We start from the raw sequence: 143,253 nt of genomic DNA on the forward strand, positions 1-143,253 counted from the left end.
AATGGTCGCGGCAGCCCCACAAAGTAGACGTCGTGTTCTCCCTATTCCTATTTGATAGAGAAAAGGAAGCTAAGGACCACCGAAATTGCACAGCTCGTTCTTGTCTAAACTGAGATCAGAACCCAGGTATGTCCGAATTCAACAGCGTTAATGTTTCACTCTGTCTCCCTCTGCCTCATGGAGACCCAGGGAGCTGCAGGCCCTGGTCCCAGCTCCTTGTTTTGGCTTCCTTGATCCCCACGCCTCCTTCCCCACATGCTATGTCCAGCCGCCTCCTACACACCAACCTCTCCACCAGGCATCGTGAACTTGGATCCAATGCTGAGGGTCATCAGATCCCATTCTGAGGACAGAGCTCACAAGGACTTAGAGACTCACCACAGAAGCAGAGTCTCAGGCCCACCCAGACCTACAGAATCAGAATCTGCATTATATCAAGCTCATCAGGGGTTCTATATGTATAATTTGAGGAGCACAGGTCTCAGCCCAAAATGCCCTTTCTCCTGCTCCTCACCAGGCTATGCTTGACTCAATATCACCTGAGTATTCACAACACACAAGACTGTGCTTACAACTGAGGACACAAAGTTGAATTAAATATGAGACACAAACTCAAGATGATGATCATGTAGTCCTGAGAGAGACATGTAAATAAATGATATTTTTTAAAGTGTGAGTGCTAGGAACAAAGTAAGAATAGGAGAGAGTATTTCATACGCCTCACTGTCTCTAAGCAGCATCATAATACCAGGCACGAAGAAAAGGCTTGGTGATATTTCTGGAAGAAAGTGGAGAGAAGGTAATGCAGAGAAAGGGCAGGAGGGAGAAATGAGAGGAGGAAGGAATAGCACTAAGCTGTCGTTTCTAAAATGACAGCTCAAGCAAGATGGGTCCATCAGTGATTTCCCCAGTCAAACTCTTGGATGCCCTGATATCAAGGTCACTATAGTCCCTAACCCACCAGCCTCTCCCCTTCACCTCTGCTCATGTGATTTACTTGGAAAGAGGCCTTATCATTCTCAGCAATTAGTCTAAACATCTTAGATTTGTCTTTGAATCTTCCTTCTCCTTTGGTCTTTCTCAAAGCTATTATAAAATCTTCCTCTTCTGCTCATTCATGTGTGAGTTACTCAGCGTCCAGTGTGTGTTCTGTGCAGGAGTTCAGGGGTAAAAAAGATCATTTCTGGCTGAAATGCTCACAGTTTCTAGGAGTCAGAGGGTCACAGTGTGGGGGCAGACAGGGAACTGAATCTTGGCCCAGCCACTTACCAGTTTGACCTGGGGCAGTCCCTTCCTTGCTTTGCACCGTTATCCATAACGGAGGATAACTGTACCACCTCACGGACTCACGTAAAGACTCAGTGAGACACACACGGTCGCCATCATTATCATCGTCAGGGAGCAGGGTGGGCTTTGAACATGCAGCCGGGGACTGAGCTTACAGAAGGACAGAGAAGTGGAAAGGCTGGAGCCCTGTGGAGGGGATGGCGGGTCGTCTGCTCAGGGTGAGGCCCAGGGTATGCCGGAAGCAGAGGCTAAGAAGGCTCAAAAGCCTGCTTGGGGCCCCGTCCTGGAGCACTGCAACAACCCATGAGCTCTGTGGCGAATCTGCGACAAGAAGACACTGCAAGTTTCTACAAAAAGAAGGATCGTGACCAAAACTTGTTTTCACTGGATGTGTTGGCGGACAGTGGCAAAGATGGGGAGGGAAGAGCCTCCGGCCAGAAGTGGGATAGTCAGGAGGAGACACTGCCTTGCAGCGAGAGAGGTGCCAGTTCACTGACAGGAAGAAGACGGCAGGACCTCTGAATGGTAACATCTAGAAGGCAGGTGAACGTGCTAGCCTTGAACTGAGGAAATGTTTGGGCTGGAGGGACCAACTTGGAAGACATCCATGGAAAATAATAATTAAAACCAGTAGCATGGGGACATGCCCTGAAGGAGTTCAGGTAGGGAGGAGAGATCCTTGGGCACACTCTGCGGGAGACGGGGAAGCAAAAGGAGTCAGAGAAGCCAGGAGGAGAATCGTGATTTGCAGAATCATGGGTTTAAAAGAAGAGAATTAAACCCTATGGAGAAGGACCTAGAAAAGGACTCGAATATGGCAGAGACAGGCATGAGTGACCTTCAACAGGACAGCTGAGCAACTAGGGCATCCTTTTTCACAGTCTCTGCAGCCTAAGGTAATATGAGGCTGGTGGGAAAGGCTTGATACATACAGGCTACGTGAAGCAGCTGCCACATCTTGGGCCAAATGCCTTCTGCGAAGAGTCCATGGCCACGGTCCACTTCCTATTGAGCTTAGCCTGATTACTCTGACTTGATGTGGTGGGAGGGGAGTTCACACCAAAAAGTCAAGTTGTTTCTTTAACCCTGAACTCTTGGACCTTGAGGATTCATTTGCTCTCTTGCTTGTCTTCAGGACATCCAAGCTAGGTAGAAATCCATCTCCGTTTTTAACAGCTCCAGAGGCAAAAAACTCATGGTAATCTGTTCTCCAGTTTCTGAATACCCTTGCCAAGGTTAACTAGAAAATAGGCCCTTGTAACCGAGAGTTTCTAAAAAGCACACTTGACAAATTGAGTAATGAGTCAACCAGTAGGAAAAATAAAGTCAGAGATCACCCTGCTTCTGGAAAGACTGAGCATGGGGTCATCGGAGGCTGAGGGAGTGGACTGTAAAGGAGGTGCAAAGGCCAGAATCCCGGAGAGTGTGCTCTGGGGCTTTACTTGGGGAACTGAGGGTCTCTGTCATGCCCAAGACCATCAAAAGCACGACATACAAAGGAACATTTGTGCTGTGCCCTGAGAATAAACTCGAATGAGGTTATTCACAAGGAATGATTGTCATCAATGTCTCGTCATTGAAGTCTTTCCCTTTCTTGGTGCCTAGAGTGGATGACCCTTGAGATGGCATATGGTGCTCAGAGACAAAGGGCATCACTTACCATCAAGAAGGCATGTCGTGAGGGAAGAGTGGGAGGACAAAGAAGTACCGTGCAGAAAGAACTAGAATAAAAATATAGTCTTGCTGTAGGTAAGGAGACAAAGCTTCTAGTTAGGCTATGGGAAATAATATTTTATCATATTAAAAAATAACTTTAATCATTTTAACATTTACTGAGCAGCTCCTAGGCGGGGAGCCCAGCTCAGGGCAACAAGACACGATGCCACATTCCCTGGAGGTGTGAACAGCTCACTGAAGGAGACCCGCGTGAGCATTCTACGGTGACACAGCACGAAAGGCGCTAAGAGAGGTGAGTAGGTGAGGCTCACGGGGCAGGGACACTTACTACTCCAAGAGAGAAAGAGGAGCTTATAGAAGAACAGCACAGAGAGATAGTGCCACGTCTGAGGACTTTCATGCGTGCTACATGGATTTAGCAGTCCACTGGCATTTGCAGACTGAATATTCATGGATGAACACCGTCTCCATTGCATGATCTGAAAGGTCTCCGCCATGAGGTAATTGCTGAGACACAAATCTGAATGGCTTGCCAGGATGCTAGAGCGGACTCACCAGCTACTTAGCTGGTGAATGGACCACACCCGATGGCTAGCATTCATGTCCCCCCACGGCTCAGCTCTTCTCTTTGACATCTATGAAGTCACGCTCCTACTGTAGCTAAGATTTTTTTTTTTTTAATTTGATTTGCAGAGCCAGGGAAACATGGAGTTAATAAGGTACAGATGTCATGAAGTAAGGAGTTTATTTTAGTGGAAAAATTTATTTAAGTCACTTTAGAAATCACCTTGGTTAAAAAAAAAAAAAATCACCTTGGTCCCCTCTTTATAGAACCATTAAGAGTTTAAAAGGATCCCTTACATTTTTCACACTTTACTGCTTTTTATAGTGGAAATGATATGTCATGGTGACATTCATGATTTTGGAGGCTCATGAAGGTCATGGATGAACCCTCTGAGAATGTCAAGGGTCCAGGTCTGTGAATAATGAGTTATATTTCATTGGTACTCTACTAGATATAACAAGGCCTCATTTTAATTTTGGAAAGTAGGTATATTCTCCTTTATATGCTTTATCTATCACTTGGAGAAGGCTGCCATTGCTCTGCCTGGTTTACCAAGGCTTAATACGTGCTACCAGAAGCTCAAGGATGATATTTATCCTTGACACTGAAGCCTGACAACAATTAACTACATTCCGCCCCTTGAGTGCTTTTCTCTCCGTCTACTTCCTGGAACCTCATAACCCCTGGGACTCAAACTCTGGCCCCGCCCCCCAAATACCCTCCCCGTACTTCAAACTTAGCATGACAACCCACAATCTCAATCTGCTTCCAATTCTGTCTCTTTGTTTTGACTATTACTAAATCAAATGTATTTATTGCTGAAGCCAGGAAATTCAGAGTTGGCCAGACTCTTTCCCCAACATCTAATCAGTTACCAAGTAAATCGATTTTACCTCTTAAATGACTCTCAAATGCAGCCAGGCCTCTCCAGCTCCATGGCACTGCCCTAGCTCTGGGCCAAATCATCTATCATCACAATACCCTGAGCCCCTGCATTGAAACCATCCTTGCTCTATCCTCCAAAAGGATACTAGGTAATTTTTCTCAAACTGCAAACCTTGCACTCATTGGCTTCCAGTGAAGATCAAGATAGCGTCCTATCGATAACTGGTTCCTGGCCAGTGACTCAGATGCCCTCGGTCTGCATCCAACACTGAGGAGCGCCTTGGCTGTGAGCTCTTTATCTCCCTGAGCACGCTGTATTCTTGCAGACCTCCATGCACTCTGCATTTGCCCAGCTCTTGTCCTACACTGCCTGAAAACTCTCGTGTTCTCCGAAAGCCTCTCACAGTACCTTCAGGATCCAATTCAAATGTCACTACTCCAAGAGAGCCACGGTTCTATCTCGTAGGGGCTGGCCCATCTGGCCCCCCACAGTACTGGACACACACCACTATTGTGTATATGTCACAGCACACGCTAACATCTTGTTAACAGGTCTATCTCCAGTGATCCGTGAGCCCCCGTTCATCTCTGAATCCTAGCGTGTAGCACAATGCTCGGCCCCTGCCAGGAAGTCCGTGAGCATCTCCTGAATGAAAGGACTGAATGATTGAGATCTGGAGCAAGGCGGTAAAATGACCGAAGCGTGTTATCAAAAGGCAAAAACGGCTTTTTTGTTAACTACAAAGTGAATCAAGGTGCCAGAAAAGTTAAAACAAGGATGAAGAATGCTTTTATCTCAACCGACTTTTAAATTACTCATCGCATCTGTCCTAGCTAAAGACTAACCGTAGTCAACCCCCTGCCGCCTGGGAGTCACTGTTTCACACTTGGGCACCAGATCCTGCAACATGTTCAACGATCAGAGAAGAAATACTTAAAGAAATGCTATTGGGCTTTTAAATGTAAAAAGATGCCCAGAAAGAGCCTTTGCTAAATATCATTTCCCATCTGGTACCTGGGACCACAATATCCCAGGCATGGCTTGGGTCATACTGCACACAACGTCCAACACCTACAGCGGCAGTTACTGTAGGGCCATGACAGTGAGGTTGCTCTTTCTTTAGTCCCTCATTCATTCACAGACGACAAGCGGGTCAGCCCCTACGTGCTGTGCTCTGGAGAAGCTAGGACAAGGGTGGGCCCCTGAGATTCCAGCCTTACTACAGACCCGTGTCCTGGACTCGTATCATTAAGCCGTTGCTATTTAAATCCAGCCTGGTTCCAAAAATGTTAAGTTCCCCTTGTTCTTAGCAGGTCACAGGCTACCCTGGGTAACCTCAAGAAGGCTGCTCAGCGTTCTAATCCAGCTAGATGGCCCTGCGGGGCACGACCCGGCTCCAGGACACAGGGACGATCAAAACGCCGTGTTTAGGGTGAGTCCACCGCTGTTCTAATGCCCCAGTGTGGGGGGGGGGGTTGTTGAAAGAGCATTTTCGGAGAAAGAAAAGATTTCGATGAAGGCAGGAGATGAGTAAAAGCTGAGCTCATGCTAGAACCCAAACTCTTGGCATCTGGGTGACGCGGTGTTAGGGCTCGGGGGTGGGGGAGGCGGATCCCTGGGTGCCCTCCCCACGTCTGGTGGCGGAGAGAAAAGCTTCCAGAGCAAATCCAGTCGGGGAAAGGCGTAAACCCACCGCAGTCGGAGCCGCTCCCGGAGGCTTCCTCAAGGTAGGGTACTGGGGAGCTCTAGCCCAACTCCAACCTGACAAACCACATGACAATAACCCACCCGCCGAAGACGGCCGCTCCCCCAGCCCCCGCGGCCCCAGACGGGCTCCCACCGGACTCGGGAGCGCCGCGCCCACCGCGACCCCACCCGGGCCCGGCCGGGGACCCCCGCCCCAACCCGCACGCCCACCCCGGCACCACCCACCGCAGCCCCGCCCCGCGCCGGCCCCACGTGCAGGGCCCCACCCCGGCGCCCGCGGCCCTTTAAACACCCCCCCCCCCCGTGTACACCACCACCCCCCGCCTGCCACCCGGACGGCAGCCGGAGAGGGACAAAACTCATGGCGTACAGCCAGGCTCCTCCGCGGATCACGTCCCGGGCAGCCCGGGCAGCCCGGCCCGAGGGGCCCTCCACCCCCGGCCGCAGCCCCCCGGCGCCCCCCAGCCCCCAGCGGCCGGGCCGGGGAGTGCGGGGCGGGGCCGGCGCCCGCGCGGGTCTCCGCCGCCGCCCTCGCCGCCGCCGCCTCCGCCTGCCGCTCGGGCCGCCCGCTCGCCCGCCGCTGGGTGCGCTGCACGCGGGGGGCAGCCGCGGTGCAGAGGTTCATGCAGCGGCGGCGGCGGCGGCGGCTGCTGCTGCTGCTGCTGCTGCCGCCGCGGAGGCAGACAGACCGGGCGCTGCCGCCGCCGCCGCCCTTCCCCCGGCTCCATGCCGCCGCCGCCGCCGCCTCCTCCTCCTCCTCCTCCTCTCCGGCGAGGGGCGGGGGGCTCCGGCCCCGGGTGGGCACCGCTCCGCGCAGCGCCGCTCCCCCCTCTGCCCTCGGCGGGGGCGCCCGCCGCCTCCTAGGAGCGCACGCTCCGCGCGCCCTGCCGGAGAGAGGGGGCGGGCGTGGGCGGGGGCCGGCGGGCGGGCGTCGGGGCGGCGGGGACCCCGCGCGGCGGCCGGAGGAGGGGGCTTCCCCGGAGGATGCCCGGCGGCGGCTACCCGCTCCCGGGCGCGAGCTGAGCCGGACCCGGAGCGGGCGGCGCGTCGCCATGCCGGCGTGACGGGCGCCCCCGGCTGCCCGCGCGGGCCCCCGCGCTGCCCCACGCCGCGCCGCGCCGGCGCCGGGCGGCAGGATGGGCTGTATCCAAAGCATCACCTGCAAGGCGCGGATCCGGCGCGAGAACATCGTGGTGTACGATGTGTGCGCCACCATCGACCAGTGCCCCACGCGCATCGAGGAGACCTCGCCCATCGTCCTGCGCTACAAGACCCCCTACTTCAAAGCCTCGGCCCGCGTGGTCATGCCCCCCATCCCCCGCCACGAGACCTGGGTGGTGGGCTGGATCCAGGCGTGCAACCAGATGGAGTTCTTCAACACCTACAGCGACCTGGGCATGTAAGCGACCGGCGGCGCGGAGCCGGAGCGGGGTCCCTGGCCCCGTCTCTGCTCCCCACCCCGACCCTCCTCCTCAGCTCCTTCTTAACGCTCTCCCCATCCTCTTTCTAAACCTTCCTCCCGCCTCCTCTCCCACCTCCCTCCTCCCTGCGCTTTTGTTTCAGTGACAGGGCGGGTGTAGGGAGGCTCCTCGCGAAGGCATTTTCTCGTGGTTTGCTTCTGACTCCCCGTGAACGCCAGGAGGACGGTGCGGGGTGGCGAGAACGCGACAAGGAGGGTTCGAGAGACGGGCGTGGGGGTGGCTGGCGAGTGCCCTGGGAGTTTCGGGCCGCCGTCTCGGCTTGATGGGGCTTCCCGGGAAGAGTTTGGGGGGACCTGTGGAGAGAGGAGTGGCGTGGAGTGCCGGGGGCGCACGGGCTGTGCCGCGCGTCCTTCGGAAAAGCCCGAGAGGGCTTGGAGGAGAAGGTCCCGGGCGTCCGAACCGGACTCGCTGGTTGTGCCCTTGTTCCCTCGGCTGTTGAAGTCGAGCCCTTGTGGCCCAGGCCGGGAAGCCTGCAGGCGTCTCCCTTCGGAGCCGTAAACCCGGCAGAGCCGCCTGTCTGGCTCGGCGCCCTCTGGACGAGTTGTGCGGCGGTGGGGAGCGGGAAGGCACCTTGTGCGAGCAGCCTGGGGCTGGCGCGGCGCAGGGTTTTCCTTGGGCTCCGGAAAGTACACGTCTGCTGGCTGTCCAGGGTCCTTACTTGCTCCAGAACTTTGCTAATTGCGGCGCCGGGAAGGATTTCCCAGCGCCCACCGGCGAATCCAGTCGGCGAGCTGGGAGCTCTCCAACTTCGTTCAGCAGCGCCGCTCGGTGCGCGCCGAAGTGGGCGGCTGCGGGCGGACCCCGCACGGCGGCGACTCCGCGGCCGCCGCCGGGAGCCCGCAGCCTGCCCCAGAACCGCAGGCTGCGGGCTGTCGCATCCAGGACTTGTTAGTTACTCACTTGCTGAACTCCCTGCGGGTCTCCTTGCGGAAGCCGGCTCTGAGCAGTTGGCGACCACAGTGGCTAAAAGCTTTGGGGCCTGCATTGTACCTGTGTTAACGGTGTTGGTCTAGAGCACGCTAATTAGCCTGCAGCCTCTAGAGAAACCCTTTTCTGGAAACCCAGCCTCATTTCATGTATTAGCCGAAGACTCTGGAGCTCCCAGGGTTCATGCGTTGAATATATGGGGCAAGAGAGTTTCTATTTTGAAACACCAAACTATCTTTTGTAATGGCATTTCGTAGGCTTTGTACTGCACTCTGAGAGCCTGGAAGTTAACACTAGTCATAGGTGCTGAAAGAAATTTTGGCGGGTTGTTTTGTTCCCCCTGCCTTCCCCACAAAGAGTTTGAACTTTTCTCTTTAAGCATAAAAACTCAGTGCTGGAGGAAGCGCATTCCCTGTGAAGATGGGCGAGAGCCTGGTTTCTTCCTATATGCCTCTGTTCACTCTGTTCTTATCTTTCTGGAAGACAGCCGGATGTAAGCAATGGGGGACATATTATTTTGGGTGATTCATGCCATTTAAAAACAGACACACCCTCCAAAGGATGATTATATCAAAACACAGGGGTCTCTTAAAGCTGTTCTTTTAGAAACCCATTATTTCCAGCCAAGCCAGAGAAAGGCCTTCCCTTTTGTCCTGGCCCTGATGGCAGTGTGCACCTTGCGGGGGCGGGGGGGGGGGGAGCAGTCAGTAATTGCAGTCTGGGGCCCCTGCAGAGAAGGCCAGGAAGGACTGAGCCAAAACAGCCTCACTTTTCCCCAAACTGCACAGCAAGGCCTCTCTGCTGCTTTGTATCTGTTGTAATCAGTAAAGCAAAAGCAAACAAATGAATAATTTCTTTCCGTAAAAGAAAATATATTTTACCTCAGGAAAAGCAGAGCTGAGTTATAAACACAGTAGTTGAACTTCTTGAATCTGGGGGGAGCGTGTATCCACAGGGGAACCAGCTTTATCGGGGATGAACTGGTGTTAGGTCTGAGGGGCACTTACTCCCTGACCTTCCCTTGCTGAATTCTTGCCTCTGGGGCTAGGAAAAGAGCTTTGCTTTTAAACTGCCACTGCCGGTATTTTAAGAATCTTGGTGTTCATATCGATGGAAGCAAAACAAAACCCAAGAAATTGTGAAGCATATTACTGGAGATCCGGATCCAGAGCCCACCTATTTTCACACTTGCAATAATTGCTCTGCTTAAGCATACTTTACAGGCCAAATTTGACTGAACCCACAAAATATTTATGCCCTGAAAACTTAGCCAGTGCAGACTCTTTCATAGGATCTCATACTGCATGAAAGTCTGCACAGTCTGTTATTACACACTTTAGCCGGTATCTTGAGTGGGGGAAAAAAACACCAGAGGCTGAATTTTCACCTCGTGCAATGCTCTTGTTACATGAAGCATGATATGATCAGAGGGTATAGGTTAGAAAGCTGCCTTTTCAACATTTTAAAAGGCACTGCCAGAGGAAATCCAAAATTTAAAATGGCAAGAAACTTCTGGGGACAGACTTAAAAGAAAACATGAGCTTTTGTGGTTTAAAGTTTCTGCATTTCCAAGAAGGAGTAGGTTTCTGAAGGAGCATTTGAAATAGTTGATGATCATGATGCTGGAGCTTAATTTGAACTTGAACTCAAGTGATTTGGAACTTCCTCGCATGATTGCATAGAAGCCAGGCTGGTGGATACTCACGTCCTCTTATCCAGCTCTCCTTTGGCCCTGGTGAACCCCGCAAGTGCAGCCCTGATCCAAGGCTTCATCTTTTGGGAAGGAGGGGCTCTGGTTTTTTGTCAATCGTCCCATCAATAAACAAATATCCATCAGGCACCTCTCAGAAAGCAAAGGACGGAGGAGGCAGCTTCATCGTTCCTCATGCAGGAGGGAGGGAGGGGCACGTGCAGAACAAGGCTTTGCTCCCAAGTGCTGTAGCAGAAATGCTGGGAAGAGGGGCAGGAGGCCAGGCAAGGTCTTCTAGAGGCAGAAGGACTGGAGCTGGGTGTGCGCAATGGTTAAGATTCAGCTGGACAAGGAGGGGCTCGTTCTAGAAGGGAGGAACAGCAAATACATGGGGACAGGAAAGTCTCAGGAGAGCATAAGGAGGCCAGGGTGGGGCTTTCGAGTAGGAGAGCAGTGGGAGGTGAGGTCCGGAGGCAGGCCAGGGTCTGCTGGGAAAGGCCAGGGTCTGCTGGGAAAGGCAGGCCAGGGTCTGCTGGGAATGACCTGGAAGAGAGAAGGCTGAGGTGCAGTGCAGAGAGGCTCTTCATACTTTCTTCCTACCTCCACAGCATGCAGGGACTTTCAACAGAGACGTAAAACCTTTGTGATGAAACAATTTAGAAAGCCACCTAAGAGGTTTCCAGAGTGAGGTGTGGACAGAGAATGGGGTTCATGTGTCAAGGATGAAGGAGGTGAATCTGAGGTCAAGGGGAGAACAGACAATGGCTAAAGGCGCTCCCCACTCTGAGCCCATGTGCGTCATCTTCTAGAGCGGTAAAGGAATTGTGGTCAGCCTGGGGCTGGGAGACCCTTGGCCTGGGTGAAACCTGCAGAGCTCGTAACTTACTCCTGCCCATCTCTACTCCTCCGTCAGAGCCAATGTTGATGAGACTTGGACTCGACCTGCCCATCTTTGCTGCCAAACCAGTCCAAACCAAGCTGGTTTCTATCCATTCCAGAATCGTTTGGGTGCAGTTTGTGATTTCCGTGTTACCAAGCCAGCAGGTGGTTTTGAGAGACTCACTTTTTCAGCAATATTCTGCATAGTTGACAGATCCCTCCATCTTGAATCACTCCCATCTGTTAGCTTTATGCTGTTCTTCTAGCATTTTCTCTGTCTTACCTCAGAGTACAACTCATGAGGATATTCCCCATCTGATCCTTTCCCAGGGGAATTGTATCCATCCCAATGGCGGTAGATGGCCTGTGTAATACGCGGTCACCTGCAGTACAGGTGTGTGTGTCGATGGACCTTTTCCACTTGTCTGTCTCCAAGGCATCTCAGGCTTCATGTATCCAAACCGGAACTCTTGATTGCCGCCATCGCTCCCCCCCAGATCTGCCTCTCCACTGATCTACCCCCAGCTTGGTATAAAGAACACCTCCAGGGCGCCTGGGTGGCTCAGTGGGTTAAGAACACCTCCAGCCCCTGAGCTGCTCAGGCTAAAACCTCTGTGTGTCATCCTAGAATATTTTCCCACACATCCAGTCTGTCATCAAAGCCCGCTGGTCCCGTCTGTGGCGTAGCTCTGTAATCCGGCCACCGCTCAAATATCCTCACAGGGCAGGTCACCTGCTTCCGCAGACGATTTCCCACCTTCATTCTTGCCCTCCCTCCAAGTGAGATTTTCAAAATGTAAATGTCATCACTTTCCTGCTTTAACTCGTTTACTGACTTTCCATTGTAATCGGGAGGCTCTGTGAAGGCCTCTTCCCAGTCCCTGAATTTCTGTTCTTAAGCTATGTCAGCCTGCTTCCGTTTCCAAAATAAATCACTACTTCATCCCAGTTCAGAACTTCTCCTTGTGTTGATCTCTGTCTGAAATGCTCTTCTTGCCCACCTTTTTCGAGCACATTCCTACTTCTCATTCAGGTCTGAAACCTGACCTCGTCAGAGGCCACCCAGATTTCACAGTTTAAATGAAGATTCTTCTGTTCTCTTGAATGAGACACTCTTCTTTTACTTGTTACAGTTTGTAAGAACGTAACTGTACGTTTACTTAACACCTGACCCTTCTGCTAGAATGTAAGCCCCGTGAGAGCAGGTATCACATCCGTTTTATGCTCTCTGAATGGTGTTGAGCTCCTAGCAGATACTCCATAAACATTTGAAAAATAAATGAGCCATTTTTTCCCACCTCAAGTACTCTGTGTCATCTTCAACAAATTGTCTCTCTCTTCAAAATCAGCTTTTTTTTTTTAAGCCTTATTATTTTTTTTAATTAGAGAGAGCGAGAACACAGCAGGGAGGGGCGGGCCAGAGGGAGAACCCAGAGCAAACTCAGCGCTGAGCACAGAGCCCAACGCAGGGCTCGATCTCATGACCCTGAGATCACAACCTGAGCTGAAACCAAGAGTCAGATGCTTAACTGAGGCCCCTGGGCCCCCCTCAGAATCAGCTTTCCCGGTCACACCCAAGGCTAACCCGATCAAGCTCTTGAACTCTAGACACCCCAGCCGTGGCTTAGCGTACACACAGTTTCACGCCTCTCTGCTTTCGTGTCGTTGCGTTCTGCGTCGTCCCCAGCAGGTCCGCTGCTGCTCAGCATGGGCTTCCCTCTGTCACGTCCTCTGCCTCCATGCAGATCTGTGCACCAGGAGTGGGGGGCACCAAACACCGAAGCCTCACTTTCACGTCACCTGTGATCAAGTAGCATTCGGTGTCTGCCCACAGAGACGTAACCTGGAGACGGTGTCATAGCACCGTTCGCCCGCGTCACTGTCTCGTGGCCGGAATCGCAGGACTGTGGGTGCTTTAGTACCTCACCCCTTTGGGTCATTTCCCTCAAAGCTAACACTTCCCTTCTTGTCCGTGGCTACACGCGGCCTGCGCGTGAGGTGTGGCTTTGAGTGTGGCCCGCGCCAGTCATAGAGATGGCTCCTTCGGGCATCTGATGAGCCCCCCAGGCCACTTGCACCAATACCCACCCTGTCCCATTCCTGTTGCATCCGCAGAGGGCAGAGCTCATGACCTGGAAGGGGCTAGAGCTGCTCTACCCCAGAAATGTCAGGGGCTCCCAGTCTAGAGCATCAGATGGGAAACAGGATCCCGTTGTTCCCTTCTGAGAGTCCTGAGTGCCCTTGAAGGGGAGCTGGCCTCACCCTTTGCCTCTAATCTTCTCCATCTCGCAGAAGAGGAGCAGGGAGGATTAGCAGGTCTGATGAGGAAGCATTAAGCTCACTGGAGATAAAGCAGGACTCCGGGGCTGGAGGGGGTGGGAGGGACCGGAGGAGACGTCGGACTTGGGTTAGGAGGGGAGGTGAAAATGAAATATGGCTGGTGTCACCCAGATGCTACAACGCAGCCAGGCACTGGGTGGGCAGGGCAGCAGGGCGTCGGTGACCTTCTGCCGGGCAGCAAAGGCAAGGGCTGTCTTTGGGGCCATGTCTGCAGATGCTCCATGTTCCAGGCAAAGAGAAAGGTGAGCGATAGGATAGGGAACTGCAGATGCCGGTGTGGGGCACAAGATGCCAAATACCCCTTACCCCCCGATTTGTACAGTGCTCTGATCTCGGCTGCCCCTCCTGGAGCTCGATGCTGTCAGTGTGCCCATCTTTCTGAGGGGAAGACTGAGGCTCAGGGAGGTTAGAGGACTCAAGGGCACAAGCCTAGCAAGTGGCGGCACGGCAACTGACTTCTGACCCTGTACCCTGCCTATCTGTTTGCTGCCATGCTTGGCCCGGCGAGGTGGGGACCAGCCAGCACCCCGTCCCCGTCAGCGCTAGGAAGCCTGGCGGTTACGGCTGCTAAGGCCTGGGGCCTCACTCCTGCTTCATCGCTCCTCGAGGAGAGGCTCTGGTTTCCCAGAGGCCCCGGTTGGGTGATTCTGTAGTTCCCTTTTCATGCGGCCACTTGGGTCGCGGATTCCAGAGGCGCCACCGTTTCTGACGTATTCACACTACCCAGGCCATGGGAAGTGGCCACCGTTTATGAATGGCTGTCCTGAGAAGAGCCAGAACAGGAAGTGAGCAGCAGCAGCGCATTCTGGTGGCCACTCCCAGACAGGCAGGGCCCGCGTGGTGCCGGGGTCCCTGGGAGGGGTTGGGACGCACACACCAGCCGCAGAGAAACCCCCACAAGGTATTGGGGGAGCTGCCTGCTATTCTCACTGGGTCTCCCAAATCAGCGAGATACCCTGGAGTTGTTGCAGTGGGTTTTAGAAAGAAGGGCGCGTGTGTCCAGGTGGCGGGAGACTCGTTTGCACCCAGGAAAGCCTCCCGAGAATGGGAGATGCGCTACTGAAAGGCCGCGAAGGGAGAGGGAGAAGCCACGGAAGGTCTCTGTGCCGAGCGCTTTCCGCGCACGGCCCCCACCCGGGAAATCTCAGCAGCCAGGGGTCCCTCCTGTGGCAGCGAGGTTCAGTAGCTGATCCAAGCGGCCCCGCCAGGAGCCCAGGCCCCAGCCACCCCTGGCCCCCCTCTCTTTCTAACCCACTGCCTTCACTGCTACGAAGGAGGCGCTCAGAGCTCGCTCTGCAAAATATCGTTGTCCTGCTACAGTTCCCTAGTCTCTTCCAAAAGCGTCCTGCTGTAGTACATTTCTCTGAATTGTGGGTTTTCTCACCTTTGGAAAAGGAGAGAATTGTTTTGAGGTCAGGGGTGCGGACATCTCAGAGCTCCCGCTGAGGGGGGCAGTAGATATTAGGAGTGAGAGCCAGTGCTTTCTGGGGGTGCAGGGGGCACAGAAGGCAGCCCCTAGCTCTCAGGGACCCTAAGCCGGCTAGTCTGGGCCGCAGATTGTGGCTCTGGGCTGCCTTATCAGGACCTTCCTTGATGGTCCCGTGTCAGCCCCGATGGGCAGCATGGCAGTCACCAGCCGACGACTGTCTCCCAGACCACTCAGTTCCTGGGCTTCAGAGTCTGCTTGTCCCCTAGACTCTCCAGATCATCGCTGTTTGGACAGATGATCAGGAAGAGAAAGAAGACCCCCTTCTGGTGGCAAAAGGACCCTTGGCTCACCGGGCCGGCATCCCCTTGGCTCCTGGGAATTGTGGTACTACTGTTCCCCTCCCAAGGCCCCCTCAGGCTGCCATGTTAGCCCTGGGGACCCTTCTCCCTCGTTAGGTTCCAGGATGCTAGCCGGGGGGAACCAACAGCTCCCTGTACCCGCTGAGGATGGCGACTCCCCAGTGCCAGGGTTCGGGTCAGAAGGCCTGGGTTCGAGTGCCCGTCACGTGATCTGTGGCAGATGCCTTAACAATTCAGTGTCTGCTCTGCACACATGTCACTGGGCGATAAGATCTGCCCTGTCGCCGTCACTGGGGGTAAAACCATGAAAGAGCTCTCCAAACTGAAATGGGCTGTGCTTGCTTTACTGTTATCATTATGGAGCGTGACCCTTGTCACTAGAGGATGACTCTCAATCAGCCTCAAGGACCAGGGAGGTTGTGGCTGTGGCCCTTTGGCTTCCGGGCAGGAAAGCGTCCTGACTCCGAAGATGGGGGGTCCCAGACAGCTCAGCGGCGACTCCCGGGCCCCGCTCAGAGCCGGGGATTGGGGGAGGCTGCTGGCTTTGCTGGCTTCCCCTCATCCCACCCAGAAATCACCCGCTCAGAGAGGAACCTAGGACTTGGGGACGTTCTAGAGTGTATGAGCCATGCTGTTGCAGCTCCAGAAGGAGCTGTCACTGCAGATGTCCTAGCCCAGGTGAGCAGGTAGGACCAACACCTGAAATGATTTGCATCCAAATTATCGTTAGTGTGTCTGCTGTCATTAATACACTTTATTCTCTCCATATAAAATGACTTTGTCTCTTTGTAAGACGACCTCCCATAATTAACCTGATGATAAACACGAAACATATTTAGGGCAACCATAATTCCCATTTCACACGTGGAAGAGGAAGCCCAGAGATGACAGAGTGCACTCAAGGTCACCCTGGCAGACATTGGGTGGGGCAGGCCCGGGGCCCAGGCCTCTCAGCTCCAGCCCTAGTGCCTCCCGGTGCCAAGTGCACAGTCAGCCAACCCTGGACAGGAGCTGGGAACAAAAGAAGTCACCCTTAGAGCCGTGCACATTGGGCACCTCTGGGCCAGTCTGCATTTGTGGCCTCTGAAGACAAGAGGGCAGAGAGAACACTTCAATGTATTCAACAGAAGGAAAGAGAAACGTGCGGGCTGTCAGATTAAAGTGAAATAAATTTAAGACCGTGGTGTCTGATGGCACCTTACTGGGGTTTCTGGGACAGGCCTGCCTCAGAAAGCCTCTGGCTGGTGCTCTCCTGGGGCCTGACCTTTCCAAGCTGGCTTTGGGCCTGTGTCAGGTGGGGGCACTCAGAAGCTGTCAGAGGCCCGGCGAATGGGAAGTAATAAACCAGCATCCGAGGTCAGCGTCTTGAAGGGCAGGTGGGCTGAGGAGGTCGGGGTTTCCGGGCATGAGTGGGGGCCTAGACACACCTTGGCAAGTTGGGAATGGCCAGAAATAGGCCAATGAGATGTCGCTTTGCTCTAGCCATGGGTAGGGGACCGGGGTCGGGCGCTGGGGTATGTGGGGACCATGAGGCTGGAGGGGACTCAGGCTGGTCTGGGACAGGATGCTGCCTTACTTCCTCCTCCTAAGGGCCACCAGCCAGGCCTCCATTCCCAATGGCAGCCTTCACACCAGAGGCTGGGGGGACTCCATTCAAGACCAGATTTTTCTTTCTTTCTTTCTTTTTTTTTTTTTTTTACAGATTTTATTTATTTATTTGAGAGAGAGAGAGGGAGAGCAGAGAGGGAGAAGCAGAACCCCCCCACCGAGCAGACAGTCCAACGTGGGACTCGATCCCAGGACCCTCTGTCCACGACTCAAGCCGAAGGCAGGCGCCCAATTGAGCCACCCAGGAACCCCTCAAGACCAGATTTTTTTAAAGCAACTCAGATAATTGAGACTCTGTTTCAAACGTTCATAAATAACCTTCACATTTTTTTAAGTAATTTGTGTCAGAAAACTAAGCCCACACTCCCAAAATTTCTTCGTGGCCTTTAGAGCCAGGGAGGCTGTCTGGTGCTGGGCCACACGTGGACTTTAAGGAAGGAGCCGGCGTTTGCCTATTGTCCGTCTCCCCGCAAGGCCATAAGCAGCTTACTCAACGACAGTCAGCCGCTTGTTGAAGACGTGTCTCTTGCTCAGGGCACCACGTGCGCATCTGTGAGTGAGGCTGTTACTTTCCCTGTATCAGAGATGAAGAAACCGAGGCCCAGAGAGGTTGACTAACTTGCCTGGCGTTACTCAGCTAATCAGTGACAGCCGGCATTAGAAACCAGGTTTCCAGAGACTCTGTGACAAGAGGCTGCCTCTATGAAGAACAAACTAATGAACGGATCGGGGGCGTTCCGGAGACTGCCTGAGTGCTTGCCTTGGTCCTTCCTGAGCAAACCTGGGGAACAAAGGGTTTCATCATATCGGAAATAGCCAGCCTCCTCGCCTCCCAGCTGGCCTGCTCAGCTGGTCAGGACGTGACATTAATGAGGCTGGGGTCTGGGGGTTGGACCCAAGGGACCCGCTCAGCACCTGAGTTCGCATTCTTTACCCTGCCAGCCACCTGGCAGGTGACCGCAACCTCCTACCAGTCAGAGCAGAGTCTAGATTCAAGGGAAACACCCCGAAGACTGCAGGTAGCAGGCCAGCAGAATCAGCCACGGGTCGGGAGTGTTAGGGCAACGTGGGGACTCCTCTCGCCCCCGGCTCATCTTCACAAATGGGGACCCTGAAGCCCAGAGACGGGTCGTGACACAGCCAGTGACCCGAGTCCTTCTGACCCTGGGCACCCCTAGTCCGTGAAGGAGGAACTGGGTCCCCACCCCCTATGATTTCATCCCTGCCCTCATCACCCTGCTCCCTGTTTGCTGAGGGTCCAAGTTTCTGGGCAGAGATCGCCAAGGGAGGGAGCAGCCCAGAGTTCAGGAAGGCCCTGGCCTTCGGCAGCCCAGGGAGGAACCCTCATCAGCCCAAGGGATGTGTGCACAGTTGCCGGAGTGGACAGACCAGCCGACTCCCACACTCTATAGACGGTCGTTAGCAAGCAGGAAAGGAGAGGGTCTCCCCAGAGATGCCCATCACAGATGGCAGGAAGGAGGAGGGTCTGGCAGCCTGAGCGGGGAGGGGTGTGTGGAGCATGCGGGATTCTGCCTGGGCGCCCAGCGACCCAGAATCCCTTTTCCCCACCTCCCACCCCCTCGCGCCCAGGGGCCGATGCCGTACATGGGCCCCCCGGCCCACTGCCCACACGCAGGCAAGGTAGCTTCGTGGCCCCTGGCAGGTCCAGAAGAAACAAGATCCAAGTGGTGTCAAAGGTGACAGATGGGGGGGGGCTCTCCCCTGACATCAGGGCTCAGCTGGGAGGCTCCTGGGGGTCAGAACAGCTGGGGCAGATTTGAGAGGAAAATCCTAGCAGCCGGGAGACTCTGTTCCTGTTGTGGCTCTTAGCTGGGTTTCTCTCCCCCCTTTTTTTTCCTCTTATTTTTGATCACTTGAGTCCTTTTAGCACGGGGGCATGATCTAAGCATGCAGCCGCTTACTCTCAAGAAGGGAAGGGTGGAGGGGAACGGAAGCCAGCCGGTCAAGGTCAGCACACCTTGCTCTTGGTGGGATCTAAGGGGGCATCTAGAGGAAGGCCGGCAGAGGGGGCCGCGGGTGCCTCCAAGCAGCCTACCCCCTCGGCCCACCTGGTGGCTCCAGAGTTCTGTCTTCGTGCCACCGCAGCCTGGCCCTCATGATGCCTCGGGAAGGTCTGAGCCACTGTCAAGCGGTCTGCTTCCCCCTGGCACGCTCCTGTCCAGCCTGGACTTCCCTCTCAAAACTTGCACGGGGACCCACCTCCGGCCCTCCCTGGAGGACGAGGCAACCTCAGATCTCCTGGCCTCGTTGGGCCCCTCACGGTGGTCCTGTTGGCCTGCATGGCCTTTTCAAGTCCCGGTCCCTGTCCACCTCGTGCACCATCTTTGTGTCCACGTCAGCATCTCCCTGCCTGGTTTCTGGCCCTCTTCTCCTCTCGGGCCAGTCACCCTGTCAGCCGGGCCTTAGCCAGGTGCCTGCCCCGGACCCCTGTCCTCCTGGGCCCTCTCTGTCAGACTCCCTTTCTCTCTCTGAGGTAGGACAGCTCAGAGGAGCCGTGCTGTCCTCTGCCCTGGGAGGCTGAGAGCCACCCCGTCCCCCTCCACGTGCCCTCTAAGCCGGCACTCTTCCTCTCTTGAGGATGGGTGTCAGGGTTTCAAAAGCCACGGAACAATCTTTTTGAAGAAAATTGTTTGTGCCCCACAGGGGCAGAACTAGAGTTCTGGAAGTCTGGCAAGGCAGCTGAAACTCAGGCCAGACCAGCAGGCCAGGGACATCGCAGAGAGGGTTGAGTAGGGAGGCGACGGACCGATGCTCCAGGCTCCAGGGCCAGGCCCCTCACAGAAATCTGCTGCAGAGGGAGGGAGTATGAAGGAAGTTGGAGAACATGGCTCACTGCCCTTGTCCTCTTAGTGGCCATCAGAAAGGCCTGGGTGTCGGGAGTAGACCCTAAGATGTAGGAAAGAGGACAACGGATGGGTGCGGACGGGGCCGAGGGAAGCCAGAGCCCAACTGCTCCTGCCCAGTGAGGCCCAGCTCCTGACCTTTTGTCCGGCCCTGCCTTCCTGGGGGTGAACTTGGGAGACCCAAGCCAGGCTTCCACTGATCTCAACCCACCCCAAGGCCAAAGACCAGCCCCCCACACTCTTCTCTGCTGAAAGGCCCTAGGGTAACTGTCTCCGGTCAGGTAGCTGAGCCGACCCTCCCGGACTAAGGGGTGCGTGAGATGGATGGGAAGGTTGGGGCTGGGCACCCTGAGAGGCACCTCCCTCCACAGCAAAGGTGCGTTCCTCCTGCACCGGCTGCCGTCTCTTTCAAATGACCCTGAGAGAGGACATCTTGTCAGAGCCCTGGTCCCCCAGAGCATCACAACACCAGGGGACCCCCATGGGGTTGCAGAAGACTCAGAGAGGGAACTGTTGCATGGAGAAACCAAGGGTCAGACCTGAAGGTTGCTGAGAAGGGGTCACTGTGCAGACTTGGAGCTAAGGGCCCCTTTCTCCTGCAGGAGCCTCCAGGCCCTCAGCCTAGAATGGAAGGGGAGATGCGGCATGGGTCCACCGGATAAGGTTTTTGCAGAAGACTTAGCTGTCAGCTTTTGACCTTGGGATCTGTGCAGACTGTTCCATTTAGCAGCCAATTCTCCTTAGCCAAATGGTCAAAGGGTCACACGGGCCCAGGACCTGAAGCCCGGACGCTTGGGCACAGCACCCTCGGGGATGGATGTGAGCACTTGGGGCCTCAGATGGTTTTCCCTCCGCTCACATCGCACCACCGTTTCTGTCGTGTGTGGTGGTGGCTTCAGACTCAGAATGGAGGAGTCCCAGGCCAGGGACCCCCACCCTGGAGAAACCACCACCCCTGAGCCGAGAAGACCAGGGATGCTTCTGGATCAGCGGACAGATGTGCTTAGGGCTTCAGGGCTTCACGAGGGAAATCCATCCTCCCTTGGTTGCCGATAGGGGTTATTCTAAGATTTACTCTCAGCATTTGGTGCTTCCTGAAACGTCTGGGCATCAGAATTAGGATATAGAATGTCACCTTAGTGTTTATGACTTGCCACACACAAAAAAAGGGAAAGTATCTTGGAATGCTTTCATGCTATTCCAAAAGAACAAATACATTGAAAAAATATTCTATTAGAAACATCTCTGATTAAATGGAAGCAGAGTGGCCGGAGAGACGGAAGTGGGTAGATGGTGAGGCTGTCTTCACTGAGACAGGTCAAGCACTAAGTAGAGCCAGAGTTCAAGAGCGCGGACCTGTTTACAGGGACGCATCGAACTCCTGAGCTGTTACGGCTCTCCCTGCAACCATTTCCAATCTCAGTGGTTCGGTTTCTTCTGTCCTGCCATCCCTGATTGTCAACATTTTGACGTATGCATGACCCAGGACGGAACTGAGATGGAGCGCCCTGACCCTGAGCTCCTTGGCGAAAATCAGCTCCCAGACAAGCTCAGAACCTCGGCTCTGGGTCCCTCCAACCGGCTTCTGAATATGCACTGTTTATGCCCCTGATATCAGACTTGTTAGTTGTGTTGTGCAGATGTTCTGTGTTCCCACCGAGTTTTATCTGCTCCCTCGGTTCGCTACCGAGAAGGTCCGTTGAAACTCCTCTCCAGGCGTGTTCACCCTGCGGGCTGCCCAAGTTTGCTTCATACACTTCAAGGCTGAGCCTGTTTGTTTCTTTGCTTTTGCTTCCTCTTCGTGTTGGAGCTCCGGGGAATCAGTTTTGTAAGTTCAGCCACAGATTCCATGAGAGATTTGCGATGGCGGGGTTTTCGAGATATTTACTTAACTACATTATGACTTCCCCACTAGGCTCTTCCATTCCTCAACTATAGGCAAAAGTAAGGCAAAAAAAAAAAAAATACACTTTTAGAGGCTCCTTTTTCTGGTGGGAAGGAATATCTTTCAGAGCAAGCTGGTAGTCGAGGTGAGGCCCTTCAGTAAGAAGAGCTGAGGTTTCTCAGCTCCCCCAGCATTGGGAGCGGAGAAAGGAACCACGGCACTGTGAGGATCTTGGACTGAGGGAGTCTGGCAAGACCCGTACTGGGCACCGGCCTCAGCCGCCGGAGGCATACTGCTGCCTCAGTGACTCAGTTTCTCTGTGGTGCTGAGGTGACTCTGCCCAGTGGCTGTGGCATTGGTCCCCATCTGTACACACTTCAGGGTCCTAAGTCTACCTTGATGAGCCAGAATGTTCTTCTGGAGAGGAAGCTCTCAAGGCCCTGTCTGAGCACAGCCATCCCCAGGGTCCCTCCAGGGGATCAGAGACTCAGAAGGGTTTGCTGCTGCTTTCTTTGCTCTTCTTCCCTGGGCCTGACCCCGAGGCTCATTGTGCTCTGGCATTCGGCCCTTGGCAGGTGGTGAGCTTGTGTGCCTCCTTCTCTTCCAGATGGCTCCGAGAAGGACCAGCAGGAGGAGGGAGGGGGTAGGGAGGCAATGCTCTCTGCTGTTTGGAAGGCGTAACCAGGGGACCCCGAGAAGGCACCCGTGTCTGGTGCAGCCCAGGCACTCCTCGGGCTGACTCGCCCGGACGTGGGGACAGAGGTGTGGACTCCTGCACCGAGCTGCTCTGGGGTTGGGGGATCCCAAGGCAGTCGGGGGTCACATAAAACTAGAATCTGGTGACGCAAGGCTAGGCTGGAACTTTAGCATCTACCGAAGTGCTTTTCTCTAGGTACTTCCGCTGAGGCTCAGACTTACTCTTCGAGCTCGTGCTGTCATTGTCCCTATAACAAGGGAGAACACCCAGGCTCAGGAAACCTGAGCGATCTGGCAGGTTCACGCGGTTAGGAACGGGCCACACTTGCCACCTGATTCAAAATTGGTGGCTCCCTCTCAGTAGCTGATGGTAGAAAAAGAAAAGGCGATAGAACTTGAGAAGCTGGAAAGGAATCCCCAACCCGGAACTCCCCAACCCGACTGCCTTCTCGCGCGGGCCCAGCAACAGCACAGGTGCGAGAAGAGGTCAAGGCAATCATCCCAGGTTGTACAAACGGCTGAGCGGCAGATCGGCTGAGATCCTCCAAGGATGCAGTTTCTTGTAAAACATGTTGGTTTTTTTATAACAATTCAGTGAGTTTAATTTTTTTAAATATTTTATTTATTTATTTGACAGAGATCACAAGTAGGCAGAGGCAGGCAGAGAGAGAGGAGGAAGCAGGCTCCTTGCTGAGCAGAGAGCCTGATGTAGGACTCGATCCCAGGACCCTGAGATCACGACCTGAGCCAAAGACAAAGGCTTAACCCACTGAAGCACCCAAGCGCCCCGAGTTTAATTTTTTATACGGGCCTTGACCCTCCTCTGAGAAACACACAACAGTCTGCAGGAATGACCTCGCCCAGGTGGGCGCTGCACCGGGAACGCAGGGATGGTGCCTCCCCTCTCAGCTGGGTCTCCCGGCGGCTCCAAGGGGCAGAATGAGTCACCTCCTCCCTCAGGTGCAGGTGGTGCCCGTTGGAGAGCTGAGCTGCACCTCCCCCATCTGACTGGCATGCTGGCATCCGTTCATTGCTGCCCGATAGACACCGGACGAACAGGGTATGCCAGAAGTTTCACCCAAATGTGTCTCGTTAATACTCGCTGAATTTCACATTGCCTCCGTTACACACACAAAGAAACCGAAGTTCTTCAAAGATCATCTGATTCGCCCAAACTTGTGGTGCCAGAGCCCTTGGCACTATGTGGGGTCCACTGTGGGCTTTGTAATCAGGGAGGCCTGCCTGGAGGAGGCAGAACCCGATAGACCGGTAGAGACCACTGAAAGACTGCCATAAGTTGCCTTTTCTCCAGGCAGAATTATACCAGTTCCTAAAGGGTCCTTACCAGGTTCTAACTTGCTCATCCTTGGGACTTTGTTCCCAGAGAAGGTCTTCACGAACGAGCAGCAGCCACGGGAGGACTTTCCATGTGGACCTTGTTATCCTGGCCTGTGCCTGCTTTGAGTCTCCAGAACCCCAGCATTCCAGTAAAAGAAGCCCCTAGGACTTTTCCGGCCATCCTCACTTCATACTAAGACCGTCTTCCCCATCCCGGCTGTCAGCAAATTTCCCTTACCTGTGTCCATTGCTGTACTGACTAGGCTGCACTCGGTTCTTTCCTGACCGCCTCTCCCAGGACTGATTTCCCTCTGCTCATCGCCTCCTGGATCTGCTCTCTCCTGAACCCCAGACCCAGAGCCCAAAGCCCCTGGATTTAATTATGAGCTCAGAATTTTTAGGAACCTTGATGGTTTTGTGCACGTGCTTGGCTGGGGACGAGACCCACAAAGACAGAGTCGAGGGTCCTTATCCAAAGTCATCAGCTGAGCCTGAGCACTGAATACAGAGGAAGGCAAAGGACCTACAGCTTCCAAGGGGAAGCTGAGGGTAACTGCAGGCCCTGTGAGCCAGAATGAAACACATGCTCACACTCACGAGCCTGTTTACCTGTGCCCAGGTGGACGGAGATGCCCCGAGACTCATTCTCCACCATTTGTCCAGTTTTCCGTCGTCCTGGCTTTCTGGGTTCTGAACTAAAATATCAGTTTAATGTGCCACCCTGAGCCAACAATCAGTAAGTTTAATTCAGACATAAAAAAGTGATTCAGACAGGGTCCTAAACAAACATAATGCTCTGTGGCCCCAGATGTCATAAAACCCACAGTGGAGAAGGTAGACATTGGCCCTTGAGGCCTCTTTAACAAAGTGGCCATTGCAGTAGCTGTGAAATATCCGTCCGTTGAGCTCAAGGCCCAGAGCACTCCCATGAATTGTCCTCAGGGAAGATTCTGGGCCTTCCAGACCATGTTAATAATAACCATCCTTCATCTCGGTAACAGAAATTTACAAAGAGCTTTGGCTCGTAACATTTCCTCTGCTCCTCACCGTAGCTGTGAGGAAGGCAGGGAGGTATCATCTCTTTTTTGCAAATGAAGAAACCAAGACTCAGCAGAGTTATGTGATATGTCCAAGGCCTGAAGGCAAGGGATGCGACTAACAAGCTTCTTCTAACCCATGATACAACCTTCGCCCATTCTGCCCCCCCTTCCAGCCCTCGGGTTCTGCCTTTGCACGTCAGCTTGGTGAGCAGCCAACCAAGGAGAGCCAGTCACCTTTCATTTGGAAAACTTGCAGAGATGGGCTCGTTTTAGTGCCAGGAATGTGTCTGACTTGTGCTTGTCTTTGACAATATGCAGATCCATGGCGGGCATTTCGCTGACTTCTGCTAAGATCATGCTTTGTGGCCTCTCTGGAAGTCACAAAGCAGCTGAAAGGGAATTTGAGAAAACATCAGACTCATCTATCCCTCTCCCCCAGGAAACCCAGCAACAGGTGGGTGTCCGGTACGACATGGGCCCCTCTACACACACCCCACCACCACCGGCCTTTGCCCATTGAAAACACTCCTTTCCCTTTGAAAACCTGAGCGAAGTGCTGATGGCGTGATGGCCTCTGGACCCGACCTGCACAACGCCCTGGAAGGCAGGATGCCATACGCGCTCAGGGACAGTTGTTTGCCATTCAGACAGGTTAGTGAGACAGATGGAAATACATCCAAAATGTCAAGTCTCACCTCGGTTTAGTAGGAGGCGACCCCGATTTGGAAAAAAGAACATGCTGGAAACAGTCTTGATCCAAAATTTGAGAGTCTGAGGCAGGAATGGCAATTGCTGTGGTCCTTGGCCTCCTGAGTCTGGGGCCGTCAGACAGGGGTCACCTGTCCCTTTGTCCCAGGGCCCTCCAGGTGTCACCTCCTTTACCTCGATTAACAGATTTCCCCCCGGAGGGCCGCCTTCCACCTGTCTTCTCTGGCATCACTTGAGAATTGAGGAGCTGAAGTCTGCCAGGGGCCTTGGAAATGACAGTCCGGTGTCGCAGGTGGTTTTGAGTCCCCCCACTGCTCTCCCCATATCTGGCCTTTTCAAAGAAACTCAGAACTACTCCTTTTCATAGGTAGGGGGTTGGAAGAGAGGGTTGCTTTTTTTGGCGGGGGGCAGATGAATGAGTCACAGAGAAGCCCCTGGTTGAGGCCCCGTGGGGGAGAACAGAGAGGAAGTTTCTTCCATAAGGAAATGGCAGACCCCGCCTTCGCCTGTGGGCTATCTTTGATAGATACCTTCAAGGGGTCTCTCCCCTTGAAGCTGAAGATTCCGCCTGGAGGAAAGTTAGTTTACACCTTGTTACTGAAGAAAATAGCTGAGGTTTGAGAGATAAACCTTTGCCCACTCCTGTCTGTCAAGAGCCTACACAATGGGGCGCCTGGGTGGCTCAGTGGGTTAAGCCTCTGCCTTCGGCTCAGGTCATGATTCCACGGTCCTGGGATCGAGCCCCGCATCAGGCTCTCTGCTCAGCAGGGAGCCTGCTTCCCTCTCTCTCTCTGTCTACTTGTGATCTCTCTCTCTCTCTGTTAGATAAATAAATAAAATCAAAATTTTAAATAAATAAATAAATAGATAAATAAATAAATAAAGAGCCTGCACGAGCTCCGAGGAATGGGAGTCCTCTCTCTGCTCCCCTCTTCTTGCCACTTCTGCTTGGTGCTGAGGACAGCCAGCTTCCTCCTCCCCAGGCCTGCCTCCCCGCTCTGGGAGCTGAGCTAATCCTTTAGGAGATATTTAATGTTCATAGGCCTCTCTTGCCTAGAAGCAGTTGAAGGGTTCTTGGGATCCCAAATTTAAATCCATCTCTTTCGTTTGCTACAAATTTATTGCCATCTGTTGATTTCATTCCTGTGACACCCACATCACGATCATTCATAAAGAGGAGCAGAACCGTTCCTAGACCCTTCCCTTACTCAGCACATTCCCGCATCGAAATGCCTGAGCCTGCCTGGGTCCGTGAAAACACCTTCACGCCCCGCCTTGGGGCTCTGGGTCGCTCTCTCCATGCACGCACACACGCACACACACGCACAGTGTGCACACCACACCTCTGAGGGACTGTCAGGCAGTTCTGAGTTTTGGTATTCGTTTCTTGAGTAAGGAGAAGTTGGCACTTGCCTGTCCCTTTACCTCGGGAAGCCTGGTTGCCGGCCCCACTAATTTGGGTTCAGGATGTCTCTGCTGCCTTTTGCCAGCTGTTTTGCCTCGTCCTTCTCGTTCCTTACTCTCATCCAAGGTAAGTTAGCAGATTGTGTCTTAGCTCCCGCAGCCCCTCCTCCCACCCACCGTACCCGTGGGAGGCTTGGAGGGTTTGGGGAGAGACGAATGAGGTGGCCCGAGCCCAGGGCTCAGCCCAGGGCCTGACTCCGGTTAAGGGCTCCCCACGAATTATCGTGGGTGTTGTTTTAGCGTCTGCCAGTCCTGTCCTTTAGCCTAAGCTCTGTCAGATCGGCTCACCCTCTTTTCCCCCCTTACAAGGCAGTGAGGTACTCTGGGCTTTTGTGTCCAGAGACCAGAGAGTAACAAAAGAGCCTGGACGAGCTGGGAAAATTTTGGTTATCCTGCTTGCTTTGTGATTCTGGAGCACCTTCAGAGGACATCCCGAGGTGGCAAAGGGTCTGGATATTCTTTAGGTAGTGTTCAAGGGACTGTAAAAGTTCAGCCGCAGGCAGAAGAGGGCACAGGTGTCTTGGATTATTTGAGGCACCATCCTACAGAAGGCAAAGTTGTAAACTCTTTTGAAAGACCTCAGAGGCTAGAAATAAAGCCAATTATTAATTCATTCAACAAGTATTTGTTGAGCACGGCCAGATAGCAAGAACTATTCTAGGCAAGGGGATGCAGTAATGAATAAAACAGACCAAAAATCCCCACCCTCACGGAGTTCATATTCTAGCAAGTGGAGACAATCGACAAATAAACGTGGTGGGTAGGTAGGAGCTTCTTGGAACCGCACAGCGGGCTGCCCGGAAGCCAGGAAGGCCTCTGCGTTCAGGGATACTTTTGGGACTTCTGTGGCTGCTGGTTAGACAAGATGACCTTGTGAGTTCCTTCCAGCCCTACAATCCTGTAAGTCTCAAGCTAGTTAAGATGAGTGGCCTCTCTCTATTCCAGACCAAATGTGCCCTCCACCCTCCAGCAACTCCCACTCTATGAGCCATGTGGTGGATACAGTGACTGGTTTTACGTGTGGTACCGAAACCCACTGCTGAAACGTGTCGGGGGAGGGGCGGTGGTTGCCTTTCCTTGAGGTTGCTGTGCTATTGAGGCCGAAGAAAGAGGACCCCAGAGGGTGGGCGATGTGGTTGGACCGCGAGGGTGTCGGGAGGAGGGAGAGACGGGATTGCGAGCAACAAAAGGAAGGATGGAGGCTTCGACGGGGAGCGAGCAGAAGCAAGAGACAAAGGGGAGCTCCCAACTCAAAACACAGACCACACCCCCCCTGCCAGCCTCCCTCTCCACAGCCCCTACGGCCATCATCCTCTTCTCCAAGCAGCAGTGTCCCAGGTTGCAAGGGTGGGAGGGATACGAGAGCACACGGCTTCTGCCCCCAGCCATGTGCTCTCTCCTGCCACAGCCCTGGAACAAGCTGCCCCCCCCCCCCCGCCGGGAAGGGCTGGGGCTGCCTCCGTTGCCAGCCTGGGTTGTCTTCCATTCTCATTCTTCCTGAGCTCCTGCACGTGGGGCTGAGCGAGAAAGCCGGCAGGTGCGGAGCGGATGCAAGTGAAGCAGAATCTTGGGCTTCAGATGCTTCGTTTCCGTTCCACTGCGCTGCGCTCTCTGTGTCTTCACGTCTGTTGATAGCATCACGGTGCAGCAGCAGGAACACCGGCCTGCGAGCTCTGAGTTCTAGGATTCTGACATTTCATTTGATTGCCAGTAATTCCTTGAGATAGAGAAAACAGGAATGAGCCCTTTTAACCTGCAAAGTGAAAAAACGGAATCCGGGTAGAACTCATTCATCTGTGTTCGTGGAGCCATGACTGGTAGTAGGGCCAGGAGAGCATGACATAGTGAAAAAAGTCCTGGACTTGGGAGTTCAGAGTCCTGGATCCAAATTTCAGTTCTGCTATGGTCCGGCTGTGTCACATAGAATGAATTAATTTTCTAATAAACTTTATTAGCTACAAAATAAACAAGTACTATTATGCAAAATTAATAAGTTCTTGAAGAAGAAAATGTAGCCAATAGGTGACATCATGATGACATCGTGGTCCCATTAGCCCTTTCTGTGCCTGGGGCAGACATAGCTAATCGATCATAGCACACTCTCCCACCGAGCAGCCCCAGGGACCCCCCGGCTCCTGGAGCTGGCAGCAGCTGCTGAAAATCAGAGCTGGCGCATAAAATGAAATTGTTTGCCATCCCTCCGCTAGATCTCCGCTAGGTTCTCTTCTCATCATCCTGGGCATAGAAATCTGTTCTCTTTTAGCCAGGTCAGCCTAGAACCTCCCTTTCCTGGACATACTAGAGTAACAGAATGAGAAGTTCCGGTTCCGGGGCCCTTCTCTTGCCCTTCGTTGCCTGTGTTGCTCTGGAGTGTAAGGGCCCCTCCCGTGTGCTGGTTGGGAGGAGTGAAGGGGAGAGAGTAAGCAAACACTTTTCTAAACCGTGGAATGCAGGACTAGTGCGTTCAAGGAGCTGACTCTCGGAGCATCTGCTCTGCGCCAGGCACTTCATTAACACGCAGGCGCCAGCCGTGTCTGTATTTGGGTAGGTAAGCATTGCGGGCCCTCCACCACCAGACATCCAGGTTCTCTTCCCATGTGGAAGCCGAGGGGGGAGCCAGGCCTCTGGATCTGGGGCAGACGTACTGCCCCAATTATAGGCAGGGTAGCCTGGAGCCCGGGATAGATGCTTCCTGACCTCATTCTTTTCTTCTCTTCAGCAGATCTGCCAGTGGCCCCTTTCCTCGCTTATCTGCTCTTTGAGACTTTTATGTGGGATTATTGCTTATCAGTAAAGCTAGGCTGCTGGGAAGAGCGAGAAGGAAGGGTCACGGTTGGTAGTAACACTGGCAGGGAGAGTTGGCAACAAGGGCGGCGGCAGCCAGAGCAGAAGGACGAGGCGCCTGGATGCAGCTGTCCTGTCCCCCGCACCAGGATCAGCGCAGGGGGAGCCGTCTGCCTCCTAGCCCCATGCCCGGCCCCACCTGGGCCTCGGCTTCCCACTCCTGGGCTCTGGCAGATTAACGTGCCCTCTGGAAAGCACGTGGGGCTTCTTGGAAAAGGCCACGCTGTGAACTCCGACAGTGGTAGAAGATTGAAGTTTCCTCAGATCTCTGCCTCCTTCCGAGCCTTAGGATCCTCACAGCCTCGTTCTGTTACACCCTCCCTGTTCTTTGCTAGTTCCCAGTGGGTCCCGTAGACAAAAGCCCATCAGTGGCAGAGTTTGTCGAAGACACGGTACTTTTCCTACCTAAAAATACTGGTGAATGGCAGGTCTCCCTCGGAGGGGCTGTTCGGGAAGATTGAGTGCTGATGCTTGCCCTGTTGCTGCGTTTTTCCTGCTCCGTCTTGTGAATGCAGGAACCCCTGCAGATTTCCATGGTGTGGGGGAGATGACATCTCTCCCTAAAGTATCAAAACCAACTTTTAGAAAATGAGTTTCGTATGTATTGAGTCTAAAATACCCCGGATGACTAACCTTTGCCTTACCTTTGCAGAAGGCACACAGAATGGGACCCTTCAGGGGAAAGAGAAACTCATTTAAGCACTGACCCCTCCCAGCCCCTAAGTGACAGCTGGCACGGCGTTAAGCGCTGTGTCAGGGCCTTGCTAGAGCTGATCCCAGAAGCCTGGGGCCATGATGGAAATTGTTCCCTTTGGAATTCTCCCTGGCTTGGGTGCCTCTCCATCTCTCTCCTCGCCTGCCACAGGAGACTCCGTGCCATCCATCTGCCCTTTCTTTGACTCTTCAAGGAGAATGGCCTCACCCAGCATGTCTCGTACGATTGGACTGAATAGAAAAGCAATGAAAGCTTATCCCTTATTGAGAGTGAAACAGACAAGGGCTGGTGCAGGCTTTCATTATAAATGAGGATCCAGAAGGATTCAGGTAATGTAACCCGAATCTCCATCAGGATGGTGTTTCCTGCTAGCCCATCTCCCAGCCTGAGCTGCTAGGCTCATTCCCAAGATACCCTTCGTTCAGAAAGGAATTGTCCTCAGAGTTTTGGACTTTGAGAACAAAAGAATGTATTTTGGAGATTTCATTGCTGTTACGCTGTCATTTAGAGATGATACATTCCTGCCCCACAAGGGACTTTTTGTGTGTGTTTCTTCTGGGGCAGCCCTCAATCGTGTCCACACGGGTGTCGAAAGAAAAATCCTACAACAAGTAGGTTCTACCTGGAAATCTTCTGGAAAGATAAGCCTCTGCACATGGACTGAACTCCTTCAGGGCGCTTGTAGGAACCTCAAAATTGGCCTAATTAATGTTTTTGCATAGTAATATACCTGTTTTCATTGTAGACTTAATTAGCTTCTTTAAAAATAATTCTTCAGGTGAAAGATGTTAATGACTTCTCGTCCTGCCCTGCTGAGCCAAGCCGGAGAGCTTGATAGTTTTAGGCCAAATAAAAGGAAGTAGTACTTTGCGCTGTAGGTAGTAAATGTGCAAAAATCGTTACTCCGAGAAACAGTATGGGCTGAAATTATAAATAGATTCCAGGAATGAACTCTCAGAGAGTCGTGGATGACAGATATAAATGGGGTTATTAAATGGAAGTTAGGGGACATTTCCAAAATACTTAAAGTTAACATTCTAGATGCATCTCCCATATTCTCCCATGACCCTCTGGGATACCCCGGTCAGGGGTGCCTTGGAAGGTGGGGTGAATGCTGGTCTGACCTACTAAGGTGTTTTAAATTCTCAGTCTCCACTCTTGCTAAGCCCATTTCATCACTTTAATCTCTATTATTATGGTTATTTTTTGATGTTCTGGTCTCTTTCAATTGGCCGCTTCTCTAGAACTCTCTGATACGATTTCGAGAACGTCGGGCGGGGGGGGGGGGTCCTACAGCCCTACCCTAAGAGGGAAAACCCCTGAGCTCAGCTCCAGCCTCTACCAACTCAGTGCCCCACCCTGGGCTGTCCCTGAACGTCTCTTGCCTTGTTTTTTCGTATCACAAAGAGAGGGAGTTGGATGAAAGCTCCGCTGAGGTCCATGAGTGGGAAAATTCTGGGAACCTATAAATAAATACAATCTGCACACTCATGTGGAGAGCGCCTGGAGTGGAAGAATGGGAGGGGGCCGGGGACTGCTTTGTCTTGGTTTTTTTTTTTCCACTTTTTACTTAAATTCAATTAATTAGCATATAATGTATTATTGGTTTCAGAGATGGAGGTACATTAATATAATGTAAAATAATACAGTATATTCTTATGTATTAATAATACATAATGTTTCAATTAATACATGATTACAATATATTGATTAGTATTATTAATATTATATTAGTTAATACATACTTACAATATTATTATTAATACATAATAATATAATGTAGTATTGGTTTCAGGGATTCACCAGTCTTCTATAACACCCGGTGCTGGTTCCCTCACGTGCCCTCCCCAGTGTCCATCACGCACATACCCCTCCCTCCATCTCCCTCCCCTCTAACAACCCTGTTTGTTTTCTGTCATTAAGTCTCTTATGGTTTTTCTCCCTTTCTGTTTTCGTCTTGTTTTATTTTTTTCCTCTCTTCCCCTATGAACCTCTGTTTCATTTCTTAAATTCCGTAGGTCAATGAGATCATATAAATTGTCTTTCTCTGATGGACTTATTTTGCTCAGCATAATACTGTCTGGTTCCATCCAGGTCATTGCAAACGGCATGATTTCAATTATTTGGTGTCTGAGTAATACTCCATTGTATATAAACACCACATTTCCTCTATCCAGTCATCTGTCGATGGACATCTGGGCTCTTTCCATAGTTTGGCTGTTGTGGACATTGCTGCTATAAACACTGGGGTGCATGTGCCCCTTCGGATCACTACATTGGTATCTTTGGGGTAAATACCCAGTAGTGCGATTGCTGGGTCGTAGGGTAGCTCTATTTTCAACTTTCTGAGGAACCTCCATGCTGTTTTCCAGAGTGGGTGCACGAACTTGCATTCCCACCAACAGTGTAGGTGGGTTCCCCTTCCTCCGCATCCTCGCCAGCATCTGTCGTTTCCTGACTTGTTGATTTTAGCCATTCTGACTGGTATGGGGTGGATCTCATTGTGGTTTTGATTTGTATTTCCCTGATGCCGAGTGACGCTGAGCACTTTTTCATGTGTCCATTGGCCATTTGTGTATCTTGTTTGGAGAAATGTCTGTTCAAGTCTTCTGCCCATTTCTTAATTGATTTATGTGTTCTTTTGCTTTGCCTTATTTTTTCAGGAAGGATAAAGTAGAAGACTTCTCCCATCAGACAGGAAATGAACATTGTAGGGACATGTCAGGAAAGAACTGTCAGCATCAGGGGAAACCCCGGTATATTCCTTTTCTTCTAATCTGGCAAAGGCAGTGAGGGACATGCAGGATAGAGCCCATGTGTAAGGGTCTGGCAAGTCTGGGTTTGGATGTGGCTCTGTCACCAGCTGAGTCTGTCCCTCATTGGTAAGACAGGGATGATGATGCGGAGCCGTGGGACTGTGATGCGGTGGCAGTGAGCAGCGGGAAGTCTTGTCTGGTTCCTGGTATAAAGTGAGTACTCAGTACATCGTAGTGTTCACAGGAGGGAGGCAGCGGTTCCAAACCAGCGTGATTACGGTGGCAAGTTTCTCCTCGCCAGTGCCGGCAGAGAGAGAGCTGCCTGCAGCTGTACAAAACCCACTCCAGTTAGATAGGCGTGAGGTTTGCATCGGGAACCATCTCTAACCAGTAAAAATCAGATTCGGTGTTCCTTGTTACACCCAGGGTTCTTTTTGTTTGTTTGTTTGTTTGTTTAAGATTTCTCAGTTTGGCAGATTCATATTGCTTTCAAGTTATATTCTACTAAATCGACGTTCTACTAAATCCGCGGAAATAGTCGCACACCTGTGGAGTTTGGGGAACCATCCAGCAGGAGGAGGAAGGCGTCTGGGTCACATGGCTGCCACCTGCTGTCAGAACACACAAATTGCAGGTTCTTTTGTTTCATTAACAAAGTTCCTCTAAGGTGCATCTTTGGGAAAGTTCAGAAATCTCTAAACCTAGAATTCCAAAATAACAGGTATTCTCTCCCTAGAGTTCTCATAACCTGCCCTTGTGGAAAACCAAAGGGGGCCTTATTAGGGGTTTCAGGCACTGTGTGCAGCTTCTGGATCAGCAAAACTCTGCCCTTGCTCCCCGTGCATGAAGCCAAGAGAAGAGCACAGGTGCAGCCTCTAGCAGCTATCTACTCCCAAAGAGAAGAGGGCCACTTGGCCATCCCCAGAGTCAGCAATGCCTCCTGTCCTGCCAAGATCCCACCAGTTTAGCAAACGAACCATCTGTACCTTCCCTCCTTGTTGCAAGTGCAAGATCTCCAACAAATTCCTGGCAACGCTGGTGACCTGACCTGGCCCCAGAGATCGTTTCCATATCCCAGAAGGCTCAAGGAGTACTGTGGACAACCCATAAACTGCTCTTACAGCTTTCATCGTGGGTCGTGTTGGGAAGCCGGCAGATACCACGACGCACTGTTTGATCGCACTAATGAGCTGGCGTTGTGACTCAGGCCACTGCTTATCTCATGACACTTCTGGGCAGTTAGCAACAAAGCTGACGTTACGGGGTCATGTCGTTGATACAATACGTGTGTGTGTGTGTGTGTGTGTATACACACATATGTGTATATATATAATATGTATAATATGTAAAATAATATATATTGATATGTATATCTATATATTGATATACATATCAATATATATCCATATATTGGATGCTGACGTTACAGAGTCATGTCGTTGATGCACATGTGTGTGTGTGTGTGTATATATAATATGTATAATAGGTAATATAATATATATTGATATGTATATCTATATATTGATATATATTATATTACCTGTTATTGATATGTATATCTATATATTGATATATTGATATACATATCAATATATCCATATATTATAGTGGTTCTTTTATGGAAAGCGACTGGAAGCAAGACCTTGATGCCTTCATCCTAACAGGAGAGTCTCTGCCTAATTAGGGAGAATGGTTTGGCAAGGGGGCACAATGGTTGGGTGGAGAACCAGGCACCGGAGGGGTGGGGGAGCCTCCCGCAGCTGCTCCTTATGGTGGTACGAGGGGAAAGAGATGACATGTGGGAAAGCCCTTGTCATGAGGGCTGGCGTTCACCAGCCGCTCACCGTGCACATTCCCTGTTCCGTGCGCATTACAGATACCTCATTTCATCCGCAACGATTACCCTGTGACGGTAAGTAGTGGTGGTGGTAGTACTAGTAGTAGTACTGGTAGTACTAGTAGTAGTAGTAGTAGTACTAGTAGTAGTAGTTATCCCCATTTGACCAATAAGGGAGCCGCAATGTTCAATTTCAATGACTTGGCCAAGGTCACACTTCAGTGGCAGTGTGAGATTTTGAATGTCGGTCAATGCCGGTGTCCCTGTCCTCACCCTATGTCGGGGGGAGAGGGGAGGTCTGGAATCTCCCCTCTAAGTAGCAAAGTGGGAACAGAAAAGCCAGGCCCTCCCCAGTTCGGTGTGTGAACTGCGCCCACCCCGCCATGTAACACGGTAGGAACGGTACCACCCAACGTACCGTATTCGTTTTGTGAGTTTTGTTTCCTGGCGACCGCTACTCCGTGCCCCGTCTTCATGGCCTGTTGCTCTCGCTGTAGAGACATCTGCTAACAAATTTTTAAAAATTGGAGAAACCCATACTTAGAGGAGTTTTTTGGGCCTTCCTGACTTTCAGCCTTGGATCAAGCAGAAACCTTCTAAACTGCAGGCAACGGCTCTGATCCGAGCAAAAGCGATGCCTGTGTGTCCCTGTCACTGTTGAGACGGAGGTCTTCTGCGTCCCACTGAGCATCTCCTGCTATGCAGGGCTGGGCTTTTTCAGGTCACGTCTCCCGCCCGGGGCAGCTGTGCTGCCGAGGCCCCGGGCTCAGAACCTACAGTTAACACCTAGCCGCCCCACTGTGTTCTCCTTCAGCAAACATTCAGGATTTGGGGGGCATCCCGTTCGGAGCTCCCTCAACACACCCAGACCACGCCACTTACCCTGGGTCCCGGTGACTTGGAACTTTATGTTATTTTATACAGTTGTCCCTTTTCTTCCTCACAATGTGCCCAAATCTGCCAACTGTCGCCTTCTCCATGAATCTCAGTTCCACCCCAGAGCCCCCGAGAGCATCTTTTCGCATGGCCGCCCCATACACACTAGCGGAAGTGCTCGCGCCCCCCCCCCGAATGCCCTCTGCCCGTCCGTCTTCTTCAGGCTTTTTCTCTCCCGCAGATGGCAGGTTCCAGGACATGGGCCCAGATACTCCAAAGTGGCCTCTGCGTCTCTCGGGCCCCTCCCCACTCTGTGCCAGCCAGCTGCCCTCCTGCTCTCTGGAGTCCAGGAATCCAGTAACCGAGGCGCCCTGTCGGGTTTCCCAGCACGGCTCACCTTGGGCTGCTTCCCAGGCTGCTTCAGGGCACTTGGAGCTGAAAAAACCAGCCTTGTACTCTGGGGCTTCAGCAAAGCCACCATGTCCCCGAGGGCTTAGTTATCCATGGACGGGAGGGGGACGTGTTTTCCTTTCCCTGCATGGCCCCGGGGCATTGCTGGACCCGCCAAAGGGGATGAGGGTTCCCTGGTTTTGCTTCCCGCTGGCTTGTTTAATTTGGAGGGACTCTAGGAAAGCATCCCAGCTCAGGAGAGTGGCCGGAAGACCAAATTATTTTACCTTGGCCCACGCCCTTGTGGTCACGTGAACGTCCACCAGGCTTGTTAACAGCGATCTCGGCCGGTCTGCTGTTTTGAATTTCTGCCATGCTGGGCGTCTATGCAGGTGGACAGGCACGCTAGGAGAAGGGACGCAGCTGGGAACCAGGGAACCTGGGGGTTGGCCTGTTCCTGCCACAGACGTAGCTGTGCTGTCTGGGGAGAGTCACCCGACTTGTCGGTGCCTTGGTTTTCTCTGGCTCAGTCACAGGGTTAATTGTGCCAATTTTACAGTAATTCGGGGCTTCTCTGCAGGAGAATTATTGACACTTTGGCTTGAACAATTCTTTGTGGTGGGGGCTGTCCTGTGAATTGTAAGACGGTTAGCAGCACCCCAGGCCTCTACCCACTAAGAGCTAGCAGCACCTCCCCATCACAACTGAAAGTGTCTCCAAACATTGCCAAGTGTTCCCTGGGGGGAAAAATTGCCCCCCAGCTGGGAGCCACGGCATCAATCCCCAGGATGACAAGGAAACACAGGATTACCATGTGAGCCCCTGCAGAACACGCCGTGGGTGCCACCATCAGCATCCTTCAGCATTTTGGTCTTTTCCAATCTGACCGGAATTATGCCGAAGCAGAAAGAAGGAACAGCATATTCTAAGCCAGAGCCCTCTGAGATACAGCAGGAACCGTGATATGTCTGTGCTTTCCTTTCGCGCCATTCAAGTGTCTTTCTTCTAAGGTTTAATATCTACTGTGTGTAAGGGAGAGCCAGAAAGATGAGTAGCAGTACCTGTTTTCATGGGTGATAACCTCTAGTGGGAGGAATTTTCCATCACCGAAAGGACTGGAATGCAGAGCGTGCATGCCTGAGACCGCCAGGAGGTGGTCAGATGGCCATTGGCCAGGAGGAAACTTCCTGGAAGAGCGGATGTTGGGGAGGGGCTCCAAAGGTTGAGGAGGGTTTCAGCCATGGGAGCTAGACAGCAGGGCCTGCACCGGTCTGAGCAGAGGGAGCAGTGTGATGGCGGGCAGGGGTACCCACAGCTTGAGAGGACAAGGTAGCCGGACATAAGACCCGATGGCCAGTCTCTGAAAGGCTGGGCCAGTCGTTCTCAAGGTTGGCAATGGGGAGCCATGGGAGGTGTGTGAGCAGGAGAGTGCGTGGTCAGAGCTGTGTTTAAAGGGTTGTTTGGTGGCAGTGTCTGGAGTGGACTGGAGTGAGGGACACAAGGTGTGTGGGGGCCTGAAGGAGAGTGGTGGCCGCGGGACCGGGGAGCACAGGGCGAATGAAGAGGGGCCAAGAGGCAGCAGGACTGGTGAGGGGCGAGGGGGGCGGGGAGGAGGTGGAGGGACAAAAATGTGGAATCTGGATTCCTGGAAAAGACGCGGCCATTAATGGAACAGGAGGAGCCGAGGAGAGTCTGGGAATCAGAAACCCTGGGCCCTGGAGGGGGGCCCGGGAAAAGCATTAAACGTGCAGGTTTCCCAGAGGCGGCCGCGCCCATGCCTGGACAGGCCTCCCACACTTCCTGTGGGAAAAGACACCCGCGTGTTTGCTCAATGCTTTGTTTTTCCAGAGCGGACGGGCTTCTCAGATCTATTTACAATTTTTTTTAGGCATGATGTATGTGACCCTCAAAAAATAACATTCAGTGAGCAAAGAGAGAAGCAGCTCAGTCTGGGGCCTTGGTCCCTGGGCAAAGCACTTTTTTATAAGCAGAGAGAATCCGAGTTTGGAATGAACTAAGTTAACAGCAGGAGCAGAACCGCACACGGCGCATAGGCCATATGCTATTTTTTCTGAATATTCTAACAATACACCAGGACGCTTTGAGTCTATGTACACTGGCGTGTATGCGCGGCGGGAGCTCTGAGCCTGCTCTGGTACCGCTGGGCTTCCTGCCATGGCTCACACCCCCAGCAGGAAAACAGAGCCGGGACGCTGGGAGCGGGAGCCGGTATCCCCTCCAAAGGCTTCTGCCCTCCCAGGGCCACCAGTCACATTGGCCTCGTGTCCTCTCAGCAGGCGACCCAGTGGCTTTCTTTTTCCTCCTTGGACCTTGCTTTACCTCCCCCCAGGCTTTTTATTCTTTCATTCCAGCTCTCTGCAATTATCACGTTGAGATCCTTAAATGCATCCAAGAAGGGACAATGAAAGCAATGGCTCCCGGGACACCCATCCATCGTCCGTCCTACGTACATATTAAGTCATCAGTATTTATCTGCTAACCAGCCAGAGGGATGCTGCGTGCCCCTGTGGGGCCACCGCAGGACAAAGGAGGCGGTCCTGCCTCGGCCACTCTGGCTGACAGCCCCGTGCCTGGTTTGCTCCCGGTGGAACAGCGGGAGGAGAGGCCCAGGGACCAGGCCCCCCAGGCTCTGGCTTGTGGGTGTGGACAGTGAGATCCAGCTTGAAACCTTGTCCGCTCTCTTCTCCAGCTGATGCCTGAAAATAGCGGCTTCCGGGTGTAGAGCTTTTCACAAACGATCCGGCTGGGTCACGCATAGTAGCCCCGGCAGTGGCCATGACTGGAAACTACGTGTTTCTATAGAAGTAGGAAGTTTCCAGTAGGAATATTAAGCCCATATTACAGGGAAGATTGGGCTGCACAGCGGGGCATGACTTGTCCAATACATTCTTGGTGGCAGCAAATGCCATTGTACTGTTAGTCACAACAGGGCTAACTGTTTATCGAGCCCCTAACGTGTGTCTAATGCTTTAAGTGGAGCTCTGAGCCCCTCCAGTGGGGCCCCAGCCATTGAAAGAGGAACTGTAGAGCCTCAAGGTTGGGGATGCCCGGGGTACCAGATCCTGGCCCCCTGCATGGAAAGTGGACTTGCCGTGTGTGGGGACAGATGAGGGAGTGATGCTCTACAGTCCCGGGAAAATCCCCAGTCTCCCCCAGATTGGTGGTGGTCAGGGGCAATGTACTGATCCGCATCCGGTGCCCATCATGGGGCAGGACTGAGCTCAGAGAGGCTTGTCAGTGACTGTGGCTCCAAGAAGCTGGGGAAGGAGGCAGGACAGGAAAGAGGAACTGTCAGTACTTGTCGGGAATTTCTGAGTCTTGGGTCCCATCAGATCTAACTTGGTTGACATGGGCGGATATCAGGAAGCTTTGGTGTGGAGCTCCTGGGGGGGCTCAGTCGGTTAAGTGTCCGACTCTTGATTTCAGCTCAGTCATGATCTCAGGGTCGTCAGGCTCCGTGCTCAGGAAGGAGACAGATGAGGATTCTCTCCCTCCGCACCACCCCCCCACTCAAGTGCACACTCACGCACTCTCTTTCTCAAATAAATAAATCTTAAAAAAAAAAAAAAAAAGGTGACAGCTTTGGTTTGCCGTGTGTAGGGGGAGGGGCATCCAACCTCAGGATGTACACCTGGGCTCTGCTGTAGACCCCTTGGGCTCAGTCCCGGCTCTGATACTTCCTACCTGCAGGTCATGTCACCGTGGGTATCACCTTGCTCTGCCTCAGTTTCCTCTTCTGTAAAGTGATTTGTATCGTGACCTGCAAGGGCCTGTGAGATATTAGCCCCTCACTGCCTCTCCCGCTCGTCTTCTCTGGCCTCACACCTCCCCAGCCTCTCGTGCCTCCTCACCGTTTCCCGAGCACCCCTGGCACGGTCCCACCTTGAAGTCGGTCCCACTGGCCATTCCCTCTGCCTAGAATGATCTTCTCCTGGATATCCCGAGGGCCGACTCCCTCATTTCTGACACATTTTTGCTCAAATAGCATCTTCTCGACGGGGCCCACCTAGACCAGGCCCCCAGCGCTCGCAGCCACTCTCCACTGCTCTACTGTTCGGTCCGTCTTGTCCCTAGCCTGCTCTGTAGTTAACCTCGTGGTGTGCTTGTGTGTTACGTCTGCTGCTTGCTGTCTGTAGACAAGTCAAAGATCTCGGTCTTTGACTCTGTCCACTGCCGTGTCCCAGGGACCCACTCCAGAAAGAGTCTGCCGTAAACAGGTGCTCGTCACACCGTCAAAAGGATTGGCACAGATTTATGAGGATTAAATTAGATAGGAGTTGTTAATAGTGTAGCTCAAAGGCTGACCCATAGGAAGGACTCAGTAAAAGGCTGTCTCATCGTATCTGAGTTTAACATTGATTAATTCGCTGCTGGGGTGTAATTTGGGTTCAGGTCCCTACTGGAAGGAAACTTGGGCCATGTTTAACTTGCCTTCCTTCTAGAAACAAGTAGTCCCTTCTGTTGAGCTCCGTGGACCACTGAGGCCGGTTGTTGAAGTCAGCTTCAATACACAGCGAGAGAAATCAAGTCAGGGAACGTGTGATAGCTTCTTTAGGAAAGCCGCTGGGTCAGAGGCCTGCCCGTTGCTGGGCCAGCAGCCGAGGGAAAGCAAAGCTAGACCGAGGAATGACACAACTCTAGGTGAAATGTGTCCCAGCGCTGCACACCCCAACGCTGGCTGTATCACGTTATGCTGACAAAAACTGCGTCTCAGCTCAGTGTAGAAGCCTCCTCTTGTGCCACGAGGCAAGACGTCGTTACCCACAGAGAAAGCCAAGTGCACTTCAAGGATACGGAGACAAGTTGCAGAGGAAAAAGTGTGGCTGAGTCAGCCAGAGGCATTTCGCAGAAAGGGCTGGTGGGCAGCAGAGCTCTGGCCGGCTCATGTGATCTGCCAGGGCCCCGGCAGCTCGGCCTCGGACCCACAGGTCTGCAAAGTCCAGCTCAAGGAGCCTTTTCTCCTGCCCTCTCCTCCTGCCGCCCCTGGAGAAAGTTCGATTCGATTCTGTCAGACAGTATTTGGTGAGTGCGGGCTCTGTCATCGCCTGGAGTGTGAGGGTGACTGTCACTGTCCCCGCCGTTGACGGCTCACAGCCCAGCAGGGCAGACTGCGGCCCTTCGAGCCGGCTCTAGACACAGGGGTTAGGACCACAGACTCAGAGCCGTGAGTGCAGGGTTTGAACGCGGCTCTGCTGATTGCTAGCTCTGGGGTCTGGCTTCTGTACCTCGGCTTCTTTGCTTCGTAAAATGGGGACTAGTAATACACCTAGTAATACCCCTGGTAATACACCTAGGGTCGGGGTGAGAGGCAAATGACTTCAGGTAGGGCTGCTGCCTAGAACAGTGCCTGGCACACGGTAAACGTTGTATGTGTTTGTCTTCATTGCCGTCATTACGACTGGGGGGGGACGTCGTTCCTGGGAAGTACTGTAAAGATGCCCAGGCGGGCTGGGTGCCAGAAAGGGGCATCCGATCTGATCCAAAGCTCTAGGAAGCATTCCTGGAAGAGGGAACAAGAACTGAATCTAGCAGGATGGGCAGGCCTGACCCAAGCAACTAAGGTATAGACGTCCCAGGAAACGGGTATTGAAGATATGAGCAAGACAAAATGGCATGTGCTGGGAAGTGCAAGGGGACTGGGGCTCCTGGGAGGGAAGGTTCCAGGCAGGACACCGAGTAGTGAGGTGCTAAGTGGACTATGAAATCAGATCATGGGGGGCTTTTGTGTTTACCCTTCTGACTTTAACCCCAATCCCACTTGTCTCCCCACTTTAGTATGCCCTGCGGTGGAGCTCAAGGACCAGTCACCTCCCCCCATTCCACGGGCCACAGAGTGAGCGAGGAATGGGCATGTGACCCACGCCAGCCAATCACATGAGCCCTGGGATCCCCACTGAGCTGGGAGAAGCCAGCTTACCACCCACCCCCCCTCACCCCCCCCTCCCCGTGCTTTGTGTGGCGGAGACATGTGGTTCCGGGAGCCTGAAGGACCCACCCTGTGGAGGGGTCCTCAGTCCTGGCCCGAGATCCCAGGAACTGCCCAGGTTACTGTAGTTCCTGCTTCTGCATTGTGAACTTCCCAGGGTGCTGCCAGTAAGCCCTTAAAAAAAAAAAAAAAAACAAGCTTTCTCAAGCTGGTCTGTGACATTTGCAAATGAAACGGGCCTAATAGGCCCTGCTAAAGAGCTGGGATTTCAGCGAGGGGGCCATTGGAGGTGTTAAAGTGGGGTTGGCTATGCATTTGAGACACACAGACACGCTGTGGAAGACAGCTTAGAAAGAGTAGAGAGGGGACACCCGTTAGGAGCCGCCAGAGTTCAGGAGAGAAGCCCGGGGCCTGGCTGGCTCAGTCAGAAGAGCACGTGGCTCTTGACCTTGGGGTCATGAGTTCGAGTCCCACATTGGACATAGAGATGTCTTGAAGTAGGAACAGAGAAGGCAGACTGATGCCAGAAACACTGAGGTGACCGAGAGCAGCCTGTCCATTGTGTCTCTGCACGGAGAGACAGAGGTCTCCTGGGGTCCCTGGACCAGCCTGGGTTATGTGAGAGGCCCGGCCTCGAATGTCAAGGCCTGAAAGTAGGAAGTGGGCAGCCAGCAGAGACAGTGAGAGGCCCTGTGTCCCGCCCCTCCCCCTCCCTGTGCAGCAGACCCTTTGGGCTGTGCTCGCTGTCCCCGTGGTGCTGGGCCCCATCCCCGCGGCTCTGCGGTCATGGCCATGGAGGGATTTCTTTTCAGAGTGTCTGTCTGGTCTCCAACCTTCCTTTAGAGCGGCTCCTGTGGAAAGCAGACGCGGGCCTCTGCTACTTCTGTCTGTGCCCCAGAATCCTGCACGTAGCAGGGGACAGAGGCACCCAGGATGGCCTCAAGGGGGAAATGGCATTTTGCCCAAGTACCTTCTATGTCCCAGAGGCCTTACCCGTCCGTGTTAGTTCACTGTGTTCTCACAGTAATCCCGGAAAGTCCTTTGTCACCGTTTTACAGAGGGGAGAATGCCAGGGTTCAGGCAGACGACACACACGACAGCACATAGCCACTACGGGAGAGAAGGAGGATTTGAGCCCAGATCCGTGATGATTCTCTCTTCTGGATTGATATTTTGACCATCCGTCAGTGGGTCCCAGCTGTGTCTGTTCTGCTGTCCGTTACCGCCTCAGACAGGAGCCTGCCGACATCATGCGGGACAACACGCTTTACAAACATCTGTAAATACCACACTCCTGGGTTTTTCCTTCCCCTTCATTAACCGACTCGGGTAGAGGTGAGTTGGGCTTCTAAGATGCAGTACAGTAGCTTCCTCTCTGGACCTCCCCCAGTACAAGGGCAGCTGCCGTCACCGCGCGTCAACCTCGCTCATGCACGAGCCTCCCGTCTCTGGCGCTTCAGGTAGATCTGGGTCCCCTGGCCTTCTGCCAGTTATCAGCTACGGCATCAGCCCACACGTGCCCTCGGACTGGGCTTCTCCTCTCCCTCAGGGAGGATTTCTTTCCTTCTTCCTGGCTGAGGCGCACACACAAACCCAGCCCCTAACTCACTTCCCGTGTTTCGCAATGACGCCTCAGCAAACCTACCCCCCAGGTCTGGGGATGAATCTGTGATTCAGCAAAGCGGTCAGAGAGAAGAGGTTGCGATAGAGTCATCCCAAATATTGTGGCTGGGAGCATATAGCAGGCTCTCTATCGTGCCCGACTGGGAGTTGCCTTGAGGGCTCTGGGTCTCTCTAGGGGGCTGCCGTGTGAGCCTTACGTGTGCCACAGGTGAACTCGGCCACGCGAGGGCAGCCATACAGCCTGGCTCCATCCATCACTTGTCACCTCGGGCCCGTGGCTTCCGGCCCTGGGTCGCAGGTTCCTCAGTTGTGGAATGATGACAAGAAGCACCGGAGCAGAGGATTAAATAAATTAGCCCGTGCAAAATGCTTGGGACACCTGTTAGGAGATGGCACTCAGGGAGGGTCAGTGGAGATCATTACCACCCTGGGCCCCATGCTTTAAGAGGGCCCCGCGTGCCATGAAGCAGGAGTTCTGAATGGCCAAAGAGACATCTATGTCTGAACTCCTCCTTCTAGGCCATACTTCAGGGACCCAGGACCCCTGAATTCCCTGCTGAAACAGCCTCGAAAGGCTCCCAGGGCCCATGGGGAGCTTTTCGCCCCAGGTCAGCCTCCTGGGGGGGCCTCCACAGCCTTGGGAATCCTCAGAGGCCGCCGGTGCATCAAGGCAGAGCCTGGACCGTGGACTTCACTGTCCCACCACGTGGGTCTGGCCCCTCCCTGACCTTGAGGTACATGTCCATGGGTGTGTCACCCTTCGCCACCATGGGCCAACACAGAGCTCTGTGGAGTCTGAAAATTCTGAGTTGGAGTCTAATCTTCCAGATGGGAAGGTGTCCGGTAGCTGCGGTAGCAGAACAGCATCTTTCTTACCTAGCAGTTGGTGGGCTTGATTTATAACTTTCAAATATTTACTCCTGTGGCGTGTGGGCTTTTTTAAATTCTTGCCCAGATCCTGAACGTTTTTGCGGTGGGCCTCGTGGTGATGATTGTGGTGAGGCGTGAGACTGAGAGCAGTTACTCTGAGCTGAAGCTCTGGGATGTGTCTGTCTCGCTGTATTGATTTCTGTCCACGATCGCTCCCACCGCTAACTGTGCCCAAATGGATGGAAGGTAGAGGTACTGGGGACTTAGTTGTAAGGAACAAGATCAGAGATGTTTGCCGATGCGACCGGGGGGTCCGGAGCCAGGCTGACCCCTCTGCCTGGAGCGGGCATCCAGGTTACCTACTTGCTCCTGGGGGAGGCCCTCCACTCACCGCCCACCCCTCCTCTTGGAAACAGCCATCAGCCCCTGTTTTCACCCGCCTGCCTCACTCCAGGGGCCGCTAGAGTGTTACGCTTTCGCTGTCTTCAGCCGCCCTTGCTGTGGCCCTCGGGGACGTCCCCTATTCATCCGGAGCCCCTGGGGCCTCAGCGAGCACAGTTGTCAGTATGTCAGGCACTTTGGCCAGCCAAGATCAATCGCAATAATTCACAGCAACATACACAATTGGATTTCCACACAAATCCCGTTAGTTGTTCCCTCGTTCCCCTCATCTGCCTCTCCTCTCCCAGTGACCTTCGCCAGTCCAGCCTCTCCTTGCTTCCACTGGATATGCAGCCCACCCAAGGCACCTGCGGGTTCCTGCAGCCGCTGGGCTCAGTTGAGGCACCGTGGGCCAGCAGCCGCCGTGAAAGGCAGCCCCCAGACTGGGGAGGTGGCTCGGTGTGATGGAGGGCACCGGGACACACATGAGTTCAGAGCCCAGCTCTCTCACTTCCTTCCCGTGCATGTCTGGACCAGTTGCTTAGCTTCCCGGAGCTGGGGATGCTGCGTGTGTACAACACAGATAAGAATGGTGACCTTTTCATTTGGGTGAGGATTTAAATAGGCGGCACAGGCAAAGCCCCAGCACAGTTCTCAAAACATGTAGAGACGAGGACCTTCTCCGTCTCTGATTGCCAGCCCCACCCCTGCTGTCTGACATGGTACATGTCAGCTGTGGTCTTCGGTAAGCGGGGAGGAGCTGAGGCCACTGAGAAGGGCAGGCTGAGCTCGGAGCCAGGAGTAACAGGGTTAGCCCCACGCAAAGCTGCCTCTGGTCCCGGGCTTTCCTCCCTTGGCTGGGAAAAGTCACCCTTGAAATTCAAGCTTGTGTCTGCGCTAGCCAGGAGCTCTTGGGTCCAGGGAACCATGCCCGTGTGAAATGTATGGCCTTGGCCAGGCCTGGGGGGGGCGGGAGGGGGAGTCTCTCAGGGACCCAGCATGCACTTTAGTCTCTTAACCACTTGCGTTGGGAATGCTGATGCTCTTTAATCTCTCCGGTGAATATTCATCGCTCTCTGTCCAGGAGAGATGTGTGATAGGAGCGGCAATGCAGAAACCGTAAAGGCTTGTACATGGTAGGGAGGAGGAAAGCAGCCCTCTGAGGGGCCGCAGTGGGGAGAAGGGAGATGGGGAGGGTCTGCTTCCAACGGATACTCTCCTACACTAACGTAGATCCTTCGGGCCGTCGATTGATCTCGTAGGTCTGAGAAATCTCCCGCGCAGAACACAGAGGCCCAACGTGAGCCTCCGGCTGGCTGTCTGTTCTTTTAAATATGACTGTGGACAGATAGGGTGGTTTTCCCCCGTGCATTCTCTCGTTTGGAATCTCTTATTTCAAAATAAGGTAAATATCAGGTACTCGTGTGTTTTGCTATTCGTAGCCAATGCCACGGAAGGAACTGAAGGCAACTGGGTGTGTTAAAAATCATTTGAACCCATCAGGGCCTCTTGGAGTAATTTCCCTGGAAACCTGAGGAAAGGGTTTTCAAGTTGAACTCGAGACCGTTGTAAATGTGTCCTTTTGTTGGCTAACGGAAGGTGAATGCTAATGCTGAGAGGGGATCCAGGAGCCAGAGGAGTTCTTGTCTTAGAAGCTCTCTCTGCCCGCCAAGGCCTCTGCCTTCTTGGAACAGCCCCGTGAGATCAGAACTCAGGGTGTCAGCCCCATCCCGCAGCCGGCTGGTGGGAGTGGCCCTGGGCCCATCCGTTCACCTCCGCCCTCGGCCTTGTGTCTGTGAAGCGAGCACATGGCTTGATGTCGTGGTTCTTGTCCCCTCTCAGCCACCAGTGCGTTCAGCCTGAAGGAGGTCCCCAGACTCTGTCAGCCTCCGTCTTCCTACCTCTCAACGGGGGGATGGGACTAGAGAGAAGGGTAGCACACTTCTTCTCTAACGAGCCAGATCATAAATACGTTGGGCTCCACGGGCCATATGGTTGCCGTCATAACTAGTCAAGTCGACCGCTGCGGCACGACAACAGCCAAAGAGGATGTGTAAGTAAATAGGTGTGGCTGTTCCAATAAAACTTTATTTGTAAAAACAGGCCACAGGCCCTAGGTCTCCTGGATGAGAGAACTAATAAGGTTCTTCTTTTTCTTTTTTTAAATTCACAATATTTTTTTTCTTAAACTAACAGCTTTATTGAGATATAACTGATAATGTGAATAACTGCACACATTCAATCTTTCATTCGACGAGTCTGGGCATCTGCAGGCCCTCATGAAAACAAACCACCGCCACAGTCAAGGCAGTACACAGATCCAATAAGCTTTTTCCTAACTTAATAAAGTTATGTGTTTTATCTAATGAAGGCATAAAACCCATTAGGAGATGAAATTGTTGCTTCTTTTACTTGCTGTGTGATTAACTGAAATTATATATTAGATGACTATCTTGGGATATACTTGATAAAAATTTCATAGAATGTCAGACTCCTAGAGTTCCAAGGGATGTTCGGGATTACGGAGTGCCCCCGCCCCGCATGCTGGAAGCACCTCTCCCCCTTCCTGAAGCCCTGGTGATCCGCAGCCTGCCAAGGGCCTGTCACCGCAGACAGCAGCCCCCTCTACCCAGGCCCCTCCAGTGGTGAAGGCAGACTCCACATCCTCGAGGCTTCACCCACTGGTCCCACTGGTGTGCGCTCCCTCCTTCTGCCTCCTCTTTCTCCCCTCCTCCCCAAGATGAGCTGCAGAGCCCAGCACACTTACCTCGGAGAACCCAGTCAGCTCTGCCTCGTTCCCTCCAGTGCACTCCTGGCCTGGCATCCCTGGGCCCCACAGCCCTCCCTAGCTGTCTCGGTCCAGTCTGCTCAGCCCGGCCAACCTTTGGGAGTAAGTGCTCCCCAGCCTTTAGGAGTGAGTGCTCCCCAGCTTTTGGGAGTGAGTGCTCCCCAGCCTTTGGGAGTGGGTGCTCCCCAGCTTTTGGGAGTGAATGCTCCCCAGCTTTTGGGAGTGGGTGCTCCCCAGCTTTGGGGAGTGAGTGCTCCCCAGCCTTTGGGAGTGGGTGCTCCCGTGGGCTGTCTGCCTAGCTTTCTAAGCCGGCTGCAGTCCCGACTCTCTCAACCCCTGTGCCCTTCCCAGACATCCAGAAACCCTGCCCCCATCCAGCCCTTAGGCCCCCATTCATCGAGGAAGAAGCTTTAGAACATAGGAGAACCCTTGAGGTATTTAAAATTCTTTTCCAGACCAGTCAGACCCCCAGAGCCTTCGACCTACCTATTTCCCTACAGTTCAGCCATAAAACCACTAACCACCTTCTCAACAGAAATCTGGGCTCACGAAAGCAGGTATCCACAGAAAAATCAGTGCCATTAAGACTGGGAGGAAACAGGCCCTCGGAACTACGCTTCTCAGGTGGGAGTAAATGGCCACCTCTGTTACTAGTACACGGGACAAGCCCCCACTTGACCGACCAGGACATGTGGTGCCGGGGGTGCTGAGACCACAGGGGCCGACCATCTAAAGGAACGAGGGCCAACTTGAGGTTCAGAGTCTGTCATTGTGCTTGTACTAGGGGCCCCAGGAGCAAGCTGCAAGCTTCAGAAAATGCAAAATTAGGCAGTAATCCTACCCAGGGGCATGCGTCTTCCCCTACACTGGAGAGGGAAGCAGGAGACATGGAACGGCAGAAGTCAAGATACAATCCAAGGGACACAGTAGAGCCTCGGCCAGGAGCGATGGCAGGGCGAGTCCCTTAGAAACGAAGGGTCATGGGACCTTGGGGTCCACTGTTCTCACCCCCACTTCCTCGAGATAGTCTTAAGGCTCAAGGGGTGCTCAGGGTAATAGAACAAAAGCAGTATTGGACTCCGAAGTCAGGTGTGGGTGAGCCGGAGAGGAGGGAGCTTCCCGGAGGACAACTCGGCAGAAACACACACCGGGAATGACGGACATCCAGCTGTGGGCTTAGTGAAAGGGCACTCCTCTTCCTCAAGGGACCTGGACACGAGGAGCTCTTTAACTGGGGAACAGGGCATGTGGCATGCACTTCATTCTGCCTTCATTGACGGTTTTCCAAGCATGTCCGCAGTTGGGACCATGTTTTCTCTGTAGAGGAGGGGTATTGTTTCCACTTTCTGCCTGAGGAAGTGGAGGCTTGGAGAGGTCAGGGGACCTGACTGAGGTGGGGCGGGGACACAGCTGCTCCCGCTATAGCTCTGGCGTCGCGTCCTCTGGAAGGCTTCCGTGTCCCCACTGCCCCCCTCTCCCCAGCACTGACTGCAGGGTCCTGGGCTCCTCTCTCTCCCCACCCGCACCCTGTTGTAATGCAGGATGGACTAGGTTTTTTCCAAGTCCTGCTGGAAATCTCCTGGCTGGACAGCTTTCTCTCTCATCACTCACTGGATCCTAAACTGTGAAATCAAGGGCCACAACCTGTTCACCTTATCATCCCCGGGTCCGAGGACTTGCCTGGCACATAGAAGATGCATAATAAACACCCAGAGTTCATTGAGCGTGGCCTTCAGGGCCCGTGGGATCTGTCCCCCCCGCCCCACCCCATGGTGTCTACACCCTCTTGGGCCTCACTTCCACCCACCTCCCCTAAGCCCACCTGAAGTACATGAAGTGCTTTCCCACCCCAGGGCCTTTGCCCGTGCTGGCGTCTCGGCCTCCACATACCCACGTGGTTCTTTGCCTCCCTTCATGCGGGTATTTGCTTAGGATGACAAAGTGACAGCGTTCTCAAAGAGGCCTTCCCTGCATCTGTCTTACAAGGCAGCTCCCACCCCTCATTCCCTCTGCCCTGGGTGTTTGCTGCTGTTTCCCCAGCCGGGCAAGCTGCCTGAGGGCGGGAGCCTTGTTTGCCTCCTTCTGTGAGCCCAGAGCTTAGAACAGTCTCAGCCACTCAGTAGACCTTTGCAGGGATAAATGAACAAGCCACGTGCGTCACGTCAAGGCACCAAAAGCTGCTTTCGGCTACATCTTGAGAGGACGTAGTACCATGTGTCCTTCCTAAACCTCTCACTCCTCATCCTTCCTCCCAGAATTTAAAAATTACCATCTCTGCGCTACCAAATGAAGAAGGCTGAGGGGAACCATTGGTGCAAAACCGGACTCCCTCCCTGGGAGTCAGGAGCCCTTGGTATAGACGTGGGTCAGACACACAGTCTTTTCTGTCAAGATGGTGGCCGACGTGGAGCTTGGGGAACGGAACACAAAGAAGCTGCCCTCTACTCAGGAAAGAAGAACGAATCGCCATTTTTCTGTTCTCCTGGGCAGGCTCCGTGTCCCCTCTTCTGTGTCCTCGGAGGCGACCAGCACAGCGCACAGAGCTGGGGAACGGAAGAGCAAAGGCCACCTCCCCACCCGTACCCTGTTGTCATGCAGGATGGACTAGGTTTTTTCCAAGTCGTGCTGGAAATCTCCTGGCTGGACAGCTTCCCAGATACCCAATTTTCTTGCTTGAAGTGCATTTCTTTTCTCCTTGAAAATTAGTGCAGGAGAATTTGTCTCTGTTAGAAACCCCATCCTGGTGGGAAGTGCAGAGGGCTCCCGCTGCACACAGAGACTGGCCGAGGCTTGGTGTGTGCAGAGCACCGGCTGGAGCTGGGGGCTCCGAGGCAGGGCGTGTGAGGGGCTGGGGGGAGGGGCACTTCATAGAGAACTTTCCGGGGACGCTGCACTCAGAGGACACATGAACTGACTCCTGTCTGTCAAGAGGTTCTCCTCAGGGAACAGAGGGGCCGGAGCTGCCTCCCATTCCGTGATACCCTCCTCTTCTCCCCTCACTGACCAAGATTACAGGGAGCTCGGGCCCTTCCTGCCGTGAGACCCAAGGGAAAGCAGAATGGGCCCTCTCTCTGGGGACAGTGACTCAGATCTCAGAAATGATTCTTTCTGTTATAATAAATTCCTCAGGCACCTCTTACAGGCCATGGATTTGAAGAACTGAGCTGGACACAGGCCCGCCTTCTGGGTGCTTCCATCCTGCCCTGGTCCTCCCCTGCATGCCAGGCTCTGTGTCACACTCGTCATTCTTCCCCAGGGCCCAGCACAGAGCCCGGGCCACTGCTGGGGCCCATGAAATATACACATAGACGCATGTATTTTTAACAAATGTCGAAGGGAATGACGGCCGTATTGCATGAGAGAGAAAACTGGGGTCTCGGTGAGCCCGAGCACTGCCAGCAGGAACGTGAGCGGGAGGCAGAGGCTGGACGGTGGGCAGCCCCCGGAGATGGTGGGCAGAGCAAGGGACACAGCAGGACCCAGCAGCCTCCTGTTCCTCTTCTGCTTTTGCCTTCCATGAGGTGGGAGGTGTCGGTGCCTATATGAGACTATAACACGGCAGCTCGCTGCCAGGGGGACTGACAGCTGCCAGGCTGCCTCAGTTTCCCTGGGGCCCTTGTGGTCAGGCCCCAGACTACTAGCTGCAGAGCAGAAGGGAGCAGAACCATTGGAAGGAGGTGAAAGTCCCCTTTTCTACCTTCTGCATCTCCTCCTGTCGAAGGAGCCACTTTCCTGGGGGGCCCACACCTCTCTCAGGCTCTAGACCCTCTGGCCTCAAGGGCCAGACTTTTCTGAAAGGTGGCAGATCTATACCAAAATCAGTTCCAAAAAGTCCCAACCACTGTGTGACTGACTGACCGACCGACCGACGGACCAGAGGCTCGTCACCCTTGCTGGGCCGTCGACACCTTTCCTCCCCGAACTTCACGTTCCCGAGCACTGGTGGGCACGAGACCATGTTTGGTACAGGTCCGTTTCACGAATCCGGTTCAATCGTGCTGCTGGGAGCGCCTCTCAAATTCTGCTGTGCAACAGAAATGCCCTTTTGTCAGCATACGTGGTCCCCCCAAAGATGCCCAGCGTAGAATGTGCACAGAGGAGGCCTGTGGCTAACGTGGAAAGGACGAAAGGGGTCTGTCTGATTTTGTCATCGTCCCATAGCTTGTTCTAGAAAGAATTCGTGTGCCAGCAGGTACGCATGGGTTGGTGGATCCCATCGTGGGCACCGTGTGGCCAGCTCCGCTCATGACCCCCTTTTGGCCACCATTTGGCCTTCGTGGTTTCACCCCAGTTTGGATCCAGACGCTGCTTCTGCTGGAGATGGCGCGTTCCTCCAGCTTCCCCAGCTCGCATGGCAGAGCTGACAGAGGCCTGGCGTGAGGTTTCAGACCTGTGCCCACCTGTACACCGGCCCATCTCCACATCCCCCATGCAGCAGCCCCCTGTGCCAGGAAACAGCCCCTTCCCATGTCAGGCTATTGAGGGGAAAGCGCCCAAGCGAGCGTGCCAGGGAGACCAGCTAGAAAGGCAAGACAGGGCCAGAGCCTCTGGGGGCTGGGGTGGGGGCTGAGTCCAGTCCCCCACCTGCTGGAAGGAGTTTCTGATGCCACATCAACAAGCCACTCATTTGAGTGCCATTTGTTTTGATCAAATTCCTCTTTTATAAAATGCAGGAGGTGGGGCACCTGCGTGGCTCAGTGGGTTAAAGCCTCTGCCTTCAGCTCAGGTCATGATCCCAGGGTCCTGGGATCGAGCCCCGCATCGGGCTCTGCTCAGAAGGGAGCCTGCTTCCTCCTCACTCTCTGCCTGCCTCTCTGCCTCCTTGTGATCCCTGTCTGTCAAATAAATAAATAAAATCTAAAAAAAAAAAAGAAAGAAAGAAAGAAAATGCAGGAGGGTAGGGACGCCTGGTTGGCTCAGTCGGTTAGGTGTCTGACTCTTTGGCTCAGGTCATGATCTCAGGGTCTCGGGATGGAGCCCGGCCCACACTCATTGGGGCGTCTGAGACTCCCTCTCCCTCTCCCCTGGCCCCCACTCAAGCTCTCACTGTCTCTTTCTCAGATAAATATGTAAATTTTTTTCTTTTTTAATGCAGAAGAGTAAATCCTAATGGTCCTTCACACCCTGATGAAAATAAATTTAGTTACATACTTAATTGCCAGTGTGTATAAAGCTTGAACACAGCTTTTGTCATCACACATTTAATTTCATCTTCATAACTCTGCGATGTGGTTTCTAGGCCTGTCTCACACTGTGTCGTCATTGGACGTACAGTGACAATATGGAGGTCTGTTCCCTTGCAGACCAGGTCTCCCTTGGCTGCCCCACATGGTCTCCCGGGAAGGCTGTGGGGGCAGGACCCTGCTGGGGGAGGACTGTGAACTCAGGGCCCACGGTGGGGGCATCCCGCAGCCAAGAGCAAAGCAGGGGGAGGGCTACGGTGACAGCCAGCCTGCTCCCCGTGGCTCCCATGCCTGCACCTTCCTCCCGACCGTGGCGGGGACAAGGCACTCAGGTCTGGGGCCGCAGACTGGGCACAGCTGAGCCTGGTTCGCTACAGGTCGTTTCTGTAGTGTTACTTTTTTTTTTTTTTTTTTTTTTTTTTTTTTTTAAAGATTTTATTTATTTATCAGAGAGAGAGAGAAGGGGAGAGAGCGAGCACAGGCAGACAGAATGGCAGGCAGAGGCAGAGGGAGAAGCAGGCTCCCTGCCGAGCAAGGAGCCCGATGCGGGACTCGATCCCAGGACGCCGGGATCACGACCTGAGCCGAAGGCAGCTGCTCAACCAACTGAGCCACCCAGGCGTCCCTGTAGTGTTACTTTTTTAACTAGGAAACATTTTTTTTAAATCTCTCATCTCTGTAACTTAGCCAGGTTAACAATGCACTTTAAATGGATTTCCAAGGGGCGCCTGGGTGACTCCGTCGGTTGAGTGTCTGACTCTTGGTTTCAGCTCAGGTCAGGATCTCAGGGTCCTGGAATCGAGCCCCTCATCGGGCTCCCTGCTCAGTGGGGAGTCTGCTTGAGATTCTCTCCCCCTTCTTCTGCCCCTCCCCACGCTTGCATGCACTCTTTCTCTTTTTCAAATAAATAAATCTTAAAGTAAATAAATGAGTGATTAAATAAATAAATGTATTTCCCAAGAATACAGACGTGGAGTGCAGTGACTTGGGTTCGTATCTGAGCTCTGGCGCCTCCTAGTGATAGGACTGTGGGCCAACAACAGAGCCGCTCTTGGCCTCATCTGTGAAGTGGGAGTAACCCCAGTACTTCTTGATAGGGTCGCTGCGAAGGGAAGCGAGCTTGGCGCCTGGCGTGTGGAAAGCACTCGCGGAACCGAGGGCAGGCCAGGGCCTCCGTGCCGCGTCCCTATCCTACTGGGTTTGAGGGCAGGAGCTGGGGGACGCCCGCCTCTTCGGGGACAGGGAAGCTGGTCTCTTGTAGCCACCCTCGAGGAGGGGGGCATCTGCGGCAGGCAGTGCAGACTAGGGGGTTAGCCGGCACCCTGCTCTGCATCAGCGAGCTCCAGGGCGTACGGTCCCCCTCACAGTCCTTTCTCAGCTCCCTCAGAGGAGGCGATGCCATGAGGGCCCCGAGATGGGTCCCGCAGCAGCGGGAGAGCTCTCAGGGAAAAGGGCCCCTTCCAGCTCCATAGTTTCTCTCCTCGGCTAATTCAGACCCTGGGCCAGGAAAACCAGATTCATGCTTTTTAAAAAACCGGGTGAAGTGAGGTGAGGAGGAGAAGCCGAGCCAGAACGCGGCTCTGGGCTCTTGCCTGTATTTTTTCCCTCGTCCTGCCTCTGTTTTGTGTCTGTCTGGGGCCCAGGGTTGTCAATGCCATTATAATAGAAACGTGATCCGTGACTAAGAAAACCAGTCCCTTGTAAATGCATTCTGAAGATGGGAATGACTCAGCTCAAAGGGGATTGCAGAGGCAGTGGAGAGAGTCACCCAAGAAGTGAGACAGAAGGAACAGAGCCAGGACGGCCCGGCCACCTCCAGAGACGGAATGGCAGACTTACAGCCGGGGAAGGCCAGGCCGCTGAGCCCTGGCTCTCGATGTTAATCAAGTCCATGAGAACCTGGATTGTGCAACTTCCCAAACTCAATTTATATTCTCTTAGGCAAGATCTCTAGAACCTGAGTGGAAATTTAGCCAGAGAGCAATAAAGAACGGTAAGCCACAGGTAATGAACCAGCCTCTGGCGGGCCAGGAGCCCTACTCTCTCGGTTCTATTTTAAATATAAGAGGAAATTAGATAATATTGAACATCCACCGAGTACAGATTAGGTGGGCTCCAAACTTGAATGACGTGCATTCACAGGGCACACCCCAAAGCTCTGTGCAGGAGGTTTCCCAGACCAGTGCAGACCAGTACAGGCATCGTCCTAGACCTTGTGAATATGAATTTTCCCCCAACGTAGGTGGCCAAAAAGAAGTGAGAGTCCCCGTTACCCGTAAGGAAAGCAAGAGACTTTGTACTTTTCCAGAACAGACGATGGGTACCGCAGGCACCCTGCACACGACTCACGAACCTCCCAGTCAGCCGCCCTTTGCTGGCCACCAGCCATTCGGGCCTCTGTCGCAGGGAGCCCTGGACACGTCTGAGACTTCTGGCCTTCTCGCTACATGGGTAAGACCATTCTCATCACTGTCTTGACGACAGCCAATGTCTAAAAGCAGATGCCCATGTATTGGGGTGCAGAGAGCAAATGTGAGCCTATTATAAACCTCTCCTTCCTATCCCTGCCCATCCGTCGTGGAGAGAGTCCTACTTCTGACAACTTTATAAATGTGCGACCACCTTGGTGCAGAGAACAGCAGGTGCCCCAAGCAGGGCCCTCCTTGGACAGATCCCAGCCACCTGGACCTCGCAGTTGCTTGATCCAAGGGACGTATGAAAGAGAAGGCTCAGGTCCAGGCCAGCGTCTTGTGGATGGTCAGGAGAACCCTGTCAACAACAACCTATAACAGGTCTTCCCACCTTTAACTACCCTCCAGGTGTGGTCGTCAAAGAGCTCATGCCGGTCACTTTGTTTCTCTCCACTGCCGGAGAGACCTCTCCATTGCTCAGGGGGGTCCTTGTGGGTTTCTCTGTCATTCCTCACGTTTCAGGGGCACCGGACCTCCCAAAGCATGACTGCGTGGTGTCAGCGACACTCACCTTGTGCCTGTCCCAGGATCGTGTCCCCCCGGCGGGTCGTCTCTGTGTTCCCGAGCCCTGCTCCAAGAGGTGCCCGAAGCCATGTCTCCCATAGTTGGGTCCCCAAACTGGGGACTCCCTCCTTGCTTTTCCTGTGGGACTCGGTTCCAAGTACCATGGAGTCTGCGGTGACCGAGGCCCAGCCAGCCAGCGGCCCATGTGCTTGTGACATCCGCTGACGGCGTGAGTGACTGGCCACCCACAAGGGTGGGGACATTAATGCTGGCCCGACCTGCGAGTGCTCACCACTCGCCCTGGCCTCGGCCGCAGGAAGAGAGACAATGTGCAGAGTCCGGGGCAGCAGCAGGAAGAGAGCAGTTACAGTCCCGACCCCCCCACCCCCGACTCTTCAGAGAGGCCCCGCTGTGCCGAAGGAGGAGGCGCAGTCAGGATTTCACAACCCCCGGGACCAGGGCCGGTGACCGAGCCCCGCTCGCTTCCTCTTGAAGACCGCTCTTCGTCTCCTCTGGATCCCAGGACGCTGGCCCGGTTTCCCCGGCAACTGGGCTGACCTCCCGTGGCACAGGTCGGCGTGCAGTGGGGTGCAGGCAGACCGCGCACGGTGGTCCTGGGGGGGCCCCGGGGCGAGGACAGGAGCGGGAGAACATGAAAGCGGGCCTCTCGGGCGACGTCAGGCTGGTCGGAAATATTCTCCTGAGTCCACATCTGAGATGAGGGAACGGGCCTAAAGCAGGGAAGTGAGCGCCCTGGGTCACGTGGTGCGGACACCTTAGAGCCAGGACTTAGGTCTGTGGTGGGGCGTGTCTCCTTCCTTCCAGAAACACTGCTGCCACTGACTAAGCATGGGGAAAGGTAGTGCTTGGAGCTCTTTTCCCTGGAGAGGGGACAGGTGCGCCGTGACCCGCGCGCAGGCCATTGGGGCCTCTGGCCCACAGGTGGGAGCAGGTGAGCCCGCCGCCCCTTCCAGAGACACTGCCCGTGTTCCGATGGTGGCCACCTGTCCCCAGCAGTGGCTCTGGGGTCACCTCGGAGACTCAGAGGCCCAAAGGGCGGCTGGAAGTCCGCACATGTGCTCCTTCCTACCGGGCGGAGCAACTCGGGAGGAAACCTTGCTGAGAGCAGCAGAGGCTCCCAGGACGACTGGCAATTTGAGCTTCTTAAGAGACAGACAATATGTTGGTACCAGATGTCATCTCAAGCTAAAAACCTATGGTTATGTTACTTAGATGATCTTCTTTATTTACTCTAACCCACAATCCAGAAGCCAGTCTCGGCTGAACGTGGGCCGCTGAGCATTCCGGCGAGAAGCGCGGCTCCGTATTTTTGGGTGTTGCCATTCCCAGCGGGGGACTCTCGTTCCGGTCTGCAGCCTCCTGCACTGAGGGTCTGACCATCTCTGTGGTCACTCTGTCACTGGTCCTCAGGAGTTCGTATCTTACTCCTCCCTGCTGGGGGAGTGTCACCCCCCAAAACGGTTCCTAACGTGCTCCCCTGCTCCGTCCCCAGAAACCGTCTCCTACCTGGGAGGGTCTGTGCGTCACTGACTGGGTCCCTCACTTGGGCACTTCCCTGCTCATTTCCCCATGCCCCCTTCTCAGCAGGTGAGGAGAGGCATGACTGAGGTGGGCGGAGCCGGGGGGTTTGTCCCTGGGTGTTCAGGAGTATGGGGCCAGGGGCAGGGCAACCGAGACTGGGTGCCTGGGAGTCCAAGCTGTAGAGCTCTGCTGGAAGGCTGTGCAGTCCCTCTTCCTGGTGCAGCCCCTCCCACCCCTCCCCTGCTGGCTCCGGCAGCCCAGGCCGTAGCCCTAGGAAGCTAAGAAGAGTGCCCACACCCCCAGATGTGCCCACATCGCAGGCCAGCACCAGCCCCTGTGATGTCTGGGCATGCCTCTACCCATGTCCTTCCGGCTTGGTCACCCCAGCTGCCCTGGTGTGCCACCTCTTGTGGGACTGGGATAGTCGCAGTGCCTATCATGGAGTTGTTTGTGATCAAAGGAAAGGAAGCTGTCCCCGCCCCGGGAAGCCTCCCTGCCCATAGGGCCCGGGCAAGCACTTTGGGAAGGGGGCAGCGTGGCCGTCTTCAGCAGTGCGGGCCTGCCAGCTAGCTCCTGCAGGCCCCCAACGGCAGGTGCGTGAGGATGGAGAGTGCCGTGCCTAATGAGGATGGAGAGGAGGGTCTGGGGGGTCCGAGTGGCCTACCAGTGTGACCTCCTCTGAGCCGTCACGTCAGACAGGTAGTTTTAGCACTCACATTCTTATATATTAAACGGTTCTAATAATATCCACTGTGCAGAAAGGTGACTGTGGGATTAAGAGTATCCAATGCCCTATACCCTAGGGCACGTCACAGCAGCTAGTACTGCTGCAGTCACTGCAACAGAAGCTTTGTCTCTCCCTGCACCCGCCGGCCTCTGCCGGCCTTGCCTGGCCTCTGCGACCCTCAGGGTTCCCTCCAGAACACGGAGCCACTTTGATTCACAGCAGCTTCCGTACGGAGCCAACACGTTCCGGGCACATTCTGTCCCCACGTCTACAGGACACGCCTGCACTGTCAGCCTTCTAAGGAAGGTACGGGCTGGAGCAGAGAGACATCTGTCCCAAGCGAACGGGCCAGCGTGGGGCCAGGCTCTAGCCCGGTGCAGCACCTCCGAGGGTTCCGCTGGGGCCACCTTGCCCAGAAGATGCCCAGCGCCACACTCTGTCAGGGAGCAGAAGCCCACAGCCACACGATCCTGCAGGTGGAGAGGCTCCCCCCGCCAAGAGCAGGATGGGGGACTTCTGCTTCTGTCCCCCAGCTCCTGGCTCCCATTGGGGCCCACATAACCCTAATTCCCAGCACTCCTGTTTCTGGCCTTCAGCGGCCACCGTTCTTCTCTTGGCAATGACCACGGGCAGCATCTTGGCACCGTCCCCCACTCTCAAAAGCAACCTCTCTGGGGCTGCATTCAGAGCCTTCTATGTGAGGTCAGCCCTGATCCCAACCTGCTCCTGTTCCCCAACCTCCACCTCCGTGAAGTGTGGCCTCAAGACACACACACACACACACACACACACACACCCCGAGGACCTCTCTTCCCAGGTCCCCTGCGCCCCCTCCTCTATTCCCTGCCCCCCCCCCGGAGCTGCCATTGTCCTCAGGACCAGGTGGTTTCCCTTCCCAGCAGCCCTGTCCTGGTAGCATCCCAGCCAATCAGGATGCACCCATTCTTCCCCAACAATCAATGCCCACCTCACCTCCAGCACCTCATCTAGTCAGCTAATTTCGTTGCTTTCTTTAACAAAATAATAAAGAACTCTTTCCTTGTGATCCTCTTGCCTGCCGACTCCCGGCCCCTGCAAAGTTTCTGCTGAGCAGGAGCAGGATCGCTCATTTCACAAAGAATTGCTCTGACGCACTCTCCTCTCCTCCTTGTCCTCCGCTCATTCAGCATAGGCTGGAGGTCTTAGAGCCTTTGCAAGTGACGAGGGACAGAAAGACATTTTATATAAAAGGAAGCAAGCCCTTTGCTTGAAAGTGGGGGGGTCTCATAGGGCCTGGCATCTCGTGATATTTTGGTCCCGAACAAAAGGGAACAATTGCACCACTTTTTTCCTAGGTAAAAGGAAAGGGAAAGGCGGGTGCTTGGAATCAATGCATGAAAATTAGAATTTGCGACCACCCGCATGTTTGCGCGGCCGTGCACGACAACCATGTACAACTAGACTTGAGCCGCCACCTGGCTGTGTGTTCCTACCAACCCTGTCCCACCCAATACCTCTTCTGGATCTTTCTTTATAAACTGACATGTCCCACTTTAAAAAAAAAAAACGGAGTATCTATTTTTTTTTTAAGATTTTAAATGAAACAAGATGGGAATGGGAGGGAGACAAACCATAAGTGACTCTTAATCTCACAAAACAAACTGAGGGTTGCTGGGGGGAGGGGGTTTGGGAGAAGGTGGTGGGATTGTGGACATTGGGGAGGGTATGTGCTTTGGTGAGTGCTGTGAAGTGTGTAAACCTGGTGATTCGCAGACCTGTACCCCTGTTCCCCAACCCCTTGTTTATAAAAAATTTAAAAAAAAAAGATTTTATTTATTTTTTTGTCAGAGAGATGGAGAGAGAGAACACACAAACAGGCAGAGAGGCAGAGAGAGAAGCAGGTTCCCTGCTGAGCAAGGAGACCAATGCGGGACTCGATCCTAGGACTCTGGGATCATCACCTGAACCAAAAGCAGTGGCTTAACCCACTGAGCCACCCAGGCATCCCTTTGGAGTATCTATTTTTAAAGAAACTTGTAAAATAGGAAAAATGCATTGGTCCTCATGTATATGTCACAGCAAGAGTTTTTGGTTCCAAAATGCTTCTCTGCAAGACTCCTTTAGTGAGTATCTGCCCCCGTGTATTTGTTCCTCATCATACCCTTAACTCAGGCTGAAGTTTGCAAGTGGACTTGAAGAAGGATAGGTTTGAGGCTCGAAGAGGCCTGGCTTTAATCCTAGCCTGGATGCTTAGCGGCAGGTCTGAGATCCAGTGTACTCCTCCGTGACCTGGGCATCGTTGGAAGATTAAAGTTACTTGTTCCTTCATTAGTCAAAACGACGGATTAGAATGACATTTCTTGGGGCCTCTTCACTCTCACCTTAGCACGCAAGTCATCAGACAGACGCACCACATTTACGGGAGCATGTTCGGGACGGTTGAGCCTATCATCAAAGCTAGTCTGCAGACACAAAACTCCCTTTGGGGAGCCCGCTCCCCAGGGGCTCCAAGGGCCAAGACTGGATGTCTAGAGGAGCAAGGCTGGCTTGCAGCCGAGGAGCACGGAGTAAAGGAACACTGAGGCCTGTGTCCTGGATGAGAGGCTTAAGGAAGCTTGAAGCTCGAAGACCAGCAGGAAGCAAATGGGCAGAGAACCACACCTGAATCCATGACGGACGGTCTCCGGGAGGGCCAGAGCAGGACTCCCTGGGTGCAGGGACAAGGAGTAGGGGTGGTGGAGAGCACAGGCGACCCCAAGGGTCCCAGCCAGCCTGGGGTCCCCTCCTGGAGGAGGAGCGAGGCCGTGCCCACCATCAGAGGGACAATTTCCCAAAGCTCTGTATTCTCCACACCAGTGCTCGCCTCCACTGGCACAGATAATTAGCACTGATGGCAGCTTATTACCCAATTATTTCTGGCTCATGTTTACTAAGTGTATTACAGGCAGTTTGGACAGAGAGTCTCCCCGAGAGCCAGTTCTGGAAAATTCATCAGAAAAATAGAATCTTGGTACAGAGGCTCCCATCCTCTTTGCATTTCAGAAAAAAAAATGGCAGCTCAGCCATGTGGACCCCAGTGTCTGGGCTCTCCGGCTATCCTGCCTCCGTGAGAGCAGGGGGAGCATGGCAGACGACACACACAGACGGCAGGTGGGGGTCCAAGACCGGTCTCCGTGACCTCCTCACTGTTAGACCTTAAGAAAAACCACCTGACCTTTCTGGGCTTTGGCTTCCTTGGCTCTCACATGGAGGACATACCATCAACCCGAGGGGGTTACTGTGAGAGTTAAGTGGGGTCGTTGAGGAGTACCTTGTGGACTGTGACGTGCTAAGCCGGTCTTGGGCGCTGCTGATTTTCCCACTGGCTCGGTCAGCGAACGTTTGCAGAGCATCTCTGTGGCAGCGAGACGTGGGGGATCCACGAGGAACCGTGTCTGAGAGCCCACCCGCTTGCATCGACCTGACCGCCCCGTCATGGGGGCACGGACGAGGCCACCCGCTCCCCTCCCCCCGTGTCTGCCCTCACTCTTTTCTTTTATGGTTGATTTATTTTCTTTTATAGAGAGCGAGAGCGCAAGTTGGTGAAGGGGCCGAGGAAGAGGGAAAGAGAGAATCCCAGGCAGACTCCCCGCTGAAGGCAGAGCCTAGCTCGGGCCTCCATCCCAGGACCCTGAGATCATGATCTGAGCTAAAAGCAGAGTCCAACGCCTAACCGACTGAGCCACCCAGGCGCCCCGGTCTTCCCTCACTCTTGGCCCAACCCTACGTTCAAGTCATTCAGAAGCTATCCTGTGGCTTCCCTGCCCGGGGCCACGCGGCTCCCTCCTCCGCCACTCAGTCTTCATCCGGGATTCCGCATGGGACATGTTCAGACCCCACATTACCCCAGGCTAGGTCATTCACCCCTGCACCGCGGTCCCCTTTCAAGCGGACAGTGCTACCTGCAGCCTCCCTGGGCAGTTGTGAGATTAACCAGTGAATGTGTGCAAAGCCCGGGGGAGGATGCCCGTGCAGGGCAGGGCCTCGATCAGCGCTGTCGTCACCACCTGTTCCTCTCCCCAGCTGGCCTCCAGCTTCTCCTGCCTCCCCTAGGATGACTTGGCTTTGTCCCCGGATATCCCACACTGCAGTGAAGTGATCTGCCACGAAGCCCGTCCTCCCCAAATACCGTCAACATTGCCTGGGATGTCAACAGCCCTGTCTCGAGTCTTGGTGTCCCCTACACCGAGGACAGTGCCAGGCACAGGGCAAGGGCTTGAGACATCATGGAGTTAAATTTAAAATGAGCCGTATCTTTGATGCAGTTTTTCTTTATTATTGATTTTGATAAGGGTGACGTTCCCTTCGGTGAGGCTAGGTGGAGCCGTAGAAAGATGGACTTGACCTATGGTGTCGGGAGGTTCTTCTCCTGTTGTCTTCATCGCCACGGCCGCCTCCTTTGGCTCATGGCACTTCCTTCCCGGAGACTTACTTTTCAGCCCATTCTTCCTGTTGTATGGGGTCCATTTCTGCGACTGGGCACTGATGTGGGGGGCTGGGCTAGTTCCTGTATCCGTGAATGTTTTGTGGGGTCCTGGCCTGGAAAACGGAGTGTCCTCTCCAGGGCTGTGTGCTCAGGAGCCCCAAGCAGTAGCACATGCAGGATAGGATTTTCGGTGCCTCGGGTTTGCACACGGACCTCTTCCAACCCACAGGAATGCACAGGGTCAGAAGGAAGGCACTGGGAACGGGAGGGTCTGGAAGGGACAGGAGGAGCCTTGGATAACTGACCTTGGTAGGAACCTTTGTATTTAAAAAGAGCTCCTTCTGCAAGGCTGCTAGCAGCTTCCTGTTTGGCTTCCCACCGCAGCCTTTACTGTTTGGCTTTATACTTGCTGCCCCAGGGACCCAGAGCCCCAGTGTGACTCAGGACCATGTGGGCCAAGCCTTGCTAAGTCCACGCAGTGCTGCTGACCACAGGGCTCCAGCCCAGGAGGAAAAGCTGCTGTTCAATCCCCACCAAAGTTATGGGCAAGAGCCCCGTGCCTCCCAGGGAGCTCCCTCCCACAGAATTCAAGGGATCCCGGTGAAATTCCAAGTACCCCTCAGACGCCTGCAGGGCAGGGCCACCCCCACCACAGGGACGTGCGCAACACGGGCCCCTCCACGGAGCCCTGTCCTCCTGCTGGGTCCATTTCCTAGCTCCCTGGGCACTTGGATACCCAGGAGGCAGCCCCTACCCCTTCCGGGAGCCCTAAAACAGACCACCCTTCCCACCGCTCTTCTAAAATCTTACATTCCACCAGCCACTCTCAGGGGTTCCTTCATGTCTTGAGCCCTCCGCCTTCCCCCTGTCCACCCCACCAGGCTCCTCCTCCACCCTGCACAGGCCAGCAGCCGGACCACCTCCCCAAGACTCTCCACCCTCTCACCTCCTGCAGACGCTCACTACCCCACCTCACGTGCTTCTGCAATCCCACCACGGGCCCACCTGTGGTGCTTGGTACTTGGTACTTGGTCTGTGGGGGTAACCAGAGTCCGCGTGTTCTAGCCCGCATGAAGACACGGACGTTAAAGCACAAACACACTCGTGCCTATGTAATTGCCAACGGTGATACAGTGAACGGTGATATGTTCTGTGAATCAGAAAAGGCACAGGTTCTGGAAGAGAAACCTAGTTTAGTTCAGCGTGGCAGGAGGGAGGGCGTGGGCAGTTCGGGGAAGGTTCCAGAGAAAGCACCACTGGCACTGGGAGCTAAGGGTTATTCCGAGTTACCCACATCAATAGCAGGGCACAGTGCTTTCCGGATGGCATGTGACAAGGTCCTGGTGCAGGGCAGAGACTGGCATGTTTCAGGACTACAAGGGGAGAGGGTGGGGGCAGAACACTGAGCGCACCGGGCAGCGTGGTCTGAGATGAGGCCCAGGGGCAGGGTCCCAGAGGCCGGATTGGCAGGGTGAGTGGAGAAAGTGAGGGGTTTGGGATCTATTCTACCTGCAGTAGGAAAAGTCGCAAGCTGGGGAGGAGCTGGGGAGGCTGCCCCTCCATCTGGGTGGCTGGGTGCTGTGGGCAAAGGTGACACAGCCTTCCAGAAGTCAGGGGAGCTGGGATGGCCAAGAAGCTCTTCCCAGAGGACCACGGGGTGGAAATGGCTTGGCCACAGCTGGATGTCACTCAGTGAACCCAGGAAATTCTAATGGGCACAAAACCTAGCGTTCCGCAGACTTCCCATGTAAAGTGCACGGTGGCTCCTGGCTCTGAGGGGGCGTTATTGTCTGCATTTTACAGCTCAGCAGCTCAGGCCGAGGGGAGCTGGGGTGCAGCACAGGGGCTTGTGCAGCTGAGGGACAGGCCGGGACGCAGGCCCAGATCTTCTGACGTCGAGACCGACGCATCTGCTCACTGCCAAGGGGCCTGCGGAGGAGAGGGAAGCTCCCCCGGGAAGAGAGAGCAGCCAGAGAGGAGCACGGAGTGCAGAGGGTTCCATGGCTCCTTCCGGTCACACAGCTGGGACAGGCTCCCAAAGACAGAAAAAGCATGATGCTCCGGATTTCAGCTTAACATCTGAAGAGAGTGAGGTGCCGGAGGGTTCCGTCGTGAGCCAGCACCCCAGCCAGCCGTTCTCAGGCGGGTGCCAGCATCTTCAGAGCAGAGATGATCCATCCAGGGGCAAAAGCCAGTCCTCCGGGGGTTGGACGAGATGCCCCACAGCTTGAGCACCATTGGCTCAAAGCGTCTGCAGCCTGGACCCCGCGCTGGGGGAGGCGGACTGCAGAGCCGCCTTCCCCAGAGCGCAGACACAACGGCAGACACACTTTCCCTGTCAGCTGCGTTTCTTTGTACACAAGAGTATCGAAGGCTCTCGAAAGGAAATTAGGAAAACGGTCCATTTTACAAGAGCATCCAAAAGACCGAAGTACGGAGGAGCAGGTGCCCTCCCGCATCCCCCGCGCCCCGGAACGTTCTCTGGCCTGAGCGCACCCCTCACCTTCTTCCTTGCACTGAGGTCATGGTCTACAGCTGACACCCGCCAGGAGCCAGACCACAGCCAGTGGTGTGCCACCCCCCCCACACACACACACATGGCCATGGATGCAGAACTTCACAAATTAGGCATCAAAGGAGTTAGTCGATTAACAAGGAAAGCAGATGCGGGGGTGGTGGGGGACAGATAAATAACGTAACTTTTTATTTTTTTTTTTGTTTTTGTTAATAACGTAACTTTTTAAAATCGAAAACACAACATGGTCAAGTGGGAGGCACCCAGGGCAGGGGAAAGAGTGTGGGGTCTCTCCTGGGTTTAAACCCCGGCTTTGCCACTTCCCAACTGGGAGAATCCACAGAAGCTTCTTCTCTGTCTGGGTTGCAGCCTTGGTGAGCCAGGGCTTACCGACGCCTCCTTCACGAGGACGTTATGAGGATTGAATGAGCTGACCCGTAGAGAGTACCGGGCACGGTAGACAGAGCAGGAGCTTGAGAAATGGTAGCTTCCTTCCGTCTCTGGAGAGCAGAGTGCTTTAATATGGGCCTTCGAGGTGACCAGGGTGTGAATCCTGGCTCCACGGTTTACCAGCTGCCTTATCCCGGCGTGACTCCCTCTCCCTGTGGCTCAGTTTCCTTCTTTGCAAAAGCCCTCTGGGAGCATTGTTCCCGATTAAGTGAGAGCAGTTGTGTGCAGCATCTCCCTCGCCGAGAGCTCCGGGCCATCCTGCCTGGACCAAGCGCCGGGGGAATGCGTTTTTGGAATCTCTCTGCCCCTCTAGGTCGGTGATACCTCTGCAAATTCCTCTCTGCTCACACATGTGTCCACCTCCACTTCCCTGCAACAGGCAGCCCTTCTGTGTGCTAAGAAGGACCTGTCTAGAAATCCATTTTCATGGCCCTATCGCCAGGACACACAAGGAGCCGTCCACAGCCACATATCGTCTGCCCCCAGCGCCACTGGTGCTGGTGACCCCCCCATCTGCCGCCCGGCTCAGCGTGCGGCGAAATGCGGTGTGTGAAGAACGTACAGTGGAAAGTTAATGAAAACGATAAACTCCGATTTGAAGAATCGGTGCCGCTAGCCCACACCGCTTCCGTCCTCAGCCTCGTCCCTTCTGTGTTCCTCTGTCTGCCCTGCCCGGTGCCGGTGCTGGGGAGAGATGCGTGCTCCCAGCAGCCAGCCGGTGGCACCCGGCAGAGCCAAGTCCCTCGGCCACCATGCCTCCCCTGGGGACACGCCTGCGCTGGAGTGTCACCCGTACAGAGAACCAGGACTTTGGGAGGGTGGGGGTGAGGGGAGCAGGGTAGGGTGCTCAGGTCAGCACTGGCTGCCAAACAGCCTCTGGTTCTGAGCCACAAGTGGGCACAGCTGCTGGGGAGTCAGGCTCATATCAGGTCAGCTGCCTACTTGCTTTGTGACTTTACCAAATGATTTAACCTGAGCCTCAGTGCCCTATTTGGGGGGGGGGTATGGAAGGGAGTAACGTGTGCATACTTCGGGGCTTCTGTATCAAGTATCCAGTAGAATGTTCAGCATCCAGGAGGCCCCCAGTTAACCTCAGCCTTTCTTGTGGGCAACAGCGGTATTACGAACACTGGACTTTTTGGAGTCCCCTCTGTCTGCCTTGATTTCTACTTTGTCACCATAGACACTGTGCTCAGTCTGGTTCCTCTGGTCTTGTTCTTGCTCCAATAAATAGATCTTTGATTTCATTTTCTAGTTTCTATCCTGTAAGCCCCCCTAACCACTGAGGCCAAGGAGCCCATGCCCCAGACCCTGCCTGGACACTCCCCATCCCTGGTACGCAGACCCTCAGGTCACTCCTGAGTCCCATCCTTGGCTTGGTGGCCCAGAGCAGGTCTTTCAGCCTCTCCCCTGGTCTGTTGGCCTTTCTATGTACCTCCCCAGTTCTGGTTCCCCGAAGCAGTCTGAGCCCTGTGGGCTGTTCTGTTGGACTGGCTGATACGGTGGGCAGGAGGGGGAAGAGGCAACTTCTCCTCTCCAGGCTGGGATCAGAGAGGCTCAGGCACCTCTGGATGCCTCTCAGACACCTGGGCCTGGGAGCCCTGCTCTGGTTCGTTCATTCATTCACTCGTTCAGTTGTAAATATCTAGTGACTTCCTGTTCATCTTGGAGAAATTTAGCAATCACGTCATTACCAGTATGTCCTTGACCTTGAGGAGCTGTCCCCCAAAATGATTCCCAAACCAGATGGGAAGAAACCACAACTACGATCTAGGCCAACAAATACTAAGACTTCGGAGTTCTGGCCCCAGCCTCCGTCTGCAGCGGGTCCAGATGTCAGCGTGGGATGGCAGAGAGGCGGCCTGCTCTGGGGGCTGCCTGGGGCCCCCCACCAGCCATCCTCAGGATTCCCCGTCTCTGTCTGCATGTGTCATCATCAGATTCAGCCCCCAGAAAACCAGTTGTGTCTTTGTAAACAACAGTAAAAGCTGCAGATGTTCTGTGCTAAGAGTCAATGAGACCACAGGGCGTGTGGGGCCAAGCTGGCAGCTCCCCGGACTGGGGAAGTGGGAGGGCCCCAAGGTATCCTCCTGCAGGGACCCACCTGGAGGACCCAGAAGATTCCACACTAGGAATCTCATTTGACTAACACAAAAAGAAGTAAGCCTCCTCCCAGTCAGTGATGGAACGAAGGAAAAAATGCAAAGAAAATGTTTGGGTGCTGCAAGGGTCAGAGGCCTGTCATCATCACGGGAGCTGGATTCTGGGGTGTAGGAGCTCCCAGGAAGGCTGGCTTGGGGCTGGGACCAGGTGGAGTGATGGAAGCCATGTCTCTTTCTGCCCCAAATGCACAGGCTGGAAAGCATGACAAGCAGGGGCTTAGAACCACTCATGGGGAGCCGCACTGGCTCCCCAGCATCAGGTGGTGCCGGAGACTCAATCAGGAGGCTGCCAGTGTCCTAGAGAGGAGACCAAATGAGGGTCCTAGAGGGGAGATCTCAGGCCCAGCTGAGATCCAGGGCAGCAGCCAGAGTTCCCAGTGTCCTTGGAGTCCTGGGAAAACTAGGTGGGTGGGGTCCTATGTCCTGGGAGGAGCAGCTCATCCCAAGAGAACGTCCACAGCGTTTCTTTCCTCTGAAATCAGATTTCTTCCCCTTGAGGCCCTGACAACCCCATTGGCCATCGGCATGTGTGCCTCCATGTGCCAGCACCACCCTTGAGCACCGCTCCAAGGCACTGGAAGGCGCTGGAAGAGCCTGGAGGGGCCGGGTGGGGCGGTGGGGGAGGCTGCCCACTGCGGCCATGGCAGTCAGCTGGACTGTCTGTTTTCATCCCTAGACGCCCAGCAAATGATGGACGAGAGGAGAGGGAAGGTGGACCTGTGTTTTCTTCCTCTCATTTTGGGATTTTACTACTACAGATAGATGCTTTGTTAAAACTGAGAAATTCTGTCCATCCATTTTGCATGGATACACCAGGATGTTAAAAGTAGTTACCTATGATCATAAGGTTATGGGTCTTTCCTTTTATTTTTATTTTGTTCTTGTTTTTAAAAATAAGTAATTTGGGGGCACCTGGCTGGCTCAGTTGGAAAAGCATGCAATTCTTGACCTCGGGGCGTGAGTTCAAACCCACTCTACACCCACACAGGGTGTAGAGATGACTTTAAAAAAAAAATGTCTTCATTCTGTAATAGGAAGCGATGGGTGGACCTAACAGGATTGCAGACCTTGAGTGTGAAGCATTTGGGACCAGAGCTGAGCAGGCTGAGGGCTGGCTGGCGAGCACAACTCAGGGCTGTGTCCTTGGAGCCACCTTTGGGTGGGGGAGGCGGAACCCTCATTCCAAGGACAGGAGCAGGGGAGGAGTCTCTGAGTGCAGGCTGAGCCCCTGGAGGTTGGGCATGGACCCTCGCCATGCCCAGCACAGCGCCTGTGCCAGGACAGCAGACACTGTGCTCCCTTGGGACACGGCCTGGGCCCGCATACCTGCCCCACAAGCATGAGTGAGGACACTCGCTCTTTCAGCTGCCCTGGCCTGCAGCTGTCTGTAGGGAAGGGTGCTTTGCTCCAAGAAGCTCAGAATTGGAGGCAGAGGTGTCCATGTCCTTAGACATGACCCAGAAAACTGGCTACTGACCCGAAACCTCAGGCATGTCAAATATAAACAAGCCAGCAGAGGCCTCTGAGAAATCTACTGGGCGAGGGGGTCCGCTGGAGAAAGTAGTGAAGGATAAACGTGTAATAAGAAGGTGTCTCTCATGCTAGTGAAACCCAGTCTAGACAGAACATGAGTGTGGCTGCAAGGGAAGCCTTTCAGTGAAACATGGAGCCTCTCCCAACATGGAGGGCTCTTTAAAAACACTGGAAATTGTTTTTTCTGCTGTGGGAAAAAATACCTCCCTGTGTGCCAAGAAAAAAGGATGTGGTCAGAAAGGAAGGGGCGGAGGAGGAGGTGGGAGGCTTCTTGGAGTCTGACATAAACAGTGCAGAATGAGGAAAAACCTAATTTTAAAAACTTACTCTGTAATCATGGTGCAAACCATCTGAGAACCGGGAGCCCTGCCAGGGCCGGGCTGGGGACTGGTGTCTAAACAGGCTGAGAGGCTGCCTAGAGGTGGTGGGCGTCTGGACTCACCAGGTGACACAGGGCAGCGGCCTTGAACTCCTGCTTCCCCCACCTCCCACTGCAGCCCTCTCCCCAGCCCTGAGCCCTGCCCCCACATGCTCCTTGAAAGGGGCTTCTCTTCCTCCTCTCTTCTCCCTTCACCCACCAGCCATGGGCTGTTACTTCCAGCAACTCATGTTGGTCCTGCCTTTGCCAAGTCAGAAGTGATCCTAAGCCACGGACTCTCTGGGATGTGGCACTGACTGCTTGTCCCTGCAGTAGATGGAGAAAAGCCTGAATCCTCAGAAAACACGACGTTCTCTTTAATTTTCCACACGCCTGAGTGGTAATGCCATAGGTTTGAGCCCTGAAGATGAAGAGAGAAGCCAGGAGCCCCTTCCCACCATCAGAGTGCAGTGAAGTTAACACAGCAGCCAAATTCCTGTAGGAGCAGGTCAGAGGGTGGACGGACCACAGACTCTCAGAGCAGTGCCTGTGGTATGATCAGGCCTAATATCGGCCTTGGAGCTGGAGCGGGGTTTCCGAGGTCCCCTGTCCTGCCTGAATTAACTCTTTGGTTGGTAGACTTTGGAGAGATCTGGGGCCCTGGGAGTATCTGGGGAGAGTGGAAAGTGTCTGTTTAGCAGTTGTTTAAAAAAAAAGTTTCAATATTTTAACAACTGATGTGGTGATAGCAAGTATCTATTGGCTAATATCACCCATGACTATTATCATTATTTTTTCAGAGCCTTTGGACCACTAATTTAGTACCAGGGAGTCAGTGTGAGGAAAGCATGTGATTTTGAATCAGATCCTAGATTCGCAACTCAGCTCTGCCCATCACTAGCCGTATGACCTTGAGCAAGTTCCCTATTGTGTAATGGAAAGTAGAAATGATACCCACTTCATGAGATTGATCTAAGAAGTGTGTGCAAAGCTATTTCTGAGAGTACTCTGTAAATGTTAAGACTGAACAGATGTGAGTGAGTAAAAAAGCACACAAAGCAAAAGGAAGTACTGATTTGGAGCTGTCCAGGGTTCTGAAGCTATGGGGCTTGAGATCTCCACCTGTCCCCAACATTTGTAGGGCCCAAGGAAAGAACACAAATGAAGGCACACATATTAATTTTAATTATTTTCTAAATTTTCTAAATACTAAATTTAATTCTGAGTCAACTAATGGAAAGCTACGGGTGTAAGTCACACTTAAGTGCTAAATCGCATCAGTTCTGTCCTCCTACCCCGATAGACACAATTTTATAACAACCTAGGAAACAAGGTTCAGATTTAGAATCCTTGGACTCCTCAGAATTCTGTGCTAGAGTGTAGCAGCGCAGGAAAAGCCGACCCCAACTGGCCCCACTCGTCTTCCCACCCTGGCTCATGACCATATTGAGAGATATGGACCATCACACATATGCATGTGGATGTCCAACACACGTGTCCAAACTCCATGTGCACCCCCCAACAAACAGCCAAGCTTTGGCACCTACAGGTAGAGTAGGCTGCCCTTAGGAAGACAGAATGGGAAAAAGGCCTGCATTGACCATGGAGGCACATTTGGAGCCCTAAGGGCTGGGAATACTGAGATCCCAGATACCCAGACTGTGGTCTAGAAGGAGGGCAACAGGCTTCAGGTGGGCATGTATTCTTAGCCCCACAGGCCTCTTGCTCAGTGTGGACTGGCAAAGCTACAAGATACCAGAGTGGGTCCTTTACAGCGTAAGGCCAGGCAGGGACTCCTCTCACCTGGGCTGAGGGGCCATGTCATCTTGGATCCCAAAGCCTCCCTTGGAGCTTGAAACAGGCTTGAAACTACACATCCATCAGGGGACATCAGTGTCAGCAGTGCTGCTTCTCCCTGCCCTTGAGAATGCTGCTGCTGGCCTCCATCCCCGTGGTGACCACAAGGCTTCATGGGGAGCAAAGGCTTCTTCAGAGAGGTTGCACTGTCCCTCGTGGGCACTGGGAGAACTGGCTGGAACCTGGACCTCAACCCAGGGACCCCTTATTTGAATGAAATGTTTCACATGAGCTTGTTTAAATGAGATTTGCCTTTTTCTTCTAAAAATGGGATGCAGAAAGCATGAAGGTTGCAATAATCGATGTTTTCATTATTAGCTCCATTGGTGAGTCCATTAGCTGTGAGCTTTGGGTCAACGACTGGTTGTCTAAAATGAAAACTCTGTGTTTATCACCATGAGGAGAGGGTTGTAGGAGGAGGGGAAACAGATACTAAGGTCTACCCAGAATGTTACAGTTTATGAAGTGCTCACGTTCCATCACTCCAGCTGATCCTTGTAATAGCTCTGAGACGTAAGGAGCCTGTGAGGAGTTAGTCTCCTTCCATTTTACACAAGAAGAGCCTGAGGCTGACAGGAGCAGCTTGTCTGAGACCACCCTGCTGTTACCTTGGGACTGACACCCAAACCACCAAACCATTCAGCACGGCGAAAACTTCAAAGAGAAAAAATGAGATGAAGAACTCATTTACAGTTAAGGTTAAGATTAAGGCACTTTCCCACAAGTGTGGTAAAGGAGAGAGAGCAGGGTTTGGGGTCAGAGAGACCTGACTTCAGATCCTGGGGCTGCCCTTCCCATTGGAAGGACTTTGCACAGTTCGTTCTGAGCTTCTTTTCCTTGTATGATCAGCATACCAACATCCCTGCCTCACACGGCTGCTGTCAGCTGCTTGCCCATGGAAGGATCAGTGGCTGTTAGTTTCCTTCCTTCCCAGCCCTCCCCCCATTGCTCTTCTCAATACTGACTAATACCTCAAGTCAGATCTCACTTGTACCACATGCAGTGCTACATACTTTGCATTCATTACCTCATTTAATGCTCACACCAAGTACATCAAGTAAATCCTATTACGGTGTCCTATTTTGTAGGTGGGGAAGCTGGCACAGAGAGGGCAAGTGACTTGCCTAACTGACACAGCCAGTAGGTGGTAGCACTTGGTTCACAAGCCGAGGCACCTGGGCTCCAAATATCCTGCTCTCGGCCCCTCTGCTCAACCTTCTCCCCACCTCGCTCTCCCGTTTCCTTTGCTGCCCAACTTCTTGAAGGAATTACCTGAACTCCAAGTGTTTTCTTGCGCTTTCTCATTCTCTCTGTAACCCCTTGAAGGACGGCCTCTACCACATATCCTGACTGCTGTCTTGATAATTAATAATTCTCAAGGTCTTTTCCTTAACCCCACTCTCTTCGGTTCATGTGGCTTTTGGCAATAATGGCTTCCTGAAATTCTCTTGACTTTGGAAGTGAGTTGTTCCCGTTTGCTGACTCTTCTGCTTCTGAGGCTCCTCTTGTCTCCTGGCCATCTGAACGAACCTCCTAAGGTATCTCTTTTATCCCCAGTCATCTCACCATCACCAATCAGCCAATCCTCTCCATGCAGACAGTTGACAAATTTACACCTCTAGCCCTGACTTTCTCCTAAGCTCTCTCTCCAGCTGTGCAATTCCACAAAAGCAGGTAGTTCTGAACTCCTTCTATGTGCCAGGCACTGTTCTAGGTACTGGAGATTTGGCAGTGAATAAAACAGGGAATCCCTACCTTCTTGAGGGTTACCGTTGAGGACCCGGGTGAGGGGAGAGAGACCATAAACAAAGTAAGTAATACAGTGTATTCGACAGTGGAGAAAAGTAAAGGAGAGTCAGGAGATGGGAAGTGCTGGGGCAGGAAGCTGTGGTCTTAAATACAGTTGGCAAGAAAATTTGCACGGAGAACACGATGCTTGAGCCAGCAATAATGGAACCAAGAGAGCAAGCCTTGAAGATCCTGAGGGAAGAATGCTTAAGATAAAATGAAGAGTCTGTGCAAAGGCCCTAAGGTGGGAGTCTTCCTGGCATGCTCAGCTGAATGGGCAAGAAGGAAAGGAAAGTTGATAATGGCCAAAAGGAAATGGGGAGCCAGATCCTGTGGGGCCACATAGGTTCTTTCAAGAACTTGGGCTTTTCCTGAGTGGCTTAGGAGCCATGGAATCATTTTGGGTAGAGGAATAATATAATTTCACATTTGTTTCACAAGATCACTGTGACTACCATGTTGAAAATAGACCAGGGCAGCAGAGCAGAGGTTTTAGCAAGGAGGAGACTGGTCAGGAGGCTAGGGCAGCAGTCCAGGAGGAACAGCTCTAGCGTGGATCAGGGTAGGGCAATGGATTTGATAGATGGACAGGAGTTAAATCCTGGATAGATTTTGTTGACATCAACAGGATTTGCTGATAGTACATGGAATGTGAGAGTGTGGTCGAGAGTGACTCCTAAGTTGTTGGCAAGTGGACAGTTGGGTCTTTGGATCTAGAGCTCAGGGAAGCAATCCAGATTGGAGATAGACCTTTGGAAGTTGTCAGGATGTAGATGGTACTTAGCTGTGGGGCTGGATTCACCAAGGGAACGTGAGTAGATAGAAAGGAGAAGAGAACCAAAAACTGAGACCTGGCACTTTCCAAGGGTAAAAGGTTGAGAGATGAAGCAGAATCAGCAAGGGATGGCGAGGAAGAGCTCATGAGACACACAGGGAAACAGGAGTCATGCATGTGCTCGATGTGCCGACCACTGTGTTCCAGGCAAAGATGCAAAGACAAACGTGACTCCATCCTCACTCCCTCATGGAGGAGTCAGGACTTTGTGCCCTGAAATATGACTGTGGGTGGGTCCAGGGATGGGTGTGGGATATCAGAGGCAGTGAGACCACACCTTGTTACTTCTGAGAATGACTTCACACACACACACACACACACACACACATGTGTCAACTGTGTGTGGCTCCTCTGAGTGTTTTACTTTATCCCTTCTTTTTGTCTGTGACAAGCAATCAGTTACCTCCCCTCCATTCCTTCCAGCCTAGATGGAAGGCTCATTAAAGATCACCTACAATGTTGCAAAAGCTCCTAAACATCCAGGCTCTCTCCTGTTGGCCCTCTAATTCTCCTTCTTACATTACCCTACTTCCTGGCACATTATCCCCTGCTCAAAAATCCTACCACCTCTGGAATGAAGCCCAGTGCCTAAGCCCATTACTAAAGGCTACTTCATAGACTGACTCTGCACTGTCCACTCAGCGTTGTCTCTACTCTTCCTAGATGGTCCTTCTGTTTCCTGGACACTCCATGTTCATGCTTAAGGCCACCTGTTTGCCCAGGGTGGAACCTCCCACTGGGGTGTGCCTTTCTTTGATCCCATATTTCATACCCATTTCCTCTGCAAAGCTCTCCCCCTATAGCCTGCATGGATGTCCATGTCTCCAACATCCTGTATCACTCTGAGTCTGTGTCATTCATTTTTGTATGTAGGTATATAATGGCCATTATATACCATTATACATATAATGGTATATAATTTTACCATTTATATGGTATACATATGGTATAATTATATGCCATATTATATGGTGTGTATATATATATATATATGGCATATATATGATACACAATTTAGTATATATATGTATATAATTTAGTGACTGTCACTAAATACATTTATATTCACCAGTTCATTCATTTTTTTAAAGATTTTATCTATTTATTTGACAGACAGAGATCACAAGTAGGCAGAGAGGCAGGCAGAGAGAGAGGAGAAGCAGGCTCCCCGCTGAGCAGAGAGCCCGATACGGGGCTCGATTCCAGGACCCTGGGATCATGACCTGAGCCAAAGGCAGAGGCCTTAACCCACTGAGCCACCCAGGTGCCCCAAGTTCATTCATTTTTATTTGTGTGTGTGCCTTGTCTGCCTCCCCCTCAAGGATAAATAACTTTTAGTGCTAAGCATGGTGCTAATTCTAATAATAGAATACATGAATGGTAGATCTTAGTCTTTTTTTTAAAGGTAAAGGAATATATAAAGGGTAAAACTGTGATAAAGCATTTTGTTGTATACAAGCTCTACCAAGCTCCAGGTAGATAGGCATGAAAGTGATTCAAATAAGATATATATTCCTTCAACAAAAATGTATTAAGATCTACTATAAGCCAAAAATGTGCTTGATACTAATGATTCAAAAATAAATCACAATCCCAGGTCTCAAGGAAATCAAAATTGAAATAAATCACAACCCCAGGTCTCAAGGAAAACAGACACATAAACAAATAATTATAATATAACCTGAGACCTGTAAAGAACTACATACATCCATGAGAGCATGGAAGAAAAGGCTTCCTGGAGGAGGTGATGAAGGTGATAGTTCTCAAAGGATGAGTGATTAGATCCAGTGAGACCTTAGCGGGGGAGAGAGTGCTGGAGGCAGCAGGCATGGCATGAGGAAAAAGGAAGAGGTGAAACAGCATGGTGTGTGGAGGTGGGGAGGCCAGACCACGGAGGGCATTATATTAAGAAACTTGATTCTTATCATGTGGGTGATGCCAGTATTGTCTTGGAAGGGCTCAAGATTTAGAAAGGACAGACTCATGTCTGTGTGTTTGAACACCAGTGCAGCTAAAAGATCAGTTTGGAAGAGATCAGGATTAGATGCAGAGGGGCTAGTTATGGACCATTACCTGTAGCCCAGGTGGAAGATGCTAAGGGCTTGGATTTAAATGAGGGCAGTGATAGTTGGATGGAGAAAAGGAAATAAATTCAAACATCACTCGTGGAGCAAAATTCAGGGGCACAGTGGTGCAACAGCTGAGACAGTCTAGGGGAGGGCATAGGAAGAGCCAAAGAGGACCCTTACTTCCAGTCTAGAAGACGGGGTGAGCAGTGGATCACCCCTGGCAGAGACGGGGGCAAGGGCCAAGTGCATGCTGGAGGCAGCATGTTCACTTTGGGCAACGTGGAATTTGAAGTGCCTCCAGCACTTCAAAGCAGTCCTCTTAAATGGTCAGAGAGCGACTCCAGGGTCCTATCACCCTTGGAGTTTATCAGGGACTTCTTTGAAAACCATTACCAGGGCACCTGGGTGGCTCAGTGTTTAAGCATCTGCCTTCATCACAGATCATAATCCCAGGGTCTTGGGATTGAGTTCCACATCAGGCTTCCCCTGCTCTGTGGGGAGCCTGCTTCTCCCTCTCCCTCTGCCTGCCTTCCCCCTGCTTATGCTCTCTCGCTCTCTCTCTGTCTCTTTCTCTGTCAGATAAATAAATCTAGAAAAGAAAAGAATACTATTACCAAAGCCAGCTTATCAGCTACATAAACCAGTCATGTACTGTATAGGCATAACTCTTTTGGAGGAAAAAAAAAAGCACCACCACTACCTTAGAATGTATATTAGTACCTATTTTTCATAAAAGAAATAAAAATATGATATTTTTGCAAAAAAGAAACCTATTCACTAGACTTACATCATAATGAATTTTGGCTACTTCCAAAATCAAACCTTCCCTTAATGATGGAGCCCTTCAGTCCCTGGGGCTGTAGGAGAGAACATGCCTCAGACCCAAAGGATTTCCGATAGAGCAGTGTCAGAAGTCACAGCAATGTGAATGGACTGAAAACACAGCCTCCCAAGGTCACCTTGCCCACTGGCTACTCTCAGCCAGGTACCTTTGTTTTGATGTGATGAATAAGAAACTTGTTTTATTTCTCTATTCCACAGAATCGTCTAAGAAAAGGGTATCTTCCTTCTCCCCCAAGAAAGGCACAAGAGTGCAACTTTACTGTATTATCTCTGTTTGCAGAAAATCTGGAACCAAACTAAGCTTTGTAAATTTCCCACATGACTGACGTCTAGAACCCTGGGCTTAAGTCTGCTCACATAGCTCTAGGCAGGAAGGTAAGGCCAAAAATAGGAACTGTAAAGACTCAATAGACAAAGTTTCTTAATCGACTAGCAAGATAGCCAGTCCTGAGAAGGACAGTGTTATACCAGAATCAAAAACCAAGAACACACCAGAATGAAAATTCCCCAACCAATATGCCACAGTTGGCACAGTGTCCAAGACGGAAGAACAAGTACAATTTGGTACTGCCAAGAATGCTTGCCCCCCCCCATCCCCGTCCCACAAAGGAACCAAAGGAACCCAAAGCAGGCCTGGTTACTGCCACCTAAATGGAGAACAGAGTTGAGGCAACACAGAAAGTAAATGCCTGGTGACTTAATTATCATCCCCACACTTCAGCTGGGGGCAAGAAGCTGATTTCATAAACCCTACAAGCAGATTGGGTCTCACCTGACCTCTGATGCGTATATGGTCTCATCCCACTCAAACAACACTGACGTCCCTCTGTACAGTGAGACACAGCTGTAGTATTATTGGGGAGCTACTCATCGGCGCAGCTACAGTGAGCGTGTACAGCAAAGTGGGCTCCCTCTGACTTTCTACTTGAGGTCATTTCCTCTTCTTCATTTCTGCCAGTCATGACATACTGCAGCTATTCCCAGCAGTTACCAGGGGCATGGAGACAAGAGAAAAAGTTCTTGCAACGGTGGGCCCACCACCTCCCCAGGCAGCCCTGCCTTCCCTTCTCTTCAGATTGGGGCTGACTAGTACAGGGGTGCTGTGGGGACCAGCCAGTGGCAGCAATTAGTGTCGCTCAGTCTCTGTGTGACGGTAAAGGATGCTGAGGCATTTTAGCCTCAACTTGACAAGGGAACTCTCTCTTAAGCCATTCGTATAAAGCCCTGTAGGATCTTCTGTCACTTCATAAGAGGAAGACCTTTCTATCAAACAAGGCAGCCACGTCTTAGCTGATGAGTGGAGCATCTCATTTTTTTTTTAATTATTAAATTCTTCTGCAATGTCACTGAGAATCACTCCCAGTGCCAGCAGTGGGTATATGGAGAATGCATAGGCAGCCTCTGCTGACTAAACTTCTGCTTCTATTTGGGTTCAGTCCAGCTCCCTGGGGCTGTTCTGGGACCTGTAATCACACGAGACAGACTGGGTCCTCTCCACTCTGGCTCTCTCCAGAACCAGGAGGTGGTAAAATGGAGTGGTCAAAAGCATGGACTCTGGAGACAGATAATTCCCAGCCCCACCTTTTACAATCTGTAGAACCCTTGGTGTGGACTTTAACATATTTAAACCTCCATCCTCTTGTGTACAAGATAGAAATAGAAATTCATGTATCTTTTGGGATATTTTGAATGTTAACTGAGAAATAACATAGTTAAAGTACTTAGCACAGTGGTTGGAATAGAGCAAGTGTTCAATGAGTATCGGCTGTGATGATGATGATGATGATGATGATGATGATGATGATGTTGATGATGATGGTGGCAATGATGGCAGTGGTAGTGATGATGAGCAGAGGGGAGAGACATGGGTATGATCAGGAGCAGCCACGAAGAGTAGCGAAGTATCCAGAATGACAAGTTTGCTAAGTTAAAAAATTGGACTTCCAGGCTGGACCTGAAGTCAGTGGGATAACATAGTCAGAGACTATGTATGCCAGCCTAAGGCACAACATTTGCATTGAGGTGGTTTTCAAGGTGACCATGATTTCCTTTTGGTATCAGTTTCTACATCTGTTTGCCAAGTGCTAGATTGGCCAACGACTGGAATTTTAGCAACCTTCTTTGTTGAGTAGAAATTCTACTACTATGATTTCTTGGGAAATCGGTGTAACCCTTAACTCTGCTCCTTTTGCCCTCATTTCCACCTGATACTTCCTTCCAAGGACATCAGACTTCACCACCTCTTCCCAACAAACAAACCTTACACACACGCATACTTCCCAAGAAAGTGGTTCTTGCAATGGAATACCTCTAATCAGCTGATGACAGTTCCACCATCTGATTACAATTCCACCATCCCAACGAGTTGATGCCTCCATGGGGCTCACAAATGCCTCTCTGAGCTTTCTATGTCCAGTTGGACCAGCTATGACTTTATTTAACTTGTTTAGTATAGCTTTTTAATCTTTGTGTTGTTCTGATTTGTCCCTATTTAATACCAAAGCATCACAGCATAGAATTTTTCTGACCAGAATTCCCCTCTGAACTTCCCATTTTGCCCAAGTTGACCATGTTAGTAAGTGGTGAACATCTCCTCAGTTTTTAAAAAATTCATTCAGCCTCTTCTTTTCTTGTGCATCTCTTCTGCTTTGCCAGGTCAAGCTGGGAACTACCTGACTTGAGGGAAGGGAGAGTAAAAGCCATCAGTGACTCAGATGGGGTGAGCTACCCTTGGTACGGGAACACCACGGAAACTGTGACCCTGGTTGGTCCCACGAACAAGATCTCCAGGTTCTCCGTCAGCATGAATGACAACTTCTACCCAAGTGTGACGTGGGCAGTGCCAGTGAGTGACAGCAATGTACCACTGCTCACAAGGATCAAGAGGGACCAAAGTTTCACTACCTGGCTGGTGGCCATGAATACCACCACGAAGGAGAAGATCATTCTACAGACCATCAAGTGGAGGATGAGGGTGGACATTGAGGTGGACCCTCTTCAGCTCTTGGGGCAACGGGCTCGGCTGGTGGGCAGGACTCAGCAGGAGCAGCCCCGGATCCTGAGCCGGATGGAACCCATCCCCCCTAATGCACTAGTGAAACCCAATGCCAACGATGCCCAGGTCCTCATGTGGAGGCCCAAGCGAGGACCACCTCTGGTTGTGATCCCTCCTAAGTAGACGCAGACTGGCCTGACTGTGTGTGGAACACATGGCGCTATGACACGCAGTGAGGTTGCCAGGGGTGGCAGGAGCCAAACTGAGTTTCTGAGCCAAAGCAGACCTCTTGGTTTGCCAGCCTTTGCAGCCACTTAATGAAGAGCAGGCCTGCTTCTGGGGCGGCAGAACCATAATCCTTAGGAAAAGTCCCTTCCTTTTAGGAATAAAGAAATCACTGATTTGACAGACTTGCTGTGATTACCATGCAAGTAGCCATATTTCGGAGCTGACCAGGATGATTCTTTTACCTGAACTATTGACCATTTCTTTCCTGTGAGATGCAGGGGATGGAAACAAAATTAAACAGTGCCTGTGGCAAATGCTGCTTTCCAACCAATTAGAAGTGGGAGTGAAAACATCCACACCAGGTGTTTGTAAGACAGACAGTCCCGCTGTCTGACTAGAGGGTGCTTGGGGAAGGGGGTGGGATGGAAGTCGGGCGGTGAAGAGAATGGGGAGAAGGAGGAACGAGTTGCTACTACAAAGTAATACCTATGAATTCATTAGTAGACAATCAGATCTTCAACATACTCAGTGGAATGAAAGATGCACCTAGAGAATTAGAGATACATTGATATTCGCTCCATTCTGAAGGGGTGGGGGGCACCTCCTGGGAACTGTCCAGAGTTCTGATATGAATAGACAGATGGTGCCTCGATGGTTCCATCTACCTACCTCTTTCCAAAATTTGATTTTTCTGAATATCTTTTTTTTTTTAAGATTTTAGTTCCGAATATCCTTAATCACAGTATTTGGATAGACAGTTCCTGTATTCTGCACAAGCTATGATAATTGGGGGCTTCACCATGTTCTTTGGTGAAACGTTAATTGTGACTTTGTTTACAGCTGCTTATCCTGTTCCCATTACCAACTCTAAATTTACAAAAAGATAATTGCTTATAAACCATGGAATCCACATAGGATTTTGAGAACATTTTAACAAATAAGAAGACTATTTTCATTCTTTCAGGGTCTTTTTAGCTTCTGGATGATGTGAACATACAGAATGCATATGCCTATGTACATGCCCACATGCAAGCATACACGCCAGGATGCTGATAGCCTGACCAACACAGGTGCCAGCAGTCCCTACACATGACCTTGTAGCCTAGGACATACACTTTATATATGTTTATTTTAGCTCGAGTTCACAGAAGCTCAACTTCAACTGCATGAGCTTTTGTGAGGAAGTGCCTCATAATGCTTAACTTCAAAGCTCTTTAATGAAAATCTGAGCTTCTCACGTTGTACAATGGCTGAGATCCAACTAACAAGGATGAGAGACCATATTTCCTTTAGTCAGGCCACCAGCAAACATTTTAAGAGTTTCTAGTCTTTTTTTTATCTTTTTTTTTCTTAGATTTTATTTATTTATTTGACAGAGATCACAAGTAGGCAGAGAGGCAGGCAGAGAGAGAAGGAAGCAGGCTCCATGCTGACCAGAGAGCCCGATGTGGGGCTCAATCCCAGGACCCTGGGATCATGACCTGAGCCAAAGGCAGAGGCTTTAACACACTAAGCCACCCAGGGGCCCCAAAGAGTTTCCAGTCTTTGCCATTAGGATTCTTTCAGCTGTTCTAGTGTACGTCACCCAGAAAAGAGCCTTTCTTTTTATTCTCAGTCATGCAAATTGTGGTACACACACACACACACACACGCATACTCATACACACACAAGGTTTCTTCATTTAAAATCCCCCAAGCAAAATAATTGTAAAACTGTCACAATGTCATTGTAGATTTTATGGATAGATACTGGCAGCCTAATTTCAGAGGCGAAAGAGTTGAAGTTCAGAGTAATTATTACAATTATTACAATCCTATGATTGTAACCCTTCACCGCTCCAATGATATCTTCTACCAGAGTTTCAGAATGAAGAGGAAAAAACAGGAGGACTTTTTCATTACTTTTATTAAAAATACAACCAAATCTAATTTCTTTCAGGTTCTAGTCCCAGGGAATGGTGCTTATTTGCAAGAAAGGGTTAACAGATCCACTCGAAATCCTGTAGTGTTAACCTCACACCCCAACCACCAACCACTCTCTTATAGATGAGTTATTGATGGCAAGCTGAGCTGTTTGTAACAGCACATTAATGACACATCAGTGACTCACAGAAGACCTAGAGACATTCCATTTAAAAATAATTCAGTTGTTACATTTGGATTCCACTGTCCTTCCCATGCTTCCTTGTTTTTTTATGGGCGCTCCAAAGAGCTCCATGGCTGAAATAAACTGCCTATTTTACACGCTGATGTCTGAAACAACAAACTGTCTCTCTGATTGAATTAGACGCCACCTTTATAGAATGCCTGGACACCAATCCTGGAATCCAACCCATGCGGCCCTATGCTAAGAAAACCTGATATTTAAAAATCCAGAATTGCAACAAACAGCTGGTTAATGAGAAATGACCATTGTACAAAATCCTGTACAAGATTTCTCTTTTTAAATTCCCCTTGCCCCTCCATTAAAACAAGACATGACTTCCACAATCACATTTACATTTAGTGTAACTTTTTCAAAGGCAGATCTGTAGAATGCAAGGGGCAGCATACACGGCTAGATTTGTTCCTGCTGAAAATTTGCACTTTGCAGAGTTTGAAAAGAAACGACCTGGCCAGTTTTCTGGAAAATTATATAATAACAAAATGAGAAAAATAGAGAGGAGAGTGCTTATCAAAGTTAAAAGCCCTTGGGCAAATATACATTATGATTATTATTGTAATACTATTGTGAGCTATGCAGTGGGTCTCTCGGTCTGGGAATGCGCCGGCAGAATGCTCTATTACCCTGCAGCCGATAGTGTTCAAGTTGAAGTCGCTTTGCATGGAGACAATCCTTTTTCTTTTCTGAGATCCTTCCATCATTACCTTTCAGCTTAGTCAAGGTACTGCCAAACGAAAGCTTTCCAGCAAGAGAGAAGTCACTTTGAAATCTCTATTGGGGTCACCCCATCATCCCATCTGGCATTTCTTCCCCTGAGAGTCCCTTGAGGTCTGATGCCAGGGGCCATCAGATGATGGCCAGGGGCCATCAGGCCATCATCAAGGCACTGAATGGCCAGCAGGCCATTCAGTACCTTGATCAGGTTTTAGTTGGGTGGTCTCAGGGCTATACTTGGATTCTGAACACACACATAATTGACTGGTGGTACAAGAGCTTTTAATTCCATGTAGGAAACAGCATTTTGTCAGGTAATAGATCTTAAATGTAGTCGCCTTTGAGATCTTTTCTTCCACAATCTCAAGGAAATTGAGGTCCAATTGAAATAGCTCATCTATTCAGGGTCACAGACCTAATTAGCAACAGAGCCAAGAGAGAAGAGCCTGGGTCTCCCAAATTTCATACCACAGCATGCGCAAACTTACATGAGACCCAGAGTCCCCTCCAGTGTCTGCCCCTGGGCAATTCACCCTCCCGGCACTAGAGACAACTGAATTCTCCCTTTAAAAAATAGGGTGAAATCTTCATTACCATTATGTCAAAAAAAAAAAAAAAAAGAATATTCCAGACTCCCTCTTATCCATGACAGCTGTTTTGAGATTGAACTCTTAATCTGGACCTTTTGCAGCATGGACTTTGAATTCCTGGCTCAGTGCTTTGGTCCACAGTGCACAGGAAGGTTGGAGGCTAGTCCTCTCGCCACCTCCCATACCATGGGCTTTTTACAACCCCTTGTCTCCTGCTGCTAGGGATGATAGCTCATAGGGCAAAATCACATTCTAAGCAGCAATTCTGTGCAGTAAAGTAAGAGAACTGTGATTTATAGAGTATTTTACTAAAGGCTTATTCTATATGCCTCTTCTCGTCCCCAGACAGTCTTGCAGGGAGTAATTTTGTTGTTGATATTACTGTCCCCATTTTAGAGACAATAAATTGAGATCCAGAGGGGCTAAGTGACTTACCATGGGCGCACAAATGGGAAATGTCAGGAGCTAGGATTCACACTGGGCCATTTGGCTCCAAATCCCACGTTAAGACACTGTACTGCACGCCCCCTCCCCCCAGGCATTCCCTGCCTGGAGGGCACCAAAGAGAAGGAAGCAAGGGCGAAAGCAAGTCACTTTCCTCTCCACAGCCATGTAGTCCCTACCAGCTACTGAGTGGACATATTAAAATTAAGAGGACAAACCCTATTTTCTTAGGCAGAGAACCTTGCAATCCCCAGGGAGACTGTCCCCAAAAATGCCTCTTAAGGACTGCAGGCTGGGGACCTGCTGTTACTTGGCAGCTCTCAGCACAGTCCTGGTCATTAGTAGAAGAGGAAATCTGCTCTCCTGGTCTCAGAGCCCCTTCAATAGCCCATAAGCATGAAAAGAGAAGGAAAGCGTGCATCCCACAGCTGGGGTCCCAGCTGAGCGAGACCCTGCCAGCCACCATCCCTCGATGTGGCAGAAGCAGCCCCCGGGGCAGAGGCAGTGCACACACAATGGCTCTCTGAGCTCCGGGTGGCACCTCAAACATTCTTGTTAGAACGGAGGGCACAATTAGGCATTACCAGAGCCAGCTCCCAACTGAGCTGCAAAGAAAGATGTAAACACACACACGCGCGCGCGCACACACACACACACGGACCCACTACACTCTCACACTCCTCAAACTGAAAAGAAAATTAATCAAAAACCCAATGAACGCCTGAACTCTGTAATTAAGCCTAAATGATCCTCAGATAGAAGGGAGCTGAGTGAGCAAGCTCAGTGCACACGGATATTTTTACCCCAGAGTCTTGTTGCCATTAATTTCTTTTGAGATCTTGAGTACATCTGGTTCCAGTTTCCCAGTAGGACATCTGCCTCTAGAAGGCCTGCAGGGGACTTGCCAGCTCAGAGGCCAGAGGACAGCCAAGGTTATCTGGCCATCCTCAAACACTTTTATGGGAATGCGTCTGGGTTGCTGAGGACCATGACCGTGCTCTCCCACCACACTTCACCCCTGCCCATGGATCCCACTGCTAACCTCAGCCCTGCTAACCATTCCCTCCGGCCATACCATGCTTCACAGTTAATAAGAGGTTTTTACTGTCCTTTATGTAGAGCTCTGTGGAAGACAGGAAATCTTAGTACTGGCCTAATCTTTCTATCCTTTGTATGAACAACAACTCCCCTTTGGTTAGTATGTCATACTTGATACTGCACAGTTACAGAGATTATGTCATTTTGTTCTCAACGATCCTGGAAGAGCTGCCCCCTATGTCCCCATTTTACTGCTGAAGGATTGGAGGAGAAAGGTCAAGTGACCCGTCCAAGGTCACCCTAATGTTAGTTGTGCGCGGAGGATTTGAGCTTCCGTCGTCTGCCTGCATGCCTGAACTCCATTCTCACGGAACATTCTCTCCTTGTTCTGTGAGAGTATTGCTGTCTGTCCATCCGGCCACTGCTCTTCCCCGGGTGGGGCTGACTGACTAGGAGAGGGCGTCCGCAGGAATGCAGGCTTTCATCCTTTGTGATTGGTCCCTGGATGCGGTTTGACAAGACAGAGCGCTCCTGAAGAGTTTGGGTTCAACTGTCCCAGGCTCCACGCCTTCAGGTGATTTCTCTCCTACTCCTCACTGGAAGGGAGGCCCATTTGGGGGCTCTGAAGTTGGAGGCCAGAGCCCAGGCCCTCAGCATGACTCGAGATCCAGCTGGTGAACTAGACCTTCAGCAGATCATTTAATTCACCCGGCCTTCCATTTCCTCTGCTGTTAACTGAGCCACTAATACAACCCAGGCAACATCACAGTCGTTCTGAGGCACTGTCACATTGGTAGAATCACAGGGCCCAGAGCTAAATGCACGATCTCAAGTTCCACCTCCTGGGAAGCCCAAAACCATTTCAGGGAGACCGACTCTGCCTGCCAAGCCTGCCGGCCTTCAGTGGAGGATGGTGGGCTTTTACCACCCCTCACCCCACCCCCAAACACCTTGCTGGAGAGGCTGGACCCTGCCAGTCAGGAAAAGAAAGGAGACTACTATGTAACCCTATAGAAAGCAACAGTGAGCAGAAGTCGTAGCTGCAACTCCAACAAGCCTTTTGGAAAGGAAAGGGGGCTGAACATCAGATCTGGGCCAGACTTGAAATCCCAGCACACTTTGCCTGGGTTAAGCCACCTAGAAGAGCCAGCCAGGGACAGAGGCACTTTTCCTGTTGTGAGCTCAGGCAAGAGATATAGAGGTGGAAAATTATGATAATAATAATTTTACACACACACATACCCCTACCTTTTTGTGGGTTTCCACTGATACAGAGGTAGAAAATAATTATATATATACTGTTGGGAGTGAGGCTTTCCCACCGCCCTGTCTCTACACAGTTTCCGATGCCCCAGATCTTGGCTAGGACTCCACAGTTTGGAGGTCGCACTATAGATCGGGTTCTGAGGGTACACATGAAAGAGGATATACTTCTTCAAATGTTCCACCCCTCAGGCTGCCCCACTGCATGGCAGCCATATTTGGTTATGGCCCCTCTCTCTGCCCACCGTGCCCGCGGTGGCACCATTCCACATGGCCCCACCTGGGCCGGCCACACAGCTTGCCTCAGGACAGCTTCCCAAGGTCCCCTGGCCCCACTGGGAGCCAGCACCACAGGCCCTCTGAGGAGAGAGGTACTCTTGCCCAACTGGAGAGTGGTCCTGAAGAGAACTGACCCGCTTTTCTCACCAGGAGAAGTATGAAGCCAGGCCTCTGGGCAGCAGGCCACAGGGCCACACGCAGGAGCATGTCCTCTGCCTCCAGGCTCCGAGTGGTCCTCAGCTAACCCAGAACATGTGGCGCAGTCCTTCACGCGACTGAGTGTGGGTCAGAAATGCCTGAGAGAAGGGAAAATGGACGCTAGCACGACAGCCCTGAGGGGAGAAGGCCTAGACCCAGAGCAGTGGCCCAGCTGCTCTCGGGCATCCCTGGGGACCATGGGCGGCTCGGGCGGTGCATGTGAAGCATTCGAACAGCAAGACGGCTGCATGGGCGGCGGGTCTCAGGCTGGTCCAGGAGCCCCCAGGGCTCTGGGAACAGGGAGGAGACAGGAAGGAAGACAGAGTAGTTGGCCTTAGGCCAGGCCCAGGAAGAGGCTGAGTCAACCAAGGCACTCAGGGTGCAAAATCTTCAGAAGGCCCTAGATGCGGGTTTGTGCAAACACCGACTCTGCCTTGCTGAGAGGGAGGACCCGCCGGTGTCTGCCCGGGACGCCTGGCTTCCCTCAGCCCACTCCCAGCCCTGCGCTGGCGTCGTCTACGCGCTGCCTTCTTCACAGGAAGGGAGGCTGGGGGGCGGCTGCCGTGAGATCCCCCGGGATACTCATTCTTCCAGCAAGTGTTTATTCGGAGCCGCTACTATGTGCCAGACCAAACAGAGGCCCTGCCCAGGGGGAGACACGGGGCTCACAGGAAGCTCTGGGCACCACTCGTCTGCTCTGGCGCCACGCATCACGAGTCACCCCCGTTTAGCGAGCGCTCCCTCGGTCTGCCTGGAAGACGCCTGTCCGGCCCGAGGACTTGCTGAGGACAGGTGAGGTGACAAGCTGCATTCTGTTGTCACACTGTGTGATCTCTTCCAAGGAAAGGCACCAGGGACAGCCGACAGCCGCATGCATACCTCCCGGGCTCTGGCGACGGGAGAAACAGCTGGTTCTCTCTCCGTCTGCTCCTGTCCCTCACCCCACCCTCCAAACCAATTAGGATATTCCACACAGACATGATCCAATGAAATGTTAATTGGAAAAATAACAGGAAAGATAATACATGCACTTCAGGCTGAGAACTATTTCATTAAACTGAGCTTTGAAAGCAAGACAGCCAATTAAATTATTTCCCACTTCACTCCCTCACGTACCAGAAACTATAGAAAGCGATTACTTCTAATTAATTAGGAAAGAAAGAAGGGCCCTGCGTAGGCATATCAGATGAACGGGGACCGAGGCTCTACGCCACCCCGCCCTCCCTGTGCAGTGCGCGTGTGCATACACACGCACACGTAGGTGCACACGCATGCACACACACACACGCCTCCGGGAGGAAGACTCGTCTGCTGTCTGACCTGAAGAATTCCATGGGTCTTCCGAAAACAGCACAAAAAACACCTGCTCCCAAGAGTCACTCACAAAATCAAACAAAGGAAAACGCCTTCTTTGGGCACATTCATCAGAAGGGAGAGAGGGCCTTTGTTGTGAGAGAACACACAGCTCGAAACTCAGCTGGAGTCCAGACTTTTCACAGCACAGAACGATCTTGTCTCTGGGAAAGAAGTAGGCACTTCCCAAGCCAGCTCCCTCTTTCTAATGCTCAGGAAGATGCCAGGCACCGGGAGACCGCTCCTTTTGAATGGACGGTAACGTGCAGTCTCATGCGAGGCATCTTCATGTTTCCACCTGTGAAGCGGGAAGAAGGCCTGTTCTCAGGGCCGCAGTCACCACCCCTCTCAAAGTTTTTAAAGCTGTGAGAACATACTGGCAGTTTCCTTGGGGGAAACCATGCAGTTAGAATATTTCCTGTACGAAAATTACACGAACCCAAAGTCACCCTTATTGTAGAGCAAGTCAAACATGTTAACACATGTAACATAACATGAACATTGTAATAATGAATGGAATGGTCCTATAAAGCAGTCGTCACCAGGATGTGACTTTTGCACACAGGCTTTTCTCCAGTACGGTCTATGAGCAGCCACAGCTCTGAGGTTGTCTCAAGGCTTCTGCCCATGTGTGCCTGCCTCATGTCCCATCTTCGGCCATCATCCCCCACGTCTGTCATTGTGCGCCATGCAAGATATCAAGGGCCGGCAGAGCCTAGCCCCATCGGTGCCCCTCACTTACTGCAGGACGAGGAACGGGCATTGTAGACGGTAGAGCACAGCAGCTAGTCTAGAGTCTAGGAACGGTTTCTAGAAAGGCTTATCGGCTATTAATGGCTTATCGGCTATTGTACATATAATGAGGTTGTTTGCAAACTTCAAACAACTACAAGTTGATTTGACAACCTCTGTAAGAACTGGGGTTTTGTTTTCTTCCTAAAATTGAAACCATGCATACATTCTGAAAATGCAGCCGTGTTCATTTGTTCTCAGAAAAACTTGCTCTGACGTTACAGCTTCGCATCCCTGTGAGCAAAGGCAGTGTATCAAAAATCCAAAGACACAAAGCAGAAGAAATGATCAGGGAAGAAAGAGGAGGAGGCCTGGTGCTTGGATTTGCCTCGGGGCAACTCCTCCTTCCATGCATTCAAAAATATTCTTTTTATTTGAAAGATGCAGCTCGCCCCCTTCTTCAGGACCACAGTGATTATATAGAGGGTTACATACAAATACCCTCCCCCACACAAAGATAGTGGTAGCCAATTGTCTTCAAAAGGAAAATGGACTGACAACTTCAACTGAGTAGTGTAGGCCTACACTCAACAAATTTTAGTGCATTTGGAGCGTGCATCCAGGCACAGGAATATGGGGTAAGCCACAGGGTTTTGGTAAGTCAGCAAGTCTTGCAAATCTCCTTGTGCCTTGATGCTGAGAATCAAGGCCATGGGGCTGGGTTGGAGATGAGGGTTCTGGAATCCCCACCCATTTCTTTATCCCTTTGTGGCTTGCTGGTGGGTTATACCTAGGTGTCATCTGGAATCCCTTAATATTCTTTTAGTTTTTAATCATTTTTTAAGACCCACATAGAAGCTATAGACCATCTTTACTGAGAAATGCATATGTAAAGAAGTTCCAATAACTTTGCATAAAATCGCAGGGTCTTCGTCCCCTTGACCTCTATTTATAAAGCCCAGATTATAAACACCTGCTTTTAAGGAATGACACTCTTTGGTCACTGTCTTAATGCCCATCTTATTTACATGTTTCCATGTCCACATACAGGTCCCCTGGTAGGACAAGGCACGTCCAGCAAGCAGAACCACATGGCAGAGACTAAAGAGGAGGAAGGAGCCATGGCTGGTGGTTCTAGAAGCGGAAGACCTGGACAGCTGATTTCCCATGAAAACGAGTGCCATTCTGTCTCCTCGCCGTCCTGCCACCCCATGACCTGTAGCCTCTCCTACCCCACGACGGGTCATGCAGCACTCCCCATGGACTGGCTGGGCTGGCTGCTCGGCCCTTGGTGGGCTGCGCTGAAGTGGGAGCTGTGCCTGCCGTATCTTTGTGTGTGAAAAGATTGGGTCCACCCAGATCTCAAGTCCGTCCCTGACCCTCTAAGTGAAGCTGCCCAGGGAGAAAGAGCTCGTCAACCTGGACTTCAGACACCTAACATGGCCCAGCCCTGGTTTCCAGACTCGTGCCTTCCTTCCCTACGCTTTTGGGTGGGAAACAGCGGGAAGGCGTGTCTCACCTTTTCCTCCCTCCTCCATGTCAGGGGGCCAATGTGGATACTCTTCTCGAGATTTCTCTGATCCGTGGAGCCAGGGCCAAAGCAGTCCTGTTCCCCTGGCATGCCCAGGCTGGGTGTCTTCAGGGGACCAAGGGCAAAGTGCATGTCAGCAGGATTGATGGGGAAAGGGGAGAGCCACCCTAAGAGGGCAAAAACGGTGTGCATTGTTTTATTTATTGGGTTATTGATTGGCTTGCTTTCTGGTTGATTCGTTTAGGAAATCTGTATTTATTATACAGCAGAAAACCCACTTCCATCTTTGAGGCATTCATCCCCAGAATCTGTCTTCTTGGCCCCGTAGAGCACAGTGAGTGACTCCTCTCTGAAGCCACAGATAAAAGGGGGGGGGGATTCTCTCTCTGTACCCAAACACTTCCACCCCAACCTGATTTTCAGCCAGAAGTAGGGTTAGAAACCACCAATTCTAGTCATGATAAAGCCACACAAATCAGCAAACAGAGGGTCAGCTGTCCAAGTAGAAGCTCCCAGCAGCCCGTCCCTCTCCCCAGCCTCTATGCATTGTGGGGGGGCATCTCGGACCTAGACTTCTCCTTCTGCTCTGGGGCTGCCTTCCAAAGGCCACATGCACATGAGAGATGCCTGAGGAGTTTAAAAACCATTCATACCTGGTCCTCTCCCCAAACTCATTACAGCAGAATCTGGGGCTACAGCCTGGACGTGGGCGTTTTTAAAAGTACCCGTATGATCCCAATGTGAAGCTAGGCTTGGGAAGCGCTTCTAGTGTGTTTTTCCCTCCATCCCTCCAGTCCATTCACATCCTTTATCCTCTACTTCCGAAGCTTTCTGCCTTGCCAAGAATGGGAGCGGCCACTGGGGAATGAGAACTCTCTTCCCACTTCTCCAGCCCCTCCTCCTCACTCTACCCATCTGGTCAACCAGCCTGGGTAGATCCCCAGAGAGTTGGCAGGTCTCAGCATTTTGCACCCCCAAGGCTGGTGCCTGCACCCAGCCCGGGGGCTCTCAAACCGTGTCCAGCTTTCCTAGGAACAGAAACCTACTCCCCGCCAGATTCTCTCTCCACCTGCCCTGGACTCCCCAACTCCAGAGGTTTAAAGGGCACTGTGGTGACTCCGAATCCCAATCCTGATGGGAAGGCCTGTGCTGAGTGCTGTTGACGCCGGCCGTTTCTGCAGAGCCGCCTGAAGTGAATGAGGGTGACCGTGACAGAGGAAGGAGTCTCACCCCCCCTCCGCCTGAGCCAATCCTTCCCCCAACAACTGCGCGGCATCCAAATCCCAAAGGGCTGAGAAGCGACATCTCCCCCTTTGCACCTACAAGCTCTCCATTGCTGAGTGTGAGTGAATGCGTGTGTGAATGTGTGCATGTGTGTGATGTTCATGTGCTGCACAAAACCATCGCGATCTATAGAGATGTGCCATGCTCACAGTGGGCCCAGGTGAATTCTGTATTAGATATATACACCAGAATTCTGTATTAGGTATAAACAAACTGTTTTACACACACACACACACACACACACACACAGCCTAGGGAAACCTGGGATGTGGGAAGAGGTGTTTTTTAGTACTCCATCTCCCTCATCGGGTAATTTCCTGGGGCGAGTAGTAGGCCACACACACCCTCCGCTGCCCAGCCTGTCCCCTCCTGCATCCCACCAAGCCTTCGTTCCCCCGTTCCCCATTAGACAGAATGTCCCTGCCCTACGTCCCATCACTCAGGGTCCTCCTCTCTGACAGGTGACAGACGGTTCAGTCGGTGGGTGCTGAAGAGTTGAGTGTTATCCCTTCCAGGTGACATGTGTGTTTTAATTGGGGCTACAGATAATGCCTTAATCTGAAGGAGAGGCTCTCACGGTGAGCATCTCAGGCACAGCAGTGGGCCAGTAAGGGAGATTATTTTTTATCAGGGGAGCTTTTCAGAGCACCCCCCAACCCTACCTATCTCTAAGATCAACCCTTCATAAGTACATGAGCACAAGAATTTGTACAATTTCCAGAATGTTGACACACCTCCCTTGTGTTGGCCCGAACTTTGCAAATGAAAAAAATTAGAAGAAGGAACAGCTAGATTAATTGAAACCTCAGTGGGAAATGTAGCCTGTATTTCACCGGGCACCAGCCCCCTGGCCCACCCCCACCTTTGTTCCCTCTCCCTTCTGCTCCTTCTCTTTTCTATGACCAACCCCATCCGTTAATTTACTCGAAAGTTTCCTCTCTGTGTCCCCCTCCCCTTCTCCCTCCAACAAATGTATTTCCTTCCCTCACTGTTTCCCGTTTGGAATTGTGCTGTTTTTCGGTGTTGTCTGGACAAAGAGCAGGTGAAAAGCATGAGCATGTGTGTATCGCTTGGAAGAAAGAGAAACCAGGTATTCTGCTGCAGTTTGGAGAAAAAGCCACCGGAGGAAGAGACGAAAGTTGGCTCTGCAGAGTGCCTTAAAAATGACTTTAATTAGGAAATTCTGAATCGTCAGTCTTTGGATGTTACATAAACTCAAACAGATGTTGCATTTCACTTCTCTGGGATTAAAAAAAGTTAAATACAGTATGTATTCAACAACAAAGTATCTTCTCTCTTTAATTTGGTCATTAAAGATGCAGTGGCTGGGTTTTTTTTAAAAGCCTCAGGGAGGCCTCAGAACAAGTAGCTCTGGGACGTGGGGAGGACAGATGCCAGGGTCCTGCCCACTGGGACGACTGGTGGGCTAAGGCCAACTGAGTGCTGCGAAACTGGGGAAAAGAGAACATTCTAGAAATCCAGAGGGAAACCTTGCCTTTCATCCCCTCCCCACCACTACTCCTCTCTAGGGCACCCTTTGGCCAGTTTCTGCTTTGCCTTTGCTAAATGATTTTCCCTTAGTTCAACACTTGCCTCCTAGGATTCTACTAAAACAAGGTAACGTGAAGAGTCTGAGCTCCCAAAAGCAGTTAAGGCTTCTGGGGTATTGCCTTCTCTCCCTTGAGTCGCGTTTTTTTAATAGTCAGACCTCAGCGACAGTAGGAAGTGTAGTTGGAATGGAGATCGTGGCGTGCATGTGGGCTGAGAACACTCTGCCGGCAGGAAGGAACAGAGGAGCATAGATCTCCGGCCCGGGGCTGGCCACTCCACCTCCCCAGCCCACTTCTCCCGCCTCCTCTTTGCCCTGCTCTTCTGCCAGAAGCCAGCACCTGGCTGGCAAGTGCTTGGTGTCACTGGGCTGACAGCCGTTCTTTCTACTGGACCTACAGCTATCATGGCTGTTTGCCACAAAAGATGGGACCCTTCTGGGGGTGCCTGGGTGGCGCAGTCGTTAAGCATCTGCCTTTGGTTCTGGTCATGATCCCAGGGTTCTGGGATTGAGCCCCACATCAGGCTGTCTGCTCAGCGGGAAGCCTGCTTCTCCTTCTCCCGCTCCCCTGCTTGTGTTCCCTCTCTCGCTGTATGTCTCTCTGTGTCAAATAAATAATTACTTTAAAAAAGAGAGAGAGATGGGATCCTCCTGAGGGACCAACAGTTTTGAGAGGGCTAGGAGTCAAAATTCATATTTGTTCTCTCTTTCATTCTCTCTCTCTCTCTCTCTCTCTCTCACACACACACACACACACACACACACACATATTCAAAAGAGGAAAAGCAAGGAGACCTGGATACTCAAAGAATGGTAAATAGTGGTTACCACTAGTGAAAAAAAAATTTTTGTCTATCATGCATCTCCTGGGGCAATGGGGGGGTACATTTTTAAACATAGGTATTTATAACTAGGACACTCCCCCCAAGTGAGCCACACAGGACATGAGCGATTCCATGGGAAGCAACCTTAAAGGCACATTTCAGAAAAGGGATTCCCGCATCTTCTCCATTAAGAAGCATAATCCCCCTAAATAAATAAATAAATAAATAAATCAAATAAATAAATAAATAAATGATGGCATAGTCTGAAGTACATCCTGTGAGAAAGGGCAGTTAGCACATTTTTCCTAATTCATTTAAGAAATAAACAATGCCTGGCAATGGCTGAACACACTGTGTGTGTGTGTGTGTGTGTGTGTGTGTGTGTGTACACGTATAAAGCTCAAATATACGAATGAGGGTTGGGAACATAGTGACAGTTGAGGCAAACTTGAAAATAAGTGGCATTTCTTTTTCACTAAAAGAAACTGTAAAATTCTATATTAAAATATAATGGTTTAGAAAAAGAAACAATGATGTATTTGGTTTAATACACACACACACACACACACACAGAAACAGACACACACTTAGAGAAGAAATGTGGAAGAACAAAGACAATATTCCAACAATATTTATTGTCAACTATGTGAAGAAATGGTACAACCTGCCTAATCAACTTATGGCACAAATAGGGTCACATTTCTTTTGTTTTTCAAATTAATTCCCTAAATTATCTTTGACCCTGTTAGCAGAGGGTTCAATGACCCCTTCTTGAGGCTCCTCAGCCCACCCACTCCTAATTTCTCAGGAACCCTCTGTCCCAAACTCATCCCAAAGAGAGCCGAAACTCCGAACAGGAAGAACACGGCCATGTTGACCCATTCCTGTCTTCCCTTGCCACCCCACTAAGCTGACGGAAGGTGCCCAGGACACAAGTTCTCACCCTGGTACGGCTTTGGACACCGTACTTTGCTCATTGTTCTCAAAGAAAAGCAATGCCAAGAGTGCTGGGACCAGAGGCGCTTCTAAAATCCATCTCATGTTGAGCTGAAACCACCTTCCTTGCAAATTTCTCAGCCTCTATGTTGCACCCAGTTCAACAACCTAACGTCCTGCCCCACCCCTGCCAAGCACTCTTTCTGCTCTGAGCCCAGGTATGGGTCCCTTGGAGATCCCCACGGGTGTCCCAACTTCAAACCTGGGGAAGGGGAATTGGCTCTCCTTCCCTGTCTTACAGAAAGGCCCGGGTTTCCTCGGCCGGCCGATCAACTTCCAGCCATGCCCCCTCCCTGAAGCCCCTACTTGTGTAAGTAAGGAGACCACCAGTACGATCTGAAGAGCAAGAGATTTATTATTTCAGCCAATACTCATTAAGTGGCCAGCACAAACCAGACACTATTCTAGATGCTGAGAAATCCTCAGGATCACACCACCCTCCCGGAACTGCCATCCTAGACGAGGGAGAGAGATTCAATAGACATAATGAATAAGGAAATTACATGTTATGGGGTGCAAGGTTCAATGGGAGGGGAAAAGAACAGAGAAGGGGGATCAAGAGCTCAGGAAGAGCAGCCTCCGGGTGCTTTTCTGTCTGGGCCACGTGCCATGAAGCAGCTGCCAATCACATTTACTAATAACAATAGTAATTATGACCTCTCCCACTCTCCTATGCGTCAGGAGGTGTCCCAGGCCAGGGAAGGCTTGAGATCTACACTTCACACATTCCAGCGCAGTCTCAGGTTGACTGTCTCCTATCTCAGCAACTCATGGGGCCTTCACTGACTGCTGCTGAGAAAGCTGAAGTGACTCCTGAGGGTCACATGGGTTCTAAGCGTCAGGGTGAAGATTCCAAGGACACTGTCCTCATGCCTTGTGTGATGTTCCTGACGCACGCAGAAATAGCACAAGACATGAAGCTGGAAGATTCAAAACTGAGACCCAGCACTACCTCTTACTAGGTGTATGGAACCTCGGAATGTTCCCTGCAAACAGAAGATAAGACTGGATGTGAAATTACATCATAAATCAGAAGGCCTGGGACAAATGACGCTTTTGGGCAACTCCGCGGGCTGCCTCAACACTCCATGTACCTACTATCGGTGTGATTCATTAAGTAAATAAATATAATTAAAAGGAGTTATTTTTACAGCATGCTGTGCACAGCTCCCAAAGCAATCCTTACTCAAGTTGGAAAAATTAAAACAGTATATATTTTCTGTCTGTAAACTAATTATCTGATTCCAGTTGGATTCAGAGCAAGCCCACCTGTAGGTGTTCCATGAAAGCATGCAAGTGACTACACAGAATGTGCTGAAGCAGCGCCGGGACACGGTCCCTGCCGGGAGCTTCTGAGTACCCTGTGTGGAGGAAAGGACATTCGTGTGACAGATCCCAGGGGTGTGTGTGTGGCGATGAACAGCCAGTTGGATGTACTGCCCCATCGCAGGCCTCTGGCTTCCCTCTGTTATCTCAGCCACTGGAGAATGTCCACCACAGAGATGAAAGCAAAGGTCACACTGGCCTGAAAGGCAGCTGGTCCTGAGCCTATCACTCTGAGCTAGGAAGGAAGACTGAATTCACCTTCTGGGAAAGCACAGAAGATAAAAACCATTGGCAGGAAGGCGTTACGTACTGAGCGTGTCCCCCAGAATGCATATGTTGAATGCATATCACCCAAAGAGATGGTATTTGGAGACTGGGAGGTAAGTAGGTTGGGGGGGTATTTTAGTCTTGGAGATGAGATCAGGTCATGGATGAAGTCATGGGGAAGGAGCTTCCATGGCAGGCGTGGTGCCCTTATAAAGGGATGGAAAGACCCCAGCTCACTCTCTTGTACATGCTCTCTTGCGTGCTCTCTCTCTCTCTTCCTCCCCCATATGAGAATACCAGGAAGAACTCCCTCACTAGAATCATACCATCTGACCTCCCTGATCTTGGACTTCCAGCATCTAGAACTGTGAGAAGGAAATGCCTGTTGGTGAAGCAAGCCAGTTTATGGTGTTCTCCTAGCGGTCCAAACTAACTAAGACAAGAGGCATACTCTCTTTTCTGAAATGGTTCATAGAGCTGCCAGATGTGGCCTGCTCTTCTCTCCCCACGGTCAGGGTCAGAGACTTTAGAACAATGAGGGAAGACAGCAGGTGGCCTTTTCAGCCATCCTCCAGCCATACCTCCCAGCAGAAGTATCCCTTCCCTGCTTCTGCAGTTCCTCACTGTCAAGATTCCAAGGAAATGGGACAAAACCACCCAAAGCACAAAGATGCTCGATAAGCCCAGGGTCAACATGAAGGAAGCCGCAAGTCTCATTCTCATGAGGAAGGACAGAGAATTAACTGAGATAGAAGACAAAAGAAACTCCAAAAGAAGCGAGAAGCGGGTGGGAGATGCTAGAATCTTGATGCTCGTAGTTTCTAAACGAAAAAATCAAGTGCACAGCCTGGCAAAGACACAAAACAGTTTAATAGACTCTAACCGCAAATCCTGGAGCTTGTCTGTGTCTGCACCCGACAGTGTGGTCTGAACGCAGCAACTGCTCAGTCCGGCGAGATTATCTACATTGAGGATGATGGGAACCAATTATTTTCCTATCACCGAGCAAAGACAGAGAGAAATGGGTTCCAGCCGAAGCTGTAGGGATCTTTTGTTAAGATTCTGAGAGAGTGAAAAATGGTCTTCAGTGGGGGCTGTTCTTCCCTTCCTAACAGCACCCCCCCCCCCGACCACCAAACAGAGGGTCCGCAAGGCAGCAGCAAAAGCAGCAGGCAGGAGAATCTGTCCCTGGGCACTTCTGAGTTGACCTGGGCTATTTCTTCTGACTCTCCATGTGGTCAACAGATGGTTATAAAGACCCCCCAAGTCCCATGGAGGAGCAGTGCCCCTTAGTAGGAAACAGAACTTGGGGGCGGTGGGTCTGGGGTGGTGAGTCGCTCAGCAACCACACAGCCTGGGACCCCAGGGCGGGGGGGCCACCGCCAAAGCAGCGGGAGAAAGCAACCAAGCTGACTGGGGACCCCGACCCCGCACCGCCTCCTTCCCTTGGAGAGATCTCCCTGCTGGTGTGTGCGCAGAGACAGAACGCAGGGCCCGAGAACAAGGACATTCTTATATTCCGTTTAACACCCTGTTGCCAAGTCATGCTAGGGAAATGCTGCCTGTGATGAGCAGGCCCCTCACAGAACAGGGCATGGGGGGCCCACTCAGTTGGACACACCTCCCAGGAGCACCTACTATGTGGGGGATGGGAAGAGGAATAGAACACTGCCCGTTAGTACCAAGCCCCCAGAGGAGCCCCAGAGGAAGCCTGTGACCGGAGCCTGGTAGCGCGATATGAATCCTCCATGAACGAGGACAGGGGCCCCAGAGTCAACGGAGCAGAGGAGCTGCCCAGCGATTTCTTCTGCAGCCCCCAACCACTATGCAGAGTCCCTCAGTGGAGGTGTAAGAGGAACCTCCCTTCGGCCCCAATTTTCAGCCCCCAGAAATACCCAATCCTTCATTATTTATTCAACGTACACGTTGGGCACACCTGCTTTGTGCCAGGCACTGTTTTAGGGGTAGGAGACCCAGTGGTGAACAAGGCAGGCAAAACTCTGCCTTCGGGAGCTGATGTTCTAGTTGGAGGTTGCAGAGTGATAGATAATAAAGAAAAATCGGTAAGCAAAATAGAGGCTATGTTAGAGAAAAGTGCTTTGGGGAAGAATAAGCAGGAAATGGAAATAAAGACTGATGGGCTTAAAATAGGATGGTCAGGGAAGGTTCACGGAGAAGGTAGCATTTTTTTTTTTAAAGATTTTATTTATTTATTTATTTATTTATTTGACAGACAGAGATCACAAGCAGGCAGAGAAGCAGGCAAAGAGAGAGGGGGAAGCAGGCTCCTTGCTGAGCAGAGAGCCCAATGTGGGGCTCAATCCCAGGACCCTGGGATCATGACCTGGGCCGAAGGCAGAGGCTTAACCCACCGAGCCACCCAGGCACCCTGAAAGTAGCATTTAAATACAGACTTGAAAGAAGCAGGTTTCGAGCCAATACCTGGAGAAGGAGCTTATCAGGAAGAGGAACCTGGCAGTGCAAAGGCCCTGAGGCCAGAGCCAGCCGGAAGTGGACATGAGGAACTACAGAAGCCCAGTGGGTTAGAGTGGAATGAGCCTTGTCTTTCAGACCCAACTTGCCAGGAGCTCATCTGAGTGCCTTACTGAGTTTGAACTGGCCCTGCCCACTGGTCTTCATCAGAGGTGAGGATACCCTGGCTGGGCAGCCATTTTCCCATGAAAATTCTTCAGAAGTTCCTGGGTCTTTGATGGAGGTGAGTTCATAATGGGAAAAGGAAAGAAGGAAATAGTAAGGAGAAGCAGGTATAAGACACGTAGGGTTGTGCATGACCATGGACAGAACTGTGAACAGGTCCTGCTAATTTCTCGGTGACTCTGCACAAGCTGCCCCTAGGCAAATGCTGACCCTCCCTTGCCCCAGTCCTGCTACAGGGCGTAGTCGTTCCAGCGGCTGGCACACACCTCTACACTCACGTCGGCAGCTCGGCAGTTCACTTATTATGAGTTTCTTGAGGTCAGGAAGCAATACCATAGCTCTGGGACCTCAGAATAGAGGGTCATGGGCCGAACGGATAGGAGATTCTAGGAACACTGCTTCCCTTAGAACCGAGTGCTCCGGCGCACTTACTGCAGCCTTGTGGAGGGAGGCTCCAACCAAGCAAAGCCGATCTTCCTCCTCAGAGTGAGTTTCCCACTGCATCTGGGAGCTGGGCCTGGTGCACAGGCCTGCAGAGCCCATTCCCCCATGGACCTGGGACATGAGCTCCTTGGGGCGGGGCAGAGTCTCCCCGGAGCTCGAATCCTCGGGACAAAGCCCAGCGCCCAGTCTTCGCGAGGACCCAGCAGGAATCCCAGGGCTTGGCCTTTCCTTGTGGGGGAGGGGGGAGGGGAGGGGTGGGGAGGCTGGAGGGGTCTCGTAACTCGGCCTCAGTGCCTGTGGATAAACCCAGGCAGCAATCGACACCGATGGCATCTTTAGGGGACCCAGAGAGTGAGAGGTCATTTTCGCGGCTTTGCTCGCCTATCTTTTGCCAGAATGAGACTTCAGCCATGGTAGTTGCTGCTTCAAAAGCCCAGGGTTTACTCATAAACATCCCCATCACAACAGGTTGCTTCCCAGGGGCCAATGGAGTGAGAAGGGGTAGTGGCCAGGGGTGCAGACACAGCCTCCTGCCAGCCCCCCGCCTCCACGGGGCATTCGTCCACGCCTCGTGCACTGGCTCCTGCCTCTTGGCCATCACAGAGAAACACGCCAGCAGCCATTCAAGGGGCCAGCAAGGCGGAGGTATTTGTCTGGGGCACCAGGGTGTGAGAAAACAAATCCTTCGTCGAACAAATGTGGGGAACGCTTATGTCTGTGTTAGACATTTCAAATCCTGTGTTCTGCAAAACTGGCTCCCGGGCAAGCGAAGCTGCCTTGATCTTGGAGGCTGCGATGGTTGGCCCACAAGGGGGGAGCCAGGGCTCTGAAAAATAGCCCTCTCGGCAAGAGGGTGAGCCCTGATCATCCCTTGGGAGAAGGAACCTGGGAACTAAGAAGAGGGAAAGAGGGGAACCTCTTTTGAGCAACATATCCTTCTGCCCTATTTTGTTTCTATGCATGTGTAGTAGCCTTTCAGAAAGTTTTTAATTCATCATATTTAGTATATAGAGACTTACCCACATTTTACAGTGATATTCATCCCGTCGCTATGTATTTGGTTTTCAAGAAGCCCTGAAAATTACACTCACCGACTCACCACGTGCGAAGTGCTGAAACAGCCCTCATTTCGCCTTCACGACAACCACGCCAAGTAATGGAATGACTGCTTTACCGGCGAGGAAGCTGGGGCTTGCTGGCCCAGGGACAGCACCCCAGACTCCCAGCCACCTGACCACGGGGCTGGCCTGGGCTGGGCTGGGCCGCCTTCCTGCCTATTGTCCACGTCCTGAAGGACAGCGGAGAAGGCTCCGGAGGAAGGGTGCTCTGTTGAACCCTGGCTGAGAGGCATGATGAGGAAATGGACCATCTCCTCCGTCCTCTGGCCTGGAAACATGTTTTCTTTCCCCACTTGCCTTTTCTGGGGTGTTGGCCTCTCCTGAGTCTCAGCAATAGCTAGCTCAGGTCCCAGACTGCGTGGGCAAGACAGCAATGAGCTGTTCTCACCTCCTATGAACACTTTGGTGCTCAAGTGTCTCTTAATTCACACAACAGCCACAATTCCTTTCTCTCTCTCTCTCTCTCACACACACACACACAGTTCTATACCCCCTTTGAAATCAACACTCTCACACCTGAATATTGGCTCTACACGGAGATGTAGAGACTGGCATTGGCCCTTGGTCCAATAAGCAGCATGAAGGAACTCGACCACCAGTAAAGCCCTCTATCCCTTCAGCTGTGTCCTTGTGTTGGGGGGACACCTGGTGACACTCATGGTCTTCTTTAGGGGCCTCAGGGAACCCCACTGTTAGCATATACACCCACCACAACCCCCCAATTCCTCCTCTATAGATTGAATGTATCTCCCCAAAATTCCTATGCAGAAACCGTAACTCCCAGTTGGATGGTATTAAGAGGGAGAGCCAGGGCACCTGGGTGGCCCAGTTGGTTCAGTGTCTGACTTTTGGTTTAGGCTCAGGTGGTGATCTCAGGGTCATGAGATCGAATCCCAAGTGGGGCTCTGTGCTCGGCAGGGAGTCTGCTTGAGATTCTCTCTCTCTCCCTCTGGCCCTCCCACTTGTGCTCTCTCTCTCTAAAATTAATAAATAAAAAAATCTTTAAAAAAAAAAAAAAAGAGGTGAGGCCTTTGGGAGGTCATTAGGTCATGAGGGTGGTCATGTTGTCTTATGAAAGAGCCACGCAGAGCTCCTTGGTCTCTTCCACCATGGGAGGACACAGCAAGATGGCTGTCTATAAAGTAGGAATCAGCCCTCATCAGCTGCCGAGTCTGCCAGCGCCCTGATCTGGGACTTTTCAGTGAAACAAAAGCAAAAATGGGACTTTTCGGCTGCCTGTGAGAAATGAGTCCCATCATTTGTAAGCCACCCAGTCTGCGGCAATCTGTCAGAGCAACCCAAACAGACTAAGAGACCCCCTAAAAAAATACTTAGTCCCTACTCCCAGCACGGAAAACCATGGCGTCCTTTTGCAGGAGGCTGTGATCCTATTCAAACACACTTTCCCCTGGAAGGGCAGCCTGTGGCAGAAGCCATGAGCCCCCTGCCCACGGCCCCCCAGGCCGCTGCACACTCTATGCTACAGAGCCCTAGGGCTGCGATTTACATCATAATACTCAGGGATCCTTCATATTTTTGTGACAGCTGGCCAGCAGATAGTAGTCAGATGTCTAGTACTAATGTTTCCCACCTCCCCGCACCAGGATAGAACCCACTTTATCCAGACCACCTTGCTGCCTTGAGTCATGGGCGGGGGCGGGGCGCAGGCTCATGGACCTGTCTGTCCTGGTCTCTCCTTCCCACCAAGGCTTGTGCTCTCTCATCATTTCAGTCTGCCTCCATGCCACGACCTCTTCCTGCATCTTTTTTATTTTCTATTTTCTTTGAGAAAGAGAGAACATGTGCGTACACACACGTGTGCATTGGGGGAGGGGCAGAGGGACAGGGAGAGAGAGAATCTCAAGCAGGCTCCATGCCCAGTGTGGAGCCCAGTGTGGGGCTCGATCCCATGACCCTGAGACCATGACCTGAGCTGAAATCAAGTGTCAGATGCTTACCTGACCGAGCCACCCAGACGCCCCTCTTTCTGCATCTTGTGGGAACCAGTGTCCTACCCTCCATGGGAGACTAGCCTGGAGACTCTAACCCGGGACTCCGCGGTCAGTCACAGAATGCAGAAGGGGAAGAAGAGCGCGGCTGGACCTGGAGCTCTCCACGGAGAGCTCATGCCATCTTTGTGTTGACCACTGTGATCTCCAGCCCTCAAGGTGCTCCCACTCTCCGGCCTGAATGCCTTCAACTGCTTCTTCCATGTCCCCAGTGTCCCTTGGCTCTTCTCATCACCACCAGACCCGGATCCGTAGTTGGATGATTGCAGCTGTCCACTCTGACAGGGCTGAGATTCTGAAGGGCTCTGTCCCCACCCATTACAACTCCCTCCACTGTTCCGGTGATCTCTCTCAGCAAACTTAGGGCCCAAGCCCTAAGTCAAAGACATTGGCAGGGTCTCCCCATTCCCACCCCAAAACCGTCCCACCTCCAACAATCACTCTATCCCAGGACAGACCGAAAGCGCCTCAGCTCCCTGTTGTCCCAGGGTGAATTCCCAGCCCATCCAGCTCAACCTCGAGGAGGGAAGCTGGGGGCTCCCCTAAGTCAGGACACCCAGTGCCTGGAACTTCACGACCAGCATCCTCTTCATCCATGCAATTTCTTCTCCTTATAAGGTTGGTTTGTTTCTTTTTACTTTAAAAGCCATGAAGCTGCCCACTTCCACTCTCCCCCAGTTTTTCCTGTGCCTGTGTAGACAGCGACGTATTCAGGCAGTCCTTTGGACTTGCCGGAAGATAGGGTCCCTGGCAGGTGCCTAGACTCCCTAGGTAGGATGCTAAGCCAAGCCCCACCTCCAGCTCCTTCTCTGGGGCTTCCACCTTTGTTTCACACACACATACACCCCTCCCCTGGGAAGGCAGAGCCCCTGGCACACCGGGGCACATGCCTCCAGGGTACCTCTTCATGCAGGCTCCAGGGGATAATTATTTATAGCTCCTTAATGTCTGCTTTTCACGCCTGGCTTCCTAGGAAGCAATAAAATGAGACACACTTGCACCTGCTCTAAACTCTCACCTTGCTACCAACAATGGCTTCTGGTGATTTAGGTCTTAGCCTCTCTGCGGCCAGGGCAGGGGTTGCCACAGTCCTGTAATCATGCTTCTTGTTCCAAAGGGATCTGAGGCGGCCCTTTCCAACCGCCTAAAACAAGGTGGTATATTTACGTGTAAGCAAGCCAGCCAGCAAGCAAGGGCAGACCCCCCAGCCTGGGAGGGTCGTGGGCCCAAGCACAGGAGCTAATCCCAGAGCCTGGCAGCACTCAGGGCCGGGGAGCCATCAATAAAACATCAAAGGCCGGTGCCATTAGAGGAGGCAAAGCGGGATATTTTATTCATGACCGTATTTTGAAGGGGCTTGCTCACGACTCACAAATTATTCATGAGCTTCTTTCTATTTTTAAATGCAAATGACAAACATGTTTAAAGGGGCAGAAATGCCAGGCTCTCCCCCAGTACCCCTCTAGGCTATTTTGGGGGAAAGACTGTCCCACTTCAGGCAGGGGGGCCCCTTGCGTTTCCGGGTCATCATGGCTTCCCGCGGAGGGTCTCTCCCAACCAGCTGGAAGGCTGCCAGAGCACCCGCCCCCCAGGCCCACCTGCTGCCTCTCATTGCACCAACAGCTCCTGGCCAGCCAGCGCCGGAGGCCAGCCGCTCCAGCGGGGACCTCAGCAATCAGCTCCTGCCCCAGGGATGAACCGAACACATGATCCGGAGCGGGGTCCCCAGTCTCCCAGGGTGCACACTCCCGGGTTTCTCTGACTTCCTGCATCACAGCTTCTGCGATGGGGTCCAGGGATCTTCATCCTAGGTAAGTTCCCCAAGTGATACTTTTTTTTTTTTTTTTAAAGATTTTATTTACTTGACAGAGAGAGATCACAAGTAGGCAGAGAGGCAGGCAGAGAGAGAGACAGAGAGGAGGAAGCCAGCTCCCTGCCGAGCAGAGAGCCCGATGTGGGACTCGATCCCAGGAACCCGAGATCATGACCTGAGCCGAAGGCAGAGGCCTAAGCCACTGAGCCACCCAGGTGCCCCCCTCCCCAAGTGATTCTTATACGGAGTGCAGTTTAAGGAGCACTGGGCTAGGCCAGAGGTTTTCAGACTTCAGCACATCTCAGCCACCCAGACGACTTGTTAAAACATGGATGGCTGAGCCCCCGCCCCAGTGTTTCTGACCCAGTAGCTCTGGGGTAGGGCTGAGAATCTGCATTTCCAAGCAGTTGCCGGGTGATACTAATGGAGTCTGGGGACTCCACTTGGAGAACCACTGATCTTCTGAAGACTATCAAGGCCGTGCATCTGGGTAAGAGTCTCACCCGGAAGGTCTCCCGTCAGCCAGGTCCACAGGCCACATAGGACACCACCTCCCGTCGCATCCCATAAGATTTTCCCACTTCTGAGTCCAGTTCCTGGTCTTCGTGGCTTGCCAGAATACGGCCACAGCAGAGACATAATTTCAATATCATGACAGCTTTAGGAAAAATGGGCAAAGTCCTTTTCTTCAATCCCCATTCATTGCAGAGGCATCTGCTTTACAGAGTCTGCATTTCTTGATCCAACAAACACCAATTAAGCACTCACTATGTAGGCACTGGTGATGGAAACACAGAGTTCCTGACCGCAGAGAACCAACTGTACCAGATTCAAATACAGACCTTCTGAGCAACGGTGGCATTGATGGGAATGCCAAGAGGGTCCCGAGGGAGAGGCAGCACTGGAGCTGAGTCTAGAAGGATATAAGGAGTCAGCCCTGGGAGGAGGGAGAAGGAGGGAAGATCAGCCTAAGCCAAGGAACAAAGGGGAGGAAGTTAGCCAGGAGTGGCGGGTCTGGGAATAGGTGTGTTTCTCAGGCCTCCAGTCTGTGGGGGCAGCATCTCTGATACTTAGAGTGATTCATCCAGACCCTGGAGAGGGCCCAGTGGGGAGCACGGAGGTTGCAGAAGTTGGAAGTGGGGAAGTTCCTCAGCTTCCGTGAGATGAGCCAGAAAGAAGACTGTGGAGCCATAAGCCTATGACATTTCATGAACATGACCTTGAACGTCATTTGCAGAGGATCTCTGCTCTGGTTGGGAGGGGGTGAGGATGGGAGGCCAGCAAGCTTTCTGTAGAGACTTTGCTGCTGGCCTCGAGGAAGCTGGGGTCCCCTGATGGGCCTTCAGGAGAAAGTCCTCCAGACTCCCCCACACAATGGGCTGCTTCTAGTCTCTGCCTCCCAAGAGCCAAATTAAACCCATCTTCTAAGTCCAGCTTAAACATATCCTTCCCCAGACGACCTCCCTGTCCCCTCATTGAAAGTGCTTTTCCCCTCTGTCATGTGAACTCCTGTGGCATTCGATCTGCGCCTCCCTCGGCACATATAAGACTCTCCTATGTGCTTGTCATCTCCTTGACTAGACCAAGTTTCTTGAAAGCAAAGGCCATATCTTATTCATTCACCAGATACAGAGCACCCGGCATAATGTCTACCATGTCGTAGGGTCTCAAAAGATGTTGAATAGATGACGGAATGAACTAAGTAATTGAATGAAATGATTTCCCATGGTGGCCTCATTCCCAGAAGGCAGGCTGGCCACCATGTGGTCAGAATGAATATACAGGCAAAGCGTCCTCTTGATTACTGGGTGTGACTCACTGCCAGCCAGCCCCCGGAAGGAATGGGGCCCTTACTGAACCTCCCACATGCCAAAACCCTGAATGGGAAGTTCAAAGCTGTCCAGCCAAAGCACCCAGTATTCAACCAACAGGCGAGGGCTGCAGAGCCCCAGACCCCTCAGAAGCTGAGAGATCACTCGGCGCGTGTTCTGCAGATCATTAGCTCTGTGCACTGGGGACTGCAGGCACTTTGGGAAAATAATTATAATAGGTCAAGGGCTCAGCCAAAACCAAATCAAAATGCAATCATACGGACGGCTGAGGTCAGGAAAGGGATGCCCTAAGCTTTGAAACTCATCAGAGTCATTACAAAAGGAAGGTGGCAGTGAGGAGGGGGAAGGATGAGAGAAGGCCAGCGGCAGCAGGACTCCTGCCCGCTTAGAGCAGAGGATTCTGGGTGGGCGCAGACCAGCGGGGTCAGAGCACATCCCGGCTCCGCCTTCTCCCACAGCCAGGGTGGCGGGCGGGCGTGAAGGGTTCTCAACCCTTGTGCTTCCCTCTTCCTTCACACACACACACACACACACACACACACACACACGAACGCCTGCTCACTCCAGTCTCTCTCCTCCTTGAGGCTGCTCAGAAGGGATGGTTCCAAGGGAGATGAGAACCGCAGTGCACCGCTGTGGGTGCTGGGAATGGGGAACCTCTCCTGTTATTCACTCATGAAATTGGGCTACTTCTTTTTTTTTTTTAAGATTTTATTTATTTATTTGACAGAGATCACAAGAAGGCAGAGAGGCGGGGGGGGGGGGGGGGGGGGGGGGGGGGGGGGGAGCAGGAGCAGGCTCCCTGCTGAGCAGAGAGCTGGAGGTGGGGCTTGATCCCAGGACCTTGAGATCTGGACTTGAGCGGAAAACCGGAAAACCGAGGCCCAACCCACTGAGCCACCACCCAGGTGCCCCCAGGCAGTTACTTCTTAAGTCACAAGTATGCACCCAGGTTCAGAAGGGCCAAAGGCTAAAGATTAGTGAGACTCACTAAGCCATCAGCGGCTTATGCCTGGGTTGGGGGAGAAAACTAAGGTTCAGGCAACAATCAGAGAAACCATCCTGCAAGCTGTGAGTCACCTGAGTCACCGTCAAGCAGTGGCTTACCAAAGCGGGCAGTGCTGAGGTGTCCGTCCCCGCGCAGGCGATGAGGAGGGGAGCTCTGCACTGAACATTTACAAACAACAGACGGACTAAAAGAAGGTCTGCTTCCTGTGGTCCCCACTGCTGCAACTGCAAACAACACCCACCATCACATATTCCTTCCCATGGGCAAAGATGGCGCCGACCTGTACGCCACTGCTGTTACGATGAAGATTCCCAAGAAAGAGGAGGTTAGCACAGTGGGAAGACCTCACAGAGGAGGAAGGTCGGGGGGTGAACCTTGCTATGTGGGAAGAATTGGCATAGTGAGGGGTAAGTGTAGGGATCCCTGACATCGCCACACCCAGGAGCGCACCCACCTCCCCTGCCAGAGACTTCCTACTGGTAATCGGCCAGTGAGTCCGCGAAGGAGCCTCCTGACCGAGGCTCAGGGCCCTGGACCTCCCTGTGGGACTCCAACAGGGGAAGGCAGAGCAAGCGGGTCCTGCCCACAGCGTGCCCCGGGTCCGCGCGGCGGTACAGGCAAGACAAGTGGGGTGTACTAGAGAGCTGTGGCTGGGGTCCCAGGACACTGAAGTGAAAAGAAAATGCATTTTTAAGAAGCAGAACATGGGAGCAGCAGCAGAGTTGACTTCCAGGCATCCACTAGAATAAGCAACAGAAATTGAGTTATCCAGAGAATCTGGTCCTCCAAGCTTTGGGGTGAGGCTGCCGTTCTGGGGACAGCTCTGCTTCCTGACGTTCAGAAGCAGTGTCACTTCTCAGCAGGGGGCCCTGGGAGGGAGCTCCCAGTCACTGAAAGGCTGTCAAGAAGAAGGGAGATGAGTCTCACTGTACAGCTCCGGAGGCAGAATTAGACTCAGTGGGTAGAAATTATACAGAGGCAGGTTTCAACCCCGCATTAGCCTGATGTTCTCTTGCCATTAGGGATGTCCCACAGTAGGGGACCCTGCTTGAGAGGTGGGGAGCGCCCAGTCACTGCACGTGAGCATACAGTGGCTGAGGGGGGCCTGGCTGGCTCCGGCAGTTAAGCATCTGACTCTCGCTTTCGGCGCAGGTCATGATCTCAAGGTTGTGAGATTGAGCCCCATGTCGGGATCCACGCCGAGCATGGAGCCTGCTTAAGTCTCTCTCTCTCTCTCTCTCTCTGCCTCTGTCCCTCCTCCCTCTCACATTCACTTTCTCTCCCCCCCCCCAAAAAAAAAGGAAAGAAAGAAAGAAAAAAGAAAAAGAAAGAGGTTGAACAATGACTTACTGGAGGATTATAAGGGGCTCTGAGGGATATCTTAGCAATGAGCATGGATCTTGGGAGCACCTAGAGGTGCCTCCTTAAGTATGAAATTCTGTAATTTTGAGTCTCCTCCTTGACCAAACACTTGGATTTAAATCATGCAACCCAGGGGCGCCTGGGGGGCTCAGTCGGTTAAGCATTTGCCTTCAGCTCAGTCATGATCCTGGGACCCTGGGATGAAGCCCCCACATCAGGCTCTTCTTCTTTTGTCCTTTCCCTCTTCCTCCCCCGCTTGTGCTTGCTCTCTCTCCCTCTCTCTCTCATGAATAAATAAAATCTCTAAATTAAATAAATCAATCAATCATGCCCCCCAATATCCAGACACACCAAAAAGCCACTGTGGAAATTCCAGTAACAATCCCCAGGGACACAGCTCCCTGGTAGCTCACCAGAGTCTAGCCAACCGCCTCTATAGGGAAACCAGAGACATCTCCTCCTGCTGATTGACAGGGAGTAAGAAGAACACAGGGCTCAGAACCCGGAGATCTAGGTTCTGAGCTTAAGCTGGTTATGAACTGTCCAGGGAAACTTAGGCAAATCTCTTCTCTGGGTCTTGCTTTCCTTACCTATCAAATGAAGAAGATTGTCCAGAGCGGTGCTCAGATTCTCCCCAGCCCAAAGCAATTTGCCTATTTCGTATTTGATTGAGAAAATAGAAGCGACCAGATAAGCATCCCCTCACCTTCCTACTGCCGACTCTGAGACCACACATCCTTGGATCTCTGCGCCTCTCCAAGTCAACTCCTCCACGTGTGCCCTGGACCTTGTGTGCTACTGGAGCGTGTTAGTCCTGAAATCACTCTCTCCCTTTCCTGCATTTATAAATCATTCCGTCCTCCCTTCTAGGGGAGCACACACCTGCATCAAAACGGCAGCATGTGGTGTGCATCTTGTTCAGATCCTGATCTGAAGACATCTACCCCACGAAAACATTTGTGGGACCATCGGGGAAAAGTGAACTCCAACTAAATGTTTGATGATATTATGAAACAATCTTTAAATTTTTAGGTGTGATAGTGGTATTGTGATCTGTGTGTGTGTGTGTGTGTGTGCGCGCACACGCGCATGTATATGTGTGTGCGTGTGCGTGTGTGTGTTAAGTGTTTTCCTTTATAATAATCCAGAGGACCAGAGGTGTAGGTGGCGTTATGAACGAAATGAGACAGGATACGTATTGATAATTATTGGTCTTGAGGACTGAGTACTTAGGGTTCATTACACTATTTTCTTTACTTTTGTATGTGTTTGAGATATTCCAGAATAAAACTTAAAAATCATAAACAAATAAATAAGGGGCAAAGCTTTCGGCAAATATCACACCACGTCTTGGTAGCAACCCTCCCCACCCCCCCCAGGGTTCCAGAAGCCTGGCAGGGAGGAGAGGTGGATGAGCGCTACAGATCCGAGGACTCCTCCCCGGCAAAGGCCGAGAGGGTGCGGAGTGCTGAGAGGGCCGAATCCCGAGGCGCTCCAGCAGTGGGAGCAGTCAGGTCTTGTGGACAGAGGACCAAGGGACCCCAAGTGTACCCATTCCAACCCGCCCAGTGACTCAGAGCGGCTCCCATTTAATGCTTTACTGTTTCCTGAAAACCCTCTTCACATGCCTGTCTCATTTCCATAGGCCTCCCCATCGCTTTGAGGCGGTCCTCAGCCTCCTCCATTTTGTTGAAGAGGAAGCAGAGGCTCGGTGTGGGAAAGTGTCTTGCCAGAGCCAAGACTGGCCAGAGCCAACCTGTCCTCTCTCTACAAAAGTTGTATTTTTCCGTGTCTACTCATTGTGATTTCCTCCAAGACAGAAATACTTTTTAGGCTTCAACTCTCAAGCGTAAGAAGCGTTCTGGAGCATGGTAAGAGCTCAGTGTTTGCTGAACGAAGGTACGAACTGCGCCCTGCACTGTAGAGGCCTTTTCTGGTCCGCAGCTGTCCTCACAGCCTGTGTTACGGGGATGAGGACTGGTCTGCTATCTCTCCTAGTGGGTTGTAAGTTCCCCAGCGGCCAGGAGAGGCCTTCCACATTCCACATTTCTGTGGCCCCAACCTGGCCCTAGACATGAGCCAAGAGGCAGTCTGAGTAGAATCGCTTGGAGGAGAGGGGCAGAGCTCCTGGGGCACAGTGGCGGTAAGTGTCTTCACAAGAAGACACTCTGTCCATTTGTTGTACTCTCTCCCAATGAGAGATTACAGTTTATTGTCATAAGATAAAGAGAACCGTATTTATTATTCACATGCTGGTTTCTTAAACTGTTGACATGTATGGCTTTTCTGACCTTTGTAAATTGTTTCCTCTCCATCATCAAAAAGCCAAATTAGGATGTTGGCTACCAGCCCCCCATCTCCGCATAGGCTATACCCACCTCAGGGTCAGACACTGGGCAGACGAGGACCCTTCCCTGGAATAACATTAGAATCCTTGGAGCCCGTCAGGGGCTTGGCAGGGGCTAAATGAATGTCTGAACTCACTGAGAAATCCAAGCGCCATGGTCTTGGCACACGGCGAGAGCTGGCACTCCCGGGCACACTCTGAACAGAATCGATGGGTTAGTCGGAAGTGGGGAGGGAGAGCTGGGGAGATGCAAAGTTTAATTTCCTTCCCTGGCGCCCTGCCAGCTGGATATAACAGCAGCTGCTAATATATTTCAAACAGCCAGTTTCATGCAACACTGGTCGTGGAAAAGCTGGGTTTTGTCAAAAAAAGAGGGGGAAAAAAAAGAGTGAACCGTGGGCTAGAAGCCTCGGGCGGCGTGGTTCGGGTGGGCGCGCTCCCAGGCCATGACCCCAGCGACTCCAGCATTCACAGCTCTTCGCCAGCCCTGGCTGAGGTCCTCCCGCCAGGACAGAGGTGTCACCGACGCTGCCAGGCATTTCGTGTCAGGCCTGAAAACTCCCACGGATTTCAGAAACAGAAGGACATGGGGAGGGCTCAGGCCCAAAGAGGCACAGAGCAATCAGGGATCAGGCTTTCTAATGAACGCTGCCACATCTGTGCACCTCTGGCACGCCTGCAGGACCTGTCCGGGAAGAGGCGTGGGCCAGTCCTGGCTCCGGTGGAGGGGGGGGTTGCCCCGGACTGCAACTGACCAGCTGGGCTGCCACGGAACCGCACCGTCCTAAGGCATTCCTTGTCCACCGGGACCTCAGAGAAATGTGTCCCCAAGCCCCCAGATGCCACTGAGAAGGAAGCTGGGGTGACACGGAGTCAGGTGAACAGAGAACCCTCCTCCCTGTGAGCTTCTAACTCAGCCGCTCAAGGAAACTGTGCCCAGCTTCTTGGGAGAGAAGCATCCCAACTCACAGAGACACAAAGATCTCTGTCGACAATGATGGGAGGATGCTGTCCTCCTGCCTCTCCCTGGAGCAAGGAGCAAGACGGTCACAGGAGAGAGACCGCAGAGAGAACACACAGCGAGGCCGTGGCTGTTGGTCTCCCCCAGCCCACCCCCTACCCAGGAGCCCCGCATTGCCAGCCCGAACCGAACAACTGGGATCCACTGGAAAGCCCATGAAAAGGCCTCTCTGGGTTGAGCTCTGGGTCTGGGCACTCCCGCAGAGAAGGCCCGCTTGCAGTGTAGTGAACACAGGGAGAAAGTTTTCCTTCGCAATGCCTGCGACCCGCGCTGCGGCCCTGTCCTGAGGTGCTCCTAAGCTGCTCCAGGAACCGCAGCTAACAGATGCCCCAACACGCCCCGAGCATTCCTTCCATTTCTGAAGTCCCTCACACCACCCAAGTTCCAGCTCCAAAGGAATGAAAACAAGCCTCGGGGAACCACTTTTGGAACCAGACATGTGACTCCACTCCAGAGACCTCGACCCTGACTCTGGGCCCCCAGGGATGCGTTCCCTCGACCTGAATGCTAAGCACACTGGGCCTACCTCTTCTTGGGGAGAGAGTTCATTGCTTTCAGCAGATTCTCCAAAGGGAATGTGTCCCCACGAAGGATAACAATCCCTGACCCGCAGCAGGTGTGTTGGTTTACAAACAAGGCCAGCGGTCTGGCAGTCCTGCCCGGGTACAGATGGATGCCTTGACTCAGACATGGATGATACACAAATTAGAAGCAGTTTTCACTGCCTTTGTAATTCATTAAAACTGCTAAACCTGATCTTCTCACCAGAAGCTCTCGGGGGTTTGTGTCATCAGCCAGTTTATTACAGGGGCTGGCGGCTCATCTGCATTGCAAATAGCTCTTCTGTGTTGACATCGCATTTGGTCTTGAAAGGCCCTTAATATTTTGGGTGGGGTTAATGGCTCCCATCCAGAAATGAGCATATATTCGCACGCTGAAAATATAATAGAGGGGCGCCGGGGTGGCTCAGTAGCTTGAGTGTCTGCAGTTAAATGCTCTACCACTGAGCTATACCCCCAGTTGCTGGAGTGTCTGATTCTTGGTCTTGACTCAGGTCATGATCTCAGAGTCCAAGATGGAGCCACACACGGGGCTCGGTGCTCAGTCCCTCTGCTCCTCTTCTCTCTCTATCTCACTCTTTTGCTCGCTCTCTCTCCATTAATAAGATCTTTTAAAAATATATAATAGATGCTCAATAACTATAGTTTGAATGAATAAATAAAAATGAATTTACAGATAGGTTTCTCACTGCATGGTAGCCACACATGCCGGTGTTCCAAGCAATTATAAAGTTTAATGGCTTTTCTTGGTTTTTTTTTTTAGATTTTATTTATTTATTTGAGAGGGAGAGAGAGAACGAGCGGGTGGGGGGGCAGAAGAAGAGGGAGAAGGAGATTCCCCGCTAAGCAGGGAGCCCCATGTGATGGGGCCTTGATCCCAGGACCCTGGGATCATGACCTGAGTGGAAGGCAGATGCTCAATCAACTGAGCCACCCAGGTGCCCCTAAAAACTTTGCTTTTTTAAATTAAATAGTCATATTCCTTATTTATTCATCCACCCAACAATGTTTTTTCAACACCTTATTTAACTCCAGACTGGAAACTCCATGATAACTGGAAGCCTGGGACCATGTCATATTCACCTCTGCACCTCCGGCATCTCGTACATATGAAACGCTCAATAAATATTTGTTGGATGAAAACAGGAATTCTGTTTTTTGTTTTTGTTTTTTCCCAAAGAAGCGCCAAACGTATTCAAGCTAAGGATCTGACTTCTGCACCCGCTTCTGAAAATAAGAGTGAACTGTGAGCAAAGAGGAAGCTTTGGAAGCCGTGCGGATACTCGAGCATGCAGATACCTGAAAACGCAGATACTCTTGAGCATGCAGATACCTGAAAACCGTAGCCGCCACTCATTCGGTAATCCAACACGTCCTAGTTAAGCACCCAGCCCTCCACAGGCACCAAGGGTTCAGAGGGGAGCTCGGTCTCTGCCCAGTGGCATGTACTTTCAACAAAGTCTAATCCACGGAGGGAGAAGGGGAGGGAAGATTAGCCCGTGTCACCGAGGGAGGAGGCCAAGGGAGGCTGGCCCAGGCCGGATCTGCCAACAGTTTCCCAGCGGAGTGATGGATCTCTGGATTAAAGGATGAGAGAGACCGAGGGCCAGGCAACAGGGGGCAACTGGAGGTGTCACGGGACACACCTGGGGACACTGGAAAGTTTCCATCCATAGCTCTTCAATCAGCTGCCACCTGGGAGGCCAACATTGCCTACATCCTTGGGTCTATTGAAGGCCTAGGAGTACTTTGAGAGGAAGAGATAAAACACCCTGATCTGATTCACCTCTACCTGCCTCTTCCTTTCTTTTTCAACAATAAGATCCACGGTGAATGCAGAGAAGGGGCTCGACAGGGAATTTTTTCTTTGAAGAGGGAAAAACCTGCGTGAGGCCTCTTCGTAAGAGATAGTGGGGTCCATCAGAGGGACTGAAAGCATTTCAGCAACAGGCAGGGGAGATGTGGCTGAAGAGGCAGGCAGAGCAAAACCTGCATAACCTTCCACCCATGGAAGGAATCTGCCCCAGATCCTAAGAATAAAGGGGTCCTGCTTAACCAGGGACATGATGTCACTCACATTTGTACTTTTGAAATATCTCTCTGGCAGCAGAAATCACATCAGGAAGCCCTCGTTCAGCTGAGCAATGATGGTGACCCAGGCTGGGGGGCAGCGAATGGAAAGATGTTGATGATTTCAGGAAATATTTAGGAAAGGGAATGTGAAGAGCTTAAGAATTCTTAGAGCACTTACTGAGCTCTTGCTGTATGCCGGGCAGGGATTATCTTATTTACTTCCCCCCAACAGTCCTCCTGGATAGTTTCTGTTATGATCTCCAGGTTTCCAGAAGAAACGGAGACATATCAAGTGGACTGGGTTGCCCATGGCCACCAAGCTTGTAAACGGCAGATCTAAGTGTCGGCCCCAGGGCCGAATCTTGATTATTGCACCATAGCATTCCGGTGTCTGGCTCCGGGGACAGGGAGAATGGTGGTGCCTTGTACTAAGGTAGAAAACAGGAGGGCTCATGAGTCTGTGTGGGAAAGAAGTTATGAGTTCCATTTTCCACATGCTTGTGGAACATCCAATGAAAATGAGCAGCAGGTGTTCTTGGAGCTCAGGAAATAGGTTTGGTAGGGGGCAGGGCAAATAGATTTGAGAGCGATCAACAAGAAAGCAGCAATCACACTTCACGGGCTTCCTCCCTGAGCGTGATGCTGAGTTGGGGAGCAGATTCAATGTGTTCAAAGTGCAGAGGAAGCGGGAAGATGTCAGTCGTAATGAGCCCAGCTGGCCATGCCCACTAGCCGCTCACAGGGGATCATGTCAGGGCCCAGGGTTCTGCAACCTCAGCCTTCCCAGGCAGCCTTTTGATACCTGCTTCATGCCTCTGCCAGGGGAGCTGCTTTTTAAATACTGATTAACTCCTCCTTAAAAAAGTCACGCTTCCACGCTGCCTGCCAAAACGGTAACAGACAGATAATGTACTGTGTCATTAACACATCCCTGTCTATTTAAAAACCTCCAGAGAAGCAAGCAGATGAGCCTTGGAGTTAGCTCAGCGGTGGGGATTATTGCTTGGCTAATTATAAACAGCATTCGCAGAACTCCAGAAGACACGAAGGGGGCACAGCCCCTGTCTGGCCTGAGAAGCCAGGAGGAATTATTGAACTGTATCAAGTCCACACTCAGGACACAGGAAGGTAAGATGAGATGTGTCACTTTGGCACAATTGTGGACCTCGAAATAGTACGTCATCCAGGAGACAGTGGGCCAGCCCCTAGTGGTCCTTACCTCCTCAGACTTGCGCCCTTCTATGGCTCCCTCCCTGAGGGAATCAGGGCTAGCCCTCCGTGGCCAATAGAACACAACAGAAGGGTATGACTTTCAAAGCTAGATGATAAATAACAGTGCAGATTCCACTTTGGTCTTTTGGATTGCTCACTCGGATACCATGTTGTAAGGACACCCGAAGAGCCCTGTGGAGAGGCCTGTGTAGTCTGGAATGGAGACCGCCAGCCACCAGCCAGCCATGTAAGTGAAACACCTCCACGTTGAATAGCCCAGCCTCGGTCAAGCCTTCAGATGATGCAGCCTAGCTGACACCTAATGGGAAACTGACGAGACCTCAGAGCCGCCCAGGGAAGTGGCTGCCAAGTTCCTGCCTGACAGTATCTGTTAGTGGTAATCAATGATTATCGTTGTCCTAAGCTACTGAGATTCGGTGTGATTTGTTACATTAACTAAATACAGCCGATAAAACCTGGGTTCAGGCAGGGAAAGGAAGTAGAGTAACTGAGCCCCTACTACTATCGCTCAGACTACTACACCTCAGGGACTCCCATATATTATCTCATTTAATCCCCACAACACCTCTATGAGGTAGACATCAGCTCCGTTTTACAGATCAGAAAACCAAGGCACCAAGTATGCAAGACTGCAAAACTGCCTAGTCCACAGCTAGGGAATGCAGAGTAGGGTTTGAACTGTGACCCGCCTGCTTCAAAAAGCCCCAGATTTCTATCACAATTGTTCTGCCTCTCTGGAAATAAGGCGCCTCAGACTCTGGTTCTAGCTCTGCCACGACATAGCTCAGTAATTTGGGGAAATTGTTCATTCTCTCTAGGTTCATCCATATGAAATAGAAATTAGAGTCTTTAGCGCCAGTCGATACTAATAATCTTTGATCCCGGGACCCCATCTCACTCTATCTACCTTCCTTCTAGGACAGGTTATTCTCAAAGACTGCCCTTTGGCTCTAGTTGCTCCCCATCTCCTCATAAGAAATCAGCTTCAACTGTAGCAAGAGGGTCTTAGTTTAGCCTTAAGAGATCCTTGGAAATTCTGGGAAACTTCACTCACCAAGAGAACATAAGAAACTTTCTTCCCTGGAGGCTTTTCAAAATAACGTTAATACCTATCTGTCTAGAAGCTCTTGGGCTAGCTGAACAAATTAGAAAGAAATGAAGCTAAGTCTGAAAGAAACCAGGTGATGAGCTTTTGGTAATTTCTGTCTTGCACACAGTAAGTATCTCAAGGAGAATTTGTGGAATAAATAAATGAATAATGGGCTTTTTCTTTTGTGTCAAGTAGAAATGAGCTGTGTGACAGTGGTCAGGTTATTTAACCATGCTGAGCCTCAGTTTCCTTATCTGTAAATAGTAATTAGCCCCAAAAGATTATAATAATTATAAAACACAATAATATTTGTCAAGTCTTTAGCATAAAGTCTGGAAGAGAGACTGTACCCAAGAAAAGAAGAATCACTACACTGATTCAACAGAAGGACACATCATCAGTATCCTTGATGGCTGGAATGCAGGTTCTTTCTCAAAAGCATTGGCATCTGCGGAAGGTGAATTTTGGAAGGAGAAGGCCATATGGTAGATTCAACAATCCCCTCCACCACCCTCCAGCTGCTTAATATTTGCCTTGCAGCACCTCCCCGTCAGGGCTCTCCATCTCCAAGCCTCATTTTTGCCATGTCCATCCCCAGAATCTACCTGTAGCCCCCACCACCCAGTGCAGTGCAATACCACCATTCCTAGCCCAAAGTTGGAATAGTGATTCACTTTTTCCAGCCCTATTAGGAAACTGGCTTTTGGATTGGTGGACCCTTTAGGACCTTCCCTTAACAAAAGGACTTTTAGCCCCACCAACTCTACAGTGTAGCAGCTGCCTTCATACCTCTTCCAGAGGAACCTCAAGAAGATAGGGCTCAGCTCCCTCCCTCCTGCCTGTCTCCAGATCAAACCCCAACACCACCCACTCAGAAGGCTGAATCCTGCAGCTCCATCCACACAACCAGTTTTCTAAGTCTCTTAGATCCAGTATGGGTCTCTAGAAGGCAGAGCCATAAGTGGCACTGATTCCATTCTGTCTGAGGATGTCACAAAGGCTTTCTTATCACTCACTCAGCACAGGAAAGTGAGTGTAAGGGAAGGAAAGGTCCTGGAATTACTGTTATCAAGTGCCTGTCATCCAGAAAGAGATCTGTCAGGCTTCAGAAGGGGCTGTTGATGGGCTAACTCAGTTAAATCCTTTCATCTCATTAGGGGGAGGAGACCATAATTTTATCTTGAAGCCCATAAGTAAAGGGTCATAATGCTTAAATAAGTGAGGAGGGCTCCAGAACATTCAATAATTTAAATAGGTTAGGACCAGAGAGAAAATATGATCATTGAGTCAGAGTTGACCCTTGGTTTTCATTAGTCCTAACTAAGATTGCTGGTGGAGATGGTTTGTTTTCCATTCATTTCAACAGGGCTCTAAAGAGTACACCACACTTCCTTCAATATCCACTCCATCGAAAAATGCCATGAACCTCACCCAAATTCACAAAACCAGTGACAATAACAAGACTCACTTTCATCAGAAATCTCTAAGGGATGAGGAAACCAGCTCAGAGATGACATGACCAGGTATGGATTCAAGTCAACTCTTTCAAATCTGTATTGCCCTTTGCCATTTACAGAGTTTTATCCTGTGCTCTCGTTTAATTTCTCTTGACAGCAGCACTTAGTCCCATGTTCCAGGTATAGAAAATGAACTTGAGATGCTTAGTTCAACATTCACTGAGGATCTGCTCCCTGTTAGACAATATGTTACGTGTCGGTAGGGAGGATCACACAGATGACTTGCCTGTGGTCATACATACATCTAGCAAGAGGCAGGGCTAGCTAGGACTGGAGCCTTGATCTTGCAACTCTTGATCTGGGTCTGACTGTGACCTTGAAGCTGGGCCAACTGAATCATCCCCTCTGACTTGGGGAAAGACATATGGTGTGTGTCCCATAGATAGGTACCCATTTGTCTTCCTGTAACTCAGATTCTCTATTTTGAAAGATCCATCTTAAACATTTAAGTGGAATTAATTTTAAAATAAGAGATTCTCTCTCTCTCTCTCTCTCTTCTCTTAAGAAGGCTAAGAAGCCTAGAAAGATGAATGGAAGTGTTCTTAATGCAAATGAAAAAAGTCCCAACATGTGAGCATCAGGATTTTGCAGTGTTACACATAACAAAGCTATTTGCCTTCCCTAGTAAATGGTTTTTAAAGCCTGGAATTTTCTGGTCCAGGGACCAATTTTTCTCTAAAAAGAATAATTCACAACAATGAAAGCTATGTCTTGTCACCAGTCCTTCTGTTATATGTATATGGAATCATCTCATGGGAGATAGGGTTTGTCTCACTACACACAAATTCCTCAGGGCAGCAGCTGTGCCTAGCACAGTGCCTGACAAGCATGTGGAGCCCAATCAATGTTTGTTCAACTTAAGTGATCTCTACAAGATATCCGTGTACTTTAGGACTTCAGTTACAGAACACACTCAGACAATTAGGTTTTCTTTTTATTTTTTTAAGATTTTATTTATTATTTGACAGACAGAGATCACAAGTAGGCAGAGAGGCAGGCAGAGAGAGAGAGGAAAGCAGACTCCCTGCTGAACAGAGAGCCCGATGTGGGGCTCAATCCCAGGACCCTGGGATCATGACCTGAGCTGAAGGCAGAGGCTTAACCCACTGAGCCACCCAGGCACCCCAGACAATTAGGTTTTCTACATGTAAGAGAATTTTCCAAGTAACTCAGGAATACTCTCAACTATAGAGAACACACTGAGGGTTACCAGGGGGGATGTTGTGGAGGGAATGGATTCAACAGGTGATGGAAGTTAAGGAGTACACGTGCGGTGAGCGCTGGGTGTTGTACTGAAGCAATGCATCACTAAATTCTACACCTGATACTAATATTGCACTGTATGTTAACTAGATGGAATTGAAACAAAAACTTGGAGGAGGGAAAAAAAGGAAATTCTCCTTTATACACCAAAACTTTGCATATGGAATCTTCCTTAATGTCCTCGGGTAGAATAACTGTCCCTTCCTCTCCACTCCTACTCATGTCATTTTTGCCGTTATTATATCTGATTACATTGATGGGCTTACACTGGAGATTCCTCAAACCCAGATCTTTTTTTTTTTTTTTTAAGATTTTATTTATTTGTCAGAGAGAGCAAGTGAGAGCGAGCACAGGCAGACAGAGTGGAAGGCAGAGTCAGACGGAGAAGCAGGCTCCCTGCGGAGCAAGGAGCCCGATATGGGACTCGATCCCAGGACGCTGGGATCATGACCTGAGCCGAAGGCAGCTGCTTAACCAACTGAGCCACCCAGGCGTCCCAAACCCAGATCTTATATGCTGACAAGGACACCCCTTCTGTGTAAAGCTCTCTCCCATTGAACTATAATGCCCTGTGTCTTTGTGTCTGCTCCTCTATCATGAGGCCCGGCATAGAGTACGTGAGGGCAACAGGTAAGGAAGGAAGGACGGACGGACGAACTGAACTGCTAAGAGAATAAACCAATCTATAAAAACAAGGGGAGATTTAAATACACCTCTCTCAGAAGTTGAAAGAAAGAGGAGGCAGAAATCAGTAAGGATATAGAAACTTTGAACAACATGTTTAACAAACCAAACCTAATTGACATATTTAGAACACTGCACCCAGCAACTGCAAATTACACATTCTTTTCAGGCACACTCAGAACACTTACAAAAATTAACCATGGGCGCCTGGGTGGCTCAGTGGGTTAAGCCGCTGCCTTCGGCTCAGGTCATGATCTCAGGGTCCTGGGATCGAGTCCCGCATCGGGCTCTCTGCTCGGCGGGGAGCCTGCTTCCTCCTCTCTCTCTCTCTGCCTGCCTCTCTGCCTACTTGTGACCTCTCTCTGTCGAATAAATAAATAAAATCTTTAAAAAAAAAAAAAAAAATTAACCATATGCTGAGCCATAAAGCAAGTCTCAACACATTTCAAAGGACAGAAATCAAACCGAGTATCTTTAACCATAATGCAATTAAGCCAGACATCAATAACAGAAAGATTATAGGAAGTCTCCATATGTTTAGAAAGAAAGAACTATGCCATCTAAATAACCAGTGAAAAAATCACAATAAAATTTAGAATATAGTTTAAATAACAGTAAAAAAGAAAAAAGAAAAGAAAAGAAAATGCCACTTACCAAAACTTCTGGGATTCAACTAAACCACTCATGTATTTAAAAAGATACCAGGTGTCCCTGGGTAGCTCAGTTGGTTAAGTGTTGGAGTTTTGGTTTTGGCTCAGGTCATGATCTCATGGTTGTGAGATCAAGCCCCATGTTGGGCTCTGCACTAGAGGGGAGTCTGCTTGAAGATTCTCTCCCTCTGCCCCTTCCTCCACTTGTGCCCACACATATTAGTAAATAAATCTTTATTTTAAAAAAATTTTTTTTAATTTATTTGACAGATAGAGATCAGAGAGGCAGAGAGGCAGGCAGGGTGGGGGAAGCAGGCTCCCTGCTGAGCAGAGAGCCCAATGTGGGGCTCGATCCCAGGACCCTGAGATCATGACCTGCGCCAAAGGCAGAGGCTTTAACCCACTGAGCCACCCAGGCGCCCATAAATCTTTATTTTTAAAAAGATATCATACCATACAAACATTCAATAGATTTGGCAACTTCCCCCTCCAGAGACCTCCCCGAGTCCAATCTCCTGAGCACACTCCAGGCCTGCTGAATGGACTCAGCCACTCTCCAGGGCTGGATGCACCATTTCCTGTCTTAGCATAGCCCTACAGTGTGGTGCCCTCTCCAGCAACTTCCGGAGAAAACGTATGGGAGATACTATTTCCCAGTCCTTACAAGTTGAAAAATAATTCTACCTTCGTGTTTGACATTAGTTTGAAAAGATAAAAGACTTTAGGTTTAAAATGCTTTTTCCCTCAGAATCTTGAGGATACGTCTCAGTGGACTACCGACATCCAAGATTATTGATGAGAAGGCGATCCCAGGCTGTTTCTTGTTTCCCTGTGGACATTCTGTTTTTGTTTCTTTCCTCTTCAGAAGCTTTTAAGGAGCTCCTTCAGTTTTGAGTTTCTTTCTTTCTTTTTTTTTTTTTTTTTCTTTAACAGAGAGAGAGATCACAAGTAGGCAGAGAGGCAGGCAGAGAGGGGGGGGAAGCAGGCTCCCTGCTGAGCAGAGAGCCTGATGCGGGGCTCGATCCCAGGACCCTGAGATCATGACCTGAGCTGAAGGTAGAGGCTTTAACCCACTGAGCCACCCAGGCGCCCCCAGTTTTGAGTTACTTTGACACTGTTCTCTCCTCGATTTCATCTTTCTTTTTGGGGGACTCCTAGTAATCAGATGTTGAACCTCCTGTATTGACTCATCTGCTATTCAGTTCATTTAATTTCTTTAACAATGACTCCCATTTTTTATGTTTTTGTTTGCCTGAGTTGAGGAATATGTGCCTTGATGCGAGGCACTCAGTGTAGGGAGTAAGGGAGAGACTGACTTTCCGTATGTAGCTGCAATTTCTTCCTCCCCTTACAGATGCACACAGCACCCCGCTCTGCAATGGCTGATGGCCTCCTTCCAGGGCCCGTGGGCACCTACGTTTCCCCCTCCCTTGTAGCCCTTCCTTTTCTCTCTTTCACTTGGTACCCCTTCTCCAACTATTCTCCATCTCCCAGAAGGTGTTGAAATCTTTCTCTTACTGTAGAGAGATGATAACTTTTTTGTGATTTAATATTATTTTAAGGGATCTTGAGGGAGAGGAGATAAAGCTTTGTATTCAGTCTCCTATCTTTACTTGGATGTTCAGCTTCTATTTCCTTACCTGTTTGCTGACCATAGGACAGTAAACAAAGAGCTACTACATGTTTTTTCTTCTCTAACTTGAGTGCCTAACACATGTGGCTAAACATCATTCCTTTAATGTTTGGTGGATTGGATTGCCCAGTGCACATTATGCATGCTCAGGCACCCTAAGATAATTGCCAAGTCCTTAAGGAAACCTATAAAGAGGGGCGCTTGGCTGGCTCAGTCCTTAGGCATCTGCCTTCGGCTCAGGTCATGATCCCAGGGTCATGGGATTGAGCCCCACATCAGGCTCCTGGCTCAGCAGGAAGTCTGCTTCTCCTCTCCCACTTCCCCTGCTTGTATTCCCTGTCTCACTGTCTCTCTCTGTGTGTCAAATACATAAATAAAATCTTTAAAAAAAAAAAAAAAGGAAATCTATGAAGATATGCCTGTAATAACCTGAGTCTCCAAACTAGAGTCAGGATAAAATTTCTGACAGATGTCAATGCACTGACAAGGACCACGTAAGTGAATACTTTAAATCTGGATGATTCTGAGAAATCCAGCACTCTGGCTTAACCTGCTACTCCCCTGACTCTCCAGCACCTAATAGAGTATGTGCTACTTACAAGAATTTCTGTTAATGTGGTTTTCAGGATGATAAATGGAGTTAGAAGAAATGTCACTTATGTCAATCCTGAGAATATCAGGCATTTTCCCAGTTGAAAGCAAGAATTTCTTCTTCTCTCAAAGTGAGTAACTGCTGAGTATTGCCCCAAAGGTTACTGCTTTTATTTTATTTGCATTGATAAAACCTTGAGATTTTGATCCATGAATTGGGAGGTTTTCCATCTTATCAATGATTTAGAATTGGGCTGATAGCTGATGAAAGAGTTTAATTCACAGAGGATTGATTTTCTAAGGTATTTACAAGGAAGCAGCCGTTTGATTCCCAGAAAGAATTATAGCTCATTTTTCTCCCTTTGTCTGAGCTGGCCAGTACCCTGGAAGAACCAGAGAGCAGTCCCGATTGAAAGGTCAGGCTGGCGGTGTGTACTCAACTCTGTGTGAAGAGAAAAGGTAAATCTTTGCAAGTCCTGAGATAATAAAAGCCCTGGGGATATACAAGTAGAGTCAAATGGGTCAGAATCTGAATCTCCTGGCTGCCAGGGTTTCTCCTGTAGAGATGTTTCATGGTACAGTGGCAAAAGCACGGAGTCATCCAATGCTGCTCCGGACTCTTTGATCTTAGGGAAATGTCTTGACCTCTCTGAGCTTTGCTCTCCTTATTTATAAGGCTACTGGAGGGAATTAAATGAGAGTGAATGTCAAAGACCATATCCAGGGCTCCATACATGGTAGTTGCTCAATAAATGCTAATTCCCCCTTTCCCTTTATGTCCATGGAGCCTTGCTGCGAAGCCGCTCCTGTCGACAGACTACATTCTCACCGTCAGCCCTGCGCTCAGGGGGTCAAAACTGGTAACTCTTTGGGCAGGTATGACGCTGCTTCTTCATTTCCAGGCACCCCTCCCGTGACTCTTACTCATGTCCTTTTCCATTTTCTCCTTCTTTCTTTCCCTTTTCCCCTTGCTTCTCCCCCACCAAGCCCCATGTCACGTGATAAGAAAGCACGTGGGATGTGTGCGCTGTGTGACATCAAGAATAGGAACTACAAAGGAAAGGGAGAGAAGAGGAAGAATATGGGGCCGCCTGTCTCTTGACAAGTTTCTTTCCCTCTCACTCAAGGCGCTCTTTTCGCTGCCTCCTATTCCAGCTGCCATGATAGGCTGGTGATTTCCAATTCTGCCTCCATCCCACACGCCTCTGCTCGAGAACGCGATCTGACAGCCACTCAACATCACTTCTATGTCCATATACTCTTCACGTTCAATACTTTTAAACTGACCCTGTCGTTCCCCCACCTCCAAGACAGCCCATTTCGGGGAGTGGCTCTGCTGTCCATCCAACTGTCCAAACCAGAAGCCAAGGAAAGAGACACCCTTGACCTTTCTTCTCCATCTACTCCTGCTGGCGCTGATCACCAAACTGCCCCTAGTTTGCCTCCTCCAGGCTCCTACCATTCCTGCGTTAAGCCTCCCATATCTACTCTCCAAATCTCGTTTTCCCCTCATGATTTCTGTCTCTTTGTATTTTTGATCTTGTACTGAGAGATTTCTTTCACTTGAATTTTTAGATCACTAATACTGTTTACAACAGTGATCATCACTTCCTTAATTTTTAAATTCAAAATTTTAACTATTAGTTGTTTTTTTCCAATTCTAGGAGGTCTTACTTTTTTTTAATGTTGTACAATTCTCCTTAAGTGCTTGTATTATTTTTAAATTAAGATTGATATCTATCTCTTCTAGAAGTTTTATTCCAAAGGAGCTACTTCTCTGAATGTTCTACTCACTTTTGCTTTCTGAGGCTCTTGTGAGTCCCTGGGTTCCTTGTATTTTCCTTTGTGAGCTCTCGGCTTGTTCTGTGTTTGAACCCAGGTCATTGACCATCAAGGATGGCAATGAACTTGGATGCACTGGAAAGCACAGCAGCCCCTGACCCACGTGATGAGTTGTCTCTCGCCTGTTGAAACCTCCGGAGAAAGCATCTCTGCAATCCATCTCCTCAGCAATAATGACCACATGTCTCAGGGATGGAAGAGCTCAGTCCTCATTGCAACTCTGCCTCAGCCCCTTGGAAGCAGGCACACCAGCAGGTGCTCTTAGAACCACACGGGCTGGCACTGATTTTCTATGGTGTCCATGGATCAACCTCCCTGTAATAGCTCTACTTTTTGCCCCATGGCTTTTCCTCTATCTCTTGATGTGCTCCCAACATACCCAGAGATCTGAATATTATTCCTGGAACACTCTATCTCTAGCTGGTGGTTGGACTGGAGCTACGAAAGAAAGGCAGTAAGATAATTGCTCAAACCACCATCTTCCCAGAATTCCTTCTACTCACCTCCCCTCCACTGTCATGTATCTAGACAGGCACAATCATTTCTTGCCTTAGCTCCCACCTCCTGAATGTTACCACTCCTGCCTTCCTACCGTCCATTCTCCCCACCGCACCCAGATAGCTCTTTAACAAATAAACTAAGATCTGTTCATCTTGTCTTCCTACCTACAATCTTCAATGACTTCCCAGCGTTCTTGGGATAAAGACACACGTCTTTGACCTAACCTATCAGGCTCTGAATAATCTAGCTTTCTTTGAAGCCCATCTAGTCACAGGCAAGGGAAACCGCTGTGTCCTACAAAGAGGAACAATGGCTCCAGAATCAGAACACCTGGTTCGGGTCCGAGTTTCTCATCAGCCAATGACCAAAACACATCATCTCTCCAGCCTTCCACTTCTTCATCAGAAAGACAGCGATAGAGCCTACCCTGCCTACTTCACCAGGTCTTGTAAGCCTCTAATAAGAAAATGTTTGCCAGGGTGCCTGTGTGGTTCAGTCAGGTAAGTGTCCGACTCATGATTTTGGCTCAGGCCAGAACCTCGTGGGTGGTGAGATCAAGCCCTGTGTCAGGATCCACGCGCAGCCAGGAGTCTGCTTGAGACTTTTTTCTTCTCCCTCTGCCCTTCCCCCCTCCTGTGCTTGTGTGCTCTTGCTTGATCTCTCTCTCTCTCTTTCTCTCAAATAAATAAATAAATAAATCTTTAAAAAAATAAAATGTTTGCCAATATATGTTTTGTGAACCACAAAGCAGTATGAAAATTGAGCTCCCATAATATATGGTGTGATTTTAGGGAGCCTATAACTTAAAACCTGACTCCTACCAGCTTGTTACGGATGCCTCTAAGGGGCTACCATGAGAAGTGCTCCCTTAAACCACTATTAAAATTCACATCATTCAGGAGAGGAAGGGAAAAGAGAAAGCACGGATTTACTAGCAGTAACTGCTATGGTGTATTCTCACAGAACTATTGCTCAGATTGGCCAATTCTGTGAAGTTAGGAGATAGGAGAGGTAAGGTTTTATGAGTGAGAAAAGGGGTATAAAGCTTTCAGATCACACCCAGAGAGGGAGACCCAGGTAAACATAGGCTTGGCAGTCCCCAGGCCAGGGCAGTGACAGCAAGAAGGCCAGCACCCTTCATCCGGAGCAGTGATTATCTTCCTCTTAGTTTTATTTTGGGAAGTGTTTCTTCCTTTTAGATAATTATCTTCCTCCCCATAAGAAAAAATATTTAATTATGAAAGACAAAAATGAGAAAAAAAATTGCAATCCCTAGCTTCCCCTCAATCAAGAATGCTGTGTAACATTTTACTCCCATATTTCATTTAATCTAAGACATCATCAATTGTAAGACACCATAATTTAATGTAACACTAGGAAAGAAAAATTGTTTCCAGTTTAAACTGTGACATGACATCGATTATAAGATTTACCCCACTTTCAGAGATGATAACTGTGGGAAAAAATTACATCTTAAAATCTATGAAGTCTAATACCTATACATTGATTGGGTCAATATGTCTAGGCTGTTGCCACTGCTTGACATAATGCCATCCATCCGCTAGAGTGGGGATTGTAATGAGAAATTTTCCAAATAGTCGGAGTAAAGAACAGTTAGTTGTTACCCAAAAATTTGATCATGATTATGGTGATGGTAATTTTGGGATTCAGTTTCTCCTGAAGTAAAATGGAGGAAATCCTACATACAAATACAAAGGATTTAGTATACAAAGTATACAAATGGTTTTAGTCCAAGCCATAAGACACAAAATTAGTTCCAACTAGTATTTCTGAAATTGAGGTTCAGGGCTGTCCCATAGACCCAAAATGCATTCCCAGGGTCCCTGAGAGCAATAAGCATCCCAGATCCCATATGAAGTCCTGCAGAGGACCCACTTCAGTCCACAGGCCCTGAGACCTCCTCATCAGTCCACCAGTCACCCTGATTCAGGAACTCCCTGGTTCCAAGGGATGCCATGTACTATAGGGACATTTAGTTCATCTGGTCTTTGTTAAATAATGATGAGGAGTCTAGCACTAGGTAATATCATTAGACATAAAAAGGAAATTGACCACCCAGTCCCTGTCCTACTCTTCAAGTAAATCCCAAAAGGGAGAATAGGTTCTCAGCAAGTGTGAGGTCAGGGTATTCTCTGGAAAAAGCCAACGGGATCCCCATAGTCAACATGGATATTTGAAAGGTGCATCATTACTTGAGTTCACCCACAATCCAGGCTCTGGCCCTGGCCCTCCCAGGCTCAGAAACATGGCTTGCCAGTACAGAGAGAACAGAGTCACTGTATAAAATCAGGCTGCAAGTTCATTCACTTACAAGAGGAATTATAACTGCTCCATGGACTTAAGCACTCTGGTCCTCATGACCTATGGGAGAGACCTATGTGGGAATCCACACCACAACTAGAGCTATTTGTTGAGCCTAGGAACAGAAAAGGTGTTACAAGGATCAAATGTGCAATGGCAATAGGTTAGGGCTGCCTCTGGGGCACCTACTTCCACAGCAGGGTCTTACCTTACAGAAATTCTATAGATCCAGTGGCTGCAACTCTATCTTACATCTCCACATTAGACATAGCCTTGCTTAATGGGATCAGAATAAGCAAAATTTCATGGCTAAGGCACCTCCTCTTGCATGCTGCATGGCTGGGCACTTGTCAAAGATTTGCCTTTCATTATTATTCTGAGGATGCCCATCTTTCTGCCCCTTCTTCTTTAGCTACAGTCCTTATTTCCACTGGGTCTTACTCTGGTCTAAGAGGAACTCTGTCTCTTCAACTCATATCCATTTCACCATTCATTCAGAAATCAATCACTAACTTAGCAACTACTATGTGCCAGGGTTCAAGGCACTACAGGCAGGGGAGTGAGCAGGTGTTATACGTGTTACAATGGAGGAAGCACGGAATGGACTGGAGGAACACAGGATAGAACCTGGACTCTGTGAGGGACAGCTGCAAGGAAGGTCACCCAGAGAAGGCTGAGGGATCTGTAAGGAACTGACAACGGTATGATTGGGCAGAGAGAGAAGCTGAGCGTCCATTGATCCTACAGGGAGCTCTGAAATTGAGAAGGCCCTTCAGAGTGCTCCTGTATCTAAATAAATGCCTCTTTCCCCAACTTTACGGTCTGGTGCCCTGACCCAGTACCTCAGGATTCAGTCCCTATTCCTACCAGACCCCCGCTGGTACCTGTCAGACAGGCCCTGCGGCAACGAGAGTGTCGAGTCAGTCCTTCTCCTCTTTAGTGGGCCCAGCATATCCTCTGTCAAACTGTGTTGGGATGTGGCCCTTGCGATTGCCAGGAGAGGAGCCAGAGGTAGATTCTGAGAGAAACAAGCATCACCTTGGAAGACCCCCGCCTCAACAGAAGCCTCCACGTGATCAATGGCGTCCACCCAGCAGAGGAGAGGGCCACTTCTGTGGCTCCAGGGGCATCTGTAAGCCAAAGATTCCCAACTGCATCTACCCAAAGTTCCCCATCTTGAGTCTCAGGGTCCACTTGCTTCTCTATTAGGGTCCTGACGCTGGCATTTCAGACCCATCAGTGCTAGAATTCATCCTTCTCTGAAGATCTGTTCCTCCTACAACTGAGGCCTGAGCCTGACTCTCCATTCTTCTTGGCTCTTCTACAGAGAGTAGTATTGTCTTAAATGCAGCCAAGGAGGATTCTGGCTCTCACATTTTGCCAGAGATTAATTCCACTCAGAGCCTGCCATCATCTCTTTTCAATGACACAGTGGCATTCAGTGACTGACACCAATGCCGTAGTCCTCCTAGTTACTACTGCCCTCAAACCTCTCTAATGACCAAGATACTACGTGAGCCAGTGCAGCCCCTTCCACTGGTATCTTATCCTAGGCTTGACAACTGCACTGCTGCACACACCGGGGCCCTCCTTCCTCCTCCTGCCATCCGTGTTGAGGTCCTCCTTGCTGGATGACTGGATGGTGGGAGCTCCCAGGTGGCATTTTTGTATCTTCTTCCCAGGACGACACCTCAATGCCAACCATCTTAGCTTGGGTTTCAGAGAAGCAGACTAAGATGGAGAGGTGTGTACAGAAAGTTGAGTAGAGAGTTCCTGAAGGAGACACACATGTGAGAAAATGAGGAAGGCAGGCTTGGAGATGGAAAAGCTGGCCAGCGGTGAGGCTGCAGCCCAGGACCCCACCAATTTTATGGGGACCTGGGAGCTGGGACAGCCTTGCAGAGCGGCCCGAATTGAGGAAAGGGAGCTAAGTCTCTGAATCCCCAAACTAGCTAGTCCCTGGCTGTGTGCTGCCCCTGGGAAGGGGCATGACCTTGGGGAGGCGGTTCCTGTGGCTCAGAGCAGATCTCAGTGACAGCTGCAGCAGTTGCTGCCCGGCCCAGCGCCTGGGGGTGAGTGGACTGACCCAAAAAGGGGATCTGGGTGGATCCTTACAGGGACCACCCCCAGGGATATGGGACCCAGTCAAGAGAAAGGTTGGAGGGGAGGGGTAGAAGGAGAGAAGGAAAGTGTCTCGGGCAGAAGGGGAAGCATGTCCCAGACAGGGACAGCAAGTGGAAAGATGTTTGTTTGCTGGGCTGCAACATGCTAGGGAGAGCAGGGTGGCAGATGAGGCTGAAAGGGGTGGGGAGGGGCACGGTGTGTCGGCATGGTAGGCTCATGTCCTGTTTAACCTTTCAGAGGGCATCCCTGTTTCTCCCATTTCAAAATTTGTGTAGCAGTAAGTCTCTGTCCCCAGGCATTGACATAGAGCCCCTTTGATTGAAGAATTTAGGCTTACGGACAAAAACAAGAAGAGCCCAACACGTGGCCGTATAAGTGGAATGTCTGGGATGCATAGAATGCCCCAAGACACATCATGTAACACACTCCACCTGCTCTGCGCTGTGCTCTGTAGGACAGGCTGCAACTATTTCCCTGCTCTAGTGCATCCAGAGCCAGAAAACTGAGGAGGAAATTTGCTCCGGCTTCCCTAGGACCACATAGGACCCAAATCAGTACGCTCCCTGAGGACAACTGAGGACAGAAAGGGCTGCAAAGGAGAGAGGGAGAGAGAGATGTGAAAGAAGGAGCTGGACAGGAAGATGGGTGTAGTCTGGGGGGCTCTGGGAAAATCCTTACACCTATTAAGGCACTAAAGAGTGGGAATAGATACAGTCCTGTGAGTTCAATGATCCTCTGAATGTGTATTTCTGGTAAACACTTTACAACACACTTAATGAAACCAAGACATCATCCTTTGATGACCAAAACAGTCCTTGGTCTTCCTTTAGTTTGGGTAAGGTTTGTGATAGTGGAAAAAGAGACCAGGTAGCCTATAGGGCTGATTGAGGGGGTTTTCCCCTCTAAATAATGGGATGAGTGAACCAGAGAAGCATGTAGCTCTCCAGTCTCAGGTTCCCTCCTGGACAGCACAGCGATTTTCCACTGCAGCTCCCATCCCTAAAAAAGAATTAAATTTCCACATCCATCCTCGCCTTCATACCCCACCTGGCAATCAGCAAGCAAATGGCCCTTTCTGTTCCGTCTGACTTCTCTCTGGTACGTTCTTCTCTACACTCCCCTCCCTTCATCCCTGCCTGGCAGTGTATGTTATCTGAGTCACAAACACTACTGCATTCTCAGCTCATGCAAACACGTGGCAGGGCTTTGTTTAAGCAAGAGGTAGAAAGGCAAAGGTTACATCACAAATTGAACTTTGTAAAGTTAAATCTAGTATTTATTATCTAGTATTTATAAAAAAAAGAAGAAATCTATTAATTCCCTGTCTTCAAATAGAGCAAATCTATGCCTTAAGCAGTTTGGTTCTCTTAATAGCTGTTACTTTAAGGTTGGCTTACTGCACTAGGCACCAACACACATTAGTGAATTACACATATTATTTATTTTGTCAATGTATTTCATTAATGAGTTCAACTAGCAATACATAAAAATATAACATACCTACCTAGCAGGTTTGCACCTGCCCCAACTATTCATTACCAAGAGTAAATTTGCTTTACAAGAAGCCAATCACTTCTCACAGTGACCAGATAATTTTGGACAATCAGCAGCAGATGGCAACCCAAGGGTCTCCCATGTAGAAGATGTTCCCTATGATGTTTGTAAGCATCCTTCCACCCATCAGTGAGCACATGATGGAAATATGCTCTGTGCCCTGGTTGTGTGTGAGCAGGACATGCAGTGAGAGGCTTGGCTTCTGGAATTCCTAAATCTAGTTCCTGTCCCACTGTTGTCTCCTGGGAGCTGCCTGAGCTTTGGCATGCTCTCCACCCTTTTAAGCTTGACTCTCCTTGCCTGAAGAATAAGGCTGCCCCAGCCACTTTGGAAAACAGTGCAGGGATTCCTCAAGAAATTAAAAATAGAGCTTCCCTATGACCCTGCAATTGCACTACCGGGTATTTACCCCAAAGATACAGATGTAATGAAAAGAAGGGCCATCTGTGCCCCAATGTTTATAGCAGCAATGGCCATGGTCACCAAACTGTGGAAAGAACCAAGATGCTGTTCAACAGGCGAATGGATAAGGAAGATGTGGTCCATATACGCTATGGAGTATTATGCCTCCATCAGAAAGGATGAATACCCAACTTTTGTAGCAACATGGACGGGACTCGAAGAGATTATGCTGAGTGAAATAAGTCAAGCAGAGAGAGTCAATTGTCATATGGTTTCACTTATTTGTGGAGCATAACAAATAACATGGAGGACACGGGGAGATGGAGAGGAGAAGGGAGATGAGGGAAATCGGAAGGGGAGGTGAACCATGAGAGACTATGGAACTGACAAACAACCTGAGGGGTTTGAAGGGGCAGGGGGTGAGAGGTTGGGGGAACCAGGTGGTGGGTCTTAGGGAGGGCACGGATTGCATGGAGCACTGGGTGCGGTGCAAAAACAATGAATATTGTTATGCTGAAAATAAATTTTAAAAAAATTTTTTTAAAAAGAATAACATGCTTTATGCCAACTTACACACATTCTCTAGGTTGGTCTCCTTGAAGATGTCATCTGAATTAATGATTCTGCCACCTTGGAAGTATTTGCGAAACAGCTACCAGGGATAACATGCTGGCTGCAGAAACGAGAGCCCACACTTAGAGCTGTCATGTGCCTGGCCTTGCACTCCAGCATGTCACATACATTATAAGCTTCCAATAACCCAGGATATAGGTTTATATTGTTGCCATTTTAGAGCTAGGAAAACTGACTCAGAGAGATGAGTTGACTTACCCAATGTCACACAGCTAAGGAGAGCAGAGGCATTGGGCTCACAGATTGTGGATCCATGCTCATTTGCCCGGCACCATGTTGCCTGGCTCAAGAATCAAGAGCTAACCTTGCACTCCAGCCTGGGTCCCAGAGTTTGGCTGCTGAAGAATTTCAGCATCACTTTCTAATCTTTTGCTAGAGACCACACCCAGAAGAAACCAAAAAGGAAGGTACCAGATGAGCATTCCCTAGGCTGTGTCTGAGGAACACTGATGACCAAATAAAGACCTCATGATCATCAACCTGAACAAAAACTACATAGCATATTCTTTTCTTGGAAAGTCACATGCACGTTGGAATGCTAATAATGTGGATAACACTGTAGTTTAACAAGCCAAAACCCATCTACTTTTGTTTAATGTGGTAGTTCCCAAATCTGCTCTGCCATTGCACCCTGACTTTACGGCTGCCCCATTAACGTGCCCAGAATCAGTGTTCCGAGGAACAGGTTTGAAAATCCCACGTGTGAATAAGTCAGGATACCTTAGTTTTCATCCTCTCTTAGTTCACCCTTCCCCACTCGACCCATACTCCTATTGCTCTTGAATATTGTGCTTACATTCTCTGAAACTCAGCCTCCCCATTCCTACGATGGCATGCACATTCCCTCCATTTGACAAATGCTTGTTGAGCTATGCCAGGCCTTGTAATAGGATTGGCAAGTCAGCAGTGAATGAATGGGCTCTTGACCGCTTGGCTCCTGGTGTTCACCTCAGAGGAGGAGGCCACCTGTTGCCCCTAGATAATCTCTAGAGCTTTCTCTTTTATAAAAATGAAGTGCTTGGGTGCCTGGGTGGCTCAGTGGGTTAAGCCGCTGCCTTCGGCTCAGGTCATGATCTCAGGGTCCTGGGATCGAGTCCCGCATCGGGCTCTCTGCTCAGCAGGGAGCCTGCTTCCCTCTCTCTCTCTCTCTCTCTGTCTGCCTCTCCATCTATTTGTGATCTCTCTCTGTCAAATGAATAAATAAAATCTTTAAAAAAAAAAAAAAATGAAGTGCTTTTTTTTTTTTACCAAAGCAGATGAGAAAATTGATCCTTTTTCCACAATGCATCCTAAGGCTAGCTGAGATGCAGCCCTCAGAGTAGGGCTATTTACATAATTCGTCTGCCAGCACAAAATAAAAATGCGGGGACCCTTATTCAAAAAGCACAGGGGAGTACAACTAAAGGTACTAAAATGTAAAGCTTTTTCCTTTAAAAATCTTGTATTAAACCATAATAGGTGGGATGATAATATGTGAATAACAACATAAATTTATAAATTGCAAAACTAATACTTTCGCATCATAATTTTACATAATTATGTAAAATAATACTTTATTATTTACTAATAAATACAAATAATAATAAATATAAATAAGTATAATAAATATAAGTTAATAAATAATCTTAACATAATACCTTGGTTGAGATTTTTCTGGCTTGCTTTACTAGCAATTCATTTACTAGGTTATTGAAATTTATAGTTTCAGCAACTTCATCTTTGCTTTAGGTAGGACTATTCTGAATAGTCTCTCTTGGCAAATGCAAGATTGCAAATAACTTTTGGTAACTTTTTATCTTGAGAAGGATCTTTCTGATGATGTAACTGCTACTGGAACTGTTAAGAGTATTTTGTGAACTGTGACAACACTGGGATGCATTTCGGATAAATCCTTTCAAAATAGAAATGTTAGTCCATCTAGAGCTCATAATTCTTGCAAAATAATTTTTCTAAAAAGATTTAACTCTTCATATAATTCAGTTCTGTGTAAGTCTGAATTTAATTTTAAATACAAATTTATACAATGGCATTTTAATGTGTCCTCTGACATTTCTTGTAACTTAAGGAAGATGTACAACAAACCAAAAGTGGCATCATGGTTTGTATATCATCCAAAATGTCTGCACATGCATTATATGGCTGGACCTCAATTACAAGGGAAAAATTGTCTTTTTCATTAATGATTGGTTCATCCAAAGCATCATATGAAAATATGGATCTAGGAGCACTTGGGCGGCTCAGTCAGTTAAGCACCTGCCTTCAGCTCAGGTCATGATCCCAGGGTCCTGGGATCAGGCCCTGGGATGTCTCAGCAGGGAGCCTGCTTCTCCCTCTGCCCCTCTCCCTGCTCATGCTCATTCTCTTTCTCTCTCTCAAACAAATAAATAAAATCTGTTTTTAAAATAAGAAAATATGGTTCTCTTCCACTGAATGTGATGATCTTTAAATTTAATTTCTATTTCTAAGCCTGTGGATGTCTACTGTGCAATGCTGCAACAGCTTTCAAACCCAGAGGTTTTAAAGTCTTTGAAGAATCGTAATAGCTCTCTTGTACGCTTTATTGCAATGCCCATATGGATGCTTTTATTCTGTAATAATTTGCTCACAAAGTTTACTGCCTGTGCCTGCAGTTCCTATTCAGGCACTCAGAGTTAATATCTGCACAGAGGCCACGGAGACAGGCTTCTACTGCAGACTCCAGGACTGGCCAACGGGGAGCTCCTCCTTTCTCCCACAGTCATGCGCTACCACTGTGGCCACAACAATCATCCTCTCCTGTCTGGCCTCAGTGCCCTGGACTGCCCCAGGCATGCACAGGAGATGGTCAGGCCAACTGCTCAGCATGTGTGTTGCCCACTGCCGGCTGTGTTTGGAGACTTGGCCTAGACTTGCGCGTGTGCTGCCTGGACTATCTCGGTTCACACATGTGCTCCTTCATACCATCAGACTTTTCTTATAAAACACAAATTCAATGATCAAATCATTACAAATTCCAAGATGGTAACAGCAGAGCATAACCAAGAGCCTGGCTCCTTCTGAGAGTAGAGAGTATAGCTCTCTCGCCCACTAAGGCATCCCCTCCCCCACCCCCAGAGAGGCAGCAGCATTAATGTTATTCTAGTTTTCCAGAAACCCCTAACATCCTTTAGTGTCAGTTTTGCAGCCCTGCCATGTGCGTCCACGTTGAAGAACTGCATTGAGACAAATAGCTTGGCCTGAGGCTCTTCCATCAGATCCTTCCCTTGTGAGCATCAAATCAAGGTGTTTGCCCTGCTGGATTCTTTGAGACCAACCCTTAGCCTACCTTATTTTGACTTCCCAATTTATCCCCTACCCAATAAAACCCTGTCTTTACTTTTAAAACTCTCCACCGATAAGTCCCTCTGATCTGAAGATTTCATCTCTCCTGCAGGTTTTGTTCACTTGGCTTTGCTGGGTTCCAACTTGGTTTTTCCAATGGCAGTAAGATTGGGTTTAAAAATAAAGCAAAGGAATCATAATTGTGATAAGACTTACCCAGGAGCAGTGACTAATGGAGGTGACTACAAATTAAGTGACTAAGCGTCAGTGGGCCAAGTAGCTATTATGAGATGTATCTCAGCAGAGGTAAAGAGCAGCACATCCTGCTTCTCTGGCCTTTTTCCCACACTGGCTCTCTCTGTTCTCCATCTCTCTTGAAATTATGAATTTTAAAGAAGAAAAGCCATCATCTTTCTCGTCACTGAGACAACCCCTTGGAATGCACTATGAAACAAGGGGAACCAATATTTACAAGCACCCACTGTATACCAAACACAGTGATGGGCACGTTGTAAAATCTTACTTACTCTTCATGACAATCCTATAACTGTCTGACTTCCCTCCCAGAAAGGCCAAGGCCAGAGCATTCAGAAAGCCTGGCTCATATTGCCCTAGTGGCCTGGCTAATTGCGTCCAAGGAGAGCTGATGGATTCTGAGCCTATTCTATGAGGGTATCTGGCCTGAACCAAAGTGACAGGCTGATGTAAGTTTGCCAAATCCCTCTAGGCTAACCAAGAAAAGACACATATCTAGCCAAGAGAGTGAGGGGCCCAGGGGACCCTCCTCATGAGAACATTTCAAGATGATACCAACAAATCAACATCTGGAGGGCTCCCTAAGCTGGAGTTTGGGGTGGATTCATGTGGTGCCCACAGCTACTGATGTGGGCAGGCTAGCATTAGTCAAGGGAGCCATGGCAGAGCAACTCAAGGTTAAGCAGGTTGCCCAGGTCACACCAAGAGAGCTTAAATTCCAACCTGGACTTGGCACATGAAGCTTCCATCATTAACTGGATATGACGTTGGGGAAGCAAAGATATTTTTTGGTTAGCTTCCCCCACCCTCATTCAGCTGAACTATAGGAGAACATAATCCCCCACCTCCATCTTGGCAAAGTGCTTCATACAACCAAACTAACCCAGGAGGCCTGGGATCCCTGGTACTCGGAGTTAAGGAACAATTCAAGTCCAAGTTACCCAATTTGCAAACTGAATAAATATAGGCCACGTTTATTTCTCTGGATGCCAACAGAATTTGTCAGCCTGGTTCTTGTAAGTTTTCAGACTGCTGTCGCTGCTATGAACTTAAACTCTATTTTTCAACAAAATACTATTTTGAAACAAAACTGAGCAGTGATTCTTCTGTCTAGGCCATGTTTATTTTTCTCTAGAAACAATGACCACTCTTGATTAAGTCCTTGAGGAAAGTAGGAACTAGGAACAAATAAAACTTACCAAGAAATGAAAAATAAATCAGTTAATAGTTCAAAAAACATTATGTTATTCTATATTTAATAGAGGACACCCCATGAGCCAGGAAGTCATTGAGAGAGCTAAGTGATAAAGGAGAAAGAAAAGTAAGTGGAAGTCACAGTGAGACTGGCACAAAATTAAAGAATGACATGGCAGGTGGTGGGGCAGGGTCTGGACCACCTCTTTCAGCTCCTGTTGTTTCTGTCAATGTGTGGCTGTGACACTCCTGCCATACCCCCACCTATCATTGCTCTTCTCCAGGAGGCCTGCTCTCGTCCATGCTGCCCAAGGCTGAGTGGATAGGTCTGTCCAGCTGAGGGGTGTAACTGGTACTCATACCAAGCTAAGTCCTCCAAACTTAGCCTTTGTCACTAATCAAGATGACATTTCAGCTCTCACCTGCTCACTCTTTTGTATTCTATCTCACTGTGTTCAGAATGCAGGTGGGGAAGAGAGGTGTTTATCATGGGGTCCATACTGCCTGTGGCTGAGTGGATAGGTCTGTCCAGTTGAGGGGTTTAATTAGCTCTTACACCAAGCAAAGTCTTCCAAACTTAGCCTTGATCACTAATAAAGATGATGTTGCAGTTCTCATCTGCTGACTCTCTTGTCCTCTATCTCCCCATGTTCAGAATGCAGGTAGGGAATGGAGGGGCTCATCATGGAGCCTTCTCAGAGACCCCAGCACCATCAGTCCCTTTACCAACACATCTTGGGAATGGGCATTTGACCTGCTTCCTCCCCGAGATGGCATTCAGACCATACTCCTTCTCATTCACAGGTTCATTCTAAGGAGCGGCACCAAAATGCTTGATCATGTGCTCCTCTCATCTACCACTCTAGTTCCCATCCCAAAGAGGTTACCTCAACTTACTTTGCCCTGTTTCGGTGAACTCATACCAGCTCCACAGAGACACTGTTTCCTCTGCCAAGACTACTTCGACTTCATGGTATGCTCTGAGATCTTGCCAAGTGTCAGTATCAAGTCTTGGGAACCGAGATTTCCCCTTCAGGAAAGAGAAGGAAGCCCACGGGTGTGTGGCCTTGTCATTATCCATGACTCTTGAGCGTTCAGGGCAGCATTTCTGTCACATCTGCAATTTCTTCCAGCTCGCTTGGAAGTAATTCATGTGGGTTTGAACTCGTTTAAAGCTGCTTTGCACTATCACTTGACCTATCTAAGACTTCAATTCCCTCTTAATCATGTTTGTTCTACCCTTTGCAGTTTTAAGGTCATTCTGCTTAAAGAAGACAGAAGCAAAACCAACTGCTTTCTCCATCATCTGTTTATATCATCCTCTGGCTCCAAGCCCTGGCCTAGCATTTCAGCCCTTATTTTAGCTTTTTGCCTCAGAGGTAGCTTCCATTTTGGTGGTGGTGGTGGCGGTGGTAGTTGGTTGGTTTGGGTCAGGAACCGCTTCTGCAAGCTGCATCTCATCCTGAGCTTGACTTACTCTGATATGGTTTTTGTACATTCATACTTCTCTTATGCTTTCCTAGTTGTTTGGCAATTGTTCTTTTATGCAAAGCTAGATATCTGAGCTCATGCAGGACCCCTCTGTGGGGTCATTTTGCTTGCAAGTCTCCCCCTAGCTATACCTGAACTTTTGCTTCCTCATCAAGTTTCTGTATCTGAGATACTCTGTGATCTTTTTTTGTTAAAATGCTAGAGTTTCTTTATTGATTCTCTGTACCCTGCATGTCACTAGATCTGCACATGAGATCATAGTTACTGTCCATGTCACACCTCCTCATTTCTCCCTCCTTAGAACAGCTGTATACTTCCACTCTTCTTCCTTCAGGGTCAGGACCCTTATTCTCTACAGTTAATGATTGGTAGTCTGGTACTTTGCTCTTTATCCCCAAGTTTTTAAAGCCTCCTTGGTCAGGTGAACAATTCTCTTGCAAAACACATTCTTCCTCACCCTCCGAGCGTCTTCAGCTGATGAGTAAGTGGTGAGCAGGTGGGATGCTCAGAGCATGCACAATGGGTCAGTTGTCCACGTGCACAACCCTTGTAAAATCCCCTCACCCCTCCAAAGACCTCAGGTTCATTGTCTGTAACATGCGCAACTACCTACTTCCTACTTCTTGTCATCTTGTGACAATTAAATCAGGAGAAATCTATAGCCATCTATACAAATGTTCCCACGAGTCCATCTGTCTTTCTCTGCCATTCACCCCAGACCTGTCAGTTCTTGTTTCATCCTACTTCATGGATTTCTAAACTGTACTCTTCTCTCTGACACTGTATCTACACAGCTAGAATTTCATGCAGGTCTGGGCTTCTAGGCCTGCTTTGTTCCTGTTATACTGAGGAAGGAGACAGGCAGGAATAAAGGGCTGCCCCAGGGCCTGGATTTTTTTCTTGGGGTTCCAAATTCTGATGTCAGCTTCTCTTGCAGGAAGTCCCAGTGACCCTCCTCATCGGAGAAAAGGGAAAGCCGGTCTTTCCCAGATGAACGTCATCTAGGGACACGGGGTTCTTCAGAGAGGAGGCACCTGACCTGGTGCCAAAAGTCTCAGGGAATATTCTCCACTAAGACCCTTAAAAAATACTATAATGATGTAGGGAAATTCCAAAGGCAAACACGTCACCCGCAGAGCTGTCTAGGAGGATACAGGGTTTGCTCATGGCCATCGTGGAAGAGAGAGAGGCCAACCTTCCACCCTTTGTGTTTTTGTACTATTTGAAATCTGTTTCAGGGCAAGCACATGGAGATCAGGGTTCTGCAACGACTGGCTGTGACCCTTGGCGGGGAGGTCCCTCTCAGCCTAATGCAGTGGTGGCTGGGATCAGGGTGGCCGTTTATAAACTCTCCTGTGAGAACTGAGCTGATATTTCTGCAAAACCACTCACTGAATACTTAGGTACTGTGCTTAGGGCCTGACCTCAGTCAGCTTTCATGACAACTGTGAGAAGACAGTGGCGGCACTCCAGGTTTACAGATGAAGAAGCCTCTGCTTGGGGAGGTTAAGTAACAGCGTGCGGCAAGACACAGGTTTGAACAGACACCTCTCCACGTCCAGAACTGATTGTGTTAGCCACTTCTCCATGCTATGCTGCCTCCTCCCCAGCCTGAATCCTTACCCCCTATACACACATATACATACACACACGCGCACACACACGCGCGCGCGCACGTACCATCGCCAACACTAACATCAGCCCTCCATCTCAAAGTGATGTTTGAGAGTGATTGCAGGTGACCAGGGAATGGCTTAAGCACCGTAGACACTCGGAGACACTCGTCTACTCATCTACAGGTGGAGAAACAGCTGCCCCCAGCCCAACTAATGTCTCTGGAGGGTGAGAAGAGTTTGGTGAAGATGTCTAACCACAGGGCTGTCTTTCAAGAGACTGGTTTCCACACCGCCCTGCTGCTCAGTAGAGGACGCTGCTGGTGTCGAAGTCCTGCCCTGGTGTGGCGCCTTCTCAAGCTTCTTACCCTGTTTGGCTGCTTCCCAAACACATGCTCTGTGATTTTTTAGAGGCCACCTCCTCTGAGCCAGCATTCCATCAGTTGTAAAACAAGAAGTGTCATCCACGTGACCACTAAGAACCTTCCAGAGCTCCCCAGCTCCTCTTTTCTAAATTTGAGCCTTCATCCTGAGGAATGACGTCGGCTACCTGAGCATCCAGGTCCTTTGGTTTTCTCTTCAGGAGCCGCCTTGGGGGGCATCTGTCCAGGTCACAACCCCTCTCTGAGAAGCCAGTCTGAGGCACAGTGTCTCCCTCTGTGGGCAAGGACCAAGGCATGGACTACTTTAGTATCAAGGAGACAGGACATCAGAGTGGTTGGGGGAGAGGCCTCTAGAGTCAGAAAAACCTGCATGCAAGTCCCAGTGCTTCCTCTTCCTAGCTGAGTGACCTCGAATAATTATTCAAACTCTCTGAGCTTTAGCTTCCTCATCAGTAAATTGGGCAAAACATCCCTATTCCACAGAACTGTGAAAATTAAATGAGAATATGCATGTAATTAATTAACTGACATGCTTAGAGCCTGGCATGTGCATACACATATACACACGGACACTCAATGAGCTGAGCTATTCTTCCTCAGGTTCCTTGCTAAGAGGGGAGCAGAGTCGGTGGGTAATTCTGCTTCTTTGGTCCATTCTTGTGCTTCAGGCTCTAGGTCCACCAGAGAACGTGTGGTTGAATGCCCCTCCTCTAACAATGCTACTCCAGTGAGGTCTGGCCAACACTGATGGGTCCAGAATGGAAGGTGGAGGTGGCAGGAAGGAAAGACGGAAGCTCTCGTTAGTCACAGACACCTCTTGGTCGAAGGACAAACACAGAGAAATCCTAAAATGGTCATCCTCTCACACCCTGCCCCAAAAGCAGAAATGGTCAGTTCAGCAAGTTGACCAAGAGGAGGCCCAACAGGCACACCATTACACAAGTGAAATAGTGAGCGATCTCAGCATGTCCACCTTTTCCATTACTGGAGGCCTCGGGGTCTCAGCTAGGGCAACATTTCCCGGCACTGTGGTCATTATACAGGCTGTGCGGATAAAAAGGGTGCAATGGGTTTGTATCAACTGAAAGGCCAGTTCAGTGAAAGTCCATGTACTGTCCTCCGCTACCCTCCGCTCATGCACAGTCCACATCAGGAGCCGCCGTTCTGTTATTTTCCTCTAGTTTATGAGACAAGCCTTGGCCTTAAATTGTCAGAGTGAGGAATGGCTCTGCATAGAAAATATTGTTTGAATCCAGGTCCTGAAATGTGGCAGTCTGCGAATAATGAGTTGATTTGCTCTAGAGAATACACTGAAATTTGCCCAGGATGAAAGCCCAGACTCCACCAGCTACATGGAGTTCAAACACCTTCCCTCTTCCCAGTTGTAAATGATTGTAACAAAATGCCATGAAACACCACAAACCGGGTGTTTCTTTGTCACATGTGGTGGTCCCAATCATCTCTGACTGTCACCTTCAAAGTCCTTCCCATTCCCAGAAGAGTAGCCCATATTCCCCACTGACTGGCTCTATGGTCCTGTCCCACATGATCTAAGAAGGCTGACAGTCTGCCTTCATGTTGCCCCATTCCTTTCTTCCCTTAGTTCAAACTGGCAGTGTCTTTGCTGGCATAATTCCAGCTCTATTCCTGGCTTCTGCCGAAATGGCTGATTAAGTCTGTGAGTCACACCCATGATTTGTTATCAAATGGTTGTTGAGCCACACTGTTCTCTTCACAAACTTTCTCAGCTTCAGCAAGATGGAAAGGCTGAGAATTTTCCAAATCTCCAAGTGCCAGCTCCCTTTTGTTGAAAAGTTCC

The 143,253-nt window shown here is 50.8% G+C and overlaps 1 protein-coding gene across 1 annotated transcript; it reads left to right on the forward strand.

Annotated features, from left to right (window-relative positions):
• The first annotated feature begins 7,246 nt into the window (after nt 1-7,246).
• Nucleotides 7,247-80,541, forward strand: FAM78B (family with sequence similarity 78 member B). Its single transcript, XM_013055522.2, has 2 exons — nt 7,247-7,521; nt 79,794-80,541. The coding sequence occupies exons 1-2, from the start codon at nt 7,259-7,261 to the stop codon at nt 80,314-80,316; spliced, it is 786 nt and encodes a 261-aa protein (XP_012910976.2). The 5' UTR covers nt 7,247-7,258; the 3' UTR covers nt 80,317-80,541.
• The last annotated feature ends 62,712 nt before the right edge of the window (nt 80,542-143,253 follow it).

Source organism: Mustela putorius, unplaced genomic scaffold (assembly GCF_011764305.1).
Source record: "Mustela putorius furo isolate JIRA1106 unplaced genomic scaffold, ASM1176430v1.1 tig00000508_pilon_pilon_pilon, whole genome shotgun sequence".
NCBI lineage: Eukaryota > Metazoa > Chordata > Mammalia > Carnivora > Mustelidae > Mustela > Mustela putorius.

Coding starts and splice junctions, on each gene's coding strand:
- FAM78B (XM_013055522.2), top strand. CDS start 7,259: ATGGGCTGTATCCAAAGCATCACCTGCAAGGCGCGGATCCGGCGCGAG. Junction 7,522..79,793: donor ACCTACAGCGACCTGGGCAT/GTAAGCGACCGG, acceptor CTGCTTTGCCAG/GTCAAGCTGGGAACTACCTG.